Consider the following 128,020-nt stretch of genomic DNA (forward strand, 5'->3'; position numbering starts at 1 on the left):
ATGCGTAAATTTACTTATTTTTCATTAAAATATTAATAAAAAATATTTCGAAACTAAATAATTGTTAATTAACTAATATAACACTCTCCTTATCATTCATCGTTCACTTAATGTAATACCTCTTTAAAAACACTAATTTGTGACTACCGGTTTCGGAATAATTCAGAATAAACTTCAGATAATTTCCATGTAAAAAATATGACAAATACTTCTACTTCAAACCCTTATCCACACTTGATGGTGCATAGGGCACCATATAATGCAGTGTTATCTTGATTATGAAGGAAGGGTGATCAGTCCTCCGCTTCAGGTACCAGTCCAGGGTAATATTGAATAAATATCAGAGTGAAAAAATCACTTATATTTATTTGACCCTCTCCTGGGAATCGAACCCGGGACCTCCAGTCGTATGAAGTATGATAGCCGAGCGTGCTGACCATTACACTATGGAGGCGGACTATCTTATGACAGTCCGCCTATTATATTTATATACATAGTCAAAATGACTGCATCAGTAATGGAATGAGATATGAAGAGGAATAAATTAATGTAAAATTAAATAAATAATAACCACGTCATAAAAGAGTTTATTCAATTAATGAGCAATCATCTTACAATAATAAATAACACATTGGGAATACTCAACACTGCAATCATTATTATTATTAGTGATTTAAGTCAAAATTTGCACTTTTTTTACATTAAATGAAATGTAACAACATATGTACACATTATATTGAGTTAATTAAACTCCTAGGTTTAGAGTAAGTTTACTGTTTCAGTTTGTTATTTTATACTAGATTTATTTTTATAATAGCATACAAAAATGTGTTTGAGAAATTACAGAAAGGTGAAAAAAGCCTTCATGGCAAAAGGTCTCCTTTACAGGACAAAATTTTATTCTAATAAAATTTTGGATTTTAGTAAGAATGCTGCAAAAAAAATTTAACAAAATGTTATTTTATTATTACCTGCATACAGTGGCGTGCACAGAGAATTAATAAGGGCAGGCAGTACCTCTAGTAGGTAGTAAGGTAAGCTAGGTACTACTTAGTAAGGTAGGGTAGGTACTGGTTGCGTTTTTATATGTCACACGGGTAAGTTATAGGATAGGCACTACTTTGCTGCCTATATGGAATGCACGCCCCTGCCTACATACAATATAAGGTGATATATATTTTTTTAAATCTTGTTTAGTTACTACATATTGTATTTAGTTTCAATGTGATTTTTGCATAAATGGATCATGCAATGTTTTGTTTGAAAGAACTAAATACATATAGCATCCTCTCTTCCTTTTTCATTTTATAATAATATTACAAATGAAAGAATCTTTCTACAAACTTTGAGCGAAATTAAAATATTAGTAAATTATTTTTTTTTTTACATGAAAAATATATTTATACCAAATGAGCAGCCATTGTCTTGAAAAACATACATTTTCAAGGTGAATGTTAAAACTATTATCCATAAAGTACGATACTTATAAGTAATTTGTGGCGATATCTAAGAAATAGTAATAATAATTTTCAATATTATTTTATACAAATTATTGTAGGATTTTACAGTTCCTTTTTTATATAATTAATACAATGTACATTAGCGGGCAGTAAATATATATTTATTTCCAGCCAATCATCCTTACATATACACCACATTATTATTTGTTGACTAGTATTCATCATATTTTATTTTAAGATATAATAAACTTGGACAAAGTTTGCCTAGTACTAACTATGCAGACCATGTGGTCTACAAACTGAAGATTTGATTACCTTTTTGGCTCAGTTTTTTGATAGGTTGAAATAGTGATGGCAGTTTTTCTAACGATTTGTGTTATTGATTTAAGAATATTATTAAAAAAAATATATTGTTAGTTATTTTTTACAGATCAATGTACCCAACGAATCAAGTAATTGCAAACAGTTTTTTTTAAGTAGGCAGTTTTTTTTACAAAATTGGCGTGTGTAAAATAAATTATTTTATTAACATTACAATAAAATTACACAAATGAATAATATAAATGAATTTGTGACATAAAATAAGATCTAAGCAAGTATAAATAATAAAATAGAATCAAAGTAGTTTATTTGTTAGGATAGTTTTCCGGTTTATTTGGGAATGCCTCTTGCACACTAACCAATGCCCAGATGATGAATAATACAGTCTAGTTTAAAATTTAAATATATACGATATTTAACCTGAAACCATTTGTATGATGGTTAAATTATTTATATGCAAAAACCTTTATATTCATATACCTTCAGGTTAAATTATTTGAATTTATTCATTAATTTAAGCATTTTATACAATTCATTAGTAAATTAACATATTTATTCCTAAGAAGCAGTATCTTAACAGACAATTTTTGTTTTTCAAAAAGTGTTACATTCCGCTATCAACAATATTGAATACAAAAAATCAAAGGGTTTGTGATGGAACATTTGAGATCATTTAGTAATTTTATAGTATACCATTTAAAAAATATATATAATAATATTTTTGTCTGCAGATATCTTGTTGATCAATAAGCATCCTTCAATTGGATCGAAATAAGTTTTTTTAATAATGAGAACAGAATATGTAAAGGGGATCACAAAATAGTAATTTCATACATAGTTTTTTTACAGTAAGCTCTTTAAATATGAATGATTTATTCATAAAAAAAATATATTTTACATTAATTGATTAGTGTGATCATTTACAGAGGCGATTCAAGCTATTTGTGACGTCTTATTAATGAAGAAAATGAAAAATTTTACTGACCATCCTCTGGACGGCGCTTCCTGTACAACAGATGATGAGTCTTCTAACTTTTATTTACATGTAGGGTAGTATATTCAAGTAAATTTAATAGTGCTGAAACCATTTATCTTTGAAAATTTATTAAAACACGATTTTACCAAATTTATATATTTTCTTGATAATGGTTTTGCCTTGCAGAGGCATTATCAACATTAAAAAGTACAAAATTATACAATTAGATTCTGTTATACAAATATATTATTAGGATAGTGTACATATGTTCCGAACGTGCTATCTTACAAAAAGTAACTCACTATAAAACTGTAGCGAGGTACTTTTTGTAAAAAAGCACATTCAGAACATATGTACAATATCCTTGGTTAGGAATAATTTGTATTTTAATCAATATGCCATCGCAAGGCAAAACAAATTCCATAAAAATTAATAACTTTGGTTTAATATACAAATTTGTGTATTGATTTCTGGAAATTAGTAATAGTCAACATTGAGGTTATGTTTGAATACTCTCATTTTTTTTTAAATAAATTATTTACGGAGCGAGTGGGTTTAAACACGTCACCAGCTGATCCACGGCGGCTGATTCATCTGATTAATGGACATGTAGGTCATGTTAACGGGGATGTTGATGATGGCGTAGGATAAATGTAACGAATCCAGAGTGTTCTGTATCTGAGCACCGTTTCTACCGAGAAGAAAGGCGGCGGGAATAGTGGCGTCTCTCTCCGATCTGAGAAAGTTTATAAGCATACAATTATGATCAATTATTGCAATAAAGTAACATCGCCAGCATTAAAAATCGCCCTGAAACACATTGTTACTGGAATCGCAATATTTATGTAGCTAAGATGTGTTTTATTAACCTTTCCGGGAGTATGGACGTAAATGAACGTCGGTGTGATTTTGCTTAAAGGAGTATCGGCTTTAATGAACTTCGAAGTCCATCTGTCAGTTAGTATGATGTAACTTGTACAGCAATTACATCTGTGGATATTTGTGTTTAATTTTGTCATAATTGAAAAATATTTCGAAGCGGTGTTTTTTTTTTAAAATTATTTTAACATAATTTCTATCTTCATAATACATCGATTTAATGAAGAAAAAAAAAATTTTCATGTAAAAAAACCCACTCCCCAGAGAAAGTTGGGGAGTGGGTTTTCCCCCCAGAGAAAGTCTTTTCGGGAGTACAACATCAATTTTTGTACTCCCGAAAAGGTAAAACCTGAAAATTAAAATTAAAATAATATGATAAATTTAATTATTGAACTTGAAAATATTTCAAAATCTTTTAAAATCCCTTTTTCTATTGATCCATGAAAACATCTATTATATAACTTTAATCATAATAGAAATTCATATTAAAGAAATAATTTAATGTTTCTTTAATATGAATTTCTACAACTATGTTATTTTTATGTAACTTTTAACACTATTCCCCCTCCGTAGTGTAATGGTTAGCACGCTTGGCTACCGTTCTGGAGGTCCCGGATTCGATTCCCAGGGGGGGTCAATAAATATAAGTGATTTTTTCACTCTAATATTTATTCAATATTACCCTGGACTGGTACCTGAAACGGAGGGCGATCACCTTTCCTTCGTGTGTTAACGATCAAGATAACACTGTGTTTATATAATGCAGTGCCCTATGCACCATTGGGGAGCGGATAAAGGTTTGAATGAATTTAACACTATGGTTTACATAAAGGAAAGTAAAATGAAATTAGAGAGTAAATATTCCAAAATAACAAGCGGTAATGTACAAAATACAAGGATAAGTATTCCGATACGACAGGCAGTAACATAAAAAACAAAAAGGATAAAAAAATACGCACTTATCATCAATCATCTCAATGAAGAGATCTGCTATCGGGTCTAACGAATTCTCCTCATACTCTGTGATGATCAGGGCGCGAGCTCCTGCCTCCTCAGCCACAATGGTCTTGTGGAGAAAGGAACATTCCCTAGACAAAATTATTCGAGCAATTAATTTCATGTAAAAATTAAAAATATATACAGTGAAACCTCTATCTATCGTTCCACGAATAATCGTTTTCCTAGATAGATAGTGTCATTTATTTCTTCTACCCCAAATTCATTTCATACAAAAATAGATTGCATCGATTGTTTCCCTAAAACAACTTCATTGTTTGAATTACGCTGCATATTTTATATATTTCGTCTGTGTTTTTTACATTGTTCTCAATTTTGTTACATTCCACGAAAATATTCCAATGTGTGGGATAGGAACTATCGAAAGCTAGTGTGACCCAAGGTTGACGGATACAGCAGAAGAGGTCGATATTGATGAAGAGGAGCCACTGCCTATACCTATATTTTCAGAAGCATGCACACTCTTAGAAAGATAGAAAACTTTCTACTACGCACATTTTATAACTGACGCTGAAACAAATATGATCGAGCCGAAAATATACTGTTGACTTACAAAAATAAAACAGCAAAAAAAATTCGATCACAGAGTAGGTACTTACAATGCAATAAACTTTAATATTTGTTTAGTTCTGTTCACATTGGTATTTATTTCAAAATATAGTATCCAACAGATTAATTTAAACAAAACTTTTTTTGTTGTATTTTCGTAAAAAGTTTTGTAAATTTTTTTTTTTATGTTAGTTATATCACAAATTAATATTTAATTTGAACTTCGTTTTTTTAAATTTTGTTTTTGTATCTCTGGTAGCGTCCTTTCCTGTAGAATTGGCTGATACTTCTCGCTATTCATCATCTCAGTCACTGAAACAAGCGTCCCTGGTCCATAATACGAGGAACACCCCCAAAACATTTTTTGAGTGAGTGTTTGGTGTTTTGAATAATGTGAGAAAAGTTCAGCTTTCGTTTCCTCTACGAATAAAGCGGAATTGCTGGCTTTGTATGATAAAATTGCTGTAAAAGGAAAACAGGACTCTCTATCATCCAATCCACATATTTTCTTTTTTACTAAGTCAGTCTCTTTGCCTTCATTGTCACTCAGAAGTAGATAGAGGTTTCACTGTACAAAGAAGAAGGTTTGAATGTATTCATCTACACATGCAACTAGTCAACATAAGACATACCCTCTAATAGCGAGGCCAACATTCCCTTCCAATAGGTCAGCATTATCTGGTGGAGAGCAGCCATCTATGGGATCCATTATCACTAGCTTGCTATTCTTCAAGCAGAAACTCTCATTCTGAAATTTATCAAATTAAATCAACTCAATATATGATATACATACATTACAAACATAATGTAAGTAGAAGCAGTTATTTATTCATTGTATGAACAGCATTAGAAGTACAGTAAAACCTCGATATAATGGACTAATTGGGGGGAGGGGGTGTGCGTTAAATCTGAAAGTCCGTTATGTGAAAATACATAGGTTTAAAATATATGAAGAAAAAAAATTGTTTTCAAAATATGATCACTGTATTTGTATATAAATAAACAATACAAAACACAAAGCAAATTCTATTTATTGTCTCCCTCTCTTCCCCTCCAGGCTACCAATCACAATTAGTCGATCCAGGATATCCTCGTTGCCATGGCGTGTATGATACGATGCGCATGCGCAACGTGTCCAAAGAACTGAAGAATCCGTCGTGTACAGACATTGGCCAGAGTCAAGCCATCCAAGTATAAAATGGTATGCTAAATCTATGGTGCTAAAATAAATTATTATTATTATTTATTACAATCTAACACACAAGCATGTTTAATGAGAAACAAACTCACAAACTGTCCGCCGAAATTCTGCGCAGGGCGAACTCTGTACGTGTAATGAAGCTCCGGAGGTTTTACGATCTCGAAGAAAACATCTCCTCCAATTATGTAAGGAGTTGTCACTCCTTCATACATGTTCAGGTTACTGCCTGCAATCATTATGTGTTAGTAGTAATATTTCTAATATAAAATATATAGTGAAATAAAATTCTGCAAGAGTTGCGCTTTATTTTGTAAAAAAATTGTATAAGAAAATCTCTTTCAATTTCCATATCAACTTGGACTGGTGCTTAGAGAGTAGAACTGATCACCTTGCACTCGCACTCGCACAATTAATTATCAAGATAACACGCAGCACTCTATGCATACTGAGTGCGGATGAAGGTTGAAAATAGAAGACAAACAGAAATCAAAGACATGTAAGAAGAAAATAAATAAAATAATAATAAATCAATGTTTTTAACAAAATATATATTTTTTAAAACCATCAGATCGATGCAATGATCGACTCTTGGATAATGGAGTGAAACATGTTTAATGGAATGCAGATGACAATGGTGATACAGCTCAGGGTGAAAGACATTTCTGATATTTGTGAAAGAAAAAGGGAGGAGGAAAAGTAGGTAGAGAAGAAAAGAAAAGAACTTAAGCTTCACCTACTTCATACAATTTAAATTTTAGCGTAACCAATATCGTCAGATTAGTTTATAATAATAAATTGCAACTTGATTTTTCGAATAATTAAACTTTAAATTTTGTACGCAAGTTTTGTCTATGGCACAAATCTTCAAGGATGCAAAAAAAACAGACCTCTATTCGTCACATTTAACAAAGGTAAAGTCTAAAGTTCCTCATTTAATATGCAGAATTACAATATCAACCCCGTCACAATCAATCAAATAATGTAGCCTAAATATAACAGAATTCATGGAAGTTTTAGGTTAAAAGGCTCCACTGCACGTGTTCAAATTAATTAAATATTAAACATGACAATTAAAACACGACAAAAATTACACAGAAGATATAAGAATGTTCGAGTGATGTGAAAAAAATTGCCCAAAAACGCAATTATTCAATGAATATTTATAATCACTTACCCCCGCTAGAAGAACATGAAATTTGTAATAGAACAATAAAAACTGTCCACAATCCGTAGTTTTTAAGAAGTTTTATATTATAAAACATTTTTAATGAATTAACAAACGTAACTTGATCACTTTCTGTTTGACAGCAGTTTGACACATGTCAATATCAGATGTCATAGAATAACCACTATAGTGTTGCAAGTCTTATAAATAGAGTTAAAAAGATCTTTTTATCAATTTAACCCTTACCACATTAAAAAAAATTAAAACAAATATGTACCGTGGAACCCCTTAGAACGAGCATAATTCGTTCCATCATCTTACTCGTTATGCGAAACATTTTTTCTCATAGAAATCAATATAAAATACGATAATATCGAAAAATGCTCATTTTATAAATTTTTATATCCGTTTATTCAAATAAAATTACTTATAAATTGTTAAGGAGTGTAAAAATTTGGAATACAATTAAGCTTGAAAAAAATCGCAAATTAAAATATTAATTTATGACAAATTATTCATCTAAAGACTTTTGTTTTTTCCAACACTTTAAAATTTGGTGAAAATGTGTCACTGCATTATCATTGAATAAATGTGAAGCACGAATAGCCACCTTCTTATTAGGGTGATGCTTTTTAATGTACGATGCAATAGTTTCCCATGCTTTCAGCATTTCTCTTCTTGTTCTAGAACATTATTTGAGTCGGGTATATTATGGCAATAATCGTCGGGTATGTTTGAGGAGATGCATGAATGTGGAAGAGGTAAATAATTTCTACAAAAACAGAGTGGTATGGTGTTCTATTCTCTCTTCCTACCCCTGCGGAGAAGCGGCGAGATGGTTAGTTAGTAAGTGAAGATCATTTCTCTTATTGTGATGAGGAAGATCGTTGCTCTGCTACTTTCTCCTCCTCCATTAACAACCTCTGTGAAACACGATGCAACTCCATTATCTCTTGACAGATCAGCTCTTGACTGTGTTTTCACAAGGCTTTCAATATCGTTGGTATCCACTATCGCTGGTATTGGCCAATGACACAATCGAACTGCGGAAGTCCCGGCTAACAAGTGAATGACGTGAAAAAGGGACTTGCGCTTTCTCTGTAACTCGTTATGAAAGGTTCCACTGTATATATATATATATATATATATATTTATATATATATATATATATATATATATATATATATATATATATATATATATATATATATATATATATATATATATATATATATATACATATATATATATATATATATATATATATATATATATATATATATATATATATATATATATATATATATATATATATATATTTATATATATATATATATATATATATATATATATATATATATATATATATATATATATATATATATATATATATATATATATATATATATATATATATATATATATATATATATATATATATATATATATATATATATATGTGTGTGTATTTATTTATATAGAAATAAGAGAAAATGAAGTGTAACACAACCATATTTAGAACATAAATTCATTGTAATATCGGTAATTAAAAAGTGATAAAGGGTTGAATGAATATCGTGGTTATTTGTGATTGGTTTGCGTAGCTGTCAAAGTTCTATGGTTTTGCTCTGGACATTTGAAATTCCATGTGACGGGGATTCCTTTCATTCGCGTTTGGCAGGGGGGGTCGACTCGTAAACGTCAGATTGTTCAAAAAACGACCAGAAATGACGAGACACGCTAATACACTAACAAAAACACCAAAACGGGAACGAAAAATACGAGATACCAACAAGTTGTTCAAACGAAAAATACGAGATACCAACAAGTTGTTCAAATATTTGAAATAAATATGGACTAACTATGGCTATAGACAATTATGGATAGAAAAATAGAAATCCGTAGGTGCCTACCTATTGCAGCATCGATTATATTGATATTTTTGTTTTATTATGTTGCTGGTAATTATTCTTTTATCTTCTTATTGTTGGTTGCAGTTTTATTGCGGGCAATTAAAATTAGAACCGATTTCGATTCGAGATTTGCTCTACTTCCTTACATACATCTGCTTTTATTAATCTTTATTTTCAATTTTTATACGTATCATAATTTTTATTTTCAGTGCCTTCAAACAACTTGGATTATCCATTTTGACCTGCCGGAATTGAATCTGCATTTGCTTTTTTATAATTTTTTAATAGTGCATTATTATTTTCAGTGCCTTCAAACATATATAATGGGTTATAAATGTATTGTTCCTGGCTGCCCTTCAAGGAGAAATTATTCAATAAAATTTTTTAGTGTTCCTAAAGGTAAGGGTGAGTTATGGTATAGGATAATGTTCCCATATTTGACGGATATTAATAACTTTTTGAATATAAAAGATCCTCGAATTTGCTCTAATCACTTCAATGTCAGTGACGTTGCACGTAATCGTTTAAAAAAAGGGGCTCTTCCTAATCATAATCTGCCTTTGCCTTTAAGTTTTTTCAGCAATATTATTGATATCCCTTGTTCAAGTGAGTCAATTTCACCCATTTATTCCTTGGATGTGTGCAGCAATTCTAAATTTATAAATAATCAATTAGATAATGTTAATAATCATACTTTCTCCACAGGTGATAAAGAAAACAGGGTTCCTACAGTGGGCTCTCTTAAAAAGAATGTTCTTCCTACTCCGTCAGGTTCTGTTCTTCCTACTCCGTCAGGTTCTGTTCTTCCTACTCCGTCAGGTTCTGTTCTTCCTACTCCGTCAGGTTCTGTTCTTCCTACTCCGTCAAGTTCTGTTCTTCCTACTCCGTCAGGTTCTGTTCTTCTACCAAATACATCCACTGATACTGATCACGAAAGAATAAAAATATTAGAGTCAATTATTCAAAATCTAAGTAAAGATTTTAAAAAAATTCTAAAAGAAAATAAATCCTTAAAAAAAAAAGTTGACACTAGAAGTACTCCCACTCTTTATTTTAAAAAAGTTTTGTCAAAAATGCGTCAATTTCCCAAAACATTTATCGCTGCACAATTAAGACTAATCAATTCACATCCTAAAGGTAGAAGATACACATTTAAAGAAAAGATAATGGCACTTTCTATAGCTAAGCTCAGTAACAAAACATATAAATTTTTGAGAACAGAGTTTAACCTACCTTGCAAATCCACTCTACAACCCATTTTATCAAATATTGATTTATCTTCCGGTATCAATCCCATAATTATAGATCATTTAAAAAAGACTTCGAGGAAACTGGATGAACATTCTAGACAATGTGTTTTATTATTTGATGAGATGGCTATTCAGACACATGTGAGTTATAACCCTTCAAATGATGTCATTGATGGATTCGAGAACAGTGGGATGGGGAGGCGCACAGATAATGTAGCTGATCATGTTCTGGTATTTATGCTAAGGGTTATAAAGCACAATTGGAAAATACCTGTTGCTTTTTACTTTGTGAAAAATTCTACTCAACATATTTTACTAAAAACTATTATAAAAGAAATAATTAATGAAATAAATAAAACTGGTTTCATCATAAGAGCCACTGTAAGTGATCAGGGATCTTCCAATGTGTCTGCAATTAATTCTTTAATTTCAGATACGCGAGCAGATATACTTCGAGTTTCTCCAGGAGCGCATCCAGAAAATTATAAATATTGTGTAAGTGGTATAAATATTTATCATATTTTTGATCCACCCCACTTGTTGAAATGTTTCAGGAATAATTTTTTGGCCAAAAATATCCTATGCGATGGAAAGAGAGCTGAATGGAAGCATATTGATGCACTATATAAGATTGACGGAGCCGGGGGAACTGTGAGACACACCAAACTGACAGAACGCCATATAAACCCAAAGGGGAAAGAAAAAATGAAGGTAAAGTAAATAATAAATAGTATTATTATTTTTATTCAACCCTTATGGATAAAACTTAAAAACAGACCTAAAAATTCAAATATTTCCTGCTGCAATAATGAGAATGGTAATAAAGGAGATCACCGCAGACAGTTTCCTTTATGAATTTTGCAAAATACAGTTTTATATGTCCCAATGTGTTTATTACTGCCTCTGGTCTAAAATTTGTCTATTTATATAAATGTCGGTATTTTCCCTCTTCAGCTATTTCCAGCCTCTTTCAATAATGAGATATGAGTGCTAACATGGTGGCCTTCAATATCCATAATATTGTGTTAAGAGTTCAATATGAAAAACTCAATATAATATAATTGATCTTAGTTGTGAATGAAATTACTATAGATTATGTATGTAAATTGAACAATTCATAAATAAAATAGTGCCCATTCACATGTATTTTTAAAATATATTTTTTAGCATCTATTGACATCTATGATTTTTTTCCAACATTAATTGCTATTGTTCATTATATTCTCATGTCTGATTGTAATTATCTTTTTATTGTTTAGTTTTTCTTAAAGAGTATGTTATAATGAAAGAAATTTTTTATTCAAATACCGCAGTCAACTTTATAAAAATTATATCTACTTTTTTAATGATGCGTATTTATGATAGTGAGTTTTATTTATGATGTATGTAGTAGTGATTTCAGGTAATGTTTACGTTAATGAATAACATTTAAAATTTCAGGTGAAATATGCTGCACAAGTATTCAGCCGTTCTGTAGGATCTACATTGCAGCTTTTATTAAATGCTAGAAGATTAGAACAAAACTCTTCGCATAATAATTTTCCTCTACCCGACACTGCACAATTTTCTATGGAAATAATTTTTTTCATGAATTCCTTATTTGATAGTTTGAATTCTTTTGGATATAAACATAAAGGATTAAAAAATGCTATATCTCGTAACTCTGAACATCTCACCTTCTGGACAGAAGCTGTAAAAATATTACAATCATGGGAATTTGATGGCAATACTGTAAAAGAGCGCAGACCGATAACAATGCATAATTTTCAAGTGACCATCAATTCAATGAGAGCAATTTGGGAAGATCTGCATAAAATGGGATTTAAGTAAGTGAACCATATTGACTTACTTTTATAAAAAAGTTAAAATTATTTTTGGTACTGAATTTTTTTTTCTTCAGATTTATAAATTTAAGGAGGCTAAATCAAGACCCCTTAGAAAATTTCTTCGGCCAAATTCGAGCACATGGAGGACAGAATTTGCGGCCATCGTGTTACCAGTTTATAAGTGCGTTTAAGACTCTATTATTAAATAGCATGACAACAGGTAAATCAATAGGGAATTGTGAAAGTGATAGTGACAATATGATGAACATGTATAGTTTTTTAAAAAGTATGTATAAAAAATCACAGGATTTGTCTACTATGGAGCCTTCTATGGATCTGTCTCTAGAATTAAATAATGAAATTGCAAGCGCAGAGCATTTACAAAATATTACTATTAATAGTGTTGATTTTTTTGAAAAAAATACAGGTTCTTATTTTGCAGGCTTTATATGTAGACAAATCTTGACAAAATTAAATGTATGTAATTTATGTAAGGAAAATTTACTAAGCGAAAATATTAATTTAGATGAGCACAGTTTAATAAAAAGTCTACAATATTCAGAAACAGGGGGATTGTTATATCCAAGTAGTGATTTTTTAAATAGTTTTCTTATTACACATAAATTAGTTTACCAAGCTATTGTTGACCTATGTTATAGTGATAAAATTAGTAAAAAAATAATTAGACAGATAAAATTATGTATCGATTTTAATTGGTTTTCATGTGCCACTCATAAGGAAACATTTATTAGTTTATTTTGTCATCATATTACAAAAATATTATTAAATGAGTGGTGTAGGATATTTAATAATAAATTGAAAAATATTGATAAAAGGGTAAATACAGCGGAAATGGAAACACTTTTGAAAAAAAATATTAGTAGTAAAAATTAGACATTTATAATACTTATATATGTTATAATATACTTGTTTGAAAATTATTACATAATTTTTTATAATATTATTTTTTATAAATTGTTACATGTTATTTATAATTCATTTGTTTTTTTTAGAATTGTATCCCTAATGTAGTTGTTTATAAATTGTTGCATATTATTTATAATTCATATTGTGTTTTCTAGAATTGTATCCCTAATATACTTGTTTTGTAAATTGTTACATATTTTGTGTTTAAAAGGGCAGAAAGAACATTAAATAAATTCAAATTCAAATTTGTGGGAGTCAAGTAGTTACCGTAGCCTTCAGCTCGTACACTTGCCTTGGGAAGTGGTGGGTACTTCTTCTGCCCTTTTATAAAATGTTTTTTAGAGAATTGTATCTGTAATATACTTGTTTGTAAATTGTTACATATTTTGTGTTTAAAAGGGCAGAAGGAACATTAAATAAATTCAAATTCAAATTTGCGGGAGTGAAGTAGTTACCGTAGCCTTCAGCTCGTATACTTGCTTCGGGAAGTGGTGGGTACTCCTTCTGCCCTTTTATAAAATGTTTTTTAGAGAATTGTATCTGTAATATACTTGTTTGTAAATTGTTACATATTTTGTGTTTAAAAGGGCAGAAGGAACATTAAATAAATTCAAATTCAAATTCAAATTTGCGGGAGTGAAGTAGTTACGGTAGCCTTCAGCTCGTATACTTGCTTCGGGAAGTGGTGGGTACTCCTTCTGCCCTTTTATAAAATGTTTTTTAGAGAATTGTATCTGTAATATACTTGTTTGTAAATTGTTATATATTTTTTGTTTAAAAGGGCAGAAGGAACATTTAATAAATTGTGTGTTTTTCTGGAATTTTTGTCTGAAATATAGTCATTTGAAAATTCTCTTTTTTGTTTTTATTTAAAAGCATTGTATCGATTGTGATGTATCCACACAAGTTTGAGTGTGTAATATTTAGTGAATATATAAAAAAATATGTATAAATGTATATATGTTTATATAAAATATATATTAATATATACATATATATACAAATATATATATATATATATATATATATATATATATATATATATATATATATATATATATATATATATATATATATATATATATATATATATATATATATATATATATATATATATATATATATATATATATATATATATATATATATATATATATATATATATATATATAACATATATATATATATATATATATATATATATATATATATATATATATACATATATATATACATATGTATATATATATATATATATATATATATATATATATATATATATATATATATATATATATATATATATATATATATTATTTCACTTTCAAAAAAGTTAATAAGTCTTATTATTTGAACAGAAGCCTCAATAAGAAAGACCGTAGAATAAAAAAAAAGAAAAATATTTTTGCAATTCGGCGAGTGACGAATAAGTAAAAAGGGTTCGAATGTAATTCATCATTCAGCGGCTGAGTTTAGAAACTACTAATTGCCTGAACTCTTTTCATAAATGTCGCGTTTTAGCCGTGACCTCTATATTTTTGTTTACAATGAAATAAATAAATGTTGGTTATAAAATTCCTTTTTTTAAATATTGATATTATAATTATGTTAATATGTAATAAAACAAATTTTAATATAAATATCATTTGGCCTGAAAAATTAATGGTAAAAATTTCGCCGGGTGGATCCGGCCGCGCCCAGCCGGGAGCTAAGTACCTTCAGCCGGGAGCATCGATTACGGTTTTATTATGTTGCTTGCAATATTTTTTCAATATTTTTACAGTTGCCATGATATTGTTAGGAAATCGATTTCGCTTTGAGATTTGCTCTATTCCTCTACATACATCTGCTTTGATTAATTTTTATTTTCTATTTTTATATGTTTTATACGTCTATTTTTATTTTCAATGCCTTAAACATCTTTATTAATCTTTTTCGGTCTGCCGGAATTCATTAGGATTTTTTAAAGATAAAATTATTGATCCGTGTCTGCATATGCTTTTATAAATTTTTAACACTACACTACACTTTTCTCTATGTATGTATTTACGTACCCACTACCTACTTACCTGTAAGTATTTATGCGATGGATTTCCTTCTACAAATAAAAAATATTGCGAAATACACAATAAAACACCTTTTTTAATTTTAAATAAAACATGTAACTTAAAATATTTTTTTTCTTATTTAAAAAAATTAAAGAGATCCTTGAGCGTCATGAGATTGCGCCAATTTCGTTTTATTTGGTTAAAGTTTATCTCTTCTTCGGGTTATTTGTAATCAATTTCGCGTTTTTTTTTAAATATATGCATTACTGCACTAAAACCCTTCTCTTCTAAATATGAAGATAGAAAGGCTATTATGGGTAATTTCAATTCTTCCCACAGAATTAGGTATTGATGACGAAAACGTATCCAAAAATTAATATAAACACATTGATTACATATTATTTTGGCTTCACAGTCATTTTGCAGATCAATAAATTACTCTTTTAAATTTGGACTAACACTTTCTACGTCTGATAAAAATGGATTGATTAACCAAGCTGATATCAAAAGTTCCTGTTAGTCTTTGAACCGTATTATCATATCTTCGATAAGGGCATTAATGTGGCTATGATACTATATGTCTTTTTTAATGGGCCCTTGTTTTATATGAAGAACTTGATAATATTGAGTATTATGCCAAAGTTAAAGTTAAATTTTGCGTATGAAAGTGTAGTTTTTCTTTATTGACACAACGTTCCCTTGAACCTCCCGCTCCCTTCTGCAGCACCCCCCAAATGCGAAAATTTTAAAAACGCCTAGCCAGACTTCCAAAACGTCCAGAAAGGGGCGCTGGCACCCCCGATAAGAAACATAACTTCAGGAAGTGGTGGACACTCCTTCTGTCCTTTTAAAATATTGTGTTTTCTGGAATTTTATATATATTATAGTAAGTCAAAAAAATTACCATTACCATTTACCGTTGTACGGCTGAGTTGAGTAACCATTATTAAACTGAACTTTTGAACTCAACTAAACGCCTAAACTCTTTTTATAAATGTCGCGTTTTAGCCGTGACCTTTCTATTTTTGTTTACACTGAAATAAATAAATTTAGATAGTGAAATATCTTCTTTGTAATATTAATATTATAATTTTGAAAATATGTAATACAACAAATTTCAATATCAATACCATTTAACCTGAAAAATTAATGATAAATATTTCGGCGGGTGGATTCGACATTCAGCCGCGGCGAAGTCACGCCCAGCCGCGGCGAAGTCACGCCCAGCCGGGAGTTTAGTACTAGTAGCCGTTTACGTCACTTCCGGCCGCTAGCGAATATCACTTCCAGCCATAAAAAATCGAGGTAGTTGGCGGTCTTTATATAAATAGTTAGTCTGTGCCAGGGGGGGTCGACTCGTAAACGTCAGATTGTTCAAAAAACGACCAGAAATGACGAGACACGCTAATACACTAACAAAAACACCAAAACGGGAACGAAAAATACGAGATACCAACAAGTTGTTCAAACGAAAAATACGAGATACCAACAAGTTGTTCAAATATTTGAAATAAATATGGACTAACTATGGCTATAGACAATTATGGATAGAAAAATAGAAATCCGTAGGTGCCTACCTATTGCAGCATCGATTATATTGATATTTTTGTTTTATTATGTTGCTGGTAATTATTCTTTTATCTTCTTATTGTTGGTTGCAGTTTTATTGCGGGCAATTAAAATTAGAACCGATTTCGATTCGAGATTTGCTCTACTTCCTTACATACATCTGCTTTTATTAATCTTTATTTTCAATTTTTATACGTATCATAATTTTTATTTTCAGTGCCTTCAAACAACTTGGATTATCCATTTTGACCTGCCGGAATTGAATCTGCATTTGCTTTTTTATAATTTTTTAATAGTGCATTATTATTTTCAGTGCCTTCAAACATATATAATGGGTTATAAATGTATTGTTCCTGGCTGCCCTTCAAGGAGAAATTATTCAATAAAATTTTTTAGTGTTCCTAAAGGTAAGGGTGAGTTATGGTATAGGATAATGTTCCCATATTTGACGGATATTAATAACTTTTTGAATATAAAAGATCCTCGAATTTGCTCTAATCACTTCAATGTCAGTGACGTTGCACGTAATCGTTTAAAAAAAGGGGCTCTTCCTAATCATAATCTGCCTTTGCCTTTAAGTTTTTTCAGCAATATTATTGATATCCCTTGTTCAAGTGAGTCAATTTCACCCATTTATTCCTTGGATGTGTGCAGCAATTCTAAATTTATAAATAATCAATTAGATAATGTTAATAATCATACTTTCTCCACAGGTGATAAAGAAAACAGGGTTCCTACAGTGGGCTCTCTTAAAAAGAATGTTCTTCCTACTCCGTCAGGTTCTGTTCTTCCTACTCCGTCAGGTTCTGTTCTTCCTACTCCGTCAGGTTCTGTTCTTCCTACTCCGTCAGGTTCTGTTCTTCCTACTCCGTCAAGTTCTGTTCTTCCTACTCCGTCAGGTTCTGTTCTTCTACCAAATACATCCACTGATACTGATCACGAAAGAATAAAAATATTAGAGTCAATTATTCAAAATCTAAGTAAAGATTTTAAAAAAATTCTAAAAGAAAATAAATCCTTAAAAAAAAAAGTTGACACTAGAAGTACTCCCACTCTTTATTTTAAAAAAGTTTTGTCAAAAATGCGTCAATTTCCCAAAACATTTATCGCTGCACAATTAAGACTAATCAATTCACATCCTAAAGGTAGAAGATACACATTTAAAGAAAAGATAATGGCACTTTCTATAGCTAAGCTCAGTAACAAAACATATAAATTTTTGAGAACAGAGTTTAACCTACCTTGCAAATCCACTCTACAACCCATTTTATCAAATATTGATTTATCTTCCGGTATCAATCCCATAATTATAGATCATTTAAAAAAGACTTCGAGGAAACTGGATGAACATTCTAGACAATGTGTTTTATTATTTGATGAGATGGCTATTCAGACACATGTGAGTTATAACCCTTCAAATGATGTCATTGATGGATTCGAGAACAGTGGGATGGGGAGGCGCACAGATAATGTAGCTGATCATGTTCTGGTATTTATGCTAAGGGTTATAAAGCACAATTGGAAAATACCTGTTGCTTTTTACTTTGTGAAAAATTCTACTCAACATATTTTACTAAAAACTATTATAAAAGAAATAATTAATGAAATAAATAAAACTGGTTTCATCATAAGAGCCACTGTAAGTGATCAGGGATCTTCCAATGTGTCTGCAATTAATTCTTTAATTTCAGATACGCGAGCAGATATACTTCGAGTTTCTCCAGGAGCGCATCCAGAAAATTATAAATATTGTGTAAGTGGTATAAATATTTATCATATTTTTGATCCACCCCACTTGTTGAAATGTTTCAGGAATAATTTTTTGGCCAAAAATATCCTATGCGATGGAAAGAGAGCTGAATGGAAGCATATTGATGCACTATATAAGATTGACGGAGCCGGGGGAACTGTGAGACACACCAAACTGACAGAACGCCATATAAACCCAAAGGGGAAAGAAAAAATGAAGGTAAAGTAAATAATAAATAGTATTATTATTTTTATTCAACCCTTATGGATAAAACTTAAAAACAGACCTAAAAATTCAAATATTTCCTGCTGCAATAATGAGAATGGTAATAAAGGAGATCACCGCAGACAGTTTCCTTTATGAATTTTGCAAAATACAGTTTTATATGTCCCAATGTGTTTATTACTGCCTCTGGTCTAAAATTTGTCTATTTATATAAATGTCGGTATTTTCCCTCTTCAGCTATTTCCAGCCTCTTTCAATAATGAGATATGAGTGCTAACATGGTGGCCTTCAATATCCATAATATTGTGTTAAGAGTTCAATATGAAAAACTCAATATAATATAATTGATCTTAGTTGTGAATGAAATTACTATAGATTATGTATGTAAATTGAACAATTCATAAATAAAATAGTGCCCATTCACATGTATTTTTAAAATATATTTTTTAGCATCTATTGACATCTATGATTTTTTTCCAACATTAATTGCTATTGTTCATTATATTCTCATGTCTGATTGTAATTATCTTTTTATTGTTTAGTTTTTCTTAAAGAGTATGTTATAATGAAAGAAATTTTTTATTCAAATACCGCAGTCAACTTTATAAAAATTATATCTACTTTTTTAATGATGCGTATTTATGATAGTGAGTTTTATTTATGATGTATGTAGTAGTGATTTCAGGTAATGTTTACGTTAATGAATAACATTTAAAATTTCAGGTGAAATATGCTGCACAAGTATTCAGCCGTTCTGTAGGATCTACATTGCAGCTTTTATTAAATGCTAGAAGATTAGAACAAAACTCTTCGCATAATAATTTTCCTCTACCCGACACTGCACAATTTTCTATGGAAATAATTTTTTTCATGAATTCCTTATTTGATAGTTTGAATTCTTTTGGATATAAACATAAAGGATTAAAAAATGCTATATCTCGTAACTCTGAACATCTCACCTTCTGGACAGAAGCTGTAAAAATATTACAATCATGGGAATTTGATGGCAATACTGTAAAAGAGCGCAGACCGATAACAATGCATAATTTTCAAGTGACCATCAATTCAATGAGAGCAATTTGGGAAGATCTGCATAAAATGGGATTTAAGTAAGTGAACCATATTGACTTACTTTTATAAAAAAGTTAAAATTATTTTTGGTACTGAATTTTTTTTTCTTCAGATTTATAAATTTAAGGAGGCTAAATCAAGACCCCTTAGAAAATTTCTTCGGCCAAATTCGAGCACATGGAGGACAGAATTTGCGGCCATCGTGTTACCAGTTTATAAGTGCGTTTAAGACTCTATTATTAAATAGCATGACAACAGGTAAATCAATAGGGAATTGTGAAAGTGATAGTGACAATATGATGAACATGTATAGTTTTTTAAAAAGTATGTATAAAAAATCACAGGATTTGTCTACTATGGAGCCTTCTATGGATCTGTCTCTAGAATTAAATAATGAAATTGCAAGCGCAGAGCATTTACAAAATATTACTATTAATAGTGTTGATTTTTTTGAAAAAAATACAGGTTCTTATTTTGCAGGCTTTATATGTAGACAAATCTTGACAAAATTAAATGTATGTAATTTATGTAAGGAAAATTTACTAAGCGAAAATATTAATTTAGATGAGCACAGTTTAATAAAAAGTCTACAATATTCAGAAACAGGGGGATTGTTATATCCAAGTAGTGATTTTTTAAATAGTTTTCTTATTACACATAAATTAGTTTACCAAGCTATTGTTGACCTATGTTATAGTGATAAAATTAGTAAAAAAATAATTAGACAGATAAAATTATGTATCGATTTTAATTGGTTTTCATGTGCCACTCATAAGGAAACATTTATTAGTTTATTTTGTCATCATATTACAAAAATATTATTAAATGAGTGGTGTAGGATATTTAATAATAAATTGAAAAATATTGATAAAAGGGTAAATACAGCGGAAATGGAAACACTTTTGAAAAAAAATATTAGTAGTAAAAATTAGACATTTATAATACTTATATATGTTATAATATACTTGTTTGAAAATTATTACATAATTTTTTATAATATTATTTTTTATAAATTGTTACATGTTATTTATAATTCATTTGTTTTTTTTAGAATTGTATCCCTAATGTAGTTGTTTATAAATTGTTGCATATTATTTATAATTCATATTGTGTTTTCTAGAATTGTATCCCTAATATACTTGTTTTGTAAATTGTTACATATTTTGTGTTTAAAAGGGCAGAAAGAACATTAAATAAATTCAAATTCAAATTTGTGGGAGTCAAGTAGTTACCGTAGCCTTCAGCTCGTACACTTGCCTTGGGAAGTGGTGGGTACTTCTTCTGCCCTTTTATAAAATGTTTTTTAGAGAATTGTATCTGTAATATACTTGTTTGTAAATTGTTACATATTTTGTGTTTAAAAGGGCAGAAGGAACATTAAATAAATTCAAATTCAAATTTGCGGGAGTGAAGTAGTTACCGTAGCCTTCAGCTCGTATACTTGCTTCGGGAAGTGGTGGGTACTCCTTCTGCCCTTTTATAAAATGTTTTTTAGAGAATTGTATCTGTAATATACTTGTTTGTAAATTGTTACATATTTTGTGTTTAAAAGGGCAGAAGGAACATTAAATAAATTCAAATTCAAATTCAAATTTGCGGGAGTGAAGTAGTTACGGTAGCCTTCAGCTCGTATACTTGCTTCGGGAAGTGGTGGGTACTCCTTCTGCCCTTTTATAAAATGTTTTTTAGAGAATTGTATCTGTAATATACTTGTTTGTAAATTGTTATATATTTTTTGTTTAAAAGGGCAGAAGGAACATTTAATAAATTGTGTGTTTTTCTGGAATTTTTGTCTGAAATATAGTCATTTGAAAATTCTCTTTTTTGTTTTTATTTAAAAGCATTGTATCGATTGTGATGTATCCACACAAGTTTGAGTGTGTAATATTTAGTGAATATATAAAAAAATATGTATAAATGTATATATGTTTATATAAAATATATATTAATATATACATATATATACAAATATATATATATATATATATATATATATATATATATATATATATATATATATATATATATATATATATATATATATATATATATATATATATATATATATATATATATATATATATATATATATATATATATATATATATATATATATATATATATATATATATATATATAAACATATATATATATATATATATATATATATATATATATATATATACATATATATATACATATGTATATATATATATATATATATATATATATATATATATATATATATATATATATATATATATATATATATATATTATTTCACTTTCAAAAAAGTTAATAAGTCTTATTATTTGAACAGAAGCCTCAATAAGAAAGACCGTAGAATAAAAAAAAAGAAAAATATTTTTGCAATTCGGCGAGTGACGAATAAGTAAAAAGGGTTCGAATGTAATTCATCATTCAGCGGCTGAGTTTAGAAACTACTAATTGCCTGAACTCTTTTCATAAATGTCGCGTTTTAGCCGTGACCTCTATATTTTTGTTTACAATGAAATAAATAAATGTTGGTTATAAAATTCCTTTTTTTAAATATTGATATTATAATTATGTTAATATGTAATAAAACAAATTTTAATATAAATATCATTTGGCCTGAAAAATTAATGGTAAAAATTTCGCCGGGTGGATCCGGCCGCGCCCAGCCGGGAGCTAAGTACCTTCAGCCGGGAGCATCGATTACGGTTTTATTATGTTGCTTGCAATATTTTTTCAATATTTTTACAGTTGCCATGATATTGTTAGGAAATCGATTTCGCTTTGAGATTTGCTCTATTCCTCTACATACATCTGCTTTGATTAATTTTTATTTTCTATTTTTATATGTTTTATACGTCTATTTTTATTTTCAATGCCTTAAACATCTTTATTAATCTTTTTCGGTCTGCCGGAATTCATTAGGATTTTTTAAAGATAAAATTATTGATCCGTGTCTGCATATGCTTTTATAAATTTTTAACACTACACTACACTTTTCTCTATGTATGTATTTACGTACCCACTACCTACTTACCTGTAAGTATTTATGCGATGGATTTCCTTCTACAAATAAAAAATATTGCGAAATACACAATAAAACACCTTTTTTAATTTTAAATAAAACATGTAACTTAAAATATTTTTTTTCTTATTTAAAAAAATTAAAGAGATCCTTGAGCGTCATGAGATTGCGCCAATTTCGTTTTATTTGGTTAAAGTTTATCTCTTCTTCGGGTTATTTGTAATCAATTTCGCGTTTTTTTTTAAATATATGCATTACTGCACTAAAACCCTTCTCTTCTAAATATGAAGATAGAAAGGCTATTATGGGTAATTTCAATTCTTCCCACAGAATTAGGTATTGATGACGAAAACGTATCCAAAAATTAATATAAACACATTGATTACATATTATTTTGGCTTCACAGTCATTTTGCAGATCAATAAATTACTCTTTTAAATTTGGACTAACACTTTCTACGTCTGATAAAAATGGATTGATTAACCAAGCTGATATCAAAAGTTCCTGTTAGTCTTTGAACCGTATTATCATATCTTCGATAAGGGCATTAATGTGGCTATGATACTATATGTCTTTTTTAATGGGCCCTTGTTTTATATGAAGAACTTGATAATATTGAGTATTATGCCAAAGTTAAAGTTAAATTTTGCGTATGAAAGTGTAGTTTTTCTTTATTGACACAACGTTCCCTTGAACCTCCCGCTCCCTTCTGCAGCACCCCCCAAATGCGAAAATTTTAAAAACGCCTAGCCAGACTTCCAAAACGTCCAGAAAGGGGCGCTGGCACCCCCGATAAGAAACATAACTTCAGGAAGTGGTGGACACTCCTTCTGTCCTTTTAAAATATTGTGTTTTCTGGAATTTTATATATATTATAGTAAGTCAAAAAAATTACCATTACCATTTACCGTTGTACGGCTGAGTTGAGTAACCATTATTAAACTGAACTTTTGAACTCAACTAAACGCCTAAACTCTTTTTATAAATGTCGCGTTTTAGCCGTGACCTTTCTATTTTTGTTTACACTGAAATAAATAAATTTAGATAGTGAAATATCTTCTTTGTAATATTAATATTATAATTTTGAAAATATGTAATACAACAAATTTCAATATCAATACCATTTAACCTGAAAAATTAATGATAAATATTTCGGCGGGTGGATTCGACATTCAGCCGCGGCGAAGTCACGCCCAGCCGCGGCGAAGTCACGCCCAGCCGGGAGTTTAGTACTAGTAGCCGTTTACGTCACTTCCGGCCGCTAGCGAATATCACTTCCAGCCATAAAAAATCGAGGTAGTTGGCGGTCTTTATATAAATAGTTAGTCTGTGGTCTGTGCGTTTGGTGTCTTGTGTTTTGGGCCGGGTCCGTCCTAAATTACATTTTGTTTTAAATAAATCTTGTTATTTGCGCTCTCTAAATTTTAAATGTGAAGTTACCGGTTACATGACCCCCCAGAGACCACCATAAAACTGTTTTTTCACTAGGCGAAGCTCCGTTTTGTGAGGTAAATAACATTTTGTCGCTCTTTACCTCCGAATTAATCAAATGAAAAGTTTTATCGTCGGTTTTTTCTTACTTTGTATTGTCGACAGTTATTCAAATGATTCGATATCTTTTGTGCGTTTTATTCCGTAGAAGAATACATTTTTAGTTCGATTTGCAAGGATACACAATGTTGTGCAACACGATAGGAACGAGTTCCCATCAAGGCACCATAAATCTCCTGTTTTAAATGGTTTTTCGATAAATTTGGCCCGTTGTCTGCTAAATAGGTAATTTATTGTCATCGAATACGCCTTCGTTTCGAGAAAGCAATCGTTGTTTATGCAGCACTTGGAAACATCAAACATGTTTGTACTTGTACTGACTATTCCGGGAACTGTCCCGGAATGATAAGAGACAAAGATGTGGTTATCCATTTTTTTATAATGCGCTTGCCTCTACTCGATACAATACATTGACAATCAACTGTCAGACGTAAATCTAGTGAAATAATGTCGTCATTACGATACACACTTTAAAATGTTAACCTATCTGCATTGAAATATTTTTTTAATCGCTTTTATACGTGTATAATTTATATATTATTTATTATTTTCTATATTGGTTGTCTAGTGAACTAATGTAAACATTTTTAGGTTGTAATGGGAAAAAATATTTATTTAACTCCTCCGGGGTTTAGACTCTATATGGAAGTTAACACTTTAACATTGTTCTGTAGATGACTTGAACCCTACTTCTGGACTATACGGCACTCAATATTCATTACATAATTTCATTAATTTTCTTTGCGTTATCTTTAACTTGTCGACAACCGGTTTGTAAAATAAAGGTCCAGGCATAAAGTTAAATCTATCTACACTGCATGCTTGAATTGTTAAATTAGTTTGGAATCCCAACCCTGCTTGCTATAAATACTTGTTATTTATATCAATCTCGGTTTTATATTAACATTCATTCATTAATTTGAACAGTATAATAAATAACCTGTTTGTATTATTATTAGCCTGTTATATATTTTTTAAAGGAATAACCCGCATGGCTTCTATTTTAGATGCTCGTCTGCAGGTAGGATAGTAAGGGCGTTTGTGCATTACCCGTAATTTTACCGTCCGGCAGTTCGGTTTTGAAAAATGAAATCGACTACGACAGTTTAGTGCGATCGACTTTACGCGCAACGTGTTCACGCACCGATCAAGACCACCGATCTGAAGAAAGACGGACAAGAGCACGAGCCAATCATCGTTTTAAAACGCTAACTTACGTGCCAGATGGTAAAATTCCATGTAGTGCACAAACGCCCTAAGGATAGGGAAGGTAAATGTGAAAAATACGTTACAAACACCCAGACCGATAGAAAATAAATCTTTCTTGAATTCATTTTGCAATTAGTTGGAATCGAACCCGCAACACCAGTTTCGTAGTCTAGCATCTACCCGACTACGCCACGGGGCCTATATTCCACTCCTCTCTCAGACCTGGAATGCAGGTCTGATGGCCTGGCCTCGTGTAATTAGTTATCGAGTGACACTACCTTCACCCGATTTGGTGCCTTGCGCATAATTTGAGTGTGCGGGAGTCAGAACCTACAACTCTCACTTCCGTGTTGAAATTCTAAAATGAATTTTATAGTACTTTTCACGTCGCATAGTAATGTATGGACATTAGAGCTACAATTTAGTCACTTTTTACATCGGTAGGCATCATGGGTGAAGAGATGCAAGCCCGGGCTTATCAGGTACACATTCAGCAGCAGTGCGAGAGCCACAACTCCATCATATTCCTGCCCACCGGCTCCGGGAAGACCTTCATCGCTGTCCAGGTCAGTCTAATTTCAGTGTTTATCTATTTACTCGCACCGCCTTGTATCGCTGTCTATTATCCATTATCTCCGGTACCTCTCCATTTCACGCCGACACAGATCTCATCTCAGTCAGAAGACTGAAGACTGGCAGAAGCCAGTATCCTACAGGCAGCATCCGATACACCTGTACACTACATCCGTGTAGGAGATTGGCCATCTACTTTATTAACCTTCCCCTCCCGGTGATATGTATTTTTTACAACCCAAATTTTAAAATGAAAATATCAACATAAAATATAATAGATACGGGCTCACAATTTTTATATTCCTCCGTAGTATAATTATGTATTACGTGAAAGTATTATAATATAATGTTATTCATTTGCAGTAATAGAAATAAATAATTTGTAAAAAAATTGAGAATAAAATCACCAATACACAAACGTTTCTCATACGCACATGTCATTGCAAGTTTAGTGGTGCGCAGACCGTCTTACGCGGCGGTCCTGTCGCTACGTTAGTTATTGCGGCTACTTGCGATGTATTTTTTCTCTTTTTCAGATACTTACCAGAGCTAAAATTACAAAATTGTTACATTTGAACTTCAACTATTGTGAATAAAAGCAACATTTAGGAATATTTACTTTTTTAATTTTTTTAACCACATTTTCATATGGTGTAAAAGATACATATCACCGGTGCACGCGGAAGTTTTTAGCACCGTAAGGGGAAGGTTAAATAATTATATCGCTATTTGTAATGTTCAAACAAACGGAGACTTCATCCGAGTTTATAGCTTGTATCACATTCTACAGCACATTATATCACTGTCCATTATAACTTTGCATACTGCCTTGCCTTTTGAGTACTGCCTGCTCTTATTTGAACTCCTTTCCTAACCTAATTGTATCATAGTCTACTGTCACCACATCATATCACTGTCTATTGTTTGTATAGCTCAGAAAGTGAAATGCGAACCACTGGTACATTGGTGTCCTGACTTGATGTTTTAGGTAATCAAGCGATACCAAAAAGACCTGCAAGAGGCGTATTCCTCCGGCGGGAAGAGGACTTTCTACCTGGTGAACAGCGTGGTGCTGGTGGAGCAGCAGGCCAAGGTGCTGCAGCTGCTCACCAACCTCAGCGTGCAGGGCTACAGCAGCCAGGACAAGGTGGACCTGTGGACCGTCGACAAATGGCTTCTGGAGCTGGAGGCTAATCAAGTATGTCTCGTGTTAGATTTAAGTTTTGTACTGACATTTCTTGGTAGAACTGCATTTTATAGAATAAAATAACAACTTTGGTATTTTTTCCACATCCAGTTAGATTTACAAAAATGTTTAATTTAGTTACCAGTCTAATTTATGTATGAAATTTTAAATCAAACACTGATTTTTTGAGTCTACTAAGTTGTATTTTATTGTTGAAAAACACATAAAAATCAATTTTGTAAGAATTGTTTCGCCAAGTTATAGCATTTTCTAACTAATGTCGTATGCGTAATGAATGCAATAACTTGGTGCCATTAAACACTGATTTTTTGAGTCTACTAAGTTGTATTTTATTGTTGAAAAAACACATAAAAATCAATTTTGTGACAATTGTTTCGCCTAGTTATGGGCATTCATTACGCATAGGACATTCGTTTGAAAATGCCATAACTAGGCAAAACAATTCTCGCAAAATACAACTTAGTAGATCATTGTTTGATTCAACATTTTATTAAATGTATTCATAAATTTAAAAATGTGTGGTATTTATAATAATTGTTTTGTTTTGTCCAGGTGTTGGTGATGACAGCCCAGATCCTGTTGGACATAATCCAGCATGACTATATAAAGCTAAATACAATAAACCTGTTGGTGTTTGACGAGTGTCACCAAGCTGTCAGCAATCATCCTATGAGGATGATCATGAAGCAATTTGAAGGAATCCCTAAAGCAAAACAACCCAAAATAATAGGTAACCACAATTACTACTCCGTATGACCTCCTTATTTTCCACAGTTTCTTCTTCACTTATCCGATGGCGTATGGTCATTGTATCGTAACGACGCTGTGTTATCTCGATTGTTAATTACATTAAAGCGAGGTACTGATATTCCGACCCCACTGGTAATGGAACCCGGAATCTCCGGCATACGAGTCAGACATACGATGCACTAATGAAATAGTAAATTCACAGTAATGAAAGCGGGGGCATCATGAATAAACAGTATTGTAATTATTTGATCGTTCATATTGCAACTCCTTGCATTTATTTTTTCCCACTTACTTCAAACATCTGTACGAGGTACAACTTTGGCAACCATAACTGTCTATTTTCGATTAGTTGGAAGATACTGCTTCGCAGCAATAAGTCTTCTTATGTAAGTATATTCGTACAAGTTTAAAAATCAAATATGTACTGTAATTGTTTACGTTACGGATAATCCAGCAAAACTGATGATGATAGATGCTTTTTACAAAATGTCACTTCTGTTACTTATTGTGCTTTTCTGGGTTATTTGGCCGTGTTGTGTTGCAAGTATGAAAGGAAGTATAGGCTATCATTGAGATATTGTATAACACACCAACATTGCGAGGGCTATCGTGTTTGATTTATCATTCTCTGTTATATGTATTTATTTTTTCATATTCCTTTTTTTTTCATTTATATACTTTTTTGTTATACTTTGATTATTGACATAAATATGATAACTTTTCTTTAAAAAATATAATAAATAATAATAATAAATCCCTTACCGCACCCCAATGGTGCATAGGGCACTGCATTATATAAACACAGTGTTATCTTGATCGTTAACACACGAAGGAAAGGTGATCAGCCCTCCGCTTCAGGTACCAGTCCAGGGTAATATTGAATAAATAATAGAGTGAAAAAATCACTTATATTTATTAAACCCCCCTGGGAATCGAACCCGGGACCTCCAGAACAGTAGCCGAGCATGCTGACCATTACACTACGGAGGCGGACAATATATTAAAAAATATAGCTGATTGAATACTCCACCTGCCCCTTGCCGGAACGAACAATGAGAACTCCTATTTTTCATTAGAGAGTTCATTGTTACCCACTATGCTTGTGACCCGAGTATAAATTGCCCCTATTTCCATGTCACTGTTTTAGATAAAAAACCTCGCCTTATGTTGAGCAGAAGCGTAATCAAGATCTGAACTGCGGTGAAAATCTTAAAATATTGCCGTTAGCTTTTCAATCCTGATTTCTGTTTCCTTCACTCGATTGTCTACAATTAATTTGTGTTTATTCGGGTGAGAGCGGATAAATGAATGGTATTGTATGTTAAAGGATTGACGGCCACCCTCTTGAACAAGAACATGAAGGCATCCCAAGTGGAGGACGAAATTCGAGAATTAGAAAAGACTTTCAATTCTAAGATTTGCACTACGAATATCGATCATGCCGATGAAGTCTCTTCGTAAGTCCTTTTCATTCTTGATTTTTATTTTTATTGGTATATGTACCATATGTTGGCCTATGCGCCTGAAACGCTTTTACTTGCACAATAGAAAGAAATAATTGGATATAGCAATATAATGCAACGTAGGCATACATGACATAATATAAAGTATATACATAGAGGGGTAAAAATAATAAACATGGCATAATAGTGGAGTTTTACCTACCATTAAAACTCTTGTTATGTTTCTGTTGATTTCTGGAGTCATATCGTGAGAGAAGCATTCATTTTCTTTCCCATGTTCATGGTTCCTACTCTCTATTCCTGGGTCAGATCCTAACTCTATGGTCCTTCTGTCTGTTCTGTCTGTTTGCTGTTTTGGTATCCCCGGTATACTATCTGAAGAACATCGTCGGAAACCGTTTGGTATGCGGAGTCAGGAGCAAACAAAACTTTCACCTTATCAAATAAAGTTCTTTTGTTAAGAACCATGCTCTTATTTGCGGCTCAATTGACCAGTGCTCGGAGCCCTGATTGAAACTCCTCTTTCTGTATGAGGAGGGCATGCGATAGAGCGGCGAAAGACCTTTCCAGCGAAGCCCGGGTAGGGGAGCTGACTTTCAGTTCAACAAACGATGGTTCTGCCAGAAATTTCTTCTGGACATCAGCATATTGCACGCCTGCCCAGTTTTCACTGCCAAAGTGTTGGAGCTTTTCCAAGGCTCGAATCGTGATGGGATTTGTCAAAATGGCGGCGGCGTCTCGCAATCAAAATACGAGACAACACGATAATTATCCCTTGTACGCAAGAACTCGACGTTTGTATGACGTAAATTAAAAGAAATAAATATGTTTTCAAGGTTTATAACACTATCTATGATGTACTGCCCAGGAACGAATACAATTTTTTCTAAATGATCGGATAAAATTGACAAACGTCGTTACGCAATGGGAAAATGACGCTTTATAAAAACAAAATCCATGGTTGACCAGGGATACCAAAACAGCGAAAACGGACAGAACGACCATAGAGTTAGGATACTGACCCCGGAATAGAGAGTAGGAAACACGAAAATGGGAAAGAAAATGAACGCTTCTCTCATGATATGGACTCCAGAAATCAATTCAGAACACATAATAAGATAAATACAAATAAAGTGTTGAAAAAATTTCACGCAAAGCTATTGTAACAATATTATATTGAGATGTCGTTTATATTTAGAGACATCACGGCTGCCCAAAATTAAAACACAATAAGGGACATTTTTTTGGTAGTACTTTTTTTTTGCATTAGTTTGATTCAAACTTTGCTGTTTGAAATGAGTGAAGTTAGTGTTGAATATATCTATATGATTTATAGTACTGTTATAGTACTGCAAGAAATTGAATTCCAGGCAAGCCGTAGTTTGTTTTAGTTTGACAACAATATAACAGTGAGTACCTCATAAAACGTACTTTTATTAGGTACTGGAATGTTTACAAGTTGTAGGAGTTGAGAACAATTTATTGTAAAATTTAATAATTTAAATATAAATTATAGGTTTGAATACTAAGATAGGATATAAAATTTGTATAGTTTGTACGAAGACTGAAATGTTCTTGTTTTTAGTAGAAAGATTTCAAAAAAATTAACGATAGAATGTATCATATATTTTACAGTACGATAGTTTCATTAATAAACAAGATCAGTCATATAAATATTTCCACCTCTTGTTGCAGGTTCTCCACAAACCCGACAGAGTTTATTATTCCTTTCGTCAAACACACCATCAATTCTCCGGAGATGGTCGTCAAGAAGATATTGTTCAAGCTGCAGCTACTGGGAGAAGCGACTAGCTTACCCAAGTCGCGATCCGAATCACAAGTTATCATCCGCAACGCCGTCAAGATCCAGGAGAAGCAGGACTCGGTGTGTTCAAGTTTCCAGCTATCCGTTCCGCTATTCTCCACTACCGGGAGGATAGCAGTCCATTAGATGGTGTTATTAAAAAATGTCACTTATATTATTCAAAATGTCACCCGTATAATTTTTCTCTCTGGTCTCAATCCTGCGGATTGGTCTGCAGCAACAGATGGCATATCCTTCGCCATTCTAGTCTATTTTCCGAAACCCTCTTCAGCTCCTCATACGTCGAGCAGCCCATGTCCTCGTATGAGTCGCTTAGGTATTTGCGACGTGGGCGTTTATTCCCTCGATCGTCCCCTCTATTATTATGTGCAGGAAACTCTCTTGTCTCAACACGTGACCGATCCATTCGGCGCGTCTCTTGGGGATAATCGCGAGTAGGTACTTTCTTTCTTGGATTAATCGTAGTACCTCGTCGTTGGAGATGTGATCTCTTCAGGATATCCCGAGCATTCTTCTATAAGTCCACATCCCCAACGTATTCAGCCTATTCTTATCTCTTTTAGATCGGCACCATGTCTCGAAGCCATACATTCTTTTATTAAAGTACGCAAAATCTTGAGAAAAAACTATTAATCTACTTCTTTGACAAAACCATCGGAGTTTCGAGATTTTTTTAATACATGCAAAAAGAACTTTACTAAGATTTTTGTGACTTACTACCTATCATTAACTGATTGAAGTGATAACTTTACGTGCTTTACAAAGTTCATCGTTTTGTAAATTTTTGGAAGTTGTATTTACTTTTCTGCAACATTCCCAATTGGATTTTACATCAAGGACCTAGCTGTGCCTCTGCCATCACAATATATGTAAATCAAAGTTAAGCGTAATTCTAAAATTAATGTTTTGAAAGTATTTAATTCTTTGGACACAAATTACGGATTTCACCCTCAAAAAAGTGAAATTATCTATTTTAATTATCTAAATATTTCGTTAGAGGCTAAGTTATCCCCCCCCCCCTCACTTACAGTACAGATAATTATTTATCCTTATTAATGCTTTAGTTTATATTCAAACAAATTCCGTAGATGGAAGTATATGTAGCTTCCGAAATTAGTCGTTAAAAATAAAAAATTTGTATTTTATGAATAAATTTTCAGTAGGTTTATTCGTAAAGTAGATTTTAAGAAATAGTGGTATTTACTAGGGAAAGCATTAATTAAAAATGGATAGATTTTACCACAAAGTGACTGCTAAATCAATAAAAGAAAATAAATTTTCCAACAACAACATATGTATCTGACAATACGTCTATTATAAGCTACTAGGTATGGTAAATACTACACTGAAACTAACAAATATTTTCAAAGATATGACAATTTGAACACAAATGCATTTTTGCAAAATAAGTAAAAAACGCCCGCTCCTGGGACTAATTAGTCCGACAACAATGTGTTAAGACAGTCGTGACACTTTGAATCCTCGTTTTAGCTGAAGAAGTTCATAAAGAACAGCGTGGAGCGACTGCTTGTCTACATCGACGACTTTGGAACGTACGGCGCTTCGCTGGCCATGCTGGGGTACATCGTGGTGTGCGAGCGCTGCAAGCTGTCGGAGACGTGCAGCGCGCGCGGCACTCTGCTGCAGCTGTGCATCACGGCGCTGTGCAAGGCGCGCGCCGTGCTGGAGCACTCCATGCGCTCCACGGCCGCCGCCGACAAGGTGCGCGCGCACTCCTCCGCCAAGGTGCTGCAGCTGCTGGACCTGCTGCGAGAATATTCACCCGACGCTCTGCAATCCGCCGACAGTGAGTGACCCCATCCTAAAAACTAGCAAACTACCAAGTAACCGCCTGATACGTACAGGTACATGTATCGAGCCTTTTACAGATGATTATAAAATCAGTCCAGTATCCAAATCCTAGAATCCCGGGTTTATCGTAGTTCAAATATGGTGTTGTCGCTTCTTCAATGTTAGGAAATAACTCACTATATTGGTATTAAGGAATCTCTCCACTTTGCTGTTCCAACGAGTAAACCGCAGAAAACTTATCGAGAGAATGCCGGACTCTCCATGGACATAAACACATCGAAGTTACATTTCATGTCGGATCATTGGATTGATCCCGTTGCTAGTTTTCATTTTTGTACAATATGTTTGTTGCAGAGTTGAAATATAACAAACACAAGCAGCCTCTCTCGGCCTTGGTGTTCGTGCAGGAGAGGTTCGGATGCAAAGTTCTGGGCACGCTGCTGAAGCACGCCGCTCGGTGCTGCGAGAGCTTCTCCTTCCTGAAAGCGGACTTCGTAGTCGGCTTCAATGTCAACCCGTTCTCTGACACTAGAGAGTCCTTGTTTGAGAAGAAACAAAACAAGATCGTCATCATGAAGTTCAAATCGCAGTGAGTATGGCTTCACAAAATACCCAACTAGCTGGTAGCTTCTCGTTTCCAAACTAAAGTCTATGAACTTCACTGCTGAATTAAGTGAACTGTTACAATTTTGCATTGAAATATTTAAAAAAAATAAAATAAATAAAGAAATATTTGTGTTTTTATCATTTACACAAATATTTCAATTTCATGCTATTTCTGTGAGCCAAAGCGGCCCATTATTAGAAAAAGGTATCAAATGTGGTAGAGTGGGTTCGAACGGAGAAACTCTGAGAGTCCGCGACACTAACCACGGGACCACAACCCGACACAGTGTCATATGTTATGTTTCCACGAGTGTGACGCTCGCTGCAACATGCTCGTAGCTTTCTCCCATAAGTAAAATATCTCTGATAACTTTTAAGAAACGTCCAAGACATTACTATTTATCATTAGAATCCTAAGTGTCCATCGAACCACATCCCTCAGCTTTTTCCTCTACCTCCTTCCCTAAACTCCCTTTTTTTCCTTTGCCTTCCTTATTATCATCAATTAGTAGGTTTCATAAATATTAAATATAATATTTAATAGTCGCTTAATTAATACAGCAGTAATTTGTAATTTATGATTTTATGTTCAAGCGCTATCTACCCTCCGATTGCAAACAGCTATATTAAGGTATCAAACGTTTGACCAATATCACTAATCTGTTTTTGGTCGGTTGGAGGATATGTATTACTTTTTAGCAAAAAGCCTGCCAATGTACATATTTCTTTTCTGTACATAAAGTTTAACCTGTTAACCGAGCGGGACGCATAAATACGTCAAACAATATCGGGTACGGGTAGGACATATGAATACGTCCTTGAAATATATGTTGCGCTCTGGAACGGGTGGGACGTATATTTTTCCAACAACAAAGGTATTAGTCATCCATACATGTCTCCACATGAATTTAAGACATGGAGTATCATTTGGCTATTGAGAGTGGTAGACGTGTTCTGGGTGACCAGTACTGACACGTCCTAGTGAAAGAGTTCGCGCCCGTTTCAAGTTGCGTAATTGGACAGCGGACCGCCCGGTTAACAAGTTGTAATCTTGCGCGCTCGTGTGTTGGCGTCGTCAGGCAGCTGAACTGCTTGGTGACCACGCAGGTCATGGAGGAGGGCATGGACGTGCCGTGCTGCTCGCTCGTGGTGCGCTTCGACCACGTGCAGAACTTCCGCTCCTACGTGCAGGCCAAGGGCCGCGGCCGCCACGCCAAGGCCGTGCACACCATGTTCGTGGCGAAAGACAACCTGGCCAAGTTTTGCGCCACCTACTCGGAGTACCAACTCATCGAGAAGCAACTGGACAAGGTGAGCTAACTTTACCCGCTGACGGAGAGAACGTCTCGCGAAACGTGCATGTAGATGAAGTCCTGCTCGGTAGGAGGAACAGGAATAATACCGGCAATGGAGATTATTCCTCACACGTACTTGGACATAAGATTAAACTTTTTAAAAATAATTTTTGAGCATTATTTTTTGACATCTCAACAAGTATGAAGAAGAATATGGAAGTCTGGGCATTTACGGGGCTTACGACCGTCATAGGCTGGTTTAAGTGATCACTCTACACACGTGTAACATTAACCAATTCTACCCACGATTGACGACCACACTACTCGAATTCTTTGGAAGTTCGATATATATAATTCAATTTCGAAACATTGTTTTCTCCATTTAAAAACTTTGAAAAAAAATTTTCAAATTGAGAAAAAACATTCAAAATGGAGAAAAACCTTTTCTTCAAAATGCAAAAGCAACACTTTCTGCCCTGTAGCGGGTAAATATTAAGTTAAAAATATTCCGCTTTTGCTGGGATATAGTACATTTTTTGGGCATTCCGAAAACATGCACAACTGAAAATTTACAATTTTTTATATATGACGTTGTTGACAGGAGTGAGCGATATGAGATCTTCGTCGAAAGTTCTGTCTCTGTAGGAATACTTTGGTCATCCGATATTGTGTCATCCCGACAGTGTGTCCTTGACCGTCATTATATCGTCGCTATCCTACCAGTCAATACGGAATCGGCTCTGCTGAGACCATCGTGGTAATACTCGCTATATGTAATATCCTTTTTATTGGCAGATTCTGGTCCATACTTCGGAAGAGAGAGATGTTCCTTCTAACAGAGAATTGGAGGAGAAATATATGCACCTGTGTCCGCCGTATACCTATAAAGATGGTAAATCATTTTTATTCTTCTTATTCCAAATCGCATGGACAATCTACTCGATAGAATACTTGTGTCATTTCTAAACTTGTTTATTTTGTAATTATTTTTTTTTCTTTATTTTAAATTCTTTTGCATTACATAACATAAATTCAAATACAAAAAAAATATTAATAAAATATAAAAATGAATACAAAAAAAGATCCCACAAAGGCATGGCCTGTGTGTGGGTATACAATATAATTTAGTCATAGTAAAGGGTATAAGGGTATAGGTTTAATAAGTAGAACTAGAATAATAGTGTTAATATAAAATACAAAAAATACTTGACTCTCAGAAAACAATTTTTTTTTAAAATAAAATTAAAAACTTAATAACATAAAAAAGATGAAAAAGTAAAAAGCTAGCGAGAATGTACTACAAGAAAAAGGAGCTTAAATCTGTCTCTTCTATAAATAATTTAATCAAATATTGAAATTTACACAAACTTAGGGAATTAACATGTAACAAATACTCTTTGTGGAATAAATTGAACAGTTTTGGAGCTATGAAAAATGAGTGTCTTTGCGCAAGTCTGGATTTTTACAAAAAGAGATTTCTAATAAATTATTAATTCTTTGGCTAGATCTATTATTATTTTTAGGAAATAAATGTTGGTGCATAAAAACATATTTTAGACACTGTTGGCAATAGATTTCTCGTAGCTCCAAAAGTTCAGCTTCCTGAAATAATTGGTTGGAAGGAAAAGTTGAATTTTTTTTAAGCATGATTTTAATAATAAGTTTTTGGCCTGTTTCTAAAGGCTTTGAATGACTATTGAATGCTCCCCCCATCCAATTATTCCATAACAAAGAGAAGACTGTACAAGTGCATGATAGACCATTTTGTTGGTGTTAGAATGGACATAACTAGACAAACGTTCAAAAATATATGTCAGATACCTAAGTTTGTTCACAATTTTTTGTATGTGCTTTTCCATTTGAGATGCGACATATATATATGAACAGTAAAAGTCCATCAATTAGAAGGACAATAATTTGTGTGCTTCGCCATTATCAAAGTCCCCAAAAGTTACCACTAAATGCTGAAAAAAATATCTACGAATTATAATTATTCAAATTTATCGGTCAGCAACCCCTTTAATTTTTTGCTAAACAGCTGATAAAAATGAATGTGGTGTGTTGATCGGTGCAGCATCCGTGAATCTAGAGGGCGCCAATTCACTGCTGTACCGCTACTGCAACTCCCTGCCGCAGGACAAGTTCACGCTGCTGCTGCCCGAATGGTACCAGACCGTCCTCTTCGACAAGCTCTGCCAAGTCACCGTGCTGCTGCCGCACACCTCCCCCTGCAAGGATCCCATCAAGGTACTCCACCGAGCTTTCCTTTCGGGCAGACTCGCACGGCTTGTCAGTGAATTGTGGATTGTATGTGTTAACACTGGATTTATATTATACAGCGTTATTTTCAAGACCAGTATCTAGAAGAGGACGGAAAACCATCCTAAACTACCTACCCAGTGTGTTGCAGTCAGTTTTCTGTGCAGGGTGTTCCCATGCTGGGGAAGAAGAATGCCAAGAGAGCTGCAGCCCTCAAGGCCTGCGAAGTCCTCCACAAAGCGGGAGAACTTAATGATAATCTACTACCGAGAGAAAGGTAACGCATTATGTATCCGCTTTTATTTCATTTTTTTTCATTGTGATTCTAAACGAAAGATGATGTCGATCACTTTTGCTTCTAAAGTAAAGGTCTGTGAATTGGGAATTCGAGGAACCGGATTTCCTAGAAAATATCCAATTGTTCACCACATGAATGTTTGACACGAGCCACAACCAAAATTGCCAATTATTAAAAATCTTAAGTACATTTTGACAAAAAACATTACGCATTATAAAATATGCAATATTTTCAAATAAAGGTACAATTTACTTTGAAAAGTCTATTTTGGGACGGATCAAATTATGAAAATTTCGAATTACGAATCCTCGTTGTTCAAATTAACAGACTTTTACTGTATTCGGTAAAAACGTGGATAATTTAGATTACCATTACTTTTCTCCTCACAATTATTGTGAACAGCGTGCGTTAAAAACAAAAACAAAATAAACAATTTTATTATATGCAGAATGGATGACGACTTGGGCTCGGAGATACAAAACATGTTCTTTTCCCACTGGTTACCGGAGCCACCGGAGCCACCGGAAGCTGCCAACCAACCAAAACTCGGAACTAAGAAGAATAAAAGAGTCTACAAAAAAAAGGTAATCTTGCTGTACTCATTTTTTTTTCTTGTAACAAAATGATTTTCTCATATAAGTATTCATAACTGAATAAAAAATGCATCGATTTTCAAAAGAAAAAAAAAGGTTATCAGCGACATCGCTGCAAAAGCTTTTGGAAAGGAAATTCCCAGATATTACTCTTAAAACTTTGTTGGATTATAAGACTTACTTATGTTGGATAGCCGGTACTTGATAATGAGAGGAATCAATTCCAGTTACCCGAGTGTCTGCGTGGTACGACGGAGAATCCGGAGCGCTTACACTCGTACTTCGTGCACAGCATCCGCATGACGCCCGCGCGCGAGAAGGAAGAGGACGCCAGTCTGCACGGCCTTCTGGAGCGGCCCGAGGGACTGTGCCTGCTGACGCAGCGCTCCCTGCCGCAGCTCTGCCCCTTCACGCTGTACTTGAGCTCGGGAGAGATAGCGCTCGAGATCTTGCCCAACCAGACCCATCTCGACCTGACCGTGGAACAATTTGAAATCATCAAGAGGTAAAATATTCCCATCCACGCCAATATGTTATCCTGATGGCTAATAAGCGTTCTATTTGCTTACTTTTGGTAGAGCGCGAGAGACGCCAAAGAACATTGTAGAAATCGAAATTACTCGTGATTAGGTTACTCGCGAGCGAAAGAGTACAATCCTTCCGTGTGGGAAATGACAACTACAGAATCTTTGCAACATATCATCACAAATGATGTAGCGAGCTTCAGACATACTAATGTAGCGTTCAATGGTGGTAACAACATGGCCTACACGCTACATTCAATCCTTTTTATATCAGGCAGACACAAGAATCTACCTTATTTGGAATAAGGGAGTAATAGGCGATTGGCCATAATGAAGTGCGCGCGGTAGTTTCCAGTGCCTGTTGTTCACGGAGGTGCTGGGCATCCAGAAGGCATTCATGGCGTGGGACGTGACGCGGGGGGACACGTGCTACCTGGTGGCGGCCTGCCGCGAGACCGCGCTGGACTGGAGCTGCATGCGCCGCCACGCGCGCTTGGAGCCGTGCTGCGAGCCCGACGTGGACCAGCGGCGCGCCACCTCCGCCGACCCCCTCCACTATGCCGCGCGCGTCGTCGAGCCCTGGTACCGAACCAGCGACAACACCAGGTAACCTTCCCTCCAAGTGAACACCCAACCAATGTTACAAGTCCTTGGATAGAGATTCTCTCCACATGACAGAGTACGGCTATTATCCTCGGCTCTATCCGACCGAGTTTCTCCAGGGTATGCTTGGCTACAATATTTTAGTGACTTGAAGGAATGTGTATTTGACTAGGCATTTTTGTCGATTGCTGCGCGGTATGATCGATAAGCCTGAAATTATCCGGAGCATTGGGTCTGTTCCTGATAGTTACTTAAGACAGCGTCGGCATAGATAGTTTCACATTCCTATATGCAGGACCAACCTGCCGATGGTTATACCTGTAGGAAAAGCTACCGTTATGCTGAAAATTATCACGCCGGATATTGATCTGTTCCATGTGTCTAAGGGGGTATTCTGAAGCGGGATTATTCCACTTACAATAACAGTCTTTTAACTTACTTTGTTATTAATGTTTTTAATATATACCCCTTAGGGTGGCGACTGACCGGAGCCATTTCATCGTAACGTAACATGTTACGATGCGAGCATTCAAGCAGTCAGCACAGCGAGCCGAGCGCTCCATCCATAGTTTCGGATGCTCGCTGATGCTCGTCATGAGCGATGTTACGAAATTACGTTACGACGAAATGCTCCGGTCAGTCATCACCCTTAAATGTTAGTTTGTTATGTATACAGTGAAACCTCTATCTGTCATTCCTCGAATAATCGTTTTCCCGGATGTGTCATTTATTTCTTCTACCCCGAATTAATTTCATACAAAAATAAATTGCATCGATCGTTTCTATCCACCATTTTACCGCATTCATCGTTTGAAATATGCTGCATATTTGATATAATTTGTCTGTTTGTTTTTTTTTTTAATCTAAATTTTCCCAATTTTGTTACATCGGACGACAATATTTCAACATATGGGACAGACTATGGAAAGCTTTTGTGATGGATACAGCAGAAGAGGTCTGAAGATCTTTGGGTTCTGTTCAACTTTGTATTTGTTTTTAATAAATACGTTTATTAACATCTAAAACTTGTAATCTTTAAATTTTCACCTACTAATGGTTATACAGATTGGGAGGACGGTATCTTTACTCGATCGTATGTCCTTGTGTATTGACTTCTTTATCCCGCATTCATAGTTTATTTCAATAAGTCCCTTTAAAAACGATAGATAGAGGTTTCACTGTATATGTATTAATTATTGAATAAATTGATTTGACAGAACACATTAAAAGGCAAATAACTATGTAACAGCTGTGGTCCTTTGTTTCCGCCGCAGGCACATTGTGACGGCGGTCCTCAGCCACATGAGCCCCGATTCGGCATTCCCGGACCCCCGGCGCGGCACCTTCGCGGACTACTTCTCCTCGCAGTACGGCCTCACCTTGCTCGGCCCCCCCGACCAGCCCCTACTGGAGGTAACCTCACCCCGTCCATCCGCAAACATATTTCCACAAACTCGCTTCGAGGCTAAACTCTGACATTTTACCTATTTAAATTGTATTAAATGAAATTATTATTAAATTGTGTACGAAACGGAGCGCACCATTCCAAGTACCTCCGGAAGTACTTGGAACATTTGGGATATACCCGAGAAGTAATTTACTGCGCTTCAGAACATCAACTTAATGTTAGAAGCTTGAGTGATCGCAAATTATAAATGAGAACACTTGTTTTTTTACCACTTATATTCGAATCCGTAGATAGAAGCTTCTGCGGCTTCCGAAACTAGTCGTTAAAAATACATGTAACTCAAGTGCTAAAAAACAAGTGTTCTCATTTACGATTTAATCATGTCTTACCATAAGGAGAATGCCTATTCAAGAGAACAATATGTAAAATAAATGTGTGATTTGATGTAAAAGTGATTATTTGACAGTGCTCAAACTGTGGCTTACTGGTGCACTACTGCATTGTTCCGCAAACTGTGGCCTACTGGTGCACTACTGCATTGTTCCGCAAACTGTGGCCTACTGGTGCACTACTGCATTGTTCCGCAAACTGTGGCCTACTGGTGCACTACTGCATTGTTCCGCAAACTGTGGCCTACTGGTGCACTACTGCATTGTTCCGCAAAGTGAATGCCGTGGCACACTGGTGTACTGTGGTGAGTTGGTGTGCCGCAGAAAAAAAAACTAGTTTTTTAAAAATAACACAAATGCTCCAAATTTAGATTGCCTGATCTCATTTAAGTAGGCTCACATTTCGCTTTAAACATAATATGTTACCATAATATGGTAAATATGCACCTCTGAAATTTCTAAATTTGGTAGGTGTACCTTGAATAGAAGAAGTTTGCGGAACACTGCACTACCGTACGCTCTTGCAGGTGGATTACCTCAGCAACAAGATGAACGCCCTGCTGCCGCGCAGCATGATGGCGTCCGGGCTGAGCAACAACAACAAGACCCGCTTTGCGCACTGCGTGGACGGGTACACGGCCAGGAAGATCCTGCTCGTGCCCGAGTTCTGCACCTGCTACTCCTTCCCCGGAGTGCTGTGGCTCAAGGCCACCCTCCTGCCCTCCGTCCTGCACAGGTACCCTTACACGCACCTTAACCTTTTACACTGGAATGACCCAGTAAATGGGTTGGCTACTATATGTCGCCACTATGTACCGTTATGTTGTATAAATAATAAAAGGCCGGGCACTAACGCAGTTACAATTCTCTCTCGCCAGTTGCTCAAGGTCCTTGCTAGCATTTGGGTGTGTTCCTGTTGTAAAAAGTCTCGAGTGCAAAGGGTTAAAACGGCATTATAAGCATATATTATCTTGTAAGTCTGGGTATTTACAGAGCTTACGACCGTCATAGGCTGGTTTAAGTGATCATTTTACACACGTGTAACATTCACCAACTCTATCCGTGATTTACAACCATACTATGTACTTGAATTCTTGGAAGTTCTATATGTATGATCCAATTTCGAAACTTAATGCTTGAATCACTAGAACTTCACTAGAGACATCTATTGTAGATGAAAGAAGCTTTTTATTACGCAGAAACTCTTACAATTGTATGTGAATTGTTATTAGCATATTGTTGTTGGTGTGCAGAATGACAATGCTGCTGCAAGCCGAGGAATTGAGACGCGCCATAGCTGAAAAATCGGGACTCGGATGTCTCCAACTACCGGAAGGTCAGTTCACCTCCCATTCCTGAGCGTGCCGACTCGCACACTTACACCTTCCCTCAAATCGGTTATTAGCTGCCCTTTTACAATATCCGGATTGGTGTTACGGATAATTTAATTTAAAGCCTGCAAATATTTAATTGATATATAAAACAGTTCTCGAATTATAAAGATGAATATAAAATTGATCTGCCTCCGTAGTGTAACGGTTGGCACGTTTAGCTACCACGCTGGAGACCCTGGATTTGATTCTCTAATATTTGTTTGATATCACCCTGTACTGGTACCTGAAGCGCGAGAGTGATCACCTTGTAACGCGCCTTGGTGTAAGTCGATACATAATACCTACATACCTACTAAAGAGTTTAACACCATTTCTCAGAGCAAGAGATGTTTTGTGTGTCAAGAACTGATTTGGTCATCAGGTGAGAAGTGGAAGCCGTTGGGTAAGGACAGCCACGCGGTGGTGGAGAGCCAGAACCGCATGGGCGGAGTGTCCCGCGGCGCCGGCCTGCAGCGCCCCGCGTCCCCGCTCGGGGGCGAGCCGGCCTGCGAGGGCGGGGCCGCCTCGAGCCCCGTGCGGGGCCTCGCCGCCCTGCAGGACAACAACTACCACCTCGCCGTCAAGCAGCTGCGCAAGGAGTTCCCTTGGGAGGTGAGGATCGCTTTCTTACTATGCGCAATGCACTACTTCTCCTCACACAGTCATTCTTCTTTGTATCAATCCTGCGGATTGGTCTATTGACTATTTGTGTGTACCCCTCTTCAGCTCCTCATACGTTGAACAGCCCATGTCCTCGTATAAGTCGTACAGATATTCGCAGTGTGGGCGTCCTCTGGCATTTGTTCCATCGATCGTTCCCTCTATTATCTATTAACTCCATTTGGCGCGTCTCTCGGAGATAGTCGCTTAGTCGGAGTAGGTGCCTTCTCACACAATTATATTTACCAATATCTGTGATTTACTTATAACACACAGTATATTTTTTTTATAAAGAATGATCCTGCTAGAACTATTGCCAAACTAGATAGTTTAGATAGTGCAAGGAGGTACAGAAGATCTGTACCTCCTTGCAAGCTCAAATAAAAAATCCCGATAAACTTTTTATTCTTCAAGACGGTGACACAATTTTAACAGACTTTCGAGGATAAATTGTGCATAAAAACAGTGAAGAAAATACATCTCCCGCGCATGCGTAAAAGTGCCTCGTCGATAAGTTACGTAATCAATGCTAATGGGATTTAATTAAAGTAATGTACGATGTTAGCGCCTCTAATACGGACAGTACACACACACAACAGGTTAACGCGGTTTTTAACCTTTTCATAGCCGCAAATAAATTACGCGGCAGTGCTCAACAGGCCAAGTATTTTTTTGAAAAAAAAAAGTTGTCTAAAGATTTTTTTTTTGTTGTTTTTATTGAATTATAATTTACTTACCAAATATTATATCCCGCATCGATTGTTAGAGTTTTATTCTTGAAGTTAAACCAGTTTCAAATTTTCAGGGTTGTCACACTAAGTCGCACACGCAAGTTTTTATTAAATTTAATATTAACACACAACTATTATTTATCAATGGAATATTTTAAAATAATAAGAAAAACACAAAAAAATTGAGCAAAATAAAAACCCCTGGCGTTCAAAACAATCGATTAAAATAATCAATATTTCAAGTGGTTTGAGTGGTAGCCCTAATGACATCTGTCAACTGTCAGCTGAAAGTGATACCGATAAATCACTTAAAAGTATTTAAAAACTTTATAAAATATTTTGTGACAACTTCAACTGATGGCAATGTATGTTCCGTTTTTGACAGATTGTCAATATGAGTTAAAACTGCGGAGTAATACGTCATCAAAAGTACTGACGAGATATCTCGTCTCTGGCCATACGGGCACTCCGCCATTTGCCGAGATATCTCGTCTCTGGCAACCATCGGGTTAAAAAATAAGTTGAAATATAAATATTGCAATAATGCCTAGTTAGTTACATATTTATTTTCCCCTATGGTTACAATGTAAAAGGATTTACTTCGCAACGTTCTCAAACTAGCGCAAAACTCCATATGTCAATTCCAACTGTGATACAAAAGCAGTTGTTAAAATACTTAATATTATATAATGAGAATATAAACAATGGACAATATAATGGAATGTTACGCAGTGTATAAAGTGCCAGCCAAGCCGGGTCATCAGCTCTGTGAGTGCCCAGACTTCCATATTCCCTTTGTATAAAAAAAAAAGCTGTGTGTGTTGAGATATCTAATATGTCAATAAATAGAAACCGTAATGTTTTAAGATCCTTCCGGAATTGACTGGAGATAACTATGGGAATGGAAGGCCACAGTAGTGAGGATCGTGTTTGGTGTATTGCAGGTGGACATGGAGCCCGTGGACATTGAGCGGCACTTTGACACGGTGACGGCGAGCGACATAGAGAGCTTCCAGCACTTTGTGAACCAGAAGGTGCTGTCTCCGGGCAGCAAGAGCCCGCCCCCGCACCCCGCCCACACCAACCTCGGGGAGGCCATCAAGGCCAAGAGGGCCATCTGTCCTCCGCCATACAAGTACGCTTCCTCTTCCCGCAACCTGCAGAGACTACTGATCCGGGACCGGAGAATTAGGCGTTGTCCTAATACAACGCGAATACGCAATCATTGCGCAAATTAACAGCGCGATAATCATGCAATAGCAAAAACTGGGATTCTTTATGGATGCGATAACGCGCGAATCCTTGTTCGCGCCATGTCGTTCATTCGTCTACAATCATCGAATCTCAATCAAAACACCTATTTGACATCAATACGCTTGATCGGGCATTCGTACAAACTTAGTTTGCACGAATAGATATCAGACACTTTAATCCCGTGACCGCATTGCGCAAATGCCAAATAGAATACTTGAAGTGTGAGAACACGCGATGATAGTGTAATGGTGTTGTATTAAAATGACAAAGTTTATCGATCCTACGGGCAGAATCTACCCTCCAGAGTAAAATAGAACAAGATAGGAACATTTAAGGTCTTTCTTCTTCTTCTAACCCTTACCGCACCCAATGGTGCGTAAGGCACTGCATCGTATAGAAGCAGTGTTATCTTGTTATCACGAAGGAAAGGTGATCACAACCTTGCCCTCCAGGTCACAGTGGAACTAGTCCAGGGTCATATTGGAAAAATCACTAATATTTACTTTAATCCTCTTGGAAATCAATCCCGGGACCTCCAGCATGGTAGCCTAGCGCGATAAATGCTACACTATGGTGGTTTGCTACTCGGCAGGTATGTGGACACCATCGACCTGCTGTCGCGCGGCCCGACCGCGCGGGGCCCGGAGCTGGGCGCGCTGCTGGAGGCGCTGACGTGCGCCGCCACCAACGACGTGTTCAACCTGGAGCGCCTGGAGACCCTCGGGGACTCCTTCCTGAAGTTCGGGGCCAGCCTGTTCTTGTTCCACCGCTTCCCGGCGCTGCACGAGGGCCGCCTCACCGACATCAAGGGACGCGTCGTCAGCAACAGGTTAACAGACTTTTATAGCTTTATGTGTTCACAACCAAGCAATTTTTTAAATATATCTTTTTTTAATTTAAACATTTCCAGGGTCGCGTCGTCAGCAACAGGTTAACAGGCTTTTATACATTCATTTTTAAAAAGTCAGTAATTTTCTACGCGTATTCACAACTAACAAATTCTTTAACCTTCAGACGCTCATGCGCCACGTGCAATAAGGGTAGCGCCCTGCCCAAGCATTTTTGCGAAATGTTCGCGCGACTTGCTACCTACGCGTAGCTGTTATAAAAATAATTTTATCTTTAAAATTAGTCATCCTATTTAGGTAAAATAAAAAGCATTATCAAAATAGCAAAGATAAAATGAGGGATCAGTATCTCAAAGACATAATCTACATAAGCTAATATTCATATTTTGAATACTATTGTCGTAAATCAGTGTAATCCAATAGCGAAATCGTAAAGGACCACTGGGCGGCTAAAGGTTAAATATATATATTTTTTAATTGGAACACATTGTTACGGTGTTAGATGATCCAGAATAAATTGTTATCGACCACTCTCTGCGACTGTCAAATGTCTTCCAAAACAAAATTAACCTAGAACATGAAAAGCAACCCTGTAGTTTAATAATTCACTTCAAAACCCTTATCCACACCCGATGGCGCATAGGGCACTGCATCATATAAGCGCATTATTATCTTGATCGCGATAATATTAGTGGTACTTAGCAAATCAAAGTCTGGCAATTATAAAGCACAAAATGCTCTAAATAAATTAGAAACCTTTTTCAGGAACTTGTATTACTGCGGCGTGCGGAGAGAGCTGCCGGGTCGCATGAAGGTGGACCAGTTCTCTCCCAAGAATGACGGGATAGTCCCCGGATTCTGCGTTCCCCGCTGCCTCCAGGAGATGCTCACTCAAGCTGAAGTTAGTTGAAGGCGTCAAACTAGGATAATCAATATATTTATAAAACACATTTTTATCTGAGAAACGTGTTTAGTATAAAATGGTGACTAGTCATGCAGAATAATTAAATTTTATTTACTTAATTTTTAAAGTCCTCCGTGAGTTATTCACATGTTTAGATTCATCATTTCAAGAAAATAATTTGATTTATTCCTTTTGTGATGTAAATAACCTCAAAATAATTGACCATAATTAGACTTTATTAAAGCGAGTTGGTAGCTTCAGACACGGTCACCTTTATTTGTATAAATAAATGCGCTCCATATGGATGCCTAGACACGCACTAAATGGTACCTTCACACTTTCTCCCTATCTTCTTCTTCATGAGCCCTCTGACCTCCACTACTGAATCGGTTGCTGCTTGCAGCCAGTTTCTACCCCCCACAGCGACTATGTCGTCGGACCATCTCTTTTGGGGTCTTCCTACACCTGTTTTGTCCATCGTAAATTCTTGGGGTCCATCTTGTCGCTATGGTCAGTCGATAAGTAAGGAGAAGAAAGCTGTCCCACCGCATGCCCAGATCTGATACAGAAGCATATAGGCTTCCTGACAGATCTGCTCTTGCTAAGGAATTTTGTTTTTTTTTTTACTAAGTTGCGAAATTTGAAATTGAAAATGTGAAACAATATAAAATTGTATCCTGATTTTACTGTGAATTTACATTTAAAAGCTTTCAATATACCTGTCACTGCCAATCTAAATAAATACAAAATTGTAAGTCCATCACCAAATTTTCTAGAAGTACCCCGGTGTAGGCAGTGAAAGGGATTAGTGTTTAGTTCAATTAGTCAACTAGATCCGATTCCGACTCGACGTTGGCCGGTACACAGACGCCCACAACCCCGACCGGCACAGCAGACAGACACGGAACAGTAAGGAGAAGAGAGGAATTATCCGGGAGCCGCGCGTGCCGTTGCAGGTGTGTCCGTCGGTGCTGTACTCGCTGAGCCTGCCGCGCGAGGACGTGCTGAGCGGCCGGCTGTCGCAAGGCAGCGTGGGCGCCCTGTCGGCTGCCATGCTGGAGTGGGCGCGGGAAGCGGACGGCGAGGGTGCCCAGCCGCGCACCGCCGAGGGCATGCACGTGTTCCTGGACCAGCAGGCCATGCAGGACAAGGTGACTCCATCCGCCACTGTTCCCCTGGATACTACTACAGTATCCAACAGATTAATTGAAACAACAACTTTTTTGTTGTATTTTTGTAAAATCTTTTATTTATTAGTTGTATCACAAATTAATATTTAATGTGATCTCATTTGGGCTCAATCAATGATTTCACTCTTCTTGGCATCAATTATATAAAGGTTTTGGCACGTGGATGCCATTTTTTCGTCTCGAAACGATAGCTGAATTATGGACAAAATAAGCTTTTCCACTGTAGTGCAATCAATTTTGGAGAGCCGATTCTTACAGATTTCCGATAGATTTTCAATTAGGTTTATGTCTGGCAAAATTCTTGACCTGTCCAACACAGTTCATTGTTTTTGTGAGAAAAATTTCATTTTCATAATTTTTTTTGGATTTGTGGCAGGGTAAATCCTGCTGAAATATTCCATTACCATTTGACCTTCGTTTTTGTATCTCTGGTAGTATCTTTTCCAGTAGAATCGGGTGATACTTCTCGCTATTCATCATCTCAGTCACTGAAAGAAGCAGCCCTGGTCCATAATACGAGGAACACCCCGAAACATTTTTTAGAGGGTGTTGAAAATACGAAAAAAATGTTTTGTTTCAATTAATTTGTTCGATACTGTATTTATACTTCTTAATAAACGCAATAAGGTGGAGGACGCAGCAAATCTTGGTCATAAATGTTGTCAAGAAGAGGCTTGCTTGACACGTTGGTTGGAACGACACGCCGATATAATTGCCGAAATCCACTGTTGAGAATGAAAACAATAGTGTAGGGATGCCAGTAATTAACAAATTAATTAATTTAAAAAAAAATTGCTACGCAATGTTTGTATTTTATTTGCATCAATTTATTGCATATTGTTTATTAACCTTGACCTGTAAAAATATATATCTTTAAAATATCACAGCTTTACACAACTAACATTTCGCTGAAACAAAAGTTTTTCTCGTTTCTCTTCAAGTATGTTTGTAACTTCAATATTAGAACTTAAGTAACATAAGACGTAAAATGATCAATAATTCTAAATTTCAATGTATAACTTATTGAAGAAAAAATACAATACGAATAGAATATTTTCACACAACCCTGAAGGAATCCCTAACATACTGAAAGCTGATACATCGGATTTTGGTAACCAAAGGGTTATCGTGGTTAAAAAATAAACGTATTTGACATCTATTTGGTGGTTTATTTTCAGGCGGTGGCGGATGCGGTGGAAGCCCTAATCGGAGTGTACTTACTGGACGGAGGAGTGGAAGCCGGCCTTCGCCTCCTGCAGTGGTTCAACATTCTGCCTGCAGATGTAACATATTTCTCATTCTTTAATCATCGATGAAGAGTGATCCCGTTTGCTGTCTTTTTTATTAATTCCAGGAAACAAATTATATAAAAAATATCTCTCTATCATAAGTTTAGACAGGGATGTGATATTTTTCCATGAGATTTTTCTAAATCCTAATAAGCAATCCTAACACTTTTCCAGAAAAGTGATTCACTTTGTTCAAACGAATTTAACAAAATAATTCAATGTGTTTTTTTTAAATTTCAACTCTATGTACTTCACTCTTCTTTTTCTTCAAACCCTTATCAGTACCTCAATGGTATAAAGGCATCAACTATATATATGTATATAATAGGTATGTACATTTATTTTTCCACATGCTTATAATGGTGGAGACCCACTGAAGCGTTTTGTCGTAACGTAACGTCATAAAATCTAAAACTTTCGTCATAAAGCATCTGAAACTATGGATGGAGCGCTCGGCTTGCCGTACTGACTACGAATGCTCGCATCGTAACGGCGAAAAGGCTCCGGTCAGTCCCCACCATAAAAAGTAATTTGAGGGCATGTTGTAAAAAATGTTTTAGCATTAATTAAGAATTTTTCATTTTTCCCATATTTTATAGTTGTTTTAAATAAATCGTTAGTATTTTTTACCATTGCTTTATATGCAGATGAATATGTAAAAATATTGAAATGTTAACTGATCATATGATTATTTTATGATCATAACTAACTAACCGTCACACCGCTTTCCGCAGGCGTAGGCAGAGAGAATAGAACCCCACACCACTCTTTGCAAACATTCTATGCGTCTTCCACGTTCATGCATCTCCTCATACATACCCGCCGGTTATTTAATCTCCTAACTTGACCGCTTTTGAGTATTTGACATATCTGATCGTGCCAATTTTTTATGTTTGATCATTTGTTTTTATGGATGATGATACGTTTAAATGTTACTATTTACTTATCTTCTCATCACAAAATCAAATTTTAAAGTGTCGGGTTGTGGTCCACTCTACCACAATTTGATACCTATTTCTAATAATGAGCCGCGCAGGCTCACATAAATAGTTTGAAATTGAAGTATTTTTGTAAATAATAAAAAGACAAATATTTCTCTTTTTTAAAACAAAAAAAAAAGGCGATTGAATACTTGTATTCTAGGAGGACTTGAGTGGGTTACTGCAGAGACAGGTCCCGTCCCCCCTGAGGGAACGGAAGGTCTCGCTGCAACAAGTGTCCTTCTTGCTGGACCACACCATACCGCAGATAGAGAACATCCTTCAGTACCGGTTCAAGGACCCCAGTCTCCTGCTGCAGGTCAGACCTTTATACATTTTGACATCTCCCATCGATTTAAGAAACGCAGATTAGTGAAAAAGGATTTGGACACCCCAAATTGTGGCAGATCTTTATGCTTGCGGATTGCATTTCACTGATACTTTGGTCATAAGAAACCTTTGAATTTTTTTATTATTAAATAATTAACCATCCATCAATAATTAACGCTTACAGTTTACCTTCCGCTCTCAAGCTTTTATTTGCCTCAACTGATTTCAGCGCACTATTCACTCTCGATCTTAATCAATCTTTCCATCCCCAGAAAACATACGTCCCAAATAAGGAAATCATCTACCTATTCCATAGTTTCCCCATTTACTACTATTTCATATCCAGATCTACTTTTATTTCTTTCAAGTACTTTGTCATGTGTAAATTTAAATCTTCTTCTTCAAATCCTTATCCGCTGCCGATGGTACATAGGCACTTCATCATAAAAAAGCAGTGTTATCTTGATCGTTCACACATGAAGGAGAGGTGATTAGCCCTCCGCTTCAGGAACTAGTTTGGGGTGATATTGAAGAAAGAAAAAAAATCGCTTAAATTTATTTGACCCCCCCTCCCCACCGAAATTGAACCCGGAACCTCCAATGCGGTAGTCAAGTGTGCTGACACTACGGAGACAGACAGATTAAATTTCAAACAAACTTTAAACTCATCTCGGCTCACGTCATCTGCATTTATTCCTCTTTCCCTTATCTGCACCCAGTAGCGCATGCCGCGCCGCATCTCCATCTTTAATTACACGAAGGCAAGTTGATCCTCCGGTTCAGATGCCCTCCTGTAATGGGGCGCGTGCGAGCGGGTGGGAACCCCATTACAGGAGTATGAGTGGCAGTCGTGTTGTGTTCCTGCAGGCCATGTCGCACTCGAGCAACGTGCGCAACCGGGTGACGGACAGCTACCAGCGGCTGGAGTTCCTGGGCGACGCGGTGCTGGACATGCTGGTTACGGCGCACCTGCAGGAGCGCGCGGGCTCGCTGGCGCCCGGCGAGCTCACGGACCTGCGCTCGGCGCTCGTCAACAACGCCACGCTGGCCGCGCTCTGCGTGCGCCTCGGCCTGCACGCTTTCCTGCAGGCCTCCAACGTGGCGCTGGACGTGGCCGTGGCGCGCTTCGTGGCCTACCAGCGCCAGCGCGACCACCTCGTGGACGAGGCTGTGCTCTTCCTGCTGCAGGAGGACGACTGCAACCTCGCCGAGTACATCGAAGTCCCCAAGGTGACTATTTTACCAATATATTCACATCACCAGTCACATCACCCCGCTACTTCACCAATAGCACTGGTTACACTTTCCTGAAAGGGTTAACTATAAACTCGTGCACCGGTGATATGTATTTTGACACCATATGAAAATGTGGTTTTAAAACAGGAAAATTGTAAATATTCTTAAATGTTGCTTTTATTGACCATAGTTGAAGTTGAAATGTAACAATTTTGTAATGTTAGCCCTGATAAATATCTGAAAACAAGAAAAAAATACATCGCAAGTAGCCGCAATATTGGCGTAGCGACACGACCGCTGCGGGGGTCGACCTGTGCGCTACTAACAGGAGCAGTATCAAACCGCGTGCACGTGAATGCAAAGAGCGGCACGCACACACACTGGGAAACATTTGTGTATTGGTGATGTTATCCCTGATTTTTTCACAAATTATTTATTTCCGTCGCTGCAAATGAATAACGTTATATTATAATACTTTTATGTAATACGTAATTATATTACGGAGGAACACAAAAATTCTGACACCGTATTTATTATATTTTATATTGAGTTGTAGTAAATACATATCCGCCCATAATTTGAAGATCAGATGGGGAGATGAGAGACACGCGTGTAAAGATGGTATGTTGTGGAACAGGCCCTGGGGGACTTGCTGGAGGCGCTGATTGGCGCCATCTTCCTGGACAGCGGCGGGGACTTGGCTGTGGTGTGGAAGATCGTGTACCAGATCATGCATCGCGAGATAGCGCTGTTCATGGAGAACGTTCCCAAGAACCCGGTCCGCATGGTCCACGAACATGTTCACGCCGCTCCCGTCTTCCAGTCAGTATATTTTACTCGCCTGTTTTCTTATTATTCATCAGTGCTATCTCCATCATCAATGTAATTTAGGATTATAATTTGGAATATTAACACACTATCTGCGGGGAGGGTAATTTTACCCTTTCACTCGACTGGTGGTATTCGGCGGGAAGGGTAATTTTACCTTTTCACTCGACCCATCGTAAATTGCGTGTAAGTTATTTTTACGCATGACTTTTGCGGCATCTTTTGATCTCATAACGATGTATACAGTATGGTTAAGTGTTATCACTTCTTTTCGGAGATGTTTATCTCTATTATGAGTAATACGAACTAGAATGAGCAACATAAAAATTCGAGCCAACGAGTCATACGACACCGCGTTCCTTAGAACACCTCAGACCACTTATCTTTAATGTTATGTTTGGGACAAGAGAAAACAATTATAATTTATAATTTACGAGTTGTTTACATTTAAATTTTGATACCATTCTAACACTTGTTTCCATACCAGTTCATTCCTTTAAGTCAGAAGATACGGTTGAAATTTAGATCGAGGAATACTTTTAGTGTAGATTTTATTTATTTTTCATTCCCGTGATAAAATGGCTTCGGCTGATGAGGAAATATTTGCAGATAACTTGTCAAATAATTCGGAAGACTGTAGTTTACCTGCATTTGACAATGATAGTGAATTTTCGAGTGAAAGCGAAGTGATTCCACACAGAAGAATCCCTGTAATACCCTTGCAATTCAGCGATTCTGAATCAAGTTCGAGCGAGGAAGATATTGAAGAGTGGCCGAAGTAGGCCGAACTGGCATCAACATTCTGCCAAATAACCCGGAAAATATAATGGATGTGATTAATCTGTTTATTGGGGAGGATTTATTGGACCTAATGGTAGAAGAAAGCAATAGATACCACTCCCAAAATGTTGACCTATTTAGAGAAACAAGGAAGTCCGTAAAATGGAAGCCAATATGTGTTGCGGAGTTGAAAAAGTTTTTAGGTCTAATTTTACTAATGGGTCAGGTCCGGAAAGATAATAGAGATGATTATTGGTCAATAGATCCGACTATCGAAACTCCGATATTCTCCAAGATAATGAGTCGTGATAGATTTAGGCAGATATGGCAGGCATGGCATTTTTCCAACAATAAAGATAACGTGGACAGTACTGATCGCCTTACGAAAATAAGGCCAATATTGACATATCTCACAGCCAAGTTTAAAAATGTTTACAGTCCTCATAGAGAGCTTTCTCTCGACGAAAGTATAATACCATGACGTTCCAAAATTATAAAATATGGCATTCTTGTACGCGTGGTCAGTGAAGCTACTTCGGGCTATATTTGTAACATGGAAATATACAGTGGACAAGGGAGACCATTATTAGATACCATGACTTTACTTTTGAATCCGTATTTAAATTTATGGCATCATGTTTATATGGACAATTATTATAATAGTGTACAAACCAGCGAAATCCTCCTTCAACATAAAATTAGAACCTGTGGAACAATTAGAATGAATAGAGGTCTGCCCGATTGTTTGAAGAAAACAAACTTACGCAAAGGTCAATCATTATTTCGCCGAAAAAACGATGTTCTTTTGCAAGTTTGGCAGTCAAAAAGAGAAGTGCGAATGATTTCTACAATTCATTCAGCAAACATTCTAGAAAGCCACAACATTGATTGGGCCACAAAAGAACGGATCTGGAAACCTCAGTGCGTGATTGAATATAATAAATTCATGAAAGGGGTTGATCGTGCGGACCAATATTTGTCATATTATTCTATATTGAGGAGAACTAAAAAATGGACAAAACGAGTTGTTATGTTTTTATTAAACTCAGCTCTATTTAATGCTTTTAGAGTTTATAAGTCACTGAATAGGCGTAAAATAAGATACAAATCTTTTTTGCATAATGTTGCACAACACTGGATATCTGACAGCATTCCTGAACATTCAGCAGCAGATGAGCAAGAGCCGGGACCATCCACCTCTCAGACTACAAGAAGAACTCGGAATATTGACCCCCCTGGAAGACTATCGATGGATTTGAGGAAACATTGTTTAGAAAAAATAGTGACATCCGGAAAAAAGAAAAACCCTCAGCGCCAATGTCGTGTTTGCGCGACGCATAAAAAAAAAAGTTTAACGTGCTATATGTGCAAGTTTTGTTCTATTCCTCTTCATAGGGGTGAATGTTTTGAGAAATATCACACTCTGACTCGATATTAAATTTATTTAAAAGGATTTTCAAAATAAATTAATGTTTTAATTTTAAAAACTATGAAAGAATGATTTTTTTTGTTGTTGATATTTAAATATACAATTTTCCAACGTTAATGTGTGTGTCTAACAATGAATTTACACGGTACCGGCTATGGTAAGTATCACACAAAAAATTTTAAGGCAAAATACTCATTACTTTTACAGATATAGCGATTTTAAAAAAATACACATTATTTCCGCAACACCCTTATTTTCGCCCGCTCCACGTAGTAGTTAGCGCGCGAATCCACCCGCAGATAGTGTGTTAAGTCGCATGATATAAAATTTATGTTATGGAAAGGATCTTGCCCTGCCCACTTTCATAGATCAGTCTTTCCACAATCCACAGACCATATAACACATATTTCATTTAAAACAATGCCAAGCAAATAACACTAAGAAACTACACCTAATGTGCCTGTAGGCAGCACGTACCCGATACTTAAACCATTTACAATGATTTAAACCTATTTTGATTGTTTTTATTTATAAAGGTCCTTTTCGGGACTGCGCTAGTGTGTCCGTAACATATGTTGTTACCTTTCTTTTTGACAATTACCATAAATAATTTATAAAATAAGTAGGCCGATGCTTATGTCCTTGTCCAAAGAAACAAAACACCATCTTGGAAGAATATTTTTGCTTAGGATTTTTAGTACACAGATCACGAATGCTAGCAATTTACTCGAGGAAATGGTGATTTTAAATGGACCAGGCAGGTGACAAATACGGAGGATTTGAGGATCTGCTTAATCTCTCATGGACTGGTCAGCTTTTAACATATGTTTATCTGTCTGCAGGAGTTCCCAGCCCGTTAACGGAGTGGTGATGGTGCCCTTGAAGCTCCGAGTGAAGGGAGAGCCGATGTTGGTGCACGGGTTCGGCGCCAATACAGCTCTGGCCAAGCGAGCCGCTTCCAAGATAGCGCTGCGACTACTCGACGTTGCAAACTGCTGAGTGCCGGACATCCAGCCGCCAACAGGGCAGCCGCCCAGACTTGCATATTCCCTTCTCCCGATGTGTCGTTACATTTGCCTGCGTAAGGTCCACAATTTGTGCATCAAAGCGCGCTTCCCGAGATTCCTCTAAACTCAGTGTTTTCTTAGTTAATATGTATGTTATCTATTTCGCTAATTTTCTAAATAAGGAACTTTTTCGCTGTGATTTACTGACCTTGTAAGGAAATTTTACTTAGAAATCATACTGCATTTGCAATTCATTTTAAAATATTTAAAAAAAATATTTTTTAAAAAAACTTTGATTAGATTAGAATGTTTTTGTTATATTGGTTTCCGACAAAATGAAAGACTGAGTTTTTTTGTTTTTAAATATCGGATTTAAAAAAATTGTGCCTTCCAAGAAGTCCTAATTTAGAGTTTGTAATTAAAATATTTATACTGCATACATATTAGAAAATTGTAAGATATTTTGTGTAAAGATAATGTTAACGTGTCTTATTTGAATATACTGACGTTTTGTACTATTGTACCACAGTTCATTTAATCAGTGACCGGGTTTTATCGTTACAGATTTCATCACACTGGTGGGAGGCTAGACAAAATTCTATTCACATAAAAAACCTAGCATTTGTTTTTATATTTTTTCTGACAAAATTAAGTGAAATGGAATGAATTTAAGTAGTTTTTTAATAATAAGTTTAATAAAAATGAATTTACTCACTGAAATTGCGTACGCAAACACGTGTACAGACGTTGACAGCCTCATTGTAACGAAACTCGGAAATACTAGAAGGTACGAGTGTGTCATGCGTTAAACACACTCAAGGCCTAAGCGGCCCCCACCTCAGCAGTTAAAGGTTAAAAAGAAATGGATTTTTGCAGCTATGACCCATATATTTTTTTAAATATAACTGCAAAAATCCATTTCTATAATAACATTCATGTCTCACTTGAAACCCATATTTTATATGTAATTATTATTATAATACATTACTCAAATTCAATCATTTTTATTTATTTTATCAGAAAAATGATATAAAAATCATGATTTAACCTTGTTGCGCATATAGCGTAGAATTGTGTCTGGCCTCCCACAAGTCCGGTGATGAATAGTTGTATGAACTATAGAGTTGTTTTATTATATTATTTGGAATATAATTCAATCATATTTTCCAATGTTGCTGAATATTTGCATATTTATTTTATGTATACATTTAAGTTTTTTTTTAATATTATTAAAATACTTAAGTGATAAATTTATGTATGTATTATAAAAATCATAAGATTGATTAAATGTATAGTTATGTTTAATGTTATCAGCGCATAGTTTTTTAAAAAATGTAAATTTTTTATTAATGTATAATTTGTTTAAAATTTGACTTTGTTTAACTGTAGATTTTTTATATTATCGGTTTATTTGAATGTATTTACACTACTACAGTAGATTTTAAATTATCTAGCGTCGCATTAACGAGAGTAGAGAAGGGTTTGTTCCTTTCTTTATATTTTTTCCTACAGAGATAGGGCTTAGAGATAATGTGGAATGCAGCGTATCAACAGTACATCGCTGTATTTTAACCTTTCCGGGAGTATGCGCGTAAATGAATGTTTCTGTGAATTTTCCTCAAAGGAGTTTGGATATGAATGAACGTCTGTAAGTTAGTATGATGTAACATGTTCAGTAATGACATCTGTAGATATTTGTATGTAATTTTGTCATAAAATAAAAACTACAGATGGTGAGTTTTATTTTTTCTATTACATAATTTGTATCTTGATCAAGAACCCACTCCCCAGAGTTATTGTACTCCCGAAAAGGTCGAGGTTAATTAATTTTATATCTTAAATTTTTCTTAAATCCATGGCAAAATAAATTTTTCATATTTTTTACAATACATTTGTATACTTTGAATTATTTCTCAAATATATTTGTAAAATACAACTCTGAACCCTTATTTTAGGTACTCCTTATTGCAATGTCAATAGTTGGCCCATATTACATGACCGGCTTATATAAATCCAATCATTCACGAAACCAGGCAAAATATAACTTATGCTTCTTTCCAATGAAAAATAATGCGTAAACATTATAATTTCGTTCAATCGAACCCTTCTTATCCACATCCCGATGTTGCATAGGGCACTGCATCATATAATCGCAGTGTTATCTCGATCGTTAACGCACGAAGGAAAGGTGATCAGCCCTCCGCTTCAGGTACCAGTCCAGAATAACATTGAAAAAATATTAGAGTGAAAAAATCATTTACATTTATTAGACACCCCCTGGGAATCGAACCCGGGACCTCTAGTACGGCAGCCGAGCATGCCGACCATTACACTACGGAGGCGGACAAAAACATTATAATTGGTGAAACTAAACCTTTTTAGTTTTAATTCGGAAATTTATGAATGAAAATAACCCATCGCATTAAATAATTTTTTTTATTGATTCACCGCATTTCAAAATTCCTCTTTTCTACCATTTGGTCTTTTCAATATCAGCAATTAAAAATTATTGGATGTGTCTAATGCCGGTTTACCTTGCTCCAAAAAGGAAAGACACATGTCGCTGACTCCTTTCAAGTACGTCATAAATCAAAAATTGTCAATTTTTAGTTGCGCATGTTTTCAAAATGCTCAGAATATTTACTATACCCCAGCAAAAGAGGCATATTTTTAACTTAGTATTTACCCGCTACAGGGCAGAAAGTATTGTTTTTGCATTTTGAAGAAAAAGTATTGTTTAATTATTTTTTTAAATATTATATTATATTATATATATTATATTATATTATTTTTTAAATACCCTTATCCGCACCCCAATGTATATGGCACTGCATTATATAAACACAGTGGTATCTTGATCATTAACACGAAGGAAAGGTGATCAGCCCTCCGCTTCAGGTACCAGTCCAGGGTAATATATTAAATAAATATTAGAGTGAAAAAAATCACTTTTATTTATTTGACCCCCCCCTGGGAATTGAACCCAGGACCTCCAGAACGGAAGCCGAGCGTGCTGACCATTACACTACAGAGGCGGACAAATAATCTTTTTAAATATAATGTTACGGCGTAATATTTGTAGCAAGATGAACTATGACCCCAAGCGCCCGCTAGGGGCAGGGCGGGGTGTACGAGGGGAATGTTTACGTTATATCCCTTATGAGATTGAGGCAGGGAAGACTGCACACACTTGTCATTGTACTTTCATGGCGACCTGTTGAATAAACCGATTGCATCCTAATTACGAGTTATTATTATCTATACCCAAGCCACGTAATAATTCAGAAGTGGGATACGATACTATACGATTACGAAGTTCGATTAATGGACAACAAGTTGTGAAAAGTGATCATTTCGAATTTTGTGATTTTTGGACAAACTTTCGTAATATAAACAAAACAGATCGGAGTGTTTCCTTTGTTTGCCGAATTCAACAAAGCCATGTGATAAATAACTTTTGGAATTGAATATTGTGCATCATTAATTACATTGTTTTACGTCATACGGAATTCTGGAAGTTTTGACATTTTTGAATTACAAATTTCGGATAATTTTGTAAAAATTGTGGATATGTTCCTTCGTAACGTAAACAAACCGAATGCGTCCTTTGTTTGCCGAGTTCAACAAAGCTATGTGCTAAATAACTTTTGGAATTGAATTGTTGTGCATCGTTAATAACATTGTTATACGTCATACGTGTGTTTGGACGTTGTTGAATTCCAAGATTTCGGACTTTTTGTCAAATTTTAGGCGTTTTTACGTAATATAAACAAACAAAAACTGAGTGCTTCCTTTGTTCAAAAAGTGAAACAAAGCATTGAGTTGAATAAAACTTGGAATTAACTTTTGTTCATCTTTAATTCAATTATTTTACTTCGCATCGTGTGTGACGTTTTCGAATTTAAAGATTTCGAACAATTTTGCCAAATTTTGAGAACTTTCAATTTGGACGTTTCCTTTGTTCCGTGTTATGTTATTAAGATGCGGACAGGATAAGGCATGCTCCGACGAGAGCCATGGAACTGAGAGCAACGTGGATCTGAACGTCCTGCTGCAGCATCACATAGAGCAGATATTTGAGGAAATTATTGAATTGTACTTCTCGCGGGTGCATTTCGCGCCCCTAAGATTGTCACGGCGGGCTAAATGCGGGGCGACGACCCCGAGGACAAAGGGACGAATATCGAGGCATGGTCGGAGAAGATCGATCAGCTGGGCGTTACCTACGGATGGAGTGACTACTCCAAGTTGTTCTTTATGCAGGCGAAACTGGCCGGAGAGGTCACTGATGGGTCGGAGAAATGAAGAAACAATGACCCATTATTTCCATGAAAGATGGCACTGGTGCATGGGTGCCGGATTGATAGCCAGGAGGCTTAAATTGGATTTGACAGGGGGGGAGAGAGCTCCTCATTGAATGTGGGTGACATAAATTTTATTTTAGGTGAAGTCATACTCCGTCTGCAGATTGATGGAGTTGAAATGAATACATGGGCACTTGTATTAAATGCAGACAAAGGAAATGCTGATATGAGTATTGGGAGGTGGATACATGGGCACTTGTATCCGATGAATAAAAGGAAATGCTGATCGCATTGTTGGTAAACCCATTTTTAACTAATCACAGAAAAGTTATTTTACAGCGAGCCAAAGTGTGGCTCAATTAGAACTGGATCCGGTACATCATCTGGTGGTGATTGCTGTGTGGGAGAACTTAAGATGTACTATTACTGAATAATCACATTTGTTACAGATGAAAGTTATAAAACTTGTGGGAGAACTTAAGATGAACTATTACTGAATAATCATAATTGTTACAGATGAAAGTTATAAAACTTGTGGGAGAACTTAAGATGTACTATCACTGCATAATCATATTTGTTACAGATGAAAGTTATAAATCTTGTGTGAGAACTAATGATGTACTATCACTGCATAATCATATTTGTTACAGATGAAAGTTATAAATCTTGTGTGAGAACTAATGATGTACTATCACTGCATAATCATATTTGTTACAGATGAAAGTTATAAAACTTGTGTGAGAACTAATGATGTACTATCACTGCATAATCATATTTGTTACAGATGAAAGTTATAAAACTTGTGTGAGGACTAAAGATGTACTAACATTGCATAATCATATTTGTTACGGATGAAAACTACAGAATCCATTTGCCAAGCGATTTGCCTTTGTGGAGGATATACAGAGCATGTGTTGGTCCATTCGGGGTCTTTGTATGAGCATCACTCATCACTGAAGTGTAGTGTACATGGTGTGTCATTATGAGAGTTTTAGTTCTCAATTTGTGGTACTTCTCCATTTCTCCAGTATATTGAACTTACCGTTGGGGTATAGAACATACGGGTTTCAAATGCGAGGCTTACATTTGTTGAGTCGTGATACGTCTCGGGTTCATACATCGGTTTTTGCTCACCGCGTTGAAGTGTAAACATGTAAACGCATTGAGCCGTAATCCAGAACCGTTAGATACAAATATTTTAATGATTTATAATGATTATATAGGACATCCGGATGTCTAAGCCCTGGCTTAGACAGATGTGAGAAGCTAATTTCAAGCGAATTATGGTTTCCAAAGATGACTCGCTTTAATAGAAAATACGTGTCAGCGCATTCGTTGTGCATTTGCTAAGGGTGTTTAAGGTTTGCCAGAATTTGTTTGGGTCGTAAATAATACTGTAAACGTCCAGTACTAAGTTCACTCCTCATCATTTAGTGTTTGGACATGAAAGTAGTATTTTGGGTGATTTCAGAGGTGAAGTGGAAGATGTAGAACCTGTTCATAGGGCGTAACAACTAAAAGGCTCAGAGTAAAATAGAGATAGTAGCTAGCGTAGGAAGGCACAGTATAATGAGCAGCTGTATGGGTACAAGTACCGTGATTATTAGTTATCTACCGAGTTGGACTTTATATAAGAACTTGAGGATGATTACTTTGTAAGGGGTGTAACAGCTATTGGGATATATTTGGTGGATACTAGTTCACATACTATATGGGAAGTTTAGGTACAACATAAACCAGTAAAAAAAAGTATAAACATAATGGGTATAAGGTGTTCTTTTAAGTATGATGTGTAATGGATATAAGTAGTTTGTTTTATCCTAGTAACTACTGAGGTGTTACGATATCACTAGCATGGTATCCTTATTGCGATTACATTTGTGTAATGTAATGTTTATCCTTTGTGTACTGAATAAGCGATGGATTATTTTAATTACATTTGTGTAATGTAAAGTTTATCCTGTGTGTATTAAATAAGCGATGGATTATTTTAATTACATTTGTGTAATGTGATGTTTGTCCTGTGTGGACTGGATACGTGGTGGATTATGTTAATTACATTTGTGTTATGTAATGTTGGTCCTGTGTGGACTGAATAAGCGGTGAATTATTTTGATTACATTTGTGTAATGTAATGTTTGTGTCCTGAGTGGACTTAATCAGCAGTGGATTATTGTAATTACATTGGGGTAATGTAATGTGTGTCCAGAGTGTGGACTGCAGATAACCGGTTATCGTGGGTTTTGTGCTCCCGTATACTGATACAGGTAGAGCTGATGTGATTTTGTGCTCCCGTATAATGATACAGGAAGAGCTGACGTGGTTTGTGCTAGCTTATGTGGTTTGTGCTCCCGTAAAATGATACAGGAAGAGCTGACGTGGTTTGTGCTAGCTTATGTGGTTTGTGCTAGCTTATGTGGTTTGTGCTCCCGTATAATGATACAGGAAGAGCTGATGTGGTTTGTGCTAGCTTATGTGGTTTGTGCTCCCGTATAATGATACAGGAAGAGCTGATGTGGTTTGTGCTAGCTTATGTGATTTGTGCTCCCGTATAATGATACAGGAAGAGCTGATGTGGTTTGTGCTAGCTTATGTGGTTTGTGCTCCCGTATAATGATACAGGAAGAGCTGATGTGGTTTGTGCTCGAGCTTATGTGGTTTGTGCTCCCGTATAATGATACAGGAAGAGCTGATGTGGTTTGTGCTCCCGTATACTGATACAGGAAGAGCTGATTTGGTTTTGTGCTCCCGTATACTGATACAGGAAGAGCTGATGAGGTTTGTGCTCCCGTACACTGGTACAGGAAGAGCTGATGTGGTTTGTGCTCCCGTATACAGATACAGGTAGAGCTGATGGAATTTGTATTCCCGTATATATAATGATACTGATAGAGACGATGTGATTTTGTATTCCTGTATACTGATGGATTCAGACGTAGAGCTGATGGACTTTGTACTCCGGTATAGGTACTCATACCGGTGGAGCTAATGTTTGTCTGTTTCAGGATTTAAAAAATAAATAAATAAATAAATAAAGGATTATGGTGGAGTGTTGGGAGGACCCAACAAAGTTCCAGGTTGGGAGAATGTTACGGCGTAATATTTGTAGCAAGATGAACTATGACCCCAAGCGCCCGCTAGGGGCAGGGCGGGGTGTACGAGGGGAATGTTTACGTTATATCCCTTATGAGATTGAGGCAGGGAAGACTGCACACACTTGTCATTGTACTGTCATGGCGACCTGTTGAATAAACCGATTGCATCCTAATTACGAGTTATTATTATCTATACCCAAGCCACGTAATAATATACTAAATATTTTTCAAACGGAGAAAAAACCTTCAGGTTTTACTTAAAAAGATCTGTTGCACAGTAAAAAGTTCAATAAGTGGCTAGATATTTATTTTTAATACATTGTATTATATTTTTAAACTTTAAAAATGTTCTGAAAAATCAAGTTTTTTTTATTTATGACGTTCTTGAAAGGAGTGAGTGATGTGTGAGAATGAGTCACAAAAGGAAAATTTATAATGCTTCCCAACAATTATCAGATATTCAATCTTATTTGACTCGTCTTAATTTCCTTAAGTATGAGGAGTTCATAAGTACAATATAAATGGACATATTTTGAAGTGTTACCCACCTTTTGTGTCGGAAATAGTATTTATAAATAAGATATTAAAAGAACATTGTTATCTGGAAGGGGTTCCACGGTCCTGCCAGCGTCCCATTTATACGGAAGAGGAATAGGAGAAATGAGAAGAGTTTCGGTTAGGTTTTAGAGTTTATTGCAAGATGTGTTATAACGAGGACCCAAATTACTGGAAGTAAGTGTTGGGGCGGCGCATGGAGAAGGTGACGAGGCGTTTGCGGTTCTGGATGCGCTTGGGCAGCGGGAACTTGATCTTGGAGTCGTGGAACTGCTTGACCTGCGGGCGCCGACAGAGGCTGGCCTTGATGGTCTCCACCTTGATGATCTGGATGGAGTGCGCGCGGGCGCGGTGCCGGGCGCCCATGTCGCGGTAGCACTGCGTCACGGCGCCGCCCACCGACAGGTCCCGGTACTCGCGGTACATGTTGTGCGTGCCCGACCGCGACTCGTAGCGCAGCCACACGCCGAAGTTCTTGATCTTCAGGGGCGACTTCTCGGGGATTTCCTGGAAACCGTACACACAAAACTTTACTCTTCTTTCAATTCACTCGTTGCGATCGCGGATGTTATCCATCACTTATCCTTACCACCCACTACCCATGTTATCGTCATTCCCGAGACCTCGCATACTTCTATCGCCCGTTCTAATCAATTCTGGTGGCTATGCATCAGTACAAAAGGAAATTACATTTCCGGAATAATCATTCTTAGAAAACAGATACGGTTAAAGAATTATAATGGACATTACACGTAAATGAGACGATAAAGGATGCATCGATAAATGATCAAAAGTATGGGGTCCCAAAGTGTTTTCCACGATAACAAGGCAGACTCCCAGTTATAAGGAAAAACCAATTAATATTGTAACCACATCAATCAAATGTGATGTAGGTATTATTTATTGTATGGAAAACTCTCGCATACATCTCTACATTTTCATTTATAATCCAGAACAAATGTTGGGGATTATAAATAAGCTCACCCCTCAGGATCACCTCACCCCTTATACATATATATACATAGTCAGTATGTATTTACAAAAGTTTTCAACGAAAATAACGACTTAAAACCTAAGTAAACTACGTTGTACAAAATAAAATAAATACATTGAAAAAATTAGATCTAAACTAACAAATACAAAAGAACATAAGTACGCATAACAAAGAAAACAGAAGTTGTTGACTCTATAAGTGCATTGAAAGAATAGGAGAGTGGATGGCTGAAACAGGTTGACATTGAACAAAACGTCTCTGGATTTTAATTTGGAATAGAATTCAAGGAGTACTACTCCACCGGCTGTCAAGTTGCTGGGCGTGTTTTGATTATTGTGATGGTTAATACACCATATTATACGCTATAAAACAATAAAATGACTCGACTGCAATCGGTGGCAACCCTTTGCTAACAGGACCTAACCCCTAAGGGTACCTTTGCTAGAAAGACCGCGATTTAAACATAATTAAAATATAAAAGTGTTGAATAATTTGTACACTGCCATTGTTTAAATAAATCCCTTTTTAAATTTATTATTCGGCACGAAAATATCTCTCGAGTTTAGCTAAATAAATATATGCAACATTATAAAAAATCCATTGCCACTCTTATGTATGCAACTCAAATGCTCCTTGCTTCATGTCCACCATCTTTTCGCACCGTGAGCATAATACTGGTAACAATTTCCACATCTGGTTGATAACATCAGGTGTTGTGAAGAAATTGAGCAATCGACAAATAAATATCTTTTTTAGTGTGCAAAATACATATTTCAAAAAATATATATAGTATATACTATATTTGTATCAATTTATCGCATATTGTTAACTGTCCAGTAAATTATTTATTATCTATAAATTATCCAAAATGATTATTTATTATGTCACTCTATAGGTGTCTATGTGTGTAGCGCTATGCAGGGGAAAAATTGTGGCGTCACTAATTCTCATATGTCATTTCGGTCAACAGCATATTGTTCAAGTGTTGTTCTCAGTTCTTTATAACTCATTATTGCAACGACAATAAATAATAATAAAAAAACAAAACAAACCAATCCCACATCTTCGGTATTGTTAGTATTAAAAAAAATAGACTAGATCAACGCGCAGAACACGTCTCATACCTTAACTGATACAATTTCTCCTGTGGACTTCTTGAACTTTTTCAGCTGGCGCAAGAAATACCAGAATCTAGACTTGGCTACTATAGGTTCGGGAGCGAATATCCTCATTTTGTAGAGAGGTGTGACCTTCTCCTTCTCCGTGGGGAGCTTGCGCCCGATCACCTCGAACTCTTTCAACTAAAACACAAAATTCAACACATAAAAAGTCAGTCGGAATACATAACCTATATACAACTGTCAAACTAGGGGCGACTGTAAATACGAGCGAAACCAACTACTCGAACACCAAACGCGGTCGCCCCGCATTACAAAACTTCATTACTCTTCTACAATTTCACCGTTTAATAAAATAATCACAAAATAAATGTCAAAACCACGCGTCAACACGTTGCCCACATGTTCCGATATAACGGTACCGGACGATAGCGGGACATTGTAAATTTCTTACAAAATAAGCTTTATTAAACAACGAAAAACTTTCGCGCAATCAATCGGTAAAAAATGGAATAAAACTTTATATTTAATTTAAGAAAATCCCCCAGTACCTGGCCGCTAGCCTTCATTTTGAGGAGAGCAAATGCAAAAGGAAGCGGAAACCACTTTTTACAAATGGCCGACCAACGTTTTTTCTTCCATAGGTAAATGAAAGAACCCATGTATGGTCGGGTGAAATATTTTGCACAATACCTACCTAACCAGTTGATTTTTTTTTTTACCTAGTTAATCTAATAAATCCTTTTTATTTTCATGAATTTATATTCAAATTGAGATTGCACCAACAATCGTTTTATTATCTTACAAATCAGGCTAATAACTTATTTATTATTATTCTTCTTCTCCGTCTTGTTCCTCATTGCTGAGTGTTGTGACCCTTGCAGAAGCAATGACTCTTTTCCAGTTATCCCTTGACTGCGCTGCACGTAGCGCTCCAACCACTGAGGTGCCTGCTGCTGCCTTAATTTGATCGGTCCATCGTGTGGGGATCTTCCTCTCCCTCTCTTTCCTTCCAGGCTAGCGATCACAACTAGTCGTTCCAGGCTATCCTCGTTGCCACGTGCAACGTGTCCAAAGAACTGGAGAATCCGTCGGGTACAGATATTGGCCAGAGTCAAGCCATCTAAGCGTAGTTCCTGGCGAATGGACTCATTGGTGCGTCTAGCTGTCCATGGAATTCGAAGCATGCGTCTCCAACACCACATTTCGAAAGCATAAATTTTTCTCCTTTCTGCTGCTTTTATGGTCCATGTTTCAGCAGAATACAGTAAAATGGAGTGGACCAAATTCCTGACAACTTCATCTTGGTGTTGTTACTCACACCCCGGTCTTTCCAAATTTTGTCTAGCTTAGACAGGGCACTTTTGGCGATGGCGATACGACGCGTAATCTCTCCTTCACAAGTTCCTTCATTGCTGATTTGAGATCCAAGGAACTGGAACTCGTTTATTATCTCCTAAACCTTTGAGCGAGTTCTCGAGATCACCAAACTTCTTAGATCGATCTATGATCATGATCTTGGTCTTGCTCTGTTTAATCTCTAGTCCCAGTGCCTTGCCTTTAATCTCTACTCGTTTAAGGAGATCTACCATCTCTTTTGGGTCTTTGGCCAAAAGTGTTGGGTTGTCCACATATTGTATATTGGACAGCTTTACGCGACCAATGGACACTCCTCCATTCCATTCGTAGAGAGCCCTGCGCATTTTGTATTCCCCATAGATCTTAAACAGGTCAGGAGAGAGTATGCGTCCCTGTCTTACACCTTTCTCAGTGCGGAAACTTGCAGTGTTTATGCCATTGATTCTTATGATTGCCTTACATTGGGCATAAAGTCCATGGATGAGTTTTATCAAATGGGATAGGACTCCCATCTCCATGAGTACTTTCCACAGATGTTCCCACTTCACCCAATCGAAAGCTTTCTTGTAATAGATAAAGCATAAAACTGTTGGCGTCAGGAACTCTCGGCTTTTTTCGATCACTATTATTATATGAGAACGATATTACTAAATTAATGAGTATAAAGGCGTAAATTGATTCAGTATTTGTATACCTTTTAATTTTAGTAAGGCATTTGAAGAAGTTTTCAGTAGAGCTGGATCACACAGTAAGCTTTTTCCGACTATTATCGGAACGGAACATCTATGGATAGTCACACCTAAACGACAGATTTTGATTGGTAACACAACACCACCCAATTCAAAGAGTACCACTGCACCGGCCGTCAAAAACTGCTGGGCGTATTCTTAGATTCTGATCTCTCCCTTGTGACTAAAATCAGCTAAACAACAAGTACATGTTAACAAGTACATTTTATCAACTAAGGCAAATTAAAAGCATTCGCAAGAATTTGCCAGTTGATGCTGCCCGTCAATTAATAAATGCGTTTGTAATATCTAGAGTCGAATGTGGTAACGGTATATACATGGGTCTACCAAACAATAAAATGACTCGACTGCAATCTGTATTAAACGCAGCAGCAGGACTGATTTTTGGAATTTTTAAATTCAGTCGCATCACTCCACTACTTCACAAACTGCACTGGTTACGCTTTCCCAAAAGGGTTGAGTATAAACTCTGCCTACTCGTGTATAAATCAATACTACAACAACTGCAATGGGCAAAGTGATCTTACCAGCCGCAACCAGTGCACTATATTTAGCGAGCGTGCCATTGCTGTTGCGGAACCAATGGCGTGGAATGCTCTTCCACCAATGGTTATAAATAGTGAGAGTAATCTTTAGAAAAAAACTAAAAACACATTTGTTTGCTAAAGCATTTCCACCATCTTTTCCCCAATTCATTCACAGTGAAGCGCCCTTGAGGTAGTATTTTACAAAAATGGCGCTACATAAAGTATCCAAATTTATTATTATTATTACTATCAAGATTTAGAAGATTTCATATCTGGGTCACGTATTTTGTGCAGAGAAATACTACATTTTACAAATCATCATGATGGGAAAGACAGAAGGACGCTGAGATAGTGCTGCCAAAGGAGAAAACACGTCAGATAACCTGAAGAAGAGGAGAAAATAATGGAAGAGTTTTTCATTGGAAAGAATAAATCTACACAGTGGCGAAAGACAGTGTAGTGTTTATCCAAAAAAAACAAGGGCATAAGGATAAAAGTAATCAAAGTACGCCCACTGGCTTGACTCGAAATGCTCTTGGTATAGAAAATGAACTAAATTCGTTAAATCACTAAATTAGATGACAATATTCATTCTGACGAATAGGTAAATAAAATATTTTGTTTTCAAATATTAACATATTTAGAGTGATGTTTCGGTTTTTTATTTTAGAATGTCAAATATACATTATTTTAAAGAACTGTCATTTATCATTTTTTATTACCTTACAGCAATTCCCTAACATTTCCCATGTCGCTGGAGGGGGTTATCACTCATCAATACAGAGAATTGCAGAGAGAAAAGGACAAAGATATTTGGTAATAACTACTCTAACTGGCATAAGCCTGTATGTGAAGGAACATTTTTTTCAATATCCGTTTACATAAATCCTGTTTAAATCACAAACGGACAATATAATATTACCATTTTAAAAATTGTCTGATTTGAAATACGTAAAGCATATATCGCTCACTCCTTTCAAGAACGTCATAAATCAAAATACTTGATTTTTCAGGAGATCGTTTTTAAAGTTTAAAAATATAATACAATGTATTAAAAATAAATATCAAGCCACTTATTGAACTTTTTACTGTGCAACAGATCTTTTTAGGTAAAACCTGAATGTTTTTTCTCCATCTGAAAAATATTTAGTATATTTAAAAAAATAATTAAACAATACCTTTTCTTCAAAATGCAAAAACAACACTTTCTGCCCTGTAGTGGGTAAATATTAAGTTAAAAATTTGCCTCTTTTGCTGGGATATAGTATATTTTCTGGGCATTCCGAAAACATGCACAACTGAAAATTGACGATTTTTGATTTATGACGTTCTTGAAAGGAGTGAGCGATATGTGTGGATAAATAAAACAATTGTGTGATTGTAAATATGATTTATTTTAAAATAAAGTGTTATTCGGATGTGTATAAAATTCAATAAAAATATAAAAGCGAGGTATAAACAAAGTATGTATGTGTATATAAATATATATATATATATATATATATATATATATATATATATATATATATATATATATATATATATATATATATATATATAAATTTTTCATACATATGTAAATATTTAACAAAACAGTGTGGCATAATTTTTTTTATGCAGATTCAGACTCATCGATCGATGACTAGATCACAAGAAATTATATATAGTAAAATAATAATATTAAAGTACAATTTAAATATTTGAGAGACTTTCACAGAAATAAGTAGTAAGTCTACTTTGAGATAAACACATTTATATTTTTGTTTTGTTTAACTGTTTAAATGATGCAGCTTATGTATATATACACGAAAAAATCACCAAGTTATTTTCACCCCTCTGGGAATCAAAGCGGAGCTCATGTAAGGTAGCTAAACATACTAACCCCGCCACAACGGAGGTGGATGAATAATTATAATGGTGGAATACTACTTGCAATCATAAACTTGACTACATTTAAATTAAATCCCATTTGCTTTTATAATTTTGTGAAGAAATTACTTAAAAATTCATAACTAAATACATAAATGGATCGCACATCGCTATGAAATAAGAGGGAAATTACATGAATATGTAAATACATGTCATTTATCATGGCACCTTTATATTTTGTTTTAAATATTAATACCTGAGAAAATAAAAAAAATCACCAAATAAAATGAGAATCACTCTACATTTGAAGAAGATGCGGCAGCTAAATTAAAATACATAAATAATATGTAGCTTTATTATGAATATTACAATGTGCAAATGGAAGACTAATCATAAATAATACAGACATATATATATATATATATATATATATATATATATATATATATATATATATATATATATATATATATATATATATATATATATATATATATATATATATCATTTTGAAAGTTTGCATTTTAAAATTAATAATAAATATTTAATATGAATACTGAATTTTATTAACTCTTTGTGATTGGACGGTTTTATTAAAAATATCACCTTTTTTATAATAAACCAAAAGTACGGGAACATACAAACCTATGCAATATAATGATGACATTTTCATATATATATATATAAAATTTGTCACACAAAATATAAAAAAAAGCGGAAACCATTTCCATCTCAGTTTTACATCATGATTTTGTCACCTTTTGGTGTGTTTTCGCTTACAACTAAATAACAAATGTATAAAGTAAAATATTAAAGAGAATACTCCATAGAAGTCTTGTTAATCATAAGGAATATATGAAAATGCATCCTATCAATCAGTCTCATAAAAAGTTGAAAAATGCAGTAAGAAATACATTATTTACTTGATTACGTTTAACTATAAAATGGAATGTTGATTGTAGCCTTAGGAATACACATAATATAATTATAACATAAAAATGAAAAGTGTAAATAATACATTCATATTAATATAATAATAAAACTACAGTAATAAATAATAAATATTTTTTTTAAATATATGTAATTGAAAAAAAGTATGAATTTGAGATTTGAGATAATATAAATCTGTTGCCATTATCCTATAAAAAAAAGTCATAAAAACGAGCAACAATTAAACAGATACATATACATATATGTTTGAGAAGATGAAGGTATGAAGATGAACATATGAAGGTAAGTGTTCTGCAAATTAAAGAACATATTTCTTGGGTCATGTTTTGGTCATCATTACGAGAAGCAGATACAAGTAGCTGAGCATGGGTTAACTTAAGATTATGTGGTTTATATTTGTGATGGGTTTTGATTTACTTTAGATTTTCAAATCAAGATGAGCGAGCAGTCCGCTCAGATTTGCGTATAATAAATGGAAATTGAAAAACAACTCGATATTTTGCAGTGTAAGAATCTAAGTATTATACCATACTTACATTCTTACACTGCAAATATATGTAACAACAACAATATATGTTTGAATTCTGATACTGCAATTTGACATATTGTTATATGTCAAATTGCAGTATCATTATTGAATCCATAAGATAATTTGAGAAGAAAAAATCAGATCTCAGAAATTTGCAAATTTAGCAAACTATTATAAAATGAAAGTACAATCAAATAAAATATGAAAATAGTACCAACATTCGAAAATTTGACCAGCAGTTAATATAAAGCGGGTACATATGTATTATATTATGTACATAATTATATATTATATTGTGGCGCACTTTACTAAACATGTTTTTAAAGTGTAACTTTTGAAATGTAGTCTCATATGATGAGAAGGTTTGTTTTTACAGTTATAAGAAGTATTTGATTCGGAAGTCGGTGAGAAGCTGGTAGACGTAGTAGAGCAGGAGTGTGGAGAAGCGCTCCATGCGCGCGGCGAGGCGCTGGGGGAGGGAGTGCGCGCGGCGCAGGCGCTGCGAGTTGACCGACAGCGCGCAGCACTTGGCCATGACGGTGAAGCCGCACATGCGCGCCTGCGTGCCCAGCGTGTACTCGATGCTGCGGATCAGGTCGTTGGCCTTGAGCACCAGCAGAGTCTGCGGGTCCATTTCCTCCAGGCAGGTGGATATGTCCGTTAGTAGGTTGGGTAATTCTGCCTGGAGGGCGTTTTTCTGAAAACCAAATTGAGACTCACAAACTGTTCATTAATTTTCTAATTCCATAAAGGCAAGGGGACCAGCTCTAAATTCTCGGTGTTTAATATCTCAATTTTGTAGTTTAGTTTAATTTCACTTTTAACCGGTTAACTGCCAAAAGCGTCTTAAGACACACTGTTTTAAACGGGCTTTTACTAAAAAAAATCAATTATTTAAAATGTACAAATATATTGAACACATAGTGACATCTATTGAGAATATTTTTGCATACTTGGAATTGAAACAGATTTGTTTTTACCACTTTAAACGTAAATTAAAGAGAGCTTTGTCGTCGGAACAACTGATGACGTTCAGGGTTGTGTAATAATCCCCGAATTTCTATCGATGTTTTGCGTGTATAATTTTTCATCTACAGAGTACAGTTTTATTTCGTGTTTCATGTATAGCGGTTCAAATTATATTTGAAACTTATTTCGCGGTAGAATTTTCCGATTTTTATTTTTGTTGAATAAAATTGATCATAATTACTTTATGAGAGAAAACAAAGTGTTTTGACATGGTTATTTCGCATTTTGTCAGTGTATTTTCGTGCTAAATTTTACTATTGTGCCTGTTGTGTTGTGAATCTATTAGTTTATTTTATAACTTACGAGTGTCGGAACCTAATCGCACGGTGTCAAATTTTTATGTCCTTTTATTTTATATGTTATAATGTTTTTGATATTCGATCCACTCAAAATGGAAGAAGAGCCCAGTACGTCTCAAAACACTCATCCATGCGGACTGCCGAATCTGATGACAGTGATTTTAGTGTCGATTCTGATGATGAGGAACCAGATGTGTCGACCATTCCCGGGTTTGATGAATCGGGACCAGTTTTTGAATGGAAAACGGATAACTTTATTCCCATTGTCAACTCGTCTCTAGCTAAAGATCAGGAGCGGATATAGAGAGTGTTGGTACCAGAGAAGTAGACTTTTTCAAACTGTTTATGAACAGCACGCTTATGAATTTTATCGCCCATCAATCCAATAAGCAGTACCAATACGTCAAAAACAACTGCAAAGAATTAACTTGGAAGCTAAAACAGTGGACGTAACAGTCGAAGAAATATACCTTTCTTGCGATATCTATTTTGATGGCCTGCAACTCAAGGAATAAGATAGAAGATCACTGGTCTACTGATATACAGTTGTTGTCACCAATATATTCCGATACCATGTCCCGCAACCGATTCCAGATAATTCTTAAAATGCTTCATTTCTGCGACAACACGCAACAAGCAAGTGGAGACAACACGTTCAAAATACGATTCCTCCTTGACTATTTCATAACAATATTTCATGACAATACATGTATCCTTACATGAATATATGTATCGATGAAAGTTTGTTGCTTTTCAAAGGCAGGTTGTGGTTTCGTCAATATATTCCGTCTAAAGCCAGCCGTTTTGGCATATGGATTGTGCTACGGGTTATGTATTAAATTTTATTGTTTATACTGGAAAATCGACAGAATATGTGACACACCCACACATCGGTATTTCGGGCAGTGTAGTTATGTCACTAATGGAGCCATATTTAGATCGTGGACACACGTTGTATGTGGATAACTGGTACACCAGCCCAACTTTGTTGCAAAAACTACACGCCCGAAATACAAATGCTTGCGGTACTGTTAGGATGAACCGAAAAGGAATGCCAAAACTAACTAAAAAATTTAAAAAAGGCAAAATGAAAGCTTTTCACACAGTTACCGTTTCGACACAAATTTGGAAGGATAAAAGGGAGGTATCGATGCTTACAACTGTGCATCCTGATAACGTTACCGATACAGGAAAAACCACCTACCGACATCAATCAATATTCAAACCTGACTACAACAAAAATATGGGTGCGGTCGATAAATCTGACATGGTACTGTCAAATACACACTCATCGCGAAAAACGATGAGATGGTATAAAAAAAATGTTTTTCCACCTTTTGGACATTTCTTTATTAAATGCCCATATATTACACTGTCAAAAAACGGGAAAACGGGTGCCGCTAGCACAATTTCAGTTAGAAGTAATTCGGCAACTTATACATGAGCACAAACGTGATGTGACCTCCAAATCCGCGCCAAGGAAGAGGCAATCGGAATTACCATCAAGACTAATAGAAAGGCATTTTATGGGTAAATTACCTACAGCAGAGGGTAAAGTTAAATCAATGAAGAGATGTGTAGTGTGTTAGAATGGAGATATCAATACAATCGGTGCAAAGTGGCTCTCTGCGTGGATACTTGTTTTGGACTTATTATACGATAGAAAACTTTTAATTTTTTAAATCATAGTGTGTGTGTGTATACTTTTAATATTAAACTAACATAAACAATTACTTTTGACATATAATTTAGTTTTCATATTTTCTATGACAAATTTTGTGACAACCCTGCATGGTGCACCATGAACAATTAATTTGATGATTATGGATAAATAAATGACTGCAAGACTGGATCACTCTTCATTTATTTGGTAAGTTTTATAAATAAACTTTATTAGGCTTTCAATAAAGATGTGTTAAGAAGGTTTTATTTTTGTCGTAAAATTCGAGGCGTGCTGGGTACCGCCATACATGTACCTGTCGGCAGTTGACCAGTTAATTTTAATTCGTAACTTTTTATTGTTATTACTATTTTTTTTAATCACATTTCTATTCTTTCTTTATATAAGTATTTAATCTGCGCTTTTACTTGCTTGTTTCTGTAAGTTTGTTGTGTTTTCGTCTAATTGATGAAAAACATTTCAACGACTTATATTGCACTGTATTTCATTTCATGTTGTGTTTTTCATTGTTTGCATTGTCTGCAAATAAATAAATAAATAAAAGACCAATAAAGGAGAGAAATTACCTCATCGGGGTCGGGTTTAATGCGATCAATCCCTTTGGTGATGGAATCCCAGGGGCGCCCGGTCACCATACACGCAAACACCCCGTACAGCTGCCCTTTGATGCCCAACTTCTCGGCGTAATGCTTCACGCCCTTCAAGTCTCTCCGGATGATGCTGAGCCAAAAGTGCGAGTAGTCGTAGCGAAACTGCTCCGTGAGCTCGGCGTACAAGCCGTGGTCCAGTAAGTACACCACGGTGGGCGCTCCGGGGGCCTTCTTCACCAGGATGTTCCCGGGGTGAGGGTCGCTGTGCACAAAGCCGTGCTGGAAGATCATGTGCGAGTACAGGTCCCCCAACTTGCGCGACAAGTCGTACGGGTCGATGTTGTGCTTCTGCAAGATCAAAACCGACGTTACTCCCGTTAGTGAGGAGCCTACTCCTACAACGCGGGTCATGAAACAGTCGTCCCCGCATTAATGTGAGGTGTCATTACGCAAGCGGATGAATCATACCTTGATGTACTCGTAGTCGTTGACCTGCCCTCCGTCCACGTACTCCATGGTGAGCACGCGCGCGGTGGTGTAGTCCCAGTGCACCTCGGGCACGCGCAGCCAGGAGCAGCGCCGGAAGAGCGCGCGGAGGCGCTCGGCGTTGCGGCCCTCCTGCTTGAAGTTGAGCTCGCGCATGATGTTCCGCTTGGTGAGGTCCACCAGCCACTGCATGCGGAAGTCGGGGAACATCCAGGCCATGGCGCGCACCAGCAGCTCCATGGTGCGCACGTCCGCCGCCACGTTGGCGCGCACGAAGTGGTGCTGCACCTTGACGGCCACCGGCTTGCCGCCGTGCAGCCGCGCGCGGTGCACCTGCGCCAGCGAGGCCGTGCCCAGCGGGACGGGGTCGAACTCGGCGAATATTTCTGCCACCTGAAACACCCCGTGTACATCTATATTATATATATATATATATACGTATTAAACACACGATGAAACGAAGCGAACGCCGACTAACATCGCTCTTGAAGTCCTCCTTGATGACCCTGTGGATCATATCGATGGTATTCGCGGGAGCGTCCTTGTGAAGCACCTTCATAGTCTGCACGTACTCCTGAGGAAGGAGCATGTTCATCGCCCCGATGTGTTGCCCCACTTTTATGTACACCCCTTTATTCTTCTTCAATAGCTGCAGCAGTCTCTCGGCGGCGAGCCGGTGCGCTCGGCTCTTGGCTTCCTTGTACTCGTCGGAAGTTTTATCGTATTTCTTGTAATATAATTCCTTTTTATAAGTGCGCGCGATACTAAACACGGCCGCGACGGACCTTCCGAGGCGGACCGCGGCGAAAGAATCTAAATGATTCCCAGTATTCGCGATACCGACCGCTGCACCGACAGAAACTCCGGCAAATAACCCATATTTTAAATAACGTCCGTACATTTTCGTCGCGATCAGATAGAAACGGCGAAATTAACAACCATTGCGTCCCGAACGCGACGTCAACTTTCTAAATGATTACGAACGGCTCGTAAATATTCAGCCAGTTAACGAGGTGCAAAGGCTAAATAATTTGTATAACGAAGTGACATAAAAATGAAAACATCGGAACCTGAATACAAATTCTAACGTCATTAGCATCGTATTATTTGGTATTATTTTTCGAGTAAACATTTCCAATACCACTACAGCCAAAGGTAAGTATTTTTATACGTATACATAATACATTTACTACATACATAAATATGTATCCACACGTCAATCAAATAAAATATTGCCATTATTATGATTTAAGTACTCACATAAATAAATGAATAAATGGGGTTTGTTGTTTAGACAATTACGTATTGGGTACTAATGCTACTACCGTTTCCCCGAAGCGGTAGGCAAAGAGAATGGAACGCCACACTCTTCTGTCCTGATATACACTTCTCGCTTCCTTTACAGTCATACATGCTCTCCGATTACGCAGACTTTTCACACCACCAGATTTTGTGTAAGTTTTTATACCGCCAAGTCTTTTTCGGCCGTCCTTGTTTTGTTGTTCCGCTTACATACCCCACATTTTCTAATTCATCCCCTCGCCATCCATCGCTCTATGTGTCTATGCCACCTTAAAGAACTTCCTTTTCAATTATCCCTTGTTCAGCCTTACATTGCTTAATTTACATTCTTATAATCTTCGTTTTTAATTTTGTTGTACAATGATTTCCCACACATTTGTCTACGGGAGCGCATTTCAACAGCGTTCAGTCTGCTTTCGTTCTTTCTTTTCCAGCTCCATGTTTTCCTTCCATACATCAGTGTCGGTACCAGCACTCCATAAAAAGTCATTTAACAAATTAATTATACATTTATGTATATTATGTAGGCCTGCCCCTGCAGGACCTACCCCTGTACTGTATTTGTGTAGGCCATTGTGCTGCACCATGCATCAGAATTTACCACACCAAAGAACAATATTGATGATGCACCAAATGTTTATGTATTTTTTTTAAATATTTTATGTTTTTTATTTTATGCTGGTTACTAGCATTTTTAAGTCATTATTATATAATTATGATGAATAAAAATGAATATTTTGATTTATTTTTCCTTTTATTTCTTGACCCAAACTTTGCACCATAATATCAACTTTCAGTCCCATTTTTGGTCCGAAATGGCTTTTATAGAGGATGTATGTCAATAATCATTATTTTTGACATCTCATCAAAGATGAAGAAGAATATGGAAGTCTGGGCATTTACGGGGCTGACGACCGTCATAGGCTGGTTTAAGTGATCACTTTACACACGTGTAACATTTACCAATTCTACCCATTATTGACAACCACACTACTCAAATTCTTGGAAGTTAAATATATATGAAACAATTTAGAAACCTTGTTCTTGAATCACTAGAGACATCTATTGGTGAGATGTAAGGAAGCTTTTTTTTATGCAGAAACTTTTATATTAGTATGTGAGGTCCGAATCCTGGATTATAATCACACACATGAGAAACGTCAGAAAATACCATTTTCATTTTTATTATTTAAGCTTATAATTTGACCAGATAATTTATTTACAACATTTTGAGTGTGTCCAAATACTTGTTCACAAAATCTGGATTATCTCCAATTACAAGAGTTATTTTCATATTATTTTTGACATCTCATCAAAGATGAAGAAGAAAATGGAACTTCCAAGATTTTGAGTAGTGTGGTTGTCAATAATGGGTGGAATTGGTGAATGTTACACGTGTGTAAAGTGATCACTTAAACCAGCCAATGACGGTCGTCAGCCCCGTAAATGCCCAGACTTTCTAAATTCTACCCATTATTGACAACCACACTACTCAAATTCTTGGAAGTTCCATATTCTTCTTCATCTTTGATGAGATGTCAAAAATAATATGAAAATAACTCCTGTAATTGGAGATAATCCAGATTTTGTGAACAAGTATTTGGACGCACTCAAAATGTTGTCAATAATCATTCATTTAAAAAAAGGGGTTTTTTCCATTATTTTTTAATTATGACTGAAGGGGTTTATTTTCATTGATAATTATAATACAACAAATGATGAACAAACATGGGGATAAAAATCAATTTATTTATTTTAATTACATTTCTTATAAACATTAATATGTACAAAATTTATTAAATACATTAGTTAACAATACGTAGTACCGAAGTTCATAATAAAAGGATAAAAGAAAAATGAATGACAGATTTTGAGCATCCATACAGTTTTTATTACAATATTTACACTTATAACTGAGTCGGAAATTTAAAAATAAATAGCATCTAAAGCGACGATTTTAATGTTTATTAGTCACTTTAGTAAATTCTTACATTATTGTTTATTTCCAACGATGATAGTATTGTTGATATGTATCTTTATTGCCCTCGCATTGCTTCATAACTCGAGCTGTTGTCGCAGCACATCTGAGCATAGTTCGCCATGACCGGTCAGTTTGTCAGTTAGGCTCCTGAGCATCGGTTGCTGTCACCTGGACTATATATCACCCGACGCCAGAGTGGAACACCAATCACAGCTGCATCGAGAAGAGACGCAGTTTCTCCACTGGACTAGAACCTCTGCTGAAAGTTCTGCTGCTGAGAATTATTCTGCTGGTTGGCATACATGATTTGCTGCGAATGGAAGTCCTGCTGCGTCGCGGCGCCTCCTTGGCTGGCGCCGCCCCCCTGCCCGCCGGCCCCCTGGCTGGCCTGTCCTCCGCTGGAGCCGCCGCCCTGGCTGGCCGCGCCCCCTTGACCCGGGGGGCCGCCGGTACGCGCACGCTTGGCGGAGCCGCCGCCAGACTGCATCTCCATCTGCTGCTGGGAACTCGCCTGAAACAGGCGAGACTCTTTTAGAAATTTTCCTTTAAGAGCCTATCCGTTACATATTAGTTTTGTATTTACACATTTCAAATGAAAATGTTATTAACATGCCCTAAGTTTTGTAATTCATAAACAACTATAATTAAATGCTGTAAACAATTCCAAATGGCAGTCACCCTGACAACTTTGAAATACCAGCAATTTATATAAAGTTATATTTTTGTGCATAGAAACCATCATGCTTTCTTGTAAGATGGACATTTTGCAAATATGAGATGTAGAGATTTGTTTTATAATCATACAGCGTGTCGATATAAACTGTAATTTAAAAAATTCAAATAAGTTTGAGAATAATAAAATATATTTGTAGAATAATAATGTAGAAGAAAATGTATCAAATTATTTTATAATAGTGTTGAACAGCAATAAATCCATCAGAAATAAAGAATGGTAAAAAAAAACAAATTTACTAATGGAATATTAAAAGCGATTTGGAGAAGGAGATCAGATTGTGGTCATAATACACATATCATTAAAATAATATATAGTGGAAGAGAGGTTGAAGCAATAGGGTTATAAGGGAGTATTCCATAGTACATATATGTACATATATAGAACTCCCGAGTAATAGGAGTGTAACATGTATTGTAGTGAATAGGTTTACGTTTTGTTGTTGTTGCTGTTGGCGCGCCTTGGACTCAGACTTGTCTTCCTGCTCGTCATCCGTGAGGAACTCCCTCTTGGGATAGGGGATGGGGCAGCCGGCGAACACGTCCTGCAAGGGAAAGGCCAGAGGGTCAGTACGGGGCGGGGCGGGCTGGCACGACCGCCAGTGGGCGGTGTTCATCCGCAGCACTGTACCTGCGTGTGGAGGGGGTCCTCGGTGAAGTAGGGGTCGTGCATGGCTTGCTCCGAGGTGATGCGGTGCGCGGGGTCCATGAGCAGTAACTTCTGCAGGAGATGGAAGGCCCGACTGTCCGCCTTGATTTTGTGCCGGTCCATGTACTTGCTCAAGGAACAATTCTGGTAACTAAACGATCGATCAACATTAAAGGTGTAATCTTTCAATATGAAAAGGGTATAGAGTATGGGAGCGGTGCCAGGGTACAATAAAAGAGCGTCGCACGTACTTGGACCTCTTGAAATCCTTGATGAGCGTAGGGTGCTCGGGCATCTTGCGTATGTCCTCCCAGTCCTTGTCTTGGGGGAAGCCCATGACGTTGAAGATGCGGTCAAGCTGGTCGTGGTGGTAGGGGTTGCTAGTCTTGATGTCCTCCTGTCGACAGTGGAAGATGGGCTCCGACGTCAGCAACTCGGCGAATATGCAGCCGATGGCCCAGATATCTGGAATCGGAAATCAGAAATGGGTTGCGGAAGGGCGGCTGCGGCCGACTCCGAGATGATAATGCGAGTGGCGACTCACCGATGGCCTTGGTGTAGTGGCGCGCCCCGAGCAGCAGCTCGGGAGCGCGGTACCAGAAGGTCACCACGACGGGGTCGAGGTCGGCCAGCGGCTTGAGCGGCGCGTTGAAGAGGCGAGCGAAGCCCATGTCGGCTATCTTCACGCGCCCGCGCTCCACGCCCTCCCCCATCACCAGGATGTTGGCGGGCTTCAGGTCCCGGTGCAGCACCCAGTTGGAGTGCAGGTAGTGGATGCCGTCCAGGATCTGGTACAGGAGACTCTTCACCATGCCCTTGGGCACCATGACGGGCTTCTTGTTTGCCTTGGCGGCCCGATGGAACTTGATGATGTGCCACAAGTCGTGCTCCGCATAGTCGAACAGTAGCCAGACTTTCCGGTCCACGTGCGACAGGAACACACGGATCAAGTTTATCACGTTGGAGTGCTTCAGTTCACGAAGGAGCTATAAGAGAAGAGAGTTTGGGAGTCGGGCCAGTGGTCCACTAGTTGCAGGGCACAAAGTAATCACTTTACTACCAAACTAATAGTCGGGCCAGTGGTCCACTAGTTGCAGGGCACAAAGTAATCACTTTACTACCAAACTAATAGTCATTGGGCAGGTGAAAGCTTCGCTGAAATTTACAGATGGCGGTATGAATATATCTACTTTTAATTTTCTGCTAATATTTAGATACTTTGTTAGTAATAAATTTGCTAAACACATTACATAGAAAGACTATTTTTTTTACAGATTTATATCAAAATCTAGTAACATTTCCAGAATCTTTTTTTTTATATCCAACAACACGACAAAACTGTGCCGTTAGGTCGCGGTACCCAAAGTCAAATGCAATAATAAATTGAGATAAACATAAAGATCATTCATACGGCTATTTCACGGCACGCAGACATAGAGAGTCCCGTCCCTTCGATCTGCTTGAGAGCGTAGTCCCTCGTGTCTGATCCATCTTTTCTTCGTCCCTTGTAGACATGCCCGTATGTCCCGCGACCCACTTTACAACCTTCATAATCGAAAAGATCCTCTACTTTTGTTCTTTCATTTTGCGTTTTGATTTTGAATTCATAATCCATCATTACTGCAGCCATTTTGAGTGAGTGGTGAATGATTTAAGCGGTAATAAAATTAAAATATTGATAATCGCATTCACGACTAGCTGACCGGTACTCAAAAACTGCGGCTTGGTAGCTGTCAAATTGACAAGAAGCGTCGCTGTAAACATGAATTTGTAATGAAAGAAGTGGGGCTAGTAGTTTTAAGTAATAAGGCAAGTACTATGGAATAAACTAGGGTAGGTAGGTAATGTAAAATATAATCTATAAATCATTTTTAATTGTATTTATTATGATTATCTAAGGGGGTTTAATTCCAAAATCAATGCGTTTTTAATTAACCCTACACTACTACTACCACCACCACCCCTCTAGGACCCCACTGCAAGTGTAACCAGATGTGTACAATGCTAGTCCCTACAACTCATTGTAGGATTATCTCCTTCCAAGGAATGAAAGCGGCAAAACTGATGTTTAAATTGAAAACTCCCGACGTTTCATACTGATCTTTCATGTTATTTGGAATCATTTATGTTCGCCATTTTTCAGACTGGACTGTTTTGCGGTCATAAAATGAACTGTGGAATTCACCATATATCAGGTCTCGCATTGTTCAAAATTTACATATAGGATGTCCACGTTATTTAGAGATTACTGCAAACCATGGTGACAACCGTCACCGAGAATAAGTGATTCAGTCGGTTAGCCGTGTACTCTATGAGCCTCTGGAGAGCCGCCCTCTACGGCACCAGGTTGTCGAGTATTTCTCACCAGAGCTACGGGACACGGGCCTGACTTGTGAGCATGCAAAGGAATCGGCAGCCAACTGTAGATCCTGGAGGCATTGTTACATCTTAAGTAATGCGCCGTAAAACAAGATGACCATAGCTGCAATTGTTACTTATGATACAGGCAGAAGTGGAATACAAAAACCAGTGTTCGGTAGAAATATTTTATATTTGACGGTTTCAATAATGTAACTGACAAGTCACATTGTACAATGAATTTGTTAGGAGAGACTGCACTCGGTTTCGTCAGTCCTGCATCGCCGGACGAGCGCAAACTATCCACCGATTGCTCATACGAGGGTAGTCCCAACAGTACCTGGCCTTACATAAAGATGGTCGTAGTTGGTTGAAAACAAAATTTTTGTTCGTAAGTAACAACCTAAGTTTGAAATTTGAAATTTAATAAAATACATTGTTTAGTCTTTGATTGAATTGCTCTCAGTGAATTTATAAACATGGTTTCATCGTTATGTGATACAATACTTTCATATAAAAAGTCTCGGTCCAACCGACATTAAAGATGAGCTAGATCCTATTTTGGGAGTCTTCTGCACCTTCATTTTCATCAATAAAATATTAGGTGGCAGAGTATAAACGAGTTGTACGAGCTGCTAAGACGAACATCGTAATGGTCGACCAAATGAGGTGACCACCCCTGAAAATACGAAACACCAGCAAAAATGTCCACATTGTATTGAGCGATCGTCAATGGAAAGTGCAAGAGATAGCAGGGATTTTTTACATTGCATATTTAACAAAAATTTGAACATGACCAAGCACCGTGCAAGATGGGTTTGCTCACAATGGAACAGAAACTGCGTCATGAGGATGTTTCCACTGATTGTTTGTATGCTTCACAGCAATGAATCCTAGTTTTTGCATCCTGTAACTATGGATGAAACATGGGTTCACTACTATACACCCGAGGTGAAGGAGCAGTCAAAACAATGGACTCAAAAGGGAAAATTGGCTCCGAAGACAGCAAAACCCGTTCCATCTGCCAACAAGGGGTCACGGAGTGAGTTTTTTGGGATTCGCGTGGCATAATCTTCATTGATTATCTTCAAAAAGGAAAAACCATCAACTGCGAGCATTATTCCAACTTATTGCAGCGTTCAAGAGATGAAATTAGAAAATAGCAGCCACATTTATCAAAAAATAAAGTCTTACTTCATCACAACAATTGCCCAGTTCACACATTCCTAATCGTGATGGCCAAAATCATGAATTGAAGTTTGAATAGCTTCCTCACCCGCCTTACTCGCCAGATTTGGCCCCTTTGGATTATTTTCTCTTTCCAAACATAAAGAAGTGGCTCGGTGGTAAAAGCTTTGCAATAATGAAGAGGTTCCAACCAACGGTTGATGCTTATTTTGAAGAGTTTGACGGTTCTTACTTTAAGAAGGGTATCGAAGCTTTTAAGCAACGCCAGCGTGCCAGCAAACACGTAAAGAGCTAAAAGAAACTATGTTGAGAAATAAAAATTCTTTGTTCCAAAATTGTTTTCTTTCTTAGGTCAGGTACATATGGGACCACCCTTGTACAACTTTACATTAGTTCAACCAGGCAGAATTGGAAAAAAGATTAACCAATTTACAATATATATTTAATTTGCTTTACAAATAAATAAATATTAAGTTAAATAAATAGGCAAATGCCTTGTAATTAAAATTGTTAAAAGTTATTGTAAAATGTAATACAATAAATATTTAGTAACTTTTATTTATTTATTTTTAAAATACATTATTACATACATAAGTCACATTTATAATTTCCCGATGAGTAATTTCCACTACTCATTTTGGGACACGGGATTAAGGTTAACTGTTAAAAGTTATTTAAAAATAGAATGCAACAAATATTTTATAACTTTTATTTATTTATTAATTTTTAAAACATTACATACATAAGTCACATGTATAATATTCCCGGTGAGTAATTTCCATTACTCATTTTGGGACAGAGATTAAGGTTAACACAAAACTGAAACACAAATAAGTTACAAACAAAAAGTAAACTAAACTAACACAGGGCAAAATATAAAACAATAAACGGGTAAAGTAAATAGGCATACAAAAGAGCATAAGGTGAGAAGCATGTTTAAAGAAAACAAATGAGAAAATACAACTAATCACTAACACATATCTTTCCATATTGTTTCAGTTCATTCATTTTGAATGTCAGCCAGCTGGTTAATTTGTGTATAAGCAATATATTGCAAGGACCTTACTCCAAACTTAGTTGTGTTTGTCGGCTCCACGTTTATTTTATTATGTCCTCGTGTATTATGATGATGAATTTCTCTGTTGAAAATAGGTTTGGTATTGCTGTGAGTCGTCTTAAAAATTATGAGATGTTTTAAACATTATTTGAAGCGTTGTATTTGTTATTTCATGTCGGGAGAAAGAAGAACGGTATTATTTTAGTCCTCAAAAAGAGAAATAATTGTGTTTTTATTATTCACACAAATATTTCAATTTCATAATATGTATTTCTGCGAGTCTAAGAGGCTCATTATTAGAAATAGGTATGAAATTGTGGCAGAGTGGGTTCGAACCGAGAAACTCCGACTTAAAGAGTCCGCGACCTAACCGCAGGACCACAACCCGACACGTGTGTGTGATTTTCGTGAGTGGTACACCACCGTACCGTACACGGTAGACAAAATATATTTCTTATAGCTCCATTCTGTATTATTTGTTTTTGGAAAATTGTTTGTTGCGAAACCCCAGATACGGCAAAGGTACGACAGGTGGGAATGTAACATGGCAAAATATATTGATTGAAGCATCGATAGAGAGTACCCTGCAATAGATATAATATTCCTGTTATCGGGACAATTTTATTTTTTACACAATTAATGTGTTCAGACCATGTGAGAGGGAGACTCCCAATCTACTACTAAATCCAAATATTTTCTCACATTCTTTTGCTCCAGGCGATCATTTCCGATGTTCACATTTAAAGATATATTTCATTTTCTTCCAAAAAGAAGGTAGCGAGTGTAAGTTTTATCGAGGCTCAACGTATTAAGCCGAAACCATTCTATTCATATTATATTTGCGGATCTTCTTCAATATTTTTCTCTAGCCCTATTTGGGTTTTGGCATGATAAAAAATCACAGCGTCATCGGCATATAGCTGTATTTTCCCCTTAATATCGCAATTAGACATAAATAAGAGGAAAAGTAAAGGTCTGAGAATAGAAACCCCGGGTACTCCGCGGGTTATCTTACCCGGAGCACTCGACTCTCCATTCGCCTCAACAACACATGACCCATCTGTTAAATACTTATGTGCGAGAGGCAGTACACCCAAATACTTCATTTTCATCAGTAAAATATTACGATTAACCGTGTCAGAGGCTTTCTTCAAGTCGATGAATATACCGAGCAGTAAAATAGTGGAAATAAGATCAAAGCTTGCATTTTTTGTCCTCGAGTACTGTCTGAAACGATGTGAGAATGTTATTCTCATAAAAAATATTGGGAGTCTACTTTTTATTATTTTTTCTAACATTTTAGAGAAAATTGTGAACGTAGATATAGGTCTATAATTTTCAAGATCTTTCCTACAGCACCTCAAAAAAAAAACACCTTGAGACATTGACTGATTAATTAGGACCATTCATGTATCAACAAGTTCATCTTAACAAAATTTGACCATCGGTGGCGTTACACCGTCTAAATGAACAGAAGTTCAATTAGTAACCATGCCTTATGAAAGCTACGTATTGATTAATATAAGATTTAAAGACTTGAACAGTGGTGCAAGACACATCTTATTAATAAAGTTCACAATAGATACAATATTGATGAGATATTTAATTAGGATATTTTAAACTTTTGGGATATATTACAGTGTAAAACAGCCTATCTTTGAAACCATGAACCAGAAAGGAAGGAGCCACAAATTGTATGAAACCTGCATGAATAGTCAGTTCAAAAAATATATTATATTTAAAAACAAATACTTTTTTGCATCTCCCGAAGAGATGTTACTTGCCCCTTCGATTAATTCTTAAAGAAGAGCGATTTCAAACACGATCACATAAAAACATTAGTAGATACAATCCTTACTGATACTAATTATTTTGTATTACACCAGGTAGTTAAGACAATATACAAGTGCAAAAAGATTCCGGGTGCATTGTCGGTTGCATTACTATCGCATAATATTACTGTACAAGAGCGAGTACTATGTAGCTCTAGTAGTACTAGCAGTGGACATGTCGCCGATCATACTTTATAAGGAGAAACTAATACTATACATTATTGTGTTCTTCCCTAACAGGGGAAACAGACGCTATGTGCCTGTTGGTCCGCGGGAGGTATTTCATGTCCCTCCTGCCCTGCAAGTCTGCCGAGCGTTCCCCTATCCGCCACCCGGGGACGCGTCCTGTAGCGGTTACAGGCTCCGCAGAGGATCCTGTAACTGCCATCATGTTAGAGGAATTCAAATGCTTCCATAACGTATCTCCGAAGATCGACATAACAATCTTTCGCTTCTTTGGTGCATTTTCTCCTTACTTTCCGGCCAGTAGCATACGCTAATATCAGGAGAACGTTCCTTTCGACATCTGTTACAGTTTTACTCAAACACGGCAAATTTCATTTGAATATAAAAATAAAACACTCGCATGAGACCATAAGTCAAATACTCAAATGCGGTTAGGTCAGGAGTCGGAATAATCGGAGGGTATGTATGAGGAGGTGCATGAACGTGGAAGAAGCGAAGAATGTTTGCAGAGACTAGTGGTGTGGCGTTCTATTCTCTCTGCCTACCTCTGCGGAGAAGCGGCGCTATGGTTCGTTAGTATAAAACCACTTTTTGTGGTCTTAAGCGAGTGTTTCATTTTTATATTTTCATCATCGAGTTAATGCGAAAGGATAAATAATATTGGAAATTTAGCTTAATCACAATTATGAATACATACAAACACAAAATGTAAAAAAACCAAGGTAGGTAGGTAGGTACATAGGTACATTCAGTTGGTCGGTTCTGAAAGGAATGTCTCAGTGTCGTGTTCCATACATATATCGTGTTCCATACAACAATAGGCGACCGAGTACGGCTTCGTACAAACTCAAATAAATATTCAATACGCCGAGAGCGGATATTACACACTTCACACGGCACATTATCACAAGTTCCAGAGTTAGGAGTAGAAGAGCTTCACGAGGCCCGTGTGCGGCTGGCGGCACATGGGGCACGAGGTGACGGACATGGCGCACTTCATGCACGCCACCACGTGCCCGCACGGCACGAAGCACACGTTGTGCTCGCCGCTGTAGCAGATCTTGCATAGCCTGTCCGCCGAGCCCGAGTCCCGCGCCGGCTCCGCGGGCGCGCGCGGCGCGGCGGCCGGCTCCGGGCGCGCGCGCGGAGGCGCCGCCTCGCCGCGCGCCGCGCGCACGAACTCCTCGCCCTTCATGCCGCGCAGGTACGGGCAGCGGTCGAACCACAGCGCGTGCTGCTCCCAGGGCTCGTCCTCGTCCTCCCAGTCCTTGAGGCCGCCGCCGCAGTGGTAGCAGATGGTCTGGTCCCCGTTGCCCGTGTAGAAGAAGCCGGCGTCGGCGAGCGCCGCGGGCGTCTGGCGCATGCGCGCGGGCCACTGCGCGAAGGTGGCGAGGCGCGCGGCCTCCGTCATGTAGCCGGGGTGCGCGGCGCGCGGCGCCTGCGGGCCGCACTCGTCGCGCCCCGCGGGCACGTTGGCCGTGGGCTTGCCCAGCAGCAGCGGGCAGGCCGGCGACCAGCGGCCGTGGTCCGCCTCCACGTCGTCGCCCTCCTTCCACTGGCTGAGCTCCACGCCGCAGAAGTGGCAGCGCAGCGCGTCCCGCTCGCCCGTGTAGTAGAGGCCGCTGCGCGCGGCGCTGCCGGCGGGCAGGAACTTGACGGGCCAGGCGCCCAGCGAGCGCAGGCGGTGCTCCTCGCGGCGCATGTCCAACTCGCCGTCGGGCGCGTCGCGGCCCGCTGCGGGGCGCGCCAGCACGGCCAGCGCGGGCGGCGCCTCCCCCTTGCGGGGCGCGGCGGCGGCGAGTGGCGCGGCGAGTGGCGCGGCCCGCCGGTGCGGATGGAACGCGGCCATAGGGGGCGGACTCTCCCGGCGCTGCAACACACGACGTATATACATACAAGCAGCTATCACTACTAGAGTGTTGACATTTTTATATATATTTTTCTAAAAACACAGAATATTAATTTTGAAATGCATAAAACATTTCATTTAAGAAGATACACAGAACGTTATGTATGTTGGCATTATCTTAACAGACATCTATCTTTTGTTTCTGTTAGCTCTTTTTCTGCAATTGCAAAATAAATGCAATTCATCAAGTTTTAGAGGAGTTCTCCACAATGACAAGTATAAAAACAACTCCATAAGACTGGTCCAATCTGGTAGGCAATATAGAGTGCTTGCTTTATTATGAAACCCAGAAGTGTCACTTGGGACAACAAATAGCTTATTGTTGTCGCTTGATAAACCACGGACGTATTTCTTGTTATTTCATATATTCATTGTTATCATTATCAGCCAAGAATGTGATAATGTTTTATATTGTTTACAAAAATAGAAGCCTAGACCACAAAAAAGGAAGCGAACTTTAGAGCTACTGTAGAAATACCCATTTGAATATTTGGATATTACGTTACAGTTTTGATTTCTTGCAAAGGTACAAAGGTAGGAGTAAGTCAGTCATACGAGTCTCAGAAAACAACTGAGAGGGGTTCAACAATCATATGGATACATAAGCACCAAAATCTGATGTATAATGACCTACTCAACAGTTAATTAAGTGAACCGATTGAAGCAGGACTAAGAGGTATTCCTTTACTATGCTTTATTGCTATTTAAAATAATAATAATAAAAAAATCCCTTATGGTTATTTCTTTAACCGGTCAAAAAATAAAATAGAAACATAAAGGACAGAGTTTTTGTTGTTGTATTTTCATGATTGTTAAAAAAAAGTATACCTTTTGCCGCAATATTTTTTCGAGGAATGGTCGGGTGTTATAGTAATGAAGCCATTTGTTTGGCAAATACTGCGATCATTGTTTGTTATTGTGAACTTTGAGTGTATTTTTCTACAAGGTGTGGTACAGAGTCTGTCTCACGACGCGTGGGGGATATTATAGCGCAATAATAATAAGGAATAAATTACTAAAAGTCACGTGAAACAGGCTTTCCAGAAATAAGAATGGACTCATTTCCTGGAACGACCGCGACGGACTGCTGCGTCATTAAGAAATTCCTTTTACCCCCTCCACTCCGGCTGGCGTTAAGCAATATACACTCAACCATTGGAATGTTGTGCGGAGAAACTGGTTTTCGATAGAATTAAGTATGCGCAGAATACTTACTGAACGTACAATACCCTATCACAAAGTACCCGATGCTATTGTACCGGGTACGGTGCTATGTAAAGTATAGATATAGTAAAATTGAGGGATAGACGCGTCATGCTTAGCGACGCGTATTAACTATTTCCTCGCAAATAACTCCTCGATTATAAAAATTAAAATTACTTCAGATGACTTACACTATTGTAATATTCCACGATACGTTTTAACAACAATGAAAACCAGAAAGTGATAACTCTATTCGCCAAATAAAGCACAAAAACAAATTGAAGAAAAAAAACACGGTCGCCATTGTGCGCGATTTGAACGGCTGCTTCAGGGAACAGCTGCTACTTTTTACACGAGCTTTGGACATAACAAAATGTAAATAACTTACTGAAAAAATAAAAACTTACATTTATTACGGTGATGATTATGAAAAATATAAAGTGACTAAAAACATAATATTATGTACAGCAACTTAAACAGATTACACACACACGCAGCTCATAGCGAACGCGGAAGGTGTTCATTACACACATACAGTCATACACACGGTTCGTGGTGAACGCGGATGGTGACCATAGACAAATAAAAACTTTCCATCGAAACAAAGTATATGATTTTAGAATAATCACATAATCGGGGCTAATTGTAATTGTCATAGTACGGTGTAAGAGCGTGTATATACATGTATGGAAATGTGAGTAACGATAATTATGATTTCAAGTTTGTATTCCCATAAAAAAAATTAATATAAAATATATAATACTAAAAAAAGGTAAGACAAGACCTTGATAATCCATTTTGCTCAAATTTCAAGGGAGCTGCTGCATCTTTTCAGTAACACGGCGCGCTAATCATGATACTATATTTTTATTTATAAGTACCCGACGGGCATTTATCACTTTTTTGTTAGTATGTTTTAAGTTCTTCATCCCTCTAGCCAGAAATTTAGGAACAAGAACTAACGCGCACGAAAATCATTTCATAGTAATGAAAGCTAAATGTGCATTTAAGTTTTTGCATCGCTTTGCCTTTGTCTAGTGCAGGGATAGTTTAAACCGTTAAAAATCAGATCAAAGGTTACATCTTACCTTTAAATAAATGACCACAAAAGATAATGTCGATAAGAGGGAAGAAAGTTGGAATATTGAGAACTTCTGTAGAATTCGTTGATTAAAGCATAAAAAATAAATACGTGGGAAAAATACATAGGTGCCAACCCATTCGCAGCATTAGTTAAAGCAACCTATTTTTGTTTCATTGTTGCTTGCTTGACTTCTTCCCATCAAATACATTCCAACTCTGTATCTAAGAATCCGGAGCGCAGAACTGGATCGTCTTACCTCCATTTAACTGATGATTAACTTGACTCCGCGTCAATCAAAGAGCCCTATGCACAACTGGTTGCCCAACACTATTTAAATATAACTATATTCGATCTTTAAGTGATAAATTACATGATAGAATTTTTTTGTTGTATATGAGAATTCAAACATCGTTTTTGTTAAATTTGTCCTTAAATATTGTTTGTAATAACAAGGCCATGTTCAGCACACTTTGTCATCAACAATTCTCCATTTGTATTCATCTTGCCTACACCATGTCTACCAGTCATCTTACCACTCTTACAAGCGTCGACGTCACTCACCAATATTATTCTTTCATTTAGTGGTATTTTACTGAGGATGCCATCCAGCTGTGAATACAATGCCTCCTTAATCTCAGGCCAAGCGTCAAGTGAAGGTGCATACACACTTATGAAATTGACACAATCCCAACTGCAATTGGGTAGCGGATAGTCATCACTCTGACAGAGATGCCGATGGGCAATTCTCGGAGACTGTTAGCAATTTCTTTTGGATGCCAAATTTGACCCCATGTATTCTTCTCGAGTCACTATATCCCCTCCAAAAAGTGTAGTGTTCCTCCTTTATGTTCCCTTCCCTTGGCAAGCAAGTTTCGCTAAATATTCACATTCAATTCATAGAGCTCCCTAGATAGAATGGCAGTTTTTCTTTCCGGCCTTTCCATCAGGGTCCTAACCTTCCAAGCAGCAACAATGAAAGGCTACCTTCCTTTCCTCTAATGATTTCATTTATCAAGTGACGATTCTCTCGGACAGGCACTGTTACGGACAGATCGCACACCCCGTGCGGCGGCCCTGAAAAAGAATTCCAGGCGCCTGGCGGCGAGCGAAACGGTCGCCCGTCGGAATGCGGCCCGAAGAAGGGCCTCTATGGATTCTACCGATTTCTCATGTATTTACAGAATGTATTAGATATAAGAAAGAATAAGACAATGTTAATACATAAATGCGCCTAGATGTTAAGTAGTATAAATAGATTACTGATATAAGATAGGATAAAATAACTTGTAATGTAATAACGAACTGTTGGAACGGCACCGGTACGGTATGAAAGTGTAGCCCGTCCGGTGCCCATTAGAGAGAGACAGAGATATGGCTGTCTCTCTCCCCCGGCCGCTGATTGGCTGTACTTTCCCACTGTCGGGCGGTACGCGATCACGGCCGGGTATATAGAGGGCGCATTTTTTTGTAATAAACCAGTTCTGGTGTGACTGTTGAAACCTGTGTTTCATTTCTCCGCTCCCGCTCCTTGGACTACTCGCCGCGCCGCCAGCCTGGACCGCTTCGCCTCATTATACCGATTCACGGACCAGTTTCGGAAAGCCCTTATCAGGGCTATTGAGGTTGACTTGTCGGTTCAGTGCCCGCTCTTCCCGGCTCATACATCCATTCACCTCCGTCCGTATCCAGCTTACTCGGTAACTCGGTACGGCGGGGCCGTCTGGAACGTCACCCCTTACAACGGTGGCATAGTTGGGAGATTCCGAAGAAGGCCAGGCGTGTACATTTTTGAGAGTCATCGCACGTAACCCACGCCGGTTACAGGCACCCTCCCTCGGAGATCCGATTGGGAGGATATTTTAATATTTCGGGAATATTTTACCCTATTTGAAAACTCCATCTTTACGCTTAAAACTGCTTAGGGGGGGGGGTAGCTAAATGGCTACGTGACCATTAAACTATGACCGCTACCTACCAGAGGTTATATCCCGTAGCGCAGATAATCTGAGACGACAGATTCACCGGCCACAAGGTCACCTGATAGCCAATACGGTCTGAAGGGATTTCGAAGGTGAAAAAATTGAGAAAGAATATAAGGTTACGGTAGGACACCCTGGGGTAGCGATACCCGTAGCTCTTAGGAGTGGGAGCCTCCTGTATATATTTAATGAATATTAATTAAACCATATCCGCTCCCTAGGTGGATCATATGGAGTCCACAAACTGTCTCCAGGCTTTTCTGTCGGCTGCCAGCTCTATTGCATCCTCAGAGTCAGATCCGCGTCCCGAACTTTTGACGAGAACTGCCGACAAATTGTAAGCAGTGGTCGTCCTGGGTGGCGCGAACCTGATGCCTTGTAAAAGAGGCAAGCTTGATTAAGGCTCTCAGGAGGCATGCAGAGTACATGGTCAAGCCAACTGAATCGCCTTTTCTTGACGACAGTTGTGAGCAATCTCTTCAATCTCTTCGTTATCTCTTCATTCCTCACAAAGTCAAACCACCGCACGCCTAAAATTCTCCGCAGACACCTATTCTCGAAGCTCAGTACACGGCTGCTCTGGGCCCTTGTAAGGTGCCATGTTTCACAGCCGTATAAGAGAACTGGAGCAATGCAGGCATTGTATAGGCGGCATTTGGTCTTCACCGAGTATAAATCCGATCTCCAGACAGCCTTCATACTGTTAAATGCGGACCCTGCGAGTCCTAATTGCACTCCCAGTTCCTTTTGAAGGCTGCCATTTTCAGTCGCGTACACTCCCAAGTACTTGAAAATCTCGACCCTTTCGATGCGCTGGTTACTCAACATCAAGGGTTGTTAGGCATCTAGGCAAGAGCTGTTGCACAACACATGGGTTTTCGCAACATTTATTGAAAATACATAGTTTATTTTAACCATCTATTACTTACATTAAGTTACATAAGTTAGTACGAGTCGATTAGATGTAGTGCCCTATGCACCACCTGGGTGGGAATAGAGGTAAAAATAAAATAAAAACATACATATATATTTGAATAAATCACTTAATATCTGAACTTGAGTTTAAAGCAGAAGATTTTTTTAAAATGTCACCTTTTCCTTACTGCCTTCCATACATTATTCGCATTTTATATGGTAGATACATACATTCATACAAAATGAGTAAAAAAAACCTCAACAATAAAGGTACAGTAAACCCTCTATTTATGTGAATTCGTACATAATTTTTTTTTCTTCTCTAGTCGTTTGTTCACATTAACTTTTGTGTCAATGGAATAGTGATAGAGAAACAGCACTGGCACCCCCCCTCTCTGCTCTTACTTCTTACTATCCATAGGATGTGATTTAGGACAAAGTCGTAATAACATTTTTTTTCCTTCTTTAAACATTAAAAAAAAAATACCTACAAAGCCTTTAAAGGCTTGTCTGTAGGCAGGATACGTAGGATAGGAAAGGTTAATGTGAAAAACACATCACAAACATCTTTCTTGAATTTATTTTGCAATTGGCGGGAATCGAACCCTCGATGCCAGTTTCACAGTCGAGCGTCTACCCAAATATATATATACTAAGATGTCAAACAAATGTATATTTGATTCTCGAATTCATTATAAAAGAAGACATCCATAATAATGGAGACCAAAGTTAAAATTATAGAGCAGTATGAAAAAGGCAAAAAGATGGCTGCCATCGCAAGTGCTCATAAAATGTCTCATTCTACGATTACAACAATTATCAAATCGAAAGATTGATTAATGGATTATGCAAAAAAAATTTGTACCAATACAATCTACCATAATAACCAAAAATTGAGGAACATAAATAATTAGTGAGTAGTTTGAACAGAAATGCAACTCTGTATTTACACATAAATAATTATCAAAGGGTTCTTCTCCGTCTTATTCCTCATTGCTGAGGGTTTTAGCCCTTGCAGAAGCAATGACTCTTCTCCAGTTATCCCTTGACTGCGCTGCGCGTACCGCACCGAGGTGCCTGCTGCCTTAATTTAATCGGTCCATCGTATGGGGGATCTTCCTCTCCCTCTCTTTACCTTCAGGCTACCGATCACAACTAGTCGTTCCAGGCTATCCCCATTGCCATGCGCAACATGTCCAAAAAACTGGAGAATCCGTCGGGTACAGACATTGGCCAGAGTCAAGCCATCCGAGCGTAGTTCCTGGCGAATGGACTCATCGGTTCGTCTAGCTGTCCACGGAGTTCGGAGCATGCGCCTCCAACACCACATTTCGAAGGCATCAATTTTTCTCCTTTCTGTTACTTTTATGGTCCATGTTTCAGCAGCATAGAGAAAAATGGAGTGGACCAAGCTCCTGACAAGCTTCATCTTGGTGTTGTTACTCACACCCCGGTCTTTCCAGATTTTGTCTAGCTTAGACACGGCACTTAAAAAAGGTTACTAAATATTATTTCCTGTTTATTAGTAGAATCCATATTAAGATATGGAATTAAGTCTTGGGGCCATTCGACAAAAACAATCGGAAAATGGTTCAAAATCTGCAATATTCCATATTTAAAAAAAAAATCCCCAGTCACGTATACGATCAAAGGGATAATCCAAATTTTTATATATAAACAAACAAAGTTACTTCCAGTACGTGGAATATTGTGGATGAGTGATCATCGTTGAACAACAAACTAGAAAAAAATATAAACATCTTGTAGTACACAACCATGATACACAGCGAATGTTTGATAGTCCCAAGAACTAACAATAAATATTGGAGTAGAACACTTTAATATATCGTTCCAAACATTTTTAATTTGTTGCCAACGGAGGTAAGAAGTCAAAATAAAATATGGAACAAAGGCAAAATAAAGGAATGGGTTGATCAAGAGTTAATTCTTGAAAAGTGTAAAACACTTTTCAAGAATTACTACAATTTTTTGGTGTGTAATATACAGGTTAAAATAGATAAATACAATTTTAAAAAAAACTTACGTCAAAAGAACTCCACCGACAAGACTCAATAGGTGGCTTGGTGGATCTCTGCATTTTTTTTTATTATTTTAAAAGTGTTTTTAATTTTTTTTAAAATAAATGTCTACAGTTTATGAAAAAAGGACATATCTGATTAAATAATAAATTCTAAAAATAATCATGTTGTATACACCACATGTAGATTACTGCTCCACAGTATTATTTTTGGCAAATGAAGGAAATTTAAATTGGAGATTCTTCAAAATAAAGCTGTGAGAATAGTACTTAAGAAAAATAGATATAAGAATGTAGAAAAAATGAGAGAAGAACTCAACTGGTTTCCTTTAACCTTTCCCATCCGGTCTTAAAATAAAAAGTGCGTCTCTGTGTTGGGTAGTCACTCCACAATAAAAATTTGCAATTTTAAATGGGAAAAATACGGAAATTCATAGCTAATCCTCTTAATTAATTATAAATGAAGTCAAACATTATAATAATTAAGATTTATTTGCTGAAAACATTAAAAAAACAAGCTCACGGAACAAGCATAGATCCACTCTTGTCGACAGCTCAAGAGCTACTACGCCTGGCTCACTAGCTAGCCAGACAACATTGAGTTTTGAGCTCCTCACGATTGCACAGTGTAAGTATGCAAGAGTGAGATGCGAATATAGTATCGCGGTTCCCGTACACTCTTCACGCGCTGTTTATACACGAATTTGTTTCCGATACTCACAAAATACCTCTGATGTACCTGATAAACTCAGATTATTATATTTTTTAAATGAATGCGTAAATATGTTATGGAGGAATACCTATAATCTTAGCCTTCTATTTATTTTATTTATAGAGATATTATGGTTATTAGAAGCAATGTGTACTAGGTACACAACACGGGGAAGGAAGGGTTAAAAAAAGACTAATATATAATACGCTTATCTTTGTATATATAATTTTTTTTAACAAATAATTACCTAAATATTTTAAGGATAAAATAGTTTTAACAGTAAAACATCATTTTGAAAATACATGAATATCTTAAGATTTTAAATATGTATGTGTAAGAGAAATAATTTGTTTTCTTATAGTGTTGTATGTTGTTTTATTTCTTAGAGTGATGTGTATGCATGTGGAAAGTACAATATACTAAATTTCCCGCTAAAGCTGTTCAGTCTCAGGACCAGCCTCATACTACAGCGTACAGCAGCTAGTAGCTTGTAGCTTGTAGCAGTAGCAGTAGCTTGTAGCAGTAGTCACCCATGATTATTTACTGTCACATCATATTCTGTGCATCTTGAGCCCACTTGACATATGCATTAAAATATTAGCTAATTATTGTTTTAATAGTGGTATGTACATTATTATTATTCATTTATTACTTTTGCGATTCCTGATTAACATTTAAAATTTATTTGTATAATTTTAGTGACAATTTTAGGCAGTATGACAGGTACCGTATTGGCAGAGCCCGATTTAAGATGCTCAAAGATCTATAATTTAAGTTTAATTTATATAAATAAAGAATTGTAGAAAAAAGTAGAATTAGGGTAATCACAGCGAGTAGGGTAGAAGACAGTCTGGAGAGGGTAGGCAGTCAGGAGAGGTAGGTGCGCACGGACCCCTTGACATGCGAGCGGCACAGCGGGCACGCGGTCAGGCACGGCGCGCACTGCACGCAGCTCAGCAGGTGCCCGCACGGCAGGAACACTACGTTCGCCTGCAAGTCCATTCACACATACAATAGTTCTCCGCCTCGACTAGCGAGTGGCGCGACTAGCGAGGGGGACTCACCTCCGCATCCATGCACACCTTGCAGAGCCGCGCCTCCTTCAGGCGCCGGTTCTCCTCCTCGAGCGAGAGCGCCGCGCCGGGCTCGCCTGCGCCCGCGCCAGGCCCGCTTGCACCCGCGCCCGCTTCTACTGCGCGAGCTTCGTCCGCGCCTTCGGCCCGCGCCTGCAGGGCGGGAGGGTTCAGTTCGCCGGGACCATTAGCAGGTTCACCGAGAGCCGCTTCGATCAGTGCCTCCGTACTCTGGAATGTACAGCCTGAAACACCAGCACGTTGTAATACAGTTGTAATTATGTCAGGTTGATATATCACTCGCATATGTGACATAAAACTTTGTTATTCTGTATTACTCTGTATTTATGTTTCTGTTGTTTGCGGATGACCTAAAGCTTTTCTTAAAGGTGACAACTTTTGACGATTTTCATCTTCTCCAAGCAGATATATCAAATATATGTGAATGGGGAAGACGAAACAAACTAATGTTTAATATTTCTAAGTTTTCGGTCAAGTCTTTCACTAGGGCCCAAAAAACTCTATTTTATCGCTACAAAATGAACGATCAAAATCTGGTGCGAGCGTAGAATGTTAGGGATCTGGGCGTTAGGTTTGTAAGCAAAGAGGCGGTCAGTGGTAATGCATTGAAAATGCTAGGATTTGTTCTGCGTACTGCCAGGGTTTTCGAAAATACCCGCGTGCTGAGAACTCTTTATAACTCCTCGGTACGAAGTAGACTCGAGAGTGGCTCGATGATTTGGGGGCCACACGAGTTTAAGTACTCTCTTATGGCAGAGAAAGTCCAAGTTTCTGAGGTATCCCTACATGAGAAAGCATGGCTATTATCCACGGCTCTACCCGACCAAGTTTCTCCAGGGTATGCTTGGCTACAATAGTTTAGAGACTAGAAGGAATGTGTATTTGAACAATATCTCATTGGATATTGATCTGTTCCAAGTGTCTAGAGGAGTTTTCCGAAGCGGGATTCTTCTACACCTTTAGCAATAGTATTCTTGCTTATTTTCGATTTTTGTTCATGTATACGCTTTAAATCATTCAGTAGCCGGGCCAGATTTTAGAAATGAGATTTCCTACGGGGCCGTAAAACAAAATTTGTTTTGTTATATATATATATATATATATATATATATATATATATATATATATATATATATATATATATATATATATATATACATACATACATACATACATACATACATACATACATACATACATATATATATATATATATATATATATATATATATATATATATATATATATATATATATATATATATATATATATATATATATATATATATATATATATATATATATATATATATACATATATATATATATATATATATATATATATATATATATATATATATATATATATATATATATATATATATATATATATATATATATATATATATATATATATATATATATATATATCAATATACATTTTAATTTTTTTTTAATTCACGTCTACAAATGTAGCAATAAGCACACAATCCATTTTAAAATCTTGAAATTGGTTTTCAAATTCCAGGTTTAAGTCGGATATCAATGACATGTGTTTTTATCTGCCGCCATTTGTGTAACGTCTGGCTGGCAATAACAACGAAGTATTACTAACCACTGCTGCAGCACCATCTGTTGTTAAACCCGATAGGTTAAGTGGTAAGATGATTGAATGTGGATGTAACAGCTCCTAACAAATCTCACGAGCAAGTAGTGTCCTTAAGTGGATACAGTGCTGTTGATTCTTCTATTTTATTGAAATGGTCATCAACGACCCTTATTCAAATGGGCACTTGGGCGGTATCCGTTAGGTCTGCGTTTTCATCCAATGCTGGAGCACCAAATATGAACTCAAATGCTCGATTCTCAAACTTTTCTTTAATGTGTCTAGTATATGTAGAATAAAGTATATGTAGTATATGGGATATGATACCAACTACACACGATGGAATGTTCTTTTGGTGGTTTTGTGTACACTAAAGGAGAAAAGATGTGATATGCTCCATGCGGCCCGTGGGTTGCGGGTTGGCCACCCTTGCTTTAAGTTTGTAATGTGTATGTTAATTATAAACAAATAAATTGAATTGAAAATTGAAATTGTATTGAAATTATAAGAAATATTTGAAACACTGTCTTAAATCACAATATATCTTATTATAATAACATGTTGAGTGTGTCCAAATACTTCACAAATCTGGATTATCTCCAACTAGGAGTTATTATTTTTCTAAATTTCTTATTATAATGTCAACCAATATACATATTGTAGAAGCAAATAACTATATAATTCAAAATTGCAAATATCTCAATACTAGGTAATTAATACCAATTAAATTATAATTTATTGATTATCTATTTTGAATTATTGTTAAATGTTTAAACACTGCAATATTTCGTCAAAATTACAGTTCCACAAGGAAATAAAACATTCTTTGTTGTCATAATAAAATGAATAAAACTTATACGGGTTCTTTACTTTTACATATTACCCTGGATAACACAAGTTGGCTATACGAACCTGTGTTCTGGAGGCGCTGCCGTACAGCAGTGCGGAGGGTTTCTGGTTCTAGGCCACAACGCAGAGCCGCCGCCACCACCTCCCCCTCCATATGGCGATCCACAGCCGCTTCACTCACCTCTCTCTGCTGTAATAAGTTCAACTACATACATCATACATCATCGCTCTAGTGGAATCTCTCCTGGAAACTATTTTCATTTCTATTTCCTTGTTTTGTGTAGAGTATTATTGCAACCCAGGCATCACTGTTAATAACCTAAATGATACAAAAATAAGTAGCTGATTACAAAGTGTACTTTGCTATCCATTACACCAAATCGTATCAATTACACCAAAAATCAGCACATTTCAAACCAATTTCGGCAGATCATTGATCGATTCTGGTTGCTATCAGTACATCTACTAAATTTCAGTGTGACCCCCTAGGGTTTGGGACACGTGGTTTGTGGACCACTGATTTAATGAAGAATGTTACTTACTAAAAGAAATCTACTTGTGAAGGCCATTACCCGGAATGATAAATGAATAAAATTTAGAAAATCGGTTGAAAATACTGTACAGCGAATACAAAATGGTTGAAGCTGTCAAAAGTACAAAGAAAGCCTTTATTATAAATTCCGAACTAATATTTATCATACCAATATCTCGGTATGCGGTAAAAGGTCAACTTTCATTTCATTTTGTAAGTATCGGGCCTTACATTCACGTGGCAAAATAGGAATAATATATAAAGTATATACAATGCTGACTCTTTATTCTCACCACGATCTTTCGGTGTGTCTCCGCGAAGGCCTTCCCTTTAGCCAGCAGCAAGAAGGCGCAGTCGGCCGAGTACTTGGCGTGCTCCACCCACGCGTCGTCCTCGGGCCGCCAGCGACACAGCTCGATGCCGCACCGGAAGCAGCGCACCCGGTCCTCCGGCCCCGAGTAGGAGAAGCCGGCAGCGGCGAGCTCCGCGGGCTGCAGGGGGCGCGCGGGCGCCCAGTCAGCCGGGAAGGTGCGCAGCCGCGCCTCTAGCGAGCGCAGCCCCACCTCGCCCTCCGCCTCGCCGGCCGGCACGATACCCAGCTCCACTTCCCGCCCACCGCGCTCTCCCGCCGACCTGCTGAAATGACCGACACTGGTTCATTCTTGTTGATTCCTTTTTGCACAGTATAGACACTGCTCACTGACACAAAGCTCGGAATGCATTTAAAGAACGGGACTTCCGGCTAGGGCGATATGGCAACTGACCCGGTATTCTGATTCTAGCGTGACAGTCAGTAGGATATAAGTCAGTGAGTTATTTCTTTTACCTCTCCGACCATAGATAATGTGACTACAATACTATAAACACAAAGTAATAAAGGGTGTCACCGCATCAAGCGGCATGATGGTATAAGTAGGAGAGAACAGTTGCCACTCACTCATTGGCCGAGTTGTTTAAAGGCAAAACTCAAATGGCAACCGGCAGGACATATTGCGAGACAGGACCCCGCAAGATGGACCCGAGAATTTTACGACGGAGACCTCGGGAGAACAAAAGAGGTGCGGAAGACCCCGAAAGAGACGGTTCGACGACTTTCACTGTGGGGAGTAAAAACTGGCTGCAAATAGCAACCGACCGGAGGAAATGGAAAGAAGGGGAAGAGGCCTACATGTCCAGCGGTGGAGGTCAGAGAGCTCACGAAGAAGAAGAATGAACGAGGAAGCGATGTCGGGAGTAAAATAAGTGCGGATACTCGAGTCGCTGCTGAAGGTATGGGCAGTGCGGGAAGTGGCGCCGGTGCTCGACGAGCGGCGCGTCCCCGGGCCGCCAGTTGAGCAGCTCCCCGCCGCACCACGCGCAGCGCACCAGGTCCCCGGCCTCTGGAGGTTGCACGTAGTAGAACCCCGCCAGCGCCATCGACTCGGCCGAAATGAAGCTCACCTGTCCACCGTAACATTATCTGTATTTTATTATTTTGGAAGCATTGTTAACTTGCCCTCGTCTAAACATATTTGTCGGTTAGGTTTGTATTTTTATTTTGCAAAATAACTAATTACCGGTATCACTTTGCTAAACCTGCCAAAGCTTTCATCGATGATGTTATTGTTGAAAAATGGCAAGCTCTCCAAATTAGCTGAAATTGTGCAGTTAAGGAAACACGCTTATTTTATGATTTAGCCACTGTGGATATATACACGGAATAGAAGTTACCCATGTTTTTTATTTATTGGCAAAGTACCCTAAATTGAGTGATACATATTTATGTGTTCTGCATATATCAATGCAACAAAGAAGACCATATGTGTCCCACTTACATTAGCAATTAAGAAAAGATATATTTATATATGTCGCAGTAACAGTGTTAATTTAGCTTCCTCAGTTACACAATTCTCTGTAATGTCTTACCGACCAGTGGGTGTAAGACATGGTCCTGAGTGCGTCGGTCTTGAAGATGGAATCCGGATTGGTGAGGTCGGCGGAGGGCGACGCCCTCGGTACGTTCCCCGTCCCGCGCGGGTTCAGCAAGAAGGGGCAGCGCGGGGCCACCCGCTGGTGGCGCGTCATCACGTGGTCCCCGGCCTTCCACTCTCGCAGGCGCCCTCCGCACGAGAAGCACTGCACCTCGCGCCCCCGTCCCGTGTGGTAGAAGCCCCCGCGAGCTAACTGCACCGCCTCCATGAGAATGTTTGTCGGCCACGCATAAACAATGAAAGTCTCTAAACGTTTCTCCTCCACGTTCATTTTTTACTATTAAATCTACGAGTAAACCATTTCCAGAAAAATGACACACGGTTACTTCGCCGAGCTATATAAAATTGGGAAATTACATTTTGTTAATAAAAGATTCAAAGTCTGAATTTTATCAACAAAATGTAATTTTTACGACGAATAAAATAATTATTTGGGTTTGACACAAAGATTATATACGAAAGAAAGAATTTGTATTGTATACTCTATTTTTTTATACATTTAATAATTTGTTGGTTTGACGTTTCGATTAAATCTAACTAATTTGCACAGATTAAATTATAGATTTGCATAGATTCTAGATTCTTCTTCTTCTTCTTTTTAATGGCTTTCTAAATATAAATATATTAAATTCATTAGGTTAGATCTTAACAAGCGCGATATTCATATCGGGGTAAAACGACGTACTACGGTATACAAGGCGCTTCTCAGCGAATTATCGAGTTCATGGCCGCGTGGTCCATGGGAAGATAAATTGTGTTTTATCTCCCTTTCGAGTAGTCGTGGAATTCATATTCGCCGCCTCCGAGATAATCCATGACGATCCCGCCATTATCTCCGGAACACAGCCGTCAGTATAATTTCCCTCCGAAATTATCGATCAAACCCAGCCTGTGATATCTCGCGGCCATCTTTGATTCCTGCGGTAAGAAGGGTATGAAGGGGAAAAAAATAAATTTTTCGATAGACCTTGCGCAGTAGCTATTTACCGAATGACGTATCCGAGGACCTGAATGGGCTAAATTATGACGTCATGCGCAGAACAAGACGAGTTTAAAAATACCTTCTATCATTTCAACTGTGGTTTACCCCCTCCCCAACCATCAAAACATATGATTTCGGTAGGTAAACAAAACTTCACCAAGATGGCCGTTTTCCCGTCGGCCTGCGGACCATTCCATTATCACGGGTAATTTTTTTTGGAATCATTTGAAATAAAATGGTTTATACAAATATTATTAGTTTATATCATCTCTGTTTTGTTTCAGGTGTAAGATTTCAACTAGGCATTCTATATCAATCCAAAAGGAATCAATGTTTCACTGCCAAACATATATTGTGCAAGAAACGTAAGTTTAAATTATTTGCTGATGTTTATCATTTCTGCATTATCACTTTCATTATGTTGTGTAACGTTAAACTAATGTTTTTTAAAATTATTATTTATAGTTTTTATGTAAAATTGAAAGTAATCTTCAGAACTTCGTATATTTAATCTTGAATTCAACCGAATTTAGACGGCCATTTTACTACGCACTTGTTTTCTCCGGTTAATTTTAAAATTATTCAAAATACTACATATTTATGTAATTATATTTTAATTGTAATGGTTTTTACAAATCTCTATTTTATTTCAGGGTGTATGGATAAGATTTCAATCAGGCATTATATAACAAAACGAATCTTCGTTTTTGTTTTTGAGTTTCGAGAATCGAATTTGTTTCGAGAATCCAAATCAAGAATTGATGTTTGAGATATACATTTTCCCTGTGAACGAACGAACGAAGGGATGTTATTTAATATCAGTGCGCTAGATTTAAATTTATCACTAATTGGATCCTTCCTCAACCTGCCTCTACTAAACGAGTATTCTTTAGCAACGAAATACGACGTAAGTTAATTATCTGTTGATGTTTATTATGCTTATTTTATTACCTATTTTTTTTGTACTATGTTACACGCAATATATATACAATGACAGATTTAGAAGGGTTTGAAGTTCCTGATTTCTATAGGACAAAACATAATAACAGTGCCGAAGTGGTGGGGAGGATGTTTTACAATGGGTAGTTGCTGCAGTCATCAAGAAGTACTTCCCTTGTATCATGATTGAAAGTGAAATAGCAGAAAAAGGGAACCTTAGAAGAGAGGATAAAAGCGAAGATAGCGAAGAAGAAACAACACTGCAAAAAATTATGTTATCAGTGAGATCGCATCTCGATGATCCAATAACATTTATCAACTATTTGTCAGATAACGAAGTTCTACTATATTGTACGCATTTTCGTAAATTTAGAGGGTTGATTAAAAAAAATGAGTGCAAACAAAACATTTCAAAGCAGGATTACTGAAAGCGTATCGATATCAAACAGCAACATCACTTCACGACGAGTGTTCGAAGACAATATTTTTTTTTGAGTTTTGCATTGTTTATTTATATCTAAATACAGAGTTCATATTTTGAAGAAGAAAAAAATGTTAATTATAAACCTATTTTCTAACCTATTCTCTCCAATTAGTCCATTTTATCGAGTTTTTATTTCTCATACATGTATATAGATTCTTGTGGCTCTATTACATACCTAATATTAATTTAATTATATTCTTACAGCTCTTCGTTCCGAGTTATCTAGTGCTAGTGGAACTCTCTAAATATTATGAGCAGCTAGCAGAGCCTCTTTGTTTACTCTTGAACCCTGGTGTATGTATCTTTTTCTTTGGTGGAATCATTTATTTTACTTCAATAATATTTTAATATCAGTGTATTATGTCTTGGTATTCATTAAGTTAAATTTTTCAGCTCTTTATTTCGTGTTACCGAGTACTAGCAGAGCTATTCAATGGAATCAGCAGCTAGCAGACCCTTTTTATTAGCTACTGAACCCTGTGGTATGTATCTTCCCATTAATGTAATTATCAAATTTCTTATTCATTCATTCTCATACACACCTTTTAATATTATACACATATCTGTGGAATTCTATGTAAAAATATTTTACTACTTTACATTTGATGCAATATATTTTATTTTAGGAGTACAGCCACCCGTTTTGTCAATTTTATTGGAGAATCGAGAGTTTCTAATCTGACTCCAAGGAATCAAAAGCTGAACATGGGCGATGAAGACGAAGAAGCAACTTCGATATGTTCAAAAGAAATTGACAACATTTGAACAACGGCACAAGGCTGCTCGTAGATATAAAGAGGGGAAAGTATTAGTACAATACCTTTCGTTGTTAAATCTGTTCCTTATAGATTTATTAAATGTGAGATCAAACAATCGCATCGCCATAAAAGGTAGATGATATATCTAAAAAGATAAAGCTCTTGCTATCGCTTTATATACAGAAGGACCTAAGGGCTACAGGTTACTGGCTAAACTCTGCTTTGCCTTCTCCAGTAACCATTGAAAAATAACTATACCTAATTAGGCTGAAACCCGGCATTAATGACATATTATTTAACAATTTAAAAACAAAAGAATATAAAATTATATATTATTATTATGGTATATCATAATAATGATAGATCAGTAAAAACTTGTAATTTTTATATTTTATGAAATGAGTCCTCATGTAAATTTCAATTTACGAAATGGATTTATCGAAGTGCAATGTTTTTCGATCACACATTAACTATCAGGATAAAAGGGATTTACACACCTTACAAGCAACCTCAATATTTTTCTTTTTTTGAAAGTGGTGCTAAACATGCAGATCTGAAGGGTATTGTTCTAACTACAAAGAAATTTATTTTATTTGGCCTTAAGCCTATAGCTATTGTATGTGATCAGGGTACCACTGTGTTATTCTAAAATTGTTTAAATGAGGCCGATCTTATTTATTTATATCTAAAAGTACATTTCTATAATATATAGGTCCAGGAAAACTCTTCAGTATTCCTGGTGACTTTACAATTCGATATATGTATTTAACAATATTTCTTTATTAATATGAAACATAAATACAATATTTGGTAATGCCTTAAGCACTTTCGTTTAAAGTAATGCACATTAGTTGTAAACAAGAAGGCTTTCTGGGACCTAGTTTGAGCGTTTGAGCACTACACTGAATTTTACTGTCCGGCAGTCAGGTTAGCATGAAAAAACGGATGATTGGCTTGTGCACTTGTCCGTCTTTTTCCGGATCGGTGCGCTCGATCGGTGCACGATCATGGTTAGCATGAACTCGATCACTAAAGCTAAACTGTTGAAATCATTTGGACCGGACTGCCAAACAGTAAAATTCCGTGTAGTGCACAAGTGCCCTTAGGGCGTTTGTCCACTACACGGCATTTTACCGTCCGGCACGTCAGTTAGCGTTTTAAAACGACGATTGGCTTGGATTGGCTTGTGCTTTACTCCATCTTTCTTCGGATCGGAGCTCTTGATAGGTGCGTGAACACGTTGCGCGTAAATTCGATCACGCTACACTGTCGTAGTCGCTTTCACTTTTCAAAACCTGACTGCCGGAGGGTAAAATTCTGGGTAGTGGACAAGTGCCCTTTGTGTGTGTAATTTTAAGTACAATAATAATTTTATATATTCCTGTAATATTGTAATTTTCTTTGATTTGGTCCAGAAGGTTATAGGTTTAAGAGAACTAAGAGTTCTAACAACTCGAGTATGTAATTGGTTCACCTTCCGGTTCAGTCAAAGTATGGATATAATAAACCTTTTTACCAGCGAAATGATTTTTTCATTTTTCAATTTCATTGAATAATGTCAAAATCAATATAGCCTAAATATGTCATTAACATAAAACTCTGTAAAATGCGTATTTTGCCATTTTCCTGAAAAGGCGGGAAAATGACGAAACGCATCTTACAGAGTTTCATGTCGATGGCATTTTTAGGTTATTTTGATTTTGACGTTTGATCTTCTTCTTCCTTTTTGTCTCTATAAGGCTGTTGAGTGCATCGATCAGCTGATTTTTCTGCGTAGGTTATTTTTTAGTGTGAATAGTGAGAATATTTAATTTTCTTGATTTTTTTCAACAAGTATAATCATTTACCATACTAATTTGACTGAGATATCAATCTTTACTAGTATATAATCTTTGATCAAACCCCTCCTCTATATCGAATTAGATAATCCTAACAATGAGCGTTGTTATTAAAGCGTTAGTTAGTTTGTTTAGTGAGTTATTTTAGTGAGTTATCATACACCTTTACAAATTTATAAAATTAATTTTAAGATATTTACAAATTATTTTATTTACAATTTTGTTAGGGGAGGTTAATAAGGTTAAGATGATTGTGGGAAACAGAACATTTATGCTGGAGAGATCTGGAAGGAAGCTCGGGTAGCCGTCATTCAACGGACATCCAAAGAATATGTGATCTAGATCCTCCTCTTCTAGACGACATTCACACATGGCAGTATCCCGGACATCTAAACAAGTGAGCACTGCAACAGCAGTGGCTTAATCGCATTCTGCATATAGATGTTGTCTCGAACTTGCTTAGAGTTATCCGGGAGAACCAGGGTTTCTCCGTTACTAAAGGAGATATATAATATATATTTTTACCCTTTATTTGGGCAGAGGTGTCCCAATATTCCTGCCATGAGTGAAAAAGTCTTTTCTTTACAATAACGAGGAGGTCATCGATGCTGAGTTCATTCACATATTCTGGGCCCCCGCTAAGGATTGCCTCCTTTGCCAGGAAATCCACCTTCTCATTTCCTTCTATGCCGCAGTGGCTCGGAATCCAGGCAATAGTAACTTTTTTATTCAACGAGGCCGCCCGTAGTAAGAGGAATCGAGTCTCGAAGTAGCATTCATCTTCGGGGTATAGGAAAGGAGGAGACTTCAATTTCTGTAGGACACTCAGAGAAACCGACAGAATTAGGAACTTGTTCTCTTGTGAATTTAACGCATGTTTTACAGCCTCTCTAATAGCGATATTTTCCGCAGTAAATACCGATGCTTCCCGGTGAAGCTTAAACAATTTTTGAAATTTATATATGGCATTACTTTTGTTCGCTGATAGTTCCAGGCCGTGTTTCACTAACCTTATGTTTCTCATACCAGTATTTAAAACAGTTTCCAAAGTCTTAACGTCTCGACCGGACACATAAAGGAAGAAGTCATCCGCGTATTGCAATAAAGCTGAGAGTCTAAGGATTACGTTGCTTATATCATGCGTATAGAAGAGAATTGGGCTCAAGACGGATCTCTGAGGGAGGCCCCTGCTCAACTCTCTTCATACCGTTGCCTGACCATGTACCTGAATCTCCACTTGTCTGGAAAGAAACAGGTTTGCTACAAATGAAGGTAATTTGCGCAGAATGCCTAGACGTAACATTTTACTTTCCAGAATGTGTATTATGACATAGTCATACGCTCCACTAATATCTAGACACAATCCTATTAAAAACTCATTTCTCGATTCTACAGTGGGTGGTCAAATTATTAGGGACACTTCGAATTTCTTGCAATTTTCATGATTAAATGAATTTGATGAGCATTTAATTGGGTTTTTTAATTATTTTTTTACTGATTGGGGTGCTTAAAAAATTATCATACATTTAATAATTGCAATTTATTTCTATCATAAAAAGCGATTATTAAACGATTTCAGAAAAAAATTTATTTAGTAATAACACCCTTTGCTGCGATTACAACTTCCAAATGTCGGAGCATGCTTTCTATACAGATTTTTACACTGTACCGGAGATAAGGGTTACCATGCCATACTCTGATAAGAGTTTCTATCAGTTACAGCTTGGTGGTGATGACTTTTTTAGCAATCTCCCGTTTCGTTAGCTTCTAAAGGTTTTCAATGGGGTTCATATCCAGCAAATTGCCCGGGCAAGGCAAAACACATACTCAACAGACGTTTTTTTCAGCCAAGAATGCGGTAACACTCCTGGCTTTATGACGCGGTACCGAGTTATGCATAAAAACATTCATCACGAGGGAACCATTCTTGAGCCTCGGCAAGAGACAATTTTTTAGTACTCGCTGGTACTGGTCTTGCCTCATGGACCCTTCTATGATATAGAGGCGTCCCATACCCTTAAATGAGATCACGGACCACAACTTATGCTTACAGGGTGTTTATAGCCCTCTCCACAAGGCAGTCCGGGTGGAAGTTTTGCCAACCAAAATTTTAAATTTTGAGTCGTCTTAGAAGCAGACCTGTAAAGTATTACCATAATTGCATAACTTTGTATTTTTTTTATCTTCTTATTTTATTATACGAATATAAGTCATGAATACTCGATTTCAGTCTGAAACAGTCATATTCCGGTGTTCTCTGGCCCATAGGAGTAGTTTTTTCTTCATGGCCTTAGTCAGGCGTAGTTTTTTTTATTGGACGTCGACCCATTAGATTTACTTCAACTAACCGTCTCCAAACTGTCTCTTTGGAGACGTTGATTCTTTTATCGTTTATCAAAGTAGTTAGACAATCAACTGACGTTTTACGATTTTGGAAAAGATATCCCTGATTTTATGGTCACCACGCGGAGTGATGATCCTTTTTCTGCCATTTTTTCCGATGCGGGCTGCTTCTAGAGGTGGGTTTTTATGAATTTTTATTTTTATCCGATTGACTCCTGACTTCGAAACACCTGTAAGTGCTGTTTTCTTTCTTAGGGAATATGTGGAATGAAGTAGTAAGGTTGGTTCTTCCCTACATTTTCGTAGAGATTTGTCTGAAGACTTGCCCATACTTAAATTGAGAATATTATGGTCCAATTTAAAAAAAATGAATTTTAATTAAAAATAAATTGAAACTAACATATCAAATTAACAAAACTAATAAATTATTAAACAATACTTAAATTTTTAGAGTCTAGAACTCAAAAAACTTACAGAAAATTGGTTAGAAAAAATATTAACTGAGCTCACACAAACACCATTTTTCACTAATTAACACCCAAATGACAAAAAACCTTACTTTTTTATATTTTACAGCATCGCCACATCTTAAAAACAATAGTTATGATACCAGCAACAAAAATGCAAAAGAAAAATTAGTTAGAACGAATTTATTTGATCACAAAATTCATTCAAACTTGGCCACCCACTGTAGATTCTGATTTGTATAAATAGATGGCTCCTTCTTCTTCTTCTTTTTAATGGCTTTTCACCCATCTTGGGTGTTATAGCCAGTGTCGAGTTATTGCATAGATGGCTCAGTCATCCGTCTGTATATAGGAGCCTGACTGCATACTAGTATATAATCTATAGTCTATTCAAAATAGTTTTTCTTTTGTCTGTGGTAGCTTGCGGTAATCTTTGCTTGTGATTGCTTGTGGTCAGGCCCCGTTTACTGGCAGCCATCTTGTTTCCCTGGGTGCGATATGCAATAAGTGAGATGCAAGATCTGTTTGTTGTTTATAGAAAAAAGAGAAGCAAATAGCTCCCGTAGATAAAACGAAATTGTCTAGTTATGCCCTGGTAATGGATGTGCGACATCTAGTGGATGACGTCACATGAAATGAAACTTTGAAAAAAAAAACTTTATTAGTACGTTCGTTTATGAGTTGTGACATATAGGCGAGTCATGATTCTTGTATAAGCAGACCACCCATAATTTAGGCTATGGAAGTGCGTCGCTCGCATCCCCTATCCTCTCACCCCTTCTTCTCCCTTCAGTTCGAAAGTATACGTTACGCCGTGAGGTTGTCGGTTTTTTTCAAAATGGTTTACCAGCCTGTAATATCTCGCGGCCATCTTTGATTCCCGCGGTAGGAAGGGTATGAAGGGGAAAAAAATAAATTTTTCGCCAGACCTTGCGCAGTAGCTATTTACCGAATGACGTATCTCGGAATCCAAATTGGCAAACCTATGACGTCATGCGCAGAACAAGACGAGTTTAAAAATACCATCTATCATTTGAACTGTGGATTACCCCCTCCCCAAGCATCCGAACATATGATTTCAATAATAAACAACAATTTGACCAAATTTACCAATCCGGCCGTTTTCTTGGCGGCGTGTGGGCGTATTCTGTGTCGTCTTGTTTCGTGTAAGTTTTATTATTTTATTATTATTTGAAATAAAATGGTTAATACAAATATTATTATCTTATACTCATCTGATTTATTTTTACCCCTAGGGACAAGAGTTTAATTCAAGGCATTCTATATAAATACAAAAGGAATAAATTTTTCATTCCAAACGAATTTTCTGCAAGGGAGGTAAGTTTAAATTATTTGTTGATGTTTATTATTTCTGCATTATCACCTACATTATTTTGTTTAATGTGAAACTAATATTTTTATGATTATTTATAGCTCGTATGAAAGTATACACATCTGCATCTTCAACTTCATACCTCATCTTGTGAAGATTCATTATAAGAAGGGTGGCCATTTTGCATTAGCAGTTTTGGTCATCGTTACTACGCAGTATTTTTCAGATAAATTTTTGAATTATTACAAATAAAATGGTTTATTCTAATCGCTGTTTTGTTCCAGGTTGCAAAGATAAAATTTCGATGAGGCATTCAGTTTCAATACAAAAGGAATCATTATTTCGAGAATGGATTTGGAGAGTAGGAAGATTTGATATTCTGGGATGTTTATCGTCCGAATCAAGAATTCACGTTTGCGATGTACATTTTTCCGGTGAACGTACGAAAGTGGGTCGTTTATTTAATTTCAGTGCACCAGACTCAAATTTGCCACAAATTGGTTATTTTCCCAATCTGCCTCTGCCAAACGAATATTCTCCAAGCAACGTATTACGACGTAAGTCTTAAACCATTCATTTACAAAATACAAGAAGTAGAAAATTCACCATTCGTTATTCAGTAAAATTAACTATTTTTCTTTTGTTTAAATAATTAAGATATCTGTTTTCCTTCATAGATTAGTGATGTGGTACCCTTTCTGTAATGTGTAAATTATATTTTGTCTTTGTAATTTATTGCTATAATTGTTCAAATGAGAAATGTTATTTATTTATATCCATAAATATATATTTTTTTATGATAGTTCCAACAAAACTCTTCTGTATAATTTTACAATACAATGTATTTAACGAGATTGTTTTTTTTTTTTATAAAAAGTGAATATAATATTTGGTTATAGCATATTATTGAGCATTTTATTTAAAACTAATTTTGGGATTTTACAAGAAATTTAAGATATCATAGTATCCAGTATTTTTGTTGTTGTTTGAATTAGTATAATTAAATAAGAAGCCTTTGTTTGGAATCTATTTTTTGTGTGTTTTAGTACAATAAGAATTTTATGTATTCTCTTTTAAAAATGTAACATTGAAATTTTCTTGTATTTGATTCGATCCAGAAAGTTATATATTTACTTTATAATTTAGTTTTATCACAAATTGAAAGTGTGAAGTTTTTGAGAGAACTATGAGTTCTTTTAACAACTTCGGGTGTGTGGCGGGTTTACTTTCTGGTTCGAAGTCATGTTATGGATATAAATTGTGTTTTTAGTACAATAAGAATTTTATATATTATCTTTTAATATTGTAAGATTGAAATGTTCTTGTGTTTGATTCGATCCAGAAAGTTATATATTTACTTTATAATTTAGTTTTATTACAAATTGAAAGCGTGAAGTTTTTAAGAGAACTATGAGTTCTTTTAACAACTTCGGGTGTGTGGCGGGTTTACTTTCTGGTTCGAAGTCATGTTATGGATATAAATTGTGTTTTTAGTACAATAAGAATTTTATATATTATCTTTTAATATTGTAAGATTGAAATTTTCTTGTGTTTGATTCGATCCAGAAAGTTATATATTTACTTTATAATTTAGTTTTATCACAAATTGAAAGCGTGAAGTTTTTAAGAGAACTATGAGTTCTTTTAACAACTTCGGGTGTGTGGCGGGTTTACTTTCTGGTTTGAAGTTATGTTATGGATATAATAAACCATTTTACCAGAGAAATGATTTTTTCATTTTTCAATTTAATTGAATTATGTCAAAATCAATATAACCTAAATATGTCATTAACATAAAACTCTGTAAAATACGTATTTTGCCATTTTCCTGCACTGTACAAAAGGCGGGAAAATGACGAAACACGTCTTACCGAGTTTTGTGTCAATGGCATTTTTGGTTATTTTGATTTTGACATTTGAGTTTCTTCTTCTTTTTATCCTTTATAAGGCTGTTGAGTTCATCGATCAGCTGATTTTTCTGCGTAGGTTATTTTTTAGTGTGAATAGTGAGAATATTTAATTTTCTTGATTTTTTTCAACACGTATAATCATTTACCATACTAATTTGACAAAGATATTAACAACTCTCTGATCATTCGGGATTACTATTTGGACATAGAGAAGGGGTTTGATCGATAATTTCGGAGGGAAATCATCCTGACGGCTACGTTCTGGAGAGATAAGGGGGGGGGAAATCGCCATTGATCGTTCTCGCGGGGCGGCGAATACAAATTCCGGGAACTCGATTATCCGCGGAAAAGGAAGCCTCGTGTACCGTGTTACCTCGCTATGTACAATATATTAATATCGCGCTTGTTAAGTTCTAATCTGAATGAATTTAATCTTTGTTTATTTAAGCCCGGAGGAAGTGTGCATCGAATTAAATACAATTACAATCAAGATAAAGGTAAAAGGGGGAAGGATAATTAAAACTTGAATGTTTCATGTACCTGGTTTAATCGATTACGTAGACATATTATTAAAATGACTTACCCTAGATTACAACACTTAGAAAATAGCTTATACTAAACGAAAGGTCCTCAACACAGTCCAAAGTTCACTTTTCTAGCTCATGTCTTGTTCACAGATTCACTTAACGAAACACCGTAACGAAGATTGAGATTGTTCCACAGTTATGAGCCATGAACGGCTCCGGGGTTGTGGAATCCCGTTGGGCGTGACGGCCACAGGTTGTAGGCTGGGCGGTCTTCGAGGGGCAGGAATCTGGTGTTCCTGGAGGGGCAGGAATCTAGTGTTCCTGGGTGGACGGCGGACGTCCTAGATGAGCAGTTCCTTCGCTGTTGGAAGGAATCTGGCGTTCCTCGATGTGAAGGATGAGGGATGAGGCATCTTCGCGGCTGGAAGATGGCCTTGTAGCGCTGGCTACATCGTGTCTTGGAGAAATGAACACTTTTCACTTCACACGATTTCTCCTCGCGGCTGAGCACTTAGCTGATGAAGTGCCGAGTTTGGGCTCGGGCCGAGCGCGACGGCGTGCGCGTTCGACCTGCGCGGTCGGGGATTTTTCGTCGACTGGGGTGAGGCGTCTTCAGCTCGCGTCCTACCCCTACTGTTGCTAGAGCAAGAGGGTCGTATTACCCCTCTCGCTTACTCCTTACCCTAGTTAACTTAAGAATAATCTTATCGTAGCTTACTTACTATAATCTTAAACCCATATCTGCTCCCTAGGTGGAGCATATGGTGTCCACAACTACTAGTTAATAGTAACCGAGTTATAGACTTACAAATAATTAAAAGTTAACAAAACTAATTATAATATGACTTATTATTAACTAATTGATTCTTAATTAAACTGATTATAATAACTAGATTAACTTATAATTATAACATAAAATAATCTATTATTAAAGACTCCTTTCAGAGTAGTGGTTGACGCGTTTGTCAACCACTCGAAGTTCAGGTTCGATTCCTGGCAAGGTTGATTTTAATGTAAAGTTTAATTTTCAATTTTAATTGCTATTTCAAGTTTCCTAAATGGAATTTAGAGCGTGATGTATATTTATATATATATATATTTTTTTTATTATTATTTATTCATCCATATGTATTGCCAGTACATACGGGAGTGCCTTATGGACGCGTACAAGGAAAGATGTCAGAAATTAGACAAGGTAGTGTGGCGTTCTATCCTCTCTCTGCCTTCCACTCCCGAGAGGCGGCGCGAGGGTAGTTACAAAGGCGGCATAATATTTATGATCGTAGCCTTGGGTCCGTGGGTCGGCCCGTTTTTAACGACCCTAGACGCGGCCGACGAAATGCATTATTCCTAATGGCCGAAAATTCCCTTAATTGCCGGTCTTACCCACCGTAAACATTGATGGTCTGTTGTCATTGTTCCGAAGCAAAATTATTTTACAATTCGAAATAATAAAATATATTTTTCTAAAGAAAGGTTAGGCTTTGAAGAAACCCGCCGTCGTTTTATTATTTTTTTTTTTGTCTGATAACGAACAAATGATCTATCTGCGCGCCTAGAAGTGAAAATTTTAATGGGAAGAAAAACGATTTTTAATGTAATATTTTAAACACCCAGATTATGCAATATATCAATCGCCACCCCTTGGAATGTTTAAAATATACATTAGAGAAAGGAATTGATTAGAGTAGTTAGAGATTAGGTAATGCGATTGTTTAATTATTATTGGAAAAATTTAGATATTTTTTTTAATAGTGATTTTCTTTTTTCCTCCTTTTGAAATTTCGAACCAACCTCTTGGCGAATAATTTACCAATCGGCAGGTTCCCTGTTTTAATGACTAAATCCGAGTTAATCTTCTCGATAACAATATGAAAATTCGCATTTGTTTTGTCACTGAGAAAACTAACGATAATTATCAAAAATATAAGCATCTTTTCAAGTCGTTGTGATTAGGTACATGAAACAATTCCGTTTAAAATTACCTTCCGTTGATAAAAATAATATGGGATTTTAAGAATCTATAAAATAATTTATTCTTCAAAACGTAATTCATGCAATAATGATTTAAAACTTTAACCTATTTCGATATCTCTTTATCAAAACATTATGTAACCATAATTAAGTTGTATCGTTTTTCAATAATTACGACATAGAATCGCGATTTTACAAATGGAAATTATTCGATCGAGGGGGAAAAAAATTACTAATTCTATCGTTTCTATTTAACTATATTGTGCGATTTTTGGAGAATATGAAAGCCGTTGTACTCTCGCTTGAGTAAAACATTACGTAAACATAATTTGCTATCGTCAACTCGTGAAAATTACAATTATAATCGCATATTACATTAAGAATTTAATTAAGGGCGCCAGGATATTTTTGAATAAAAATAGCCAAAATTCGGGTGCAAGAGATTGTCATTGAATGCGAAAGAAATGTGATGCATAAAATTTAAGAGGATCGGGCATAATTAAGAAAATAAGATCGTACTTATAATATTATTAAGTTGTGGATCATGCAGTGCTGAATACGTGGGGCAAACAGGACGATCGTTTAAAATAAGAATAAACGAACATGTCCAAAGTTGGAGAAATAAAAAAGAAAACTCCACTTTTGCAAACCACTTGATAGAGTCAAATCATGATTTCGATAAAAATTTTAATGTAAAAATCTTACACAAATGTAGTAAAGGTAAAAAATTAGATAGGCTCGAAATTTTGGAAATAAATAGATTAAAAAATTGTCATAATAAAGACATATTAAATGATCAAGTAACACACATTCATTCTCCCTTACTTTACCCATTAGAAAAGAAACAATAGATGCCTTAATGTCTTGTCGATAAGAAATGACTGCCGGGAAATTTACATTTCAGAGAACTTCGGACTCCCCCCGGACAACCACAGCTTAGTGGAAGGAGCCGTCAACCAGCATTTCCTGATACCTCGTTACATAATTTAAATTCATTTACAAAAAATACAAATCTATTTTAACTTTATATAAAATCGTGCTTTCAATACAAAAAACCTTTATAAAAAAATATTTAAAATATCATACAATACTTAAATTCACTAAAATTAAATTAATTTCTCATAAAATTATATCAAATCATGGTTATCAACTCCTGCCTTCTTTTATATATAACATACAAATTTGTAAAGCCTCTCACCAGTCTGATGATGTCGGTAACGACGAAACCCGGTCGCTGGTCAAATAAAAAAGTGGAAAAGCTAAAAATATTGGTTTTAATCTAATAATAAAAAAAAAAACTTATAATATTAATTTGGCTAGTCGAAGGAGCATTGAGACGAGAAAATTTTTATATGTTTCAGGGCATGAGTAAGAAAAATCGCACTTGATTTTTCCGATTTTATTGGTTTTGCTAGAGGGCGCAAAACTAATCAAATCGCGCCCCACGTGCGGGCGACAATTAACAACCCTCTGATCATTCGGGATTACTATTTGGACATAGAGAAGGGGTTTGATCGATAATTTCGGAGGGAAATCATCCTGACGGCTACGTTCTGGAGAGATAAGGGGGGGGGAAATCGCCATTGATCGTTCTCGCGGGGCGGCGAATACAAATTCCGGGAACTCGATTATCCGCGGAAAAGGAAGCCTCGTGTACCGTGTTACCTCGCTATGTACAATATATTAATATCGCGCTTGTTAAGTTCTAATCTGAATGAATTTAATCTTTGTTTATTTAAGCCCGGAGGAAGTGTGCATCGAATTAAATACAATTACAATCAAGATAAAGGTAAAAGGGGGAAGGATAATTAAAACTTGAATGTTTCATGTACCTGGTTTAATCGATTACGTAGACATATTATTAAAATGACTTACCCTAGATTACAACACTTAGAAAATAGCTTATACTAAACGAAAGGTCCTCAACACAGTCCAAAGTTCACTTTTCTAGCTCATGTCTTGTTCACAGATTCACTTAACGAAACACCGTAACGAAGATTGAGATTGTTCCACAGTTATGAGCCATGAACGGCTCCGGGGTTGTGGAATCCCGTTGGGCGTGACGGCCACAGGTTGTAGGCTGGGCGGTCTTCGAGGGGCAGGAATCTGGTGTTCCTGGAGGGGCAGGAATCTAGTGTTCCTGGGTGGACGGCGGACGTCCTAGATGAGCAGTTCCTTCGCTGTTGGAAGGAATCTGGCGTTCCTCGATGTGAAGGATGAGGGATGAGGCATCTTCGCGGCTGGAAGATGGCCTTGTAGCGCTGGCTACATCGTGTCTTGGAGAAATGAACACTTTTCACTTCACACGATTTCTCCTCGCGGCTGAGCACTTAGCTGATGAAGTGCCGAGTTTGGGCTCGGGCCGAGCGCGACGGCGTGCGCGTTCGACCTGCGCGGTCGGGGATTTTTCGTCGACTGGGGTGAGGCGTCTTCAGCTCGCGTCCTACCCCTACTGTTGCTAGAGCAAGAGGGTCGTATTACCCCTCTCGCTTACTCCTTACCCTAGTTAACTTAAGAATAATCTTATCGTAGCTTACTTACTATAATCTTAAACCCATATCTGCTCCCTAGGTGGAGCATATGGTGTCCACAACTACTAGTTAATAGTAACCGAGTTATAGACTTACAAATAATTAAAAGTTAACAAAACTAATTATAATATGACTTATTATTAACTAATTGATTCTTAATTAAACTGATTATAATAACTAGATTAACTTATAATTATAACATAAAATAATCTATTATTAAAGACTCCTTTCAGAGTAGTGGTTGACGCGTTTGTCAACCACTCGAAGTTCAGGTTCGATTCCTGGCAAGGTTGATTTTAATGTAAAGTTTAATTTTCAATTTTAATTGCTATTTCAAGTTTCCTAAATGGAATTTAGAGCGTGATGTATATTTATATATATATATATTTTTTTTATTATTATTTATTCATCCATATGTATTGCCAGTACATACGGGAGTGCCTTATGGACGCGTACAAGGAAAGATGTCAGAAATTAGACAAGGTAGTGTGGCGTTCTATCCTCTCTCTGCCTTCCACTCCCGAGAGGCGGCGCGAGGGTAGTTACAAAGGCGGCATAATATTTATGATCGTAGCCTTGGGTCCGTGGGTCGGCCCGTTTTTAACGACCCTAGACGCGGCCGACGAAATGCATTATTCCTAATGGCCGAAAATTCCCTTAATTGCCGGTCTTACCCACCGTAAACATTGATGGTCTGTTGTCATTGTTCCGAAGCAAAATTATTTTACAATTCGAAATAATAAAATATATTTTTCTAAAGAAAGGTTAGGCTTTGAAGAAACCCGCCGTCGTTTTATTATTTTTTTTTTTGTCTGATAACGAACAAATGATCTATCTGCGCGCCTAGAAGTGAAAATTTTAATGGGAAGAAAAACGATTTTTAATGTAATATTTTAAACACCCAGATTATGCAATATATCAATATCAATCTTTACTAGTATATAATCTTTGTGGTTTACCATAGTCTTTGTTGTGTTTCGGGGTGTCGGGACATGACTTCATCGAGACCAGGGGGGGGTCGACTCGTAAACGTCAGATTGTTCAAAAAACGACCAGAAAATGACGAGACACACTAATACACTAACAAAAACACCAAAACGGGAACAAAAAATACGAGATACCAACAAGTTGTTCAAATATTTCAAATAAATATAGACAGACTATGGTTATAGACAATTATCGATAGAAAAATAGAAATCCGTCTATGAAGAACTTCATAATATTGAGTATTATGCCAAAGTTAAAGTTAAATTTTGCGTATGAAAGTGTAGTTTTTCTTACTTAACACAACGCTCCCTTGAACTTCTGCAGCACCCCCCAAATGCAAAAAATTTAAAAACGCCTAGCCAGACTTCCAAAACGCCCACAAAGGGGCGCTGGCACCCCCGTTAAGAAACATAGCTTCAGAAAGTGGTGGGCACTTCTTCCGCCCTTTTAAAATATTGTATTTTCTGTAATTTTAAATATAATATAGCAATTTGAAAATTCTATCGTTTTTGTTTTTGTTGAAAAGCCTTATATTTATATATAGTTTGGGATAATAATTTCAAAAAAGTTACCATTACCATTTACCATTGTAAGGCTGAGTTGAGTAACCATTATTAATCGCCTGAACTCTTTTTATAAATGTCGCGTTTTAGCCGTGACCTTTCTATTTTTGTTTACACTGAAATAAATAAATTTAGATAGTGAAATATCTTCTTTGTAATATTAATATTATAATTTTGAAAATATGTTATACAACAAATTTCAATATAAATACCATTTAACCTGAAAAATGAATGATAAATATTTCGGCGGGTGGATTTGACATTCAGCCGCGGCGAAGTCACGCCCAGCCGGGAGCTTAGTACTTCTAGCCGTTTACGTCACTTCCGGCCGCTGGCGAATATCACTTCTAGCCATAAAAAATCGAGGTAGTTGGCGGTCTTTATATAAAATAGTTAGTCTGTGATCGAGACATTCTATGCCAATAGAGTTTGAATAAATTGAGTTCTACTTCTATACTTTGATCGATGTTGTAATTTATGTGTTTTTTCTTGTTAAAAAAATCATATGTATCTAAATATATTTTTGTCAAAAGTTCTGATTATTTTATTTTTCAATCTCATTGAAAAATGTCAAAATCAAAGTTATTATGGAGAGTGCCAATATACTTTTTTTGTAATGTAGTGAATTTTGTAGCTGTATCATGTGGCATTTATGCTATTGAATACGACCACTAGTTTACTACAGTACAAAGAAAGTATGTTGTGACAATTCGAGGTTATTTTGGTTTTGACATTTAATCCTCTTCTTTTTCAATCAATATAGGGCTAATGGGTGTGATCCATTTACGTACATTTATTGGTTAAGTACTTTAATCTGTAATTTCATGATGTAAATAATAGGTATTTACATTAGGTATATTTTTTTTGTGCTTGTAACACCTGATCGGCTCGGATACATTAGCCCCATTTCTAGTATATAATCTTTGATTAGCCCCATATAGGTATTCAGAAGTTCGCCATCTATTTCTAGTATATAATCTTTGCTTGTGGTGTTTTCTACGGTGGTTTTTTGTTTTTCGCGAACTGTTTTTGTTGTTGTTACTATTTATAATTAAATTCGTAATTAATTTTGCGAACCACTTTTATTTTTTAGTCTTTTTTGGTTTCGATCATCGGATGAGAATCTCATGCGTTGAATCCTATGATGATTTTCACGAACAGGAGCTAAAACCAAAGTCTAATTTGAACAAATGTGACAGCTCGCAAACCGCTTGTAGCTGAGTGACGTTTAGAAGTTTTAAGGTTAAAATACGATCAAAGTTCGCTGGCATGTAATACGTCACTCAATTAATAAAATAAAACGTTAGATAAGGTACGCACTGAAAAATAAATCAGGCCTTATCAGTAACCGTTATTTATTTTTTCTCAAAGTATTTATAGCACGATAAGCGTATCTAAACTAACAGTACGCTACGGGAATCAAACAACCATTTTCTACGCAGTGTAAGAAAAGTATTCAGCTATAAATGGTTTAAAAAAAATTGTTTTAATCCGAAAATACATACAATGGCTACGGTGCGAAGATTTTCAAAGGTAGGTTCCTTAAAAAATCGGTCTTATCTAATCCACCTGTTCATTCCATCGGAAAAGCAATGTGTCATTTACTAAGAAAACTCGGATAGTAAATAAATTGAGTCGGTTTAGTATTCGTTCCAGGTAATGCGCGCGCGCACGTTCAGCTCCGCGGCGGACGTGGTGATAGTTTCCGCCGTGCGCACCCCCATGGGGTCCTTCGGGGGAGCCCTTTCGGCGCTGGCGGCGCCCCAGCTGGGCGCGCTGGCCGTCCGCGCCGCGCTGGAGCGGGCCGCGCTGCCCGCCGAGGCGCCCACGGAGGTGTTCATGGGCAACGTGTGCTCCGCCGGCAGCGGCCAGGCGCCCGCGCGGCAGGCGGCCCTCGGCGCCGGCATGCCGCACTCCACCATCTGCACCACCGTCAACAAGGTGTGCGCCTCGGGGCTTAAGGCGCTCATGCTCGCCGCGCAGAGCCTGCAGACGGGCGCGCACGCGGTGGCGCTGGCGGGTGGCATGGAGTCCATGTCCAACGTGCCCTACTACCTGCGGCGCGGCGCCACGCCCTACGGGGGCGTGCGTCTAGACGACGGCATCGTGGCGGACGGGCTCACCGACGTCTACAACAAGTGCCACATGGGGAACTGCGCCGAGAACACGGCCAGGAAGCTCGGCATATCCCGAGAGCAGCAGGACCAGTACGCTATCGACAGCTACAAGAGAAGCGCCAAGGCGTACGAGGACAAGGCGTTTGCGGCGGAAATGATTCCTGTTACTATACCTGCAAAGAAAGGCAAGCAGCCCGCTGTCGTTAGCGAGGACGAGGAATACAAGAGGGTGGACTTTGCCAAGTTTTCAAAGCTCGCCACCGTGTTCCAGAAGGAGGGCGGGACGGTCACGGCGGGTAACGCGTCCACGCTCAACGATGGCGCCGCCGCGCTCATCCTCATGACGGCGGAGGAGGCGGCGCGGCGCGGGTGTGCGCCGCTGGCGCGCGTGGTGGCCATGCAGGACGGGGCGTGCGCGCCCATCGACTTCCCCGTGGCGCCGGCCGTGGCCATTCCGCCGCTGCTCCGGCGCGCCGGGCTGACCGTGCAGGACGTGGCGCTGTGGGAGATTAACGAAGCGTTCAGTGCCGTGGTGCTGGCCAACCAGCAGCTCTTGGGGCTGGACCCGGCGCGCGTGAACGTGCGCGGCGGCGCCGTGAGCTTGGGCCACCCCATCGGCATGTCGGGCGCGCGCCTCGCCGTGCACCTGGCGCACGCGCTGCGTCCCGGCGACTACGGAGTGGCCGCCATCTGCAACGGGGGCGGCGGCGCCTCCGCTGTGCTGCTGCAAAAGCTGTAAGGGGAAATGCATCGATGATGCATTGTATAATATAAGCGTTCTATCTTATTCTAACTACAGTGTAAAATATGTATATTTTTGAGAATTGTATAAATTATATTCTATTTAAATTTAGTTTTGAATTTAAAACCTCAGAGAATCCCTCAAATATCAAATGAAATAGAATTAAGTCCCAACTTATTGGTACATTTTTCTTCCTTTTAGCAGGTTAAGTTTAATTCTGTCATTTAATTTTTTCCAGATTTGGAATTTTTTTAATGAAAAACAAATGAAAATATTGTGGTAATGCATAAACCATATTGAACCTCCCTATTGGTTAACCTCCCATAAGTTTTCCCTTTTTTGTAGACTCACTTTTCTGTTAATGGTAGAATGGGCGCCCACAGGTGTGGGCAGGGGGGGCAAGGGAGGGCACTTGCCCCCCTCTGGATTGATTAAAAATAGTAAAGAAAAAATATTTTGCCCCCCCTCGAAAATTTTCTGCGGGCCTCCATGTATGGTAATGAAAACACATTGCAGAAACTTATGTACATAATATGTGTATTGTATGTAATTTTTATTTTTAAAATCTCTTACTATTACATGAAGTGCTGCTTTTATCACACCACTTAATGCTTGTGTTTTTTAAAAAGTATTATTGTAACTACATATGTATATATATTATTAAATGGTACACTACAGCCAGATCTAGCACCCCGTAACTAACTAAAAAGAAATGGGAATTTACAAGCTTTACAAAATTCTATAAATCTGTAAGTGTCGCAAAGAATAAAGGTATGATGGATAGTATTTCTTCCAGTATTGATATTGATGCTTTTTACAATATTTAAAGCGCAAAGTAGTTTATCCGCAGTGGATAAAGTACTTTGTTCACTTATCTGTGTCTTTTTGACGCTGCGCAACTAAGTAAGTACTTCTCGGGTGAAAGAGGAGTTGTCAGTGTTGAATCTGTTGACTGCAGGAAGGCAGAAGGCGGTGCGGGAGGTCGCGCGCTGGTCACGCTGTACTCCAGCCCCGGCTGCACGCTGTGCGAGGAGGTGTGCCGGGAGCTGCAGCCGCACTCCCGGGACATCCTGCTGCAGCGGGTGGACATCACGGCCCCGCCGGCCGGGCTGCTTCGCCTCTACCGACACCAAGTCCCCGTTGTGTTCTTCAATGGCAGATTCTTGTGCAAACATCGCCTCGACACGCAACTATTTCTTCAAAGGTTGCGAGACTTTCGTAACCAACAATAGTGAGCCTGATATTTCGCCAAATCAGGCTGTTGATTATTCAAATCTATTCATATTTACATGTTCAATAAACAATGTCGGATCCGCAGAAAATGTGCCATCACTTTTTGATACGAATCATTCGAGCTTAGATAAGTCATATAAATATAAGCAGTATCTAAAATATTTATTGTGTGAAGGCAATGAATCCATCTTCACTTATACCTCAAGCTCTTACGCCAAAGCAGATTCAGGGTTAACTTGTACTGTGAAAAAATTTATTAAAAATATTGACTCTACTGGGATTTGAATTCGGTATGTAACCTATGTTTACTTTATAAATCATATTAAGGTTGTATGTATAATCAAATAGAAAATATTGGTACGTTTTTTGACATTTCTACATACATGAAGAAGAATAGTGAATTATGGACATTTATAGGGGGTATGAAATGTTCAAACTTTCATATTCTTCTTCATCTACGTTGAGATGGCAAAAAATTATTTATGAAAAATAATGATGTTTCATTGAAATAAAAAAAAAATGGTTTTATTATTTACAATAATATTTTAATTTCATAATATTTCTGTGAGCCTAAGCGGCTCATTATTATAAATAGGTATCAAATTGTAGTAGAGTGGGTTCAAACCGAGAAACTCTGACTTAAAGAGTCCGCGACACCACGGGACCACCCCCTACACTTTGTGAAAAATAATGATGTTTCATTGACATTTTTAATGATTGTGGAATAGAGGTTATTTGTTTATATTCAAAAATTCAAGGTATTTTTGATCATTGAAAAATATCTACTTTCGAGAACATCTAACATTTGTACATGTTTTCAGAAATCAATGTGGAAAACTCGAAGGCTGCCTGTATATCCAAATAATAGTAATTATATGGATATAAACTCCATTTTATATTTATATACGCATATATACACAGCTACAGACACAAAAACCATCGCACTCGCTAAAAATGAGAAAATTGGCTATGATTAATTAAACTTTTTGTAAAAATCATTTGCGAATTTATAATTTCTGAAAATATTTCGTCTTTTCAAACTCCATTCAACATTTTTTTTAAATTTGTGGATATTATTTGCCTTTTTTTTGCAACTTTTTGGTTCATTATAGCGCATCAATTTTCTATTGGTTTCAGATCGGGACTGTTCCCGGGCCAAATGAGCCATTTAACTTTAGCGAAAAATTGTTAAATTCAGTTATACATCACAAAAGCAAATATAATTTAAAAAAAAAAAACAGATGTTTACCCACAGTACGGGCCCTATTAAGGTAAGGTGCAGAATTGTCTTGGAATATAGGATCGGCAGTATGTTGACTAATGTCCCCAATAATTGCTGGAATGACGTGGTTTTCCAAGTCTGATTTGTATTGGATGGCATTCATTGTACCCTCTACGAAGTGCAGCGGACCCAAACCGTAAGCTGTCATACACCCTCATATCATGACGAAGGGTGAATGCTTGACACTTCGAGTGATGCACTCGGGAAGAAATCTTTCCTCAGATTTTCGGCGCAATAGCTTTCTTCCATCTGGGTCAAATAAATTAAACTTCGATTCTTCAGAGAATACCGACCCTCCAAGGTACATTTGTTTTGTTCTTTCGTCCAATTTATCCGAGCCCTTTACATTTTCTTCAGTAAGAATCGTTTTTTCACCGGACTAAGCGCGTGAAAAAAATTCTAACAGTCTTCTGGACACAGTTTTTACAGAAAATGTTGGAAGTGCTAGCAGGTTGCACCTTGTGTATTTTAATAGTTAAAAAACGATTTTTCATAACCACTTTTTTTTCATACGGTCCTCTCTAGAAGAAGTCACGCGTCTTCCGCCGTTTCCATTTTTGACTCCTCGCAGTATATTTCGAGCACTCAACTCGACGAGAAAATTCATGTTTTGAAATGTTTTCCTTCCACAGTGTGATAATATTCCATTTGTTTTGTGGCACAAATAAAACGCCAACGCTTCAACCCATCCACTCTTTCTCCTATGATTATTTTATGGGTTTTTGGGCAGCTTTGGTGGCTAAAATTTAACTTAACTCACGTATCATAGTAGTAATGCAACTGCTTATATGTACTACAGAAGTAATAAAACTACTTATTTGTATTATAGAAGCGATAAAAATTGCATAAAAAGGCGCGCCTTCGTGACTTATTTATTTTTAATGACTTGCTTTTTATCTATCTTTTGGTCAATTTGTATCATCAGAAAGTAAATAATTAAGTAACCATCACGCCGCACCTAACCTAACCTAACCTAATCATCTCGCCGCACAGTGTGTAATTTCAGGTATCTAGCTCAACTTTATATGTTTTTGGGACAGTATAATAAACAGTAATAAGAAAACAATTTTTAATTTTTATTATAAACTTTTTTTACTAATGTAAAAACACATAATACAAATAAAAATACAAAAAAATAATAATATCAATGGAAAAAAGCCAATAATTTATTAATTTATAAAAAGCGTGTTTGTAAAAATATATATAACAATAATTTATTCGCTTTCATCACTATCATCATCACCGTCATTGTGTAAAATAGGATTCAGACGAGAAGATAATTATGGACATTTCAATAAACTCAGTCTAAGTCTCAGTTAGAATGGAACTA

At 36.9% G+C, this 128,020-nt stretch overlaps 7 protein-coding genes and 5 long non-coding RNA genes across 17 annotated transcripts in view; 7 read left to right on the forward strand and 5 right to left on the reverse strand.

Moving 5' to 3' along the window:
- Nucleotides 1-7,724, reverse strand: part of LOC148309447 (PRADC1-like protein) — a 7,988-nt gene extending 264 nt beyond the window's left edge. Inside the window, exons 1-5 of the mRNA XM_088260127.1 lie at nucleotides 7,578-7,724; nucleotides 6,493-6,629; nucleotides 5,835-5,950; nucleotides 4,596-4,724; nucleotides 1-3,493 (exon numbers count right to left, since the gene is read on the reverse strand). The exon at nucleotides 1-3,493 is cut by the window's left edge and continues 264 nt beyond it. Of these exons, the coding sequence (XP_088116253.1) occupies nucleotides 3,322-3,493; nucleotides 4,596-4,724; nucleotides 5,835-5,950; nucleotides 6,493-6,629; nucleotides 7,578-7,665 (642 nt within the window). The 5' untranslated portion in view covers nucleotides 7,666-7,724 and the 3' untranslated portion in view covers nucleotides 1-3,321. The remainder of the gene's footprint in view (nucleotides 3,494-4,595; nucleotides 4,725-5,834; nucleotides 5,951-6,492; nucleotides 6,630-7,577) is intronic.
- A 1,839-nt stretch (nucleotides 7,725-9,563) lies between these two features.
- Nucleotides 9,564-13,416, forward strand: LOC148309448 (uncharacterized). Its single transcript, XR_015837537.1, has 3 exons — nucleotides 9,564-11,442; nucleotides 12,172-12,557; nucleotides 12,632-13,416. It is a non-coding gene; the product is annotated as an uncharacterized LOC148309448 (long non-coding RNA).
- Nucleotides 13,417-17,191: 3,775 nt separating this feature from the next.
- LOC148309449 (uncharacterized) lies at nucleotides 17,192-21,044 on the forward strand. Its single transcript, XR_015837536.1, has 3 exons — nucleotides 17,192-19,070; nucleotides 19,800-20,185; nucleotides 20,260-21,044. It is a non-coding gene; the product is annotated as an uncharacterized LOC148309449 (long non-coding RNA).
- A 3,454-nt stretch (nucleotides 21,045-24,498) lies between these two features.
- Dcr-2 (Endoribonuclease Dcr-2) lies at nucleotides 24,499-56,645 on the forward strand. The gene is made up of 28 exons (XM_088260129.1): nucleotides 24,499-24,674; nucleotides 26,371-26,492; nucleotides 27,488-27,697; nucleotides 28,259-28,436; nucleotides 29,784-29,913; nucleotides 31,615-31,804; nucleotides 33,236-33,551; nucleotides 33,911-34,145; nucleotides 35,242-35,473; nucleotides 36,253-36,349; nucleotides 37,532-37,704; nucleotides 37,884-37,993; nucleotides 38,463-38,598; nucleotides 38,835-39,112; nucleotides 39,480-39,737; nucleotides 41,009-41,147; nucleotides 42,059-42,267; nucleotides 42,785-42,867; nucleotides 43,287-43,516; nucleotides 45,240-45,430; nucleotides 46,142-46,378; nucleotides 47,163-47,298; nucleotides 48,258-48,452; nucleotides 49,670-49,774; nucleotides 50,924-51,079; nucleotides 51,958-52,320; nucleotides 52,964-53,148; nucleotides 56,206-56,645. Exons 2-28 carry the CDS (start codon nucleotides 26,376-26,378, stop codon nucleotides 56,360-56,362), a joined length of 5,046 nt encoding a protein of 1,681 aa, XP_088116255.1. The 5' UTR covers nucleotides 24,499-24,674; nucleotides 26,371-26,375; the 3' UTR covers nucleotides 56,363-56,645.
- Nucleotides 56,646-60,074: 3,429 nt separating this feature from the next.
- LOC148309451 (uncharacterized) lies at nucleotides 60,075-63,942 on the forward strand. Its single transcript, XR_015837538.1, has 2 exons — nucleotides 60,075-62,640; nucleotides 62,884-63,942. It is a non-coding gene; the product is annotated as an uncharacterized LOC148309451 (long non-coding RNA).
- Nucleotides 63,943-64,445: 503 nt separating this feature from the next.
- RpL18A (ribosomal protein L18A) lies at nucleotides 64,446-67,028 on the reverse strand. Its single transcript, XM_088260130.1, has 3 exons — nucleotides 66,988-67,028; nucleotides 66,443-66,619; nucleotides 64,446-64,831 (listed from the first exon to the last, which is right to left on the reverse strand). Exons 1-3 carry the CDS (start codon nucleotides 67,003-67,005, stop codon nucleotides 64,493-64,495), a joined length of 534 nt encoding a protein of 177 aa, XP_088116256.1. The 5' UTR covers nucleotides 67,006-67,028; the 3' UTR covers nucleotides 64,446-64,492.
- A 4,976-nt stretch (nucleotides 67,029-72,004) lies between these two features.
- LOC148309453 (aarF domain-containing kinase 1-like) lies at nucleotides 72,005-77,620 on the reverse strand. Its single transcript, XM_088260125.1, has 5 exons — nucleotides 76,984-77,620; nucleotides 76,488-76,898; nucleotides 75,996-76,367; nucleotides 72,457-73,117; nucleotides 72,005-72,405 (listed from the first exon to the last, which is right to left on the reverse strand). Exons 1-4 carry the CDS (start codon nucleotides 77,404-77,406, stop codon nucleotides 72,797-72,799), a joined length of 1,527 nt encoding a protein of 508 aa, XP_088116251.1. The 5' UTR covers nucleotides 77,407-77,620; the 3' UTR covers nucleotides 72,005-72,405; nucleotides 72,457-72,796.
- A 1,916-nt stretch (nucleotides 77,621-79,536) lies between these two features.
- On the reverse strand, nucleotides 79,537-82,902 carry Cdk8 (cyclin-dependent kinase 8). Of its 3 annotated transcripts, none has more exons than XM_088260098.1 (6): nucleotides 82,581-82,902; nucleotides 81,714-82,155; nucleotides 81,421-81,634; nucleotides 81,152-81,320; nucleotides 80,955-81,065; nucleotides 79,537-80,341 (listed from the first exon to the last, which is right to left on the reverse strand). In XM_088260098.1, the coding sequence occupies exons 1-6, from the start codon at nucleotides 82,797-82,799 to the stop codon at nucleotides 80,036-80,038; spliced, it is 1,461 nt and encodes a 486-aa protein (XP_088116224.1). In that variant the 5' UTR covers nucleotides 82,800-82,902; the 3' UTR covers nucleotides 79,537-80,035. The 3 variants fall into 3 exon arrangements, with proteins under 3 accessions (XP_088116224.1, XP_088116226.1, XP_088116225.1); XM_088260100.1 differs by having other exon boundaries at nucleotides 79,537-80,287; nucleotides 82,581-82,901; XM_088260099.1 differs by having other exon boundaries at nucleotides 79,537-80,299; nucleotides 82,581-82,901.
- A 2,508-nt stretch (nucleotides 82,903-85,410) lies between these two features.
- Nucleotides 85,411-104,215, reverse strand: Diap2 (Death-associated inhibitor of apoptosis 2). The gene is made up of 8 exons (XM_088260123.1): nucleotides 103,616-104,215; nucleotides 102,963-103,150; nucleotides 102,004-102,346; nucleotides 101,242-101,383; nucleotides 98,695-98,948; nucleotides 98,519-98,620; nucleotides 91,094-91,243; nucleotides 85,411-89,660 (listed from the first exon to the last, which is right to left on the reverse strand). The coding sequence occupies exons 1-8, from the start codon at nucleotides 103,949-103,951 to the stop codon at nucleotides 88,710-88,712; spliced, it is 2,466 nt and encodes an 821-aa protein (XP_088116249.1). The 5' UTR covers nucleotides 103,952-104,215; the 3' UTR covers nucleotides 85,411-88,709.
- Nucleotides 104,216-104,570: 355 nt separating this feature from the next.
- On the forward strand, nucleotides 104,571-108,367 carry LOC148309456 (uncharacterized). 2 transcript variants are annotated; one of them, XR_015837532.1, is made up of 6 exons: nucleotides 104,571-104,867; nucleotides 104,947-105,027; nucleotides 105,316-105,569; nucleotides 106,290-106,379; nucleotides 106,479-106,567; nucleotides 106,712-108,367. It is a non-coding gene; the product is annotated as an uncharacterized LOC148309456 (long non-coding RNA). The 2 variants fall into 2 exon arrangements; XR_015837533.1 differs by having other exon boundaries at nucleotides 104,571-104,799.
- A 3,569-nt stretch (nucleotides 108,368-111,936) lies between these two features.
- Nucleotides 111,937-113,643, forward strand: LOC148309457 (uncharacterized). The gene is made up of 3 exons (XR_015837534.1): nucleotides 111,937-112,657; nucleotides 112,748-112,829; nucleotides 112,926-113,643. It is a non-coding gene; the product is annotated as an uncharacterized LOC148309457 (long non-coding RNA).
- An 8,584-nt stretch (nucleotides 113,644-122,227) lies between these two features.
- On the forward strand, nucleotides 122,228-125,682 carry Acat1 (Acetyl-CoA acetyltransferase 1). 3 transcript variants are annotated; one of them, XM_088260092.1, is made up of 3 exons: nucleotides 122,228-122,849; nucleotides 122,961-124,168; nucleotides 125,134-125,682. In XM_088260092.1, exons 1-3 carry the CDS (start codon nucleotides 122,823-122,825, stop codon nucleotides 125,405-125,407), a joined length of 1,509 nt encoding a protein of 502 aa, XP_088116218.1. In that variant the 5' UTR covers nucleotides 122,228-122,822; the 3' UTR covers nucleotides 125,408-125,682. The 3 variants fall into 3 exon arrangements, with proteins under 3 accessions (XP_088116218.1, XP_088116219.1, XP_088116220.1); XM_088260093.1 differs by having other exon boundaries at nucleotides 122,973-124,168; XM_088260094.1 differs by lacking the exon at nucleotides 125,134-125,682 and having other exon boundaries at nucleotides 122,973-124,282.
- The last annotated feature ends 2,338 nt before the right edge of the window (nucleotides 125,683-128,020 follow it).

Source organism: Brachycentrus maculatus, unplaced genomic scaffold, assembly GCF_059751285.1.
Source record: "Brachycentrus maculatus isolate JH-2025_06_01 unplaced genomic scaffold, ASM5975128v1 h1tg000124l, whole genome shotgun sequence".
NCBI lineage: Eukaryota > Metazoa > Arthropoda > Insecta > Trichoptera > Brachycentridae > Brachycentrus > Brachycentrus maculatus.

Coding starts and splice junctions, on each gene's coding strand:
- Dcr-2 (XM_088260129.1), top strand. CDS start 26,376: ATGGGTGAAGAGATGCAAGCCCGGGCTTATCAGGTACACATTCAGCAG. Junction 29,914..31,614: donor CATGCCGATGAAGTCTCTTC/GTAAGTCCTTTT, acceptor CTCTTGTTGCAG/GTTCTCCACAAACCCGACAG. Junction 42,268..42,784: donor CTGCCCTCCGTCCTGCACAG/GTACCCTTACAC, acceptor GTTGGTGTGCAG/AATGACAATGCTGCTGCAAG.
- RpL18A (XM_088260130.1), bottom strand. Junction 64,832..66,442: donor GAGAAATTGTATCAGTTAAG/GTATGAGACGTG, acceptor TACGGTTTCCAG/GAAATCCCCGAGAAGTCGCC.
- LOC148309453 (XM_088260125.1), bottom strand. CDS start 77,406: ATGTACGGACGTTATTTAAAATATGGGTTATTTGCCGGAGTTTCTGTC. Junction 76,899..76,983: donor AGGAGGACTTCAAGAGCGAT/GTTAGTCGGCGT, acceptor GGGGTGTTTCAG/GTGGCAGAAATATTCGCCGA. Junction 73,118..75,995: donor TTAAACCCGACCCCGATGAG/GTAATTTCTCTC, acceptor TTTGGTTTTCAG/AAAAACGCCCTCCAGGCAGA.
- Cdk8 (XM_088260098.1), bottom strand. CDS start 82,799: ATGGCTGCAGTAATGATGGATTATGAATTCAAAATCAAAACGCAAAAT. Junction 82,156..82,580: donor CTGCGTGCCGTGAAATAGCC/GTATGAATGATC, acceptor CTTCTCTTATAG/CTCCTTCGTGAACTGAAGCA. Junction 81,635..81,713: donor CCACTACACCAAGGCCATCG/GTGAGTCGCCAC, acceptor TTCCGATTCCAG/ATATCTGGGCCATCGGCTGC.
- Diap2 (XM_088260123.1), bottom strand. CDS start 103,951: ATGAACGTGGAGGAGAAACGTTTAGAGACTTTCATTGTTTATGCGTGG. Junction 101,384..102,003: donor AGACACACCGAAAGATCGTG/GTGAGAATAAAG, acceptor TGATGTATGTAG/TTGAACTTATTACAGCAGAG. Junction 98,621..98,694: donor AGGTGTGCATGGATGCGGAG/GTGAGTCCCCCT, acceptor ATGGACTTGCAG/GCGAACGTAGTGTTCCTGCC.
- Acat1 (XM_088260092.1), top strand. CDS start 122,823: ATGGCTACGGTGCGAAGATTTTCAAAG. Junction 122,850..122,960: donor CGGTGCGAAGATTTTCAAAG/GTAGGTTCCTTA, acceptor GAGTCGGTTTAG/TATTCGTTCCAGGTAATGCG. Junction 124,169..125,133: donor GCTGTGCTGCTGCAAAAGCT/GTAAGGGGAAAT, acceptor TGTTGACTGCAG/GAAGGCAGAAGGCGGTGCGG.